Source organism: Anopheles cruzii, chromosome 3, assembly GCF_943734635.1.
Source record: "Anopheles cruzii chromosome 3, idAnoCruzAS_RS32_06, whole genome shotgun sequence".
Lineage (NCBI taxonomy): Eukaryota > Metazoa > Arthropoda > Insecta > Diptera > Culicidae > Anopheles > Anopheles cruzii.
The window spans coordinates 72,311,036-72,444,976 of NC_069145.1; the positions used below are offsets into that span (position 1 = coordinate 72,311,036).

The window sequence follows — 133,941 nt, forward strand, 5'->3', positions numbered from 1 at the left end:
GGTGGTGGGCAATTATGGTGTGGTTGTTTTCGTAATGACTCCAAATTTCTCTCCCCGCCGTACGCGAACCCCGGGGTCGGTTCAAGTCCCCCCCCCACCCGGAGCACGGCACTTACTCCGCTTTTGCTATTTTGCTGGCCCGCGGAGCTAAATGTTACGGGCCGCGCGCAACTCTTCGGATAGGCCACCTTCGCCTGAAGACTTCGCCCCCCGAACGCCTTCGTGTGCTCCGGAGCACCTACTTTTGGGGGGGGTGCTCCGTGAACCAATTGAACCGACGGCGTAATTGGCGATGAGTAGTGTGTACGCACGTTGCCGGCGCCGGCGACCGCAGGCAAGTACCATTAGAGAGTGAGACAGTGAGAGCGAGTGAGGGTAGCCGCCTTATTTCGTCACGCCATCATGCCATGTCGGCGTCACAGGTTTAGGTTCGGGTTTTATGAAGTTGCGAGGGCCCTTTGGAGGCGCCGGTGGTGGCACCGTTAGCGAAAGGAAGCGGTGCCGCCGTCCCCATCCGTCACACAATCGCTGTCGAACGGGGCCTTTAACCTAACACGTGAAAAGGCTGAAAAGTCCCGTGTCCTACCGGGGGGGAACCGGGGCTTTTTTGGTCAAAGTTGGGTTCATTCATTCATCGTAATCTCCTTCAAGAGCTACGCAATCATTCTAGCGCCAATCTATCATTTCTATACAACTTTTGTAGAAAGATTTATCTTTTGCCTCAACATAGGCCTCAGTTTCAGCGATAACTTCTTCATTCGAGCGAAATTTCTTCCCGGTGAGTATTTTTTAGACCAATTTCGGCCTTTAAACGATCCCTAACCGCTATATAATATTCACTGTTGATGGTATTTCCCTTCTCAAGATCGATCGATTGAGTTGATGAATATTGCACCTCGCACATCCCAAAATATCAAAGGCATATCCTTTCCAGCCGATTGTTTTGTGCTTTCGGGCGCTTTGGATGGTATTCACCAGCTACTCAGATGACGATCGTTTGAATTCCGGAGTGAAGCGATAAATCCATCCACTGTCACATATCGACGAAAAAAATTTTGGTTTATTACGTTTAAACATCTCTTCACGTTCTTTTGATATCTTTACAATGTCAGCTAACTGACGCAACTTCACTTTTCAACCATTGAAATCAATTTGTTGGATTTTTGAAATGTTGTCTGGTGTTACCACCTTATTTGGACGTCTGCTGCATTCAGCATCTGTCTCTATAATCATGTTTGAAGTTGTTTGTCATGTTTGAAACCAACGTTTTATTGCTGGTTCTGATGGATCGGATTCCTTATAACACTTTTCAAGCCATTGCTTCGCTTAAACGGTTTAAACTGAACTAAGAACTAACTGAGAAAGCGATTAATGGAATAAAACTAGTGCCCGGGTTAGGCCCGGAACTTTTCAGCCCACATGTTATGCTTCTATGCTGCCCCGTTAATCACGTAAACAGGCGGTTCTCACCAAGTCAACGATGAACTCTGGCTGATAGCGACTTTGCAAAATTGCATCCGCGTCCCACTGGCGGAAACGGACCAAGGCAAAAACCTACAAACAGATTGAGGGGCCACGAAGCGGTAGAATTAAAGATTCGAGCGACGCGATAATACGCGATCCGCTTCCGTGGCTTATGGGTGACACAAGGGGCTCCCCGAGGCGGGGCGGAGCAGGGTGGTTCAAACATGGCAGCCGCCACACCACAAACAGGCTCGACTGTTTTGCGTTCCCAGCAGCGCCTTTGAAGCGCCCGGCCGACCGACCGACCCGGCCAGCATATCGGCAATCAAAATTCTCACTTCATTTAAGTTAATTTAAGTCCCATTTTGCCTCGAGAGAGGACCGCGGCGGGGAACAGAAGTACTTATTTATGCGTGTCTTCCCCAGAGGGAATGCCGCCTTGAGGGACTTGGGACGCACTGCGACACTCGGGATCGGGACGCGAAGGTTCAAGAGAGGAAAGACAAAACAAAGACGTAGAGGTCTTCCCGGGGACCGGAAGACCCAGTCGGAAACCGACTCGGGACCGCTACTCCGGACGAGAGACAGACAGAGAGAGAGAAACAGAGAAAAAATATCAAATTTCCTGTGCCCGGGCGAGATCGGACGGACAAATTATGTTTTATTTATTCTAATTTAGAACCTCATCAACGGGGCGGCGGACCACAGGCGGACCGCCGGGGCCCTGGGCCCTGCAACACAGACAACGTGTTTGCTGTAGGAATCGTAAGAAAACATGGCCCTGCAGCTTGAAGGATGTCGGAGTCGGTGCAGGCCGTCGCAGGCGCACATGTTCACAACTAAAACAGACGCGCGTCTCGTCTCGGCTTTGGAGCAGCTTCGGCTGCCTGGATGGCTGACACTTGGTGATTCTCTATTTGCAGAACTCTTGAATAGTTGGTGTCAATTTACGTGGAACATTCCGATACCGACACTTCCAGCTTCCGTCGGGACACCTGAAAACTAGAATCCCAGAAGAGGATCACTTCACGATCCAACGATCGAGATGTTCCAACGATCACAGATGTTGATTATCCTCAAGTCCGAATCCCAATAACTGATGGCCGCCGGCGATCCGTTGACAGCCCGAGTGAGCGCGGCGTGGAACAGAGCTTAGCGGGTGGCGTGCCCGCCCGTGGATCGGATTCCGGTCGGACACTGTTTTATGCGTTTTATGGGACTTTGATTTCGGGTGCCGGGGGACCGAAACCTGACACCGGCCACGTCCGAAGCGATCAACGGCCGGCCGGCGCAGGATTGTAGCGGAATAACTAATGATCGTAAAACGGGTGACATACAATTTTCCTCACGTCGTGATTTACGATAGAGGGCCACCACTGCCGCCGCGGCAGGAAATGTCGGAACGCCAAGCGGTCGCGGAGAATCGCTGGTCGGAAAACTAGGGAGACAATAAAATTGAATAAAATTCTCGGCCGCGGCCGTGTGTGTGGTTGTTTTCCTGGAACTGTCAACCCCCAAGAAAGGCACATCCCCGGCCCTGACGTTTCCGGGTGCCACGGGGAGCGGAATCTACACGCTACATGTTGGACCGACCGACACGGAGACAGCTCATCTCCATCAGCGCGGCACGGCCCCGCACCACGACGACGACGACGGGGACGTAAATTAACATAATTTATCGACATCGTCCGGCTCTTTAGGCGTGTTTGGCCTTTTTTCTTAATTTTTCGCTTCACGTTAGTTAATTGCGGGCGTTTGTTGGGCGTTAAGTGAAAATAAAACTCCACTCGCGAGATAAAATATGCGCGCGTAGGGGTCGACGGAACGGTGCGTTGGCCCGGCTCCAGCTAACAAGCTTAGCGTGGCACGAAAATCGGTTTATAGATTGGAAGAATTCGGTTTTTAACAGCCCACCCAAACCCGGGCCCGTTGCGTAATAATTAAAAAGGCCCCGTTTAGCGCTCTCGACGCCAGTCTCGAGATCCAGTTGAGAAAGGCAACTTGTTTATTCGGTTCGGTGAACTTGTCCATCAAGCCTTGGAACTAGGAATACTAGGTCCAAATTTATGGTATCGCTCTTGCCCTCTAGTCCCTGATCTTAACTCCGGGATCGGGATGCTCCCAAAGGTTGGCTGCTTGGTACGCAGCTCGTGAGCTCCCACAGCTTTGCTGACGTTCAACTGTGAATGCCTAATTCGTGCGATCGCCTGAGAGCTCCCAGCCCGGCGTACATCGATCTTGTGCATCGATCATCGCGCCCATCGATCACTGCGTCTCCGGGGCGGCATATGAAAAAGACCTCACAGCGCTATTTAGCTAACCACATCACAAATCACGTACCGGTTTCTGGTGCCCGTGTTCCGACGATGCTCAATCGCCGTGGCGCTGGTGGCGTGCCTTCGATTGAGTAATCCCCTCACGGAGCCACGGAGGACGATCGGGCGGAAAGAGGAAACACAACATAACAAGCTAGAACGAGCACACGAACGAGGGGGACGGCCCTGTGGCTCCCAGGGGCCGCGCAGACGCCGACCCAACTCCGCGCGCGCGAGAGGGTCTTTGATGATGAGAAGATGATTATCGTGCTTCCCATGCGTACGTGCGTGCGTGTGTGTGCGTGTGCGCACCTCATCAACAAGCCAAATCCTCATCAAACGTCCCAAAAACCCGTCCGGTGGCTCGGTGGCCACCCCGCGTTGCCCGTCCAGTCCAGAAGGAAGATCCCGTGGGCCGCAGCGAGAGCTTGTTAGAAAGCCCGATTAATGGAACGCGGCCCGCCGATCGGCAGACCGATCGTTGCCTAATGAGACCGCCGGTTCTGGCCCCCCCTTGAGAGCTCCTCGAGCCGCGGTCTTTCGTCCGTCTGAGCCCACAACGCTTGAGGGGGCGCGCGCGCACGCTCGAGACCCAAGAGTACCCACAGAGACGGTGCCATAATTTTAGAATTCAACATCGATCATCTTGTTTACCAGGAAGTGTACAATTATCCCCTCGGCCTGCCCCGGGAGCCTTAGCTCGGGCTGCGGCGGGGCTGCTCCCCCCGTGTCCGGTTGTTTGTTTATCCAACAAATTGTTCCCTCCGATCCTCGGATCGGATCGGAATATTTGACTGACATTGAAGCAACATCGGGCACCGGGTTCGGGGAGCAACGAGAGGGTAATCAAACACCTCGCAGTTGCCTCTAATGAGGCTCGCGATCTGCGCGTAACTAGAGACCCCGAGCCCAAGTAGGTAGTCGCCTCCCGTGCGGTCCCACGGACGCCAAGCCGTGGCGGGTTGACCGAGATGTGGAAGAGAAAACAAAGATCGCCCAAGTCCAGAGGCAGCCCAATCGGATGTATTTATCGCGGATGATGTGATGATCGCTCGCAAACCAAGCCGGGTCCCTGGTGGCCAGATGGTGCGGCCGTGTGCGGCCCCCTAATTGAGCCGTTAATCACTACCGATGCTACCGAGCCGGCGAGTAATCACGAGATTATTTCCGTAGTCTCGAGAAACTCGAGAAATTTCGATACATAATAAGAGGTACGCGCATATGATTGGGCTACCCAATCGTGGATCAATCGCTCGAATTCATCATCATCATTACAGGAAGGACAACCCTGTGATCCAACCAGGACGGGAGAATGCATGAGAACACCTTAAAGACAACAGGGCAGTAAAGTTCCAATGGGACCATAAACCCAGGTCTAATAGATCAGGTAAATACGCCGACGGCGGGGTCAGCAGGGACCCAAGCAGCGGTGGTCAAAACCAGGAGTCAGAGTCGCTTAGCGTAGACACGATAAAAGGTGGCCGCTACTGCAAACTCAACGGCCGGTTCGTGTCGTGGAATCCTTGCCACCTGAGGTGCTGCGGCACAGCTGGACCAGCGAAGAGGTCACAAACAGGTCACACCAGGGTCCAGCTGTTGCGCACCACGTTGCGTGCAGAGAATTGGTCTAAGGTTTTTCCGTTCCCACCACCAGCAAAAGTGGCCCGTAATTGGGCCCGCCGCTTAGCCGCCATGAGGACGATCACTGGTTAGCGTTTGGCGGATGGCGAAAATGGGTTGCGTTTGCGCGCGGTCACTTACCAGACAGCTGCCGACAGGCCGAAGTAGTAGCGAAGCAGGAACGTGGCCGCACACGGTGCCGTCGAGAGGCCGTCGGTCAGCAGCAGGGCAACGCCCGGCAGCTGAGGGTCGTAGCCGCAGGCCGTGGCGTTGCGGCCCGCCAGCCACCGGACGGCCCAGCCGACCGTCACCAGGCAGTGGCTGATGACGAGCGGCATCAGGCTCTTGTCCCAGCGCTTGGTCGACAGGATCAGGCAGAGCGTGGCTACGATGGCCGTCCCGAGGGCGGCCACACTCCACGACGTCAGCCACACCTCGGCAAAGTGTTTCTCGTCCTGCTCGAACAGGATGTCGGCGTCGCAGAGCGGAGCGCAGCGCCCGGAACGGTTCAGCTGCACGTACAGGTTCGACTTCTGCAGCCCCTGGCAGGCCGGCCGGTCCGACACGAGCACGTCCAGCTCGGACGGTTCCCCGGGCCCCTGCATACACATGTGCTCGTGGTTGTTCTCCTCCGGGAACCGGTTGCAGTCCAGCGCCGATGGCCACGGGAACCCGAAACCCTGCAGGATCGGATGGCAGCGGTTCTTAACCGTGTTGCACAGGCTGCGGCAGGGCCCGATCGGCATCGACACCTTGGGCGTACACATCGGCACGTAGGTTGCGCACAGGAAAAACTTCAACTGCTTGCTGCACCCGAACTGGATCAGCGGGAAGAACGTCTGGAGCGTAAAGTTCGCATCCGACTGCAGCTCGTGGCCGACGATGTTCGGCAGCGACGTCTCGTTGTACCCGATCCCGCGGCACAGCTCGATCCGGATCGGTTCGCAGGTTCGCTGGCCGGTGAAATCGGAACCGCCGCTGCTGCTGCTGCTGCTGCCGCTGCTACCCGGCACTACGAGCAGCGCCAGGATCACGGCGAGCAGTGCACCGGGTTTGGGGAGGTTAGATTCGCGGAGCATCGCGCTCACAGTTAAAAGAACGGTTAATTAGGACCTCAGTCACTTACACTCTAATCACTCAAGGACACACCACGCACGCACGCTAGCGGATCACCGCGAAGCACTCGCGCACACACACTCTAGCTGCGATTGCATTTCCGAAAAGTCATCTCACGGCCACCGCCGCGGTAATCATTCGAGGAATTGGACCGCGTTCCCGGGAGGCCCGTTTCGTCCGCCGTTATGCTGTTCCATCGACCGCGAACGAACACACAGACAGAGAGAGAGCAAGCGAGAAATCCAAACCGAAAGATGGGTCAGATTTTTCCCGCTGCTGCCAGCCTCCAGCAGCCAGCCAGCCAGCCGGGTTTCGCTTTTCTCGTTAGCCGGTTTTAACGATGGGTTCTCCGCCGGTCGGTCGGTCCGTGCCGCGCGCGCAGATCCCGTACCACACCCCGCTCCGCTGCTGCTGCTGCTGCTTTATTATTCCTTCGTCCGCTTTGTTACCGCCCGAACCCGTCGGCGGCGGTGGCGGTGTTCTGCTTTGCTGCTCCGGTTCCGGCAGCAGCCTCTCCGGGACGGGTCTATTCGCGCGCCCTACGCCCCGCGACGTGCTCTTTGAGGGTCTCGGTTCGGTTCAGACAGGTCGCGTCAGGGGGGTTCCGTCGTTCGTTTCCCTTTTCTTTTCCGTTTTTTTTTTCTTCTTTCCACCACCCCACCGGAGGGCCGCGCGGTTCTTTTTTGTGTTGTGTTTTGTTCAATCGCTCACGCTACACACACCTTCGATCACTGCGGCTCACGCGCGCGTGAGTTTACACACTGCGCCGCGATCGCTCACTGCTCACTCGCGTTTCTCGCCATCATCTCGCGTGGTACCGTTGCCTTGATTTGAGCCACCTGTTTTTTCACCATTAATCCGATCGATCTCCGTGCTGTTGCTGCAGACACAGCATCGCCCATCGCCTGGGACTGAAAAATAGAGTGAGAGAGAGAGAGACAGTGAGTGAGGGAAAAGCACATTCGAAACACAGCATTTCACGCGTTCGTGCGTAATTAAAAATAAATCATCACTCAACGCCTGAGTTTGTGTTACGCTGGCTGGCCAGGAGCCCCCGGGGGAGGACTTTCGGGTGGAAAAACACAAAACATGTGTAACATTGCCGCCGCCGCCCGGGGGCCGCGCTCAACATCGAGAGTTGTGTTTATTTTTGCACCGGACGCTCCCACCACAACTGGACAGTTCTGATCGGTGGTGGTGGTGGTGGTCGCAGGGACCCCGCGCGGATCCGTTTCGCCTTTAGTTTCTCAACGTCCCAGCAGCAGTGGGTGAGATGTTCCAAACATCTGGACGACGGTGGCGCGCTCACGCTCACGCGCGCGAGAATATGACCCGCGTGAGGATGGTCGTGAGAAAACACAAACAGCGCCGGGTTGCGAAGTAAGTAAATACCGAACCGGAGCTGCGCGGGAGCTGCGCCACTATTTACGCAGCCGCGTTTGGTAGCCGGGGAGCGTGTGGGAAGGAAACAGGACACACACACGCACACAGTTCCACGGTGGGGCAGCAAATAAAACAATCACCAAACAACGTGCGCCGCGCATCGTTCGCGTTCCGGAGGAATGTTTAAAATGTAGCACTTCACTCGCGGCCGGGTCACTTCACTCTTGGCACACGCACACAAAACCGGCCGGAGGCTTCTGTCAATAGAAATCGACAAGCTGTTGCCCGGGTTTTTTTATCGGTTCTGCCGGTTCCATAAATCATCCCTCCGTTGGCCACAGCCGGGCCAGTGTGTCTGGGGGCGCCCTATCTGGGGCCATGCGGCCCCGATAAGCGATAACGCCGGCGAAGGTGACGATATATTGTCCATTCCCCCCGGGGCCGTGACGTCGTGTTGTTTTCAATGATACGGCACAAAAGTCACACCCCTGGCAGCGTGGCGGCGTAAATTAATTTGTGCTTCGATTCGGTGCCACATTTTTCCGCCAACAGTGATCGATGACCGCGCGCCGCCGGTTTGCGCTGCTGGAAACACTGCAAGAAACAATGGCTGACCGGTTACTTACGGTTATAGTACAAGGACACCGCTCTGAGCCCACTGTGTTTGACGAGTAGAGGGTAACGAGGTAAAAAGCACGTACGATCTCCGTTTTTACTATTGGTTTGTTGGTTAACTTTACGAACGATCAAACGCGAGTCCAACCACGAGGACGGTTCGAACCAAAATACGCAACACACAACACGCAAACCGCGGCGAAACCGGTACAGAGCGAGTTAGTGAGAAAAATTCCTCACTCATACTGCGGTGCCACACGGTGCATAACTGTAACTGGGAGGCCACACGATAAAATATAACATAACATAACAAAATTTGACACTTAATTGGTAAGCATGTGTCAAAAGCTTTGTGGCTCAGCGGACTCTGTAAAACATAACACATAACACGTAACAACGAGCGTTTGTTTACAAACGTAAGGATAATGTAAGTTCTTATTTGTGAAGTTTTTTTAATTTTAACTTTACATTTTTATTATATTAAAATTGTTATATGAGGCTGTTATATCTGCTGTTATGCACCGTGTGGCACCGCAGATACACTCGAGAATTCTCTCTCTCTCAAGGAGCTCGCTCTTTGCTCTCCAACTCACTGGAGGTGAGAATATGTTCTCTCTCCGGCCGGTGGTTTGCTCTCCGTCGCTTTCTCTCGATCTCTCTGTCTTGGCGATCTTTTCCATCGCTGTTCCGTGGAATGTTACAATATTGAGCGCAAAACGGTTCGGATAGCTTATTACGTTTTTTTAACCAAACCGATACATCCTTGCTAATGGGTGTGTGAAGCGATGACGATCAACACCTAAATCGGGGGATGAAAAATAACCCCGAACCACGAAAGGAGAGAAACATTGGCTCCAACACAGAACCGATCCCGTGTTCCCGCCGATCGCGCGCGATCAATCTTCCAAATTGAAGAAAGACATTTTAATACGCTGCCAACAAACGGCCGCGGCCGCGGCCAACGGGTTCCCGCCAGCATCCCGCCTGTTCTCCTTCTCCGCTTCACTCGGGAGCCACCCAGCCCATGGCCCCCCAACCACCGGACCGCCATCAATCTAATCGATCGTGGCCGGCGAAGGCTGCTGCTGAGAAATGAGCTGCTTAAGATTCTGAGCAGAGAACCGTAGCACCCGAGCCGGGCCGAGAAATTCAACTCAGACAGTGGACAGCGGATCTCGATACACAACAAACTTGTTGGGGGCCGTCGATGCCGTTCCGGACGGGCAACGAAACCGTGTTTTGGGTCGATCATTATCGGGAACCGTGCGGGCGCGCGCGCGCGCGCCATTACATCTTCTTGGAGAAGCGCAAAGTGATACGAGAAACAAAACAGAGAGAAAGCAGACAAACCAATTTATACACGTTGCGGCCGCCGTTGAAAGCAGTTAATTGTTAAAGATCCTCTCAACGCCCGGCATTATGCAAACTCGGATCGCCGTTTAAACCGGAATCATTTTTTCCACGAACTGCGCAGCTGCCTGGGTGTCTTTTGCTAAGCAGAAGATCATCTCGTAAAGGGCAACAAAACCGCGCGGACCAAACTCACCACCTCCGGGTATTATGCCGCCGGTAATAATGCCCAACAGAACCGGGTGTCATAGAACCGGGTGGCGGAAAGACCGATCGACCGACCGGTCCGGTCCGGAGGCCGGTGAATGGAAATTCGGTGTTCGCCCGAGCCCGCGGCCCCATTTCCCGGCACCGTTTCGGATTTGCAAACGACTCCCCGCGGTCCATCCAAAAACGGTGGAGTCACGGATCGAGTCACGAGCGAGAGGAGTTTTCTCGCTCGTTTAGACTGTTATTATTTCCGTGTTTCATTTTTCTTTTTTGTGAACCTCATCTTCCTATGCTTTATGCTCCCGTGTTCCCACAGGCCAGAAAAAGAAACATGTTGCCGGCCCGCCCGCCCCGTACGCAGCATTGAGCTGCCGATGACTCGATCGTTTTCCGCTGTGCGTGTACTTCGCTTTATTAACGAGCTCCTCTCGGAGTCTGGCCGGCCCCGGGGGGTGGAGGCAGGGAAGCAATCCACCTCATAAAACATCCACACACACCGGGACCGCGAACGGGGATCTGTGTGAGTGAACGCGCATCGGTGGTGGTGGGTTAATGAGGATCGGAACCGGCGAGAAAGAAATACAGAGGACGGACGGACGAATAATGAAGGCCCCCAAAAAGTTATGCTCCGCGGCTGCTGCTAAGCTACGCGACGAGCGCATGATGTGCCTCGTTATCAGTTTTCTCACTTTCTACAAGCCACAAGCCAGTCCGCGGCCGCGGTGAGGTGAAGCTTTCTGGCTTTCCCGGGCCGTTCTGCCGTCGCCCCAAACGGACCGAGCGGTGGACCCTTCGGAGAGGAGCATGCGTTGTATTTCTTATCTTGTTGAAGCTGTTGAAGTCCTGCTCTCGAGACGTGTTAAATGGCGCTGGCGCGAGGGAACGCGCACCCCGACGGGGTCCCGCGTAATGGTAGGTTGTGGTGCGGTGCGATGTTTGGAGTTTGGGCTTGTGGGTCTCGCATGGCGAGGTAATTAAAAGTTTTACTGTTTCTGGTCCGTTTTTTTATTGATCTTTTATCTACCGCAACAGTGTGGAGGGAAAACGATCATTAAGATATGGGCCCTCCCTCGGTCGGCCAGCATGCGACAACTCAGTTACTCAGTATTCAAATATTATGAGAGCACAGACCCCGGTTTTTAGGACCCCCACAATCGCGCGAGCTGGCCATTTGGAATGTAGTTAGAGGTTTGATTTAAACCTTTAAGCCGTTCACATCACCCCGGGACGATCGTATAACAAGTTTCGGACATTGCACTGCATCCTAGCATTCTCGGGACGTAGAGCACGGGTTGGTAGAGTGGTTATCCCGTACAGCCACGGGCATACATCGGGGCACAAGCATAAGTGCAAAAAGTTCACCCTTCGTCGGTCGACAGGTACCATTTAGTCAAGATATATTGGAGCATGCGGACAATCGAGATTATAGGGCCCCGTGTGCACGGTACACGAGGGTGCGAACGATGCCCGGCTTCGGCACGATGCGTCCAAAATGCGTTACAGTGCTGTGCCGTGGCTGTATGTCCAAACAGGACTCGTGGTACAAACTTCTAACACAAAGCTGCCTATTTATTTACATTACTTTTGCACTGTAGCAGGGTTTGCGTTCCGCTCTCGGGTTGTTTGCATCTGTTTTCTTTTTCTCGAAAGTCCCTACGGCACATGGCCCTGTACCGACATCGGAGCTGGATCGGAGTCTGCCCGGCACCTTGCCCTATCCCCTCCGTATCGGGGAGTCAGGCGCCAAGGCGCATCCCGCCGCATCCATGCTTACCGCGTGTGCGCAAATGGGCGTTAAGTTTGCGCCAAGTTATGCTCCGAAAGGGCACACTCTGACGGGATCGCAACTGCGCTGCACATATCTGGTGGTACTCGTTAATCAAAGCATCGCGGGCATGTTGTTCCCGCGGGACCGATGTTCCGATGGGGTTCTTCTTCTTCAGCACCTTTTCAGCGCCGAGCTCGTTATTGCGTTGTGCGCTTTTGCGTTACGCCCCTGAGCCCCATCGTTGGTACATCGTTTTGTGTAAAACCATGAAATGGCCAGCTTTTTTTGCTTCCTTTATATCCCCAATCGAATAAAACGAAGACGAAGAAGAGGTAGAAGAAGGAAAAACGAAGCAGTTGTGAATCCACCAGGCCTTGCTGCCGGGCTCTTCAACGTTTCCATAATAATCCCACGTCATTCCGCTCACGAACGCACGGTTACAGATGTTTCCCGGTGTGTTTCCGATCGTACGGGGATCCTCATTAGCAGCACCAACGCCCCCCATTCGCAGCAGCAGGGAGGAAGCATAAGTTTTAGTTGCAAAATTTGAATCCCATTACGCCCCGCGCACTCCTGCGTCCCGGGCCGGGACGCGGGCCTAGAACAACATTCCGCTGGGTACGTGCTGTGTGTGTCTGCGTGTTTTACGGCTCCGCTTCGTGTACAATTAAGCAAAAACACTATAATGCTGATGTTTATTTATGGTGCACGGTGCCTTGTCGGTTTGTCTATTTGTTTTACAGCTACCGGCGAGGCGTAGTACCGCGATCGGGTTTATTTATTCTGTTTTTGTTTGATAATACATCAAGGGCGTTCTTATTTTTTTTTTTTCGAGAGAAGCATTCTCTCTGCACGTAGTTGCAGAGAAAAAATGGCACTCGTCAGTGTACACGCGCTAATGATTCACTGGCATTGCAAGAACACATGTCCATAATACTCTTCATAAGGTAGTGAGGAGTCTTAACTCCCTTCGAGTGGATCAATAAAAGCCATCGGCCCTCAGTCAAGGCAGAGGTTCAAAAAACGTTTTTCTGTTTCATTACATTGCTCGAGTGCTAAAGACATTGTCCCGTACGGTACGCGCCGGGGGAATCGAGTAAGACCACTCTGCCAAGTTCGTCTGCCTCGCGGACGAAGTCGTGCTTTTTGCCTCTTATTCCACGCACTCGATCCTCTCTTTAAATCAGCGCCCCGCTTTAAAAGGGGCCATGTTCTCCGCCTGTCCGTTTCTAAGGTGTTCGCGCGCCGTGTTGCCTTCTCTTGACCCAACGGTGATGCTGTACGCAAAACTTTACGCCAACACGAGGGGGGGCGCTTATTCTTCCGCCGCCGGGCGGATTGGGGAAGTTTAAATTTTTCTCTTACGCGCGGCTCTCCCCGAATCGAGTTCCTCGCTTGATGCTGCACCAAAGTCTCCGACGCCCCGGGTTCCGCACAGACTTCGCGCTCGTTTGCATGTCTACCGTGGTTCCTTTTTTTCTTTTTTCCTCTCCATCCGTGCCGTCTTGTTGCGCGCCCTGCGTGTGTTTGTGTGTGGCTTGTTCTTCTGCGAGCAACATAAAAATATCGTTAATCACCTTGACGTGGTAGATATTTCAACAATGTTGCTCCGCTCCGTTTCCGTGCCGGGGAATGCACCGCGAGATGCATCTCCCTGTCGCTCTTCCCTCCCCCGTGGTCTGGCGAAAAGTGGACACGGAACGTTGTTGCCCGGGCCCGGGAGTCATAAATAAGAATGAAGACGCCAACGTTGTTCTCGGTGTCGTAATTTTTGGCATTTTCGCCTAACCTGCGGTCGCCACCGGGCGGCCAGACTTCGGTATGCACCGGCCAGTGGTTACTCATTTTAGTTTCACATTTTTTGTGGCGCACATTCGTGCCAAACGAATACAAAAAACATAAGCTTAAATTATGATAGGACAGAAACTTATTGCTGACCTTCGGGTGGCTCCTCCATCGGACGATAAAATTGGTTTAATTGCACACAATTTCTCGTCACCTCGTCACCAAAGAACGGTCCCGAAGGTCATTGTGATGTGGAAGTGTGTTTATTACGTATTGAAAATCATCATTCAAAAGGTGGCCAGGATGAACCCAGCCCCCGATGTTCCTCCACTGGACCCTCTCCCGCGTTTCAACCTATAATTTACAGCCCATTTATGCGGGATCTGCTGCAGAACGGCCGCTGCTTACGCACACGATCGCCACATGGCCGTTGCCGTTTAATTAGCTTTTCCCTCTCGGCCGGTCACGCTTTCGGCAACGTAATCACTATTTTCCTATACAAACAGTCGCCTTTCTTTTACTGCCGACGTTTCGTGGCAGTGTGTAATTGAGACATAAAAATCGTTTAATATGAGGTGCAAAAGGGTTTCGGAACTGGCTGGCGGCCAGTGTGTTTGACACCTCGTCCGGACGCCGCAGAAAAGGGTCCCGAAAGGGGAGCAGGCACCGGCACCGGCATACTTGCCAATTAGTGCAGGGAGCAATGTTTACGATCTTCCGAGAAAGAGCGATGAAATCATGAAAGTGCGCCACCAACAATTACTTGACGCTCAGGTGGAAAGAAAGGCGGAACATGATTCTTGCCGTGGCTCGGTTTACAAGGTGCGCATGTGTGGCCTCAACCCCCGGCACGTAACGTTTCGTCCTAGCAACCGTTGGCTCCTGGTCTGTTTGCGTGCGCCTAGCAACCGCAAAAGTCAACACACGTTTGCAGCTGTTTACGATTACGGTAGGACCGTCATTTGAAGCATTCATTACATGCGTGTAGCAAGTAAAGTAATAATCCGTTGTCGAAAGTATAACGAACGCCGCAGAACGGGCCATGTTTCGCAACGAGTATAATTTGGCGATGGAGCGCGACCAGGGCAGCATTTCGTCCGTGTCGTCCTTCCAGGTGGACGATCTGATGGAAAAGCTGAAGCTGCTCAACTACGAGCGATTGCTGCTGCGCGAGATGAAGATGAAGCAGATCAATCGGTACTACTTTCTGCGCTCGTTCAACCCAGGCGAGCAGTTCTTCATGTTCACCTCGATCTGCGCCTGGTTGATACGCAAGATCGGCAAAACCTTCGACCAGCCGCAGGAGTTTGACGATCCCAACATTGTCATCTCGCGCATCATCCGGGTGCTCCAGGAGATGGTAAGCTGGCACTACCCCCGGGATTGATACTGAACTAACGGTGGGTTTCCTTCCGAACAGGATGTTCCGACCGACTTCCAGACGAACCGACTGATTCTAGGGGCCGGACCGATCTGTGTGTACATCATGGACTGCCTGGCTACGCAGGCCCTCAAGCTAACCAAGTTCCAAATCAAACGCCCCGAGTGCCGCAAGGAGGACGATCCAATGGTCGATCTGATCGAGAACGATTCCGAGATCATCCTGGAGAAGGTGGAAGAGGAGCAGATGGCGGGCGTTAGTGACGAGAGCGAGGACGAACGGAACGGGCTGTTCGATCTGAGCTTCACGGACCAGCGCTCCCAAAACCGCCGGGCTGCGGCGGCGGCTAAAAAGGGTGACGAGTACAAGGTGGACTCACTGTCGGACAGTGAGGCCTGGCGGTTGGAGCTGGAACGGGTCCTGCCCCAGCTGAAGGTCGTAGTGAAGACGGACCCACGCGACTGGCGAGCGCACCTCGAGCAGATGCGAACGCTGCGGAACAACATCGACACGGTAGCAGCAGCCCCATCAACCCAACGTCTGTTGTAATTGTTCTAAAATGACTCCATTTGCCAACAGGCCACCACAGAAACGGATAGCCAGCTGAAGAAGTTACAGACGGACATTAGCTACGTGATGGAGAAGATCGAGAGCCGCGAGCGGCACCTAAACAACGACCTGAAGGATCTGATCGTGCAGTACAAAGAGGTGCTGATCGAGCACAACCAGGTAAGCGCCCAGATGAAGCAGTGCGAACAGGGGAAGGCGAACAACGAGCAGGAACTGGCCAAGATTACCAACGAACTGGAGAATGTCAAGATACAGATGGAGCAGCGGGGCAACTCAATGACCGATGGCAGTAAGTGTCCCTGCCTGGTGGTGTCTGTCCAAGGTGTTCTATTGTTTCACTAAAATTCTCCATCCTCTAGGTCCGCTCATCAACATCAAGAAAGCGATCTTTCGCATCAAAGAGGAAATAAGCGAGATGGACATCAAGATTGGCGTGATGGAACACTCGCTCAACACGGAAATCATCAAACAGAGCGCACAGTACGCGGAGCTCGACTCTCTCGTGATGGCGGCCCACTAAAAACCAGCGGGACATTGCCACGGCAAACAAAGATTTTCAAAATATTCTCGCACACAACACACAAAAACACACACTCGTTCGGCTCTCCCTTGCGGGACGGCGAAATAAACCTAAAACATAATTTGCTTCCCTTGCCGAACGAAACGAGCCATAAATATGCATTCTGGAACAAGATTGTTTGTTTAAGCTGTCTTCTCTTCCCGCCAACCGGCATAAAGAAAAACATATTCCGCTCAACACACAACCCGGCCCGGTGGACTCTGCCGGCATCTTATGCTCCGCTTCGCGGAGGTTCGTTGCTTGTTGGCGTTGGCGAAAGAAATCGCTTACCCGATCACCTCGCTGCGATCCGACCATGCTTACTAACGAAGCTGGGCAGCCAGGTCTCAGCCAGAACCGAAGCAGATGCGATCAAGCAAAACCCCTAATCATCATGTTTACATAAAATGGGGACCCTCGAACGGTTCCGTCCTGCCGGTGGAGGTTGCCGGGTGCCGGGAAATTATAGGCATGGGGCCGGCAGCGGTGCACGGACAGCGCGTCGTTGCAGGACGACGATCGTGATCTTGTTAGAAGATACAATTATAGATGGTCCTCCGTTGGGTGCCCCTTTTTTTGTCTTCTCCGTTGCGCTCTCCACAAGCGCCGTCCTCACGAGCGCGATCACGCGATCCGAAACACCGGTGATCGGCTGCTCGTTTGTACATCACCGGCAAGCGACGTCCCCGTTTATCTTGCCGGTGCCCGGGACGGTGTTGCTTGAAAATGTAATTACTCGTGCGAATTCGCCAAAAAGGAGTTTATGTTCGTCGGAACACAGCGCAAAAATGCTGCTGCTGATAAGAAAGAAAACCAACGGAAATATGAAGTTTCATTGAATCGGCTTTATTTATCTACTAATCGGTTTTGTTCGTTTGTTCTCTTCACTTCACGCCCTTGTAGCTCGTATCACGTCCACTAGTTTGTAGTAGCAGCAGCTGTATGTGTGTGTGTGTTGTCTATGAACAGTAGTAATAAACAATAGGAGCGTAATAGTAGCGATGCATAAATTCTAGGGAACCTACTAACCTACGTGTGGCTGTACATTTTCATACAACCCCTTCAGCGCTTTTGCTTTTGAAACTCACTCACACCGCAAAGAAAGTTGACACAGTGTTGAGTGGCTGCCCGGAACTGCCGTGTAAGGAGTTTTGTTTTTCTTCCGCTATCATCAAGACCACTACTGTATTAAAGTTTCGATTTTACTGAAGTAGAAAATGTACACAACATTGTCGACCTTTTCCTAAACGGTCGCGCGCGCTTAACCCCTAGTGCGTTTGCTTCACAATCTTTCCATTCCGAATGATAGCTGTCCAGCTAACGTCAAACGGTGTTCCCACACAGCATCAAGAGTCGCTTCTTCCAGTTCCTTCCAGTTCCCCGCTTACATTAGAATTCCATTCCGGCCGACAGTAGCGTAATCTTACCTGTGCCTTATCACCAGTTTTCGTGTTCTACGAATGATTCTTGCGCTTGCGTTTGACTTTGCGTCTCATTTCAGTTCCCCTGCAGCCAGTGGTTATCATAAGCGTATCCTTTGTAGTCGGTTTTATTCCTAGGTTTGTTTCGCTTAATGCTAATTCGAAGTAAATTTTGTTTAATCAATGCGTTTCCTTTCTATTCTGCATTCTATCATATTGAATTTCTTTAATTGTTTCAAGCAGATAATAACTACAACTAAGCCTTCCGCCACGTGGCGCTGTTTCAAACGTTACTTACAATATTTATAAATGAGAGTCAACACTCCGCTATTAGCCGACCGTCGACGGTGCACCAGTGCTTGAATGTGTGTGTTTGAAGTAACTGAATGAATATATGACATCGTTTGCGCAAATAATGTGTGCGAAGTGGGACTACGTCGCTGAATAGTGAAAATGGAATCCCTTTGCCAGTTCAAATCAGTAAAGGACAGCATCCAAAAAAGGGGCCAAATGACTTTCTAACTTCCGATCGCGATCTGCGAATGGTTTGGCAATCGACTTTCTGTAACAGGATAGAAAGCTCCGATTCTGAGGAACATTGATTCCTTTTAGCTGCCAAGGTGCGTTGAATTGTGGAACTGCGATAGAGTAGTAATTTGGAAACCTATTCAAAGCTAACCGTCCACAAGGGTAATTGCATTAGATTATATGATTTAAACGAATTTAGTAGTGTAGCTGCTCTAGGTTGATAACTTTAACATATTCAGTGTTCCTGACAGGGGCAAAGATTTACTGAATCAGGAAGCACTATAAAATGGTCGCCGAAAAGGTGGCCATTCACAAGTAATTAACCCCGATCAGTTGACAGTAAATTTAAACTAGCGCGTTCTAAGAAATGCTTTAGATATCCAATGCAAGAACGGAATAAAATAATATTTTATAACAGGTTTATTGAAGATACGGCTATGTGCTTTGCTTTGCGAATTTGAATTAATTTGAATGGAAAGTAGGATACAGCAAACGGATGATCGAAGAGCAAGAAATGAACGAACGTATGGCTCGAGAGGCCGTTTTGCTAAGCTGCCCACAACTGCAAACTGCAATCGGTTAGAATTTTTAGCAAATTAGTACGTTAGAGCTCCACACAGAAACAGGCGCAGGGACACGCGCGCACACACAGACAAAAGCACACTCTTTTCCTTGCCGTCGATCAATCGATCGTCAGATGGTGGCAAAAACAGTTAAAATTATCTCAGTCTAGCGAAGGGCAGCGCACGTGAGCACGTGGGTTTGTGCCATGTCCTCCCGTGACCCCTTTCTGGCAGTCGGCGTTCGAGTCGGCGCGACAGATCACCACTCCCCGCACTACGCGGCCTAGAAGAGGCGTGCCTACGGTTCGCTGCTGCTGGCCATACTCGTCGTCGTCGTCGGCAGTGGAGCCGCCGCACTGTCACTATCGTCCTGATCGTTCGCTTCCAGCGACCGATACTCGGAGTCGGCCGAATCGCTGACATCGTCCGCGATCGTCGGCGGATTGTTAGTAGCGTAAAGCAGATGATGGTGCTCGGGCTGACGCTGGTGGCTGGCGGTGCTGCTGCTCAGTTCGCTGGTGCTACCGTCGCCAGTGGCCATCGCCACACAGTCACCACCGCTCAGTTCCGAAGCGCTCATCGAGTCGACACCGATCGACGCCGCCAATCCGGTGCGAATGGTGACGATGGAGGTGTCAGTAGCGCTTGTGTAGCATGACAGAATGACCTGGTGGTGGAGATGTTACCGAGGGAGAGATAGAGAGATAAAGAGCGAATGTTGTGTTGTGGCATTCGATGGCTGGCACTAGTGCTGATGTCCGGTCTATTGGTTTACAAAGTAGTCAACAGGGCTTTGTGGTGTTCGGCATGATTTTATGTTGTTCGTATGAAGATGTGCTGAATGATGTCGAGAATCTTATGCGAGTGATGATATTTACAACACAGCGATCGATCTCCGAACAACGCTACGGCGGAGATACACCTCACGACAAGACGAAATTCAAAGCGACTACGAGGAACGAAGAAGGTTTTCTAGCAAAAGCAGAGAGATTGATGGCCACAATACAAATCTCAGATATTGGCACATTCACGAATGCCAAAGAAACAGACTAATCTACAGCTAGTGGGTCAAAAACAATAAGGAAAGCCAAACATCGTTCCAGCTCGAGATCCGGGCGCAGAACATTGTGATTTTAGAAAGAAATGTAATATTTTTTTCAGAATAATTTCATTGTTTTTTTATTTAAACTACCTTGTTATCCGTTCAGTATCCTTTCGGATTTAAGCACTGCTCAACACGGTCCGTCCTACGCTCCTGTTCGCTTTTTCGTTCCTTCTTTTAATCAAAAACTTCACTCGTTTCCGCTCCCGCTGGTCGGGCCACGCGTATGGCCCCCCAAATAACCGTGAGTCACCTGCGGCAACTACGCGATATGCACCGTACTTTTTGATTCATTTTGCAGCCCTGCACCCTGCAGCCCTGTGTCCTGTGTGTCACCTGATCACCTGAGAGAAATCAAATGAAAGCTGCTTCTGTTTGTAAAACGGTTTGTTTGCTTTTCTTTTGTTTTCGGTCGAAACAATTCGGTACGCTACTATCACCTCTATCACACACTATCATCGAACACCATCTAAATATGCATCATCACGTGTTCCCACATCATTATCATCATCATCATCATGCTTATCCTTCTTCATTCCTCGTCACCGTTGAGAAGTAGAAAAGCTTTAAGCAGCATCAACTGGAGAGAACCGAAGGAGGATCATCGTCAGTGAGTATTAAACCATTTGGAGTCAAGCAAAAGGGGGGTGCGCGATAGTAAGCAGCAGCCCAGAGTGAAATGTTTTAGCACTGTTTCGTGTGTGAGAGAAAGCGGTCGAGCCTAAATTGCGTGCGCAGAACCACAGCCATTCTGGAGTTTGCAAAGTGCTCGGCTACGTCAGCGCCAAAGGCCAAGCAGGTGAACTACCTTACGAATGCAAAACAAAATACTAATAAAAAATGGAACAAATGAAAATTAATTGAAAGAGCGAACACATTTAGGCATTAGAACGGTTTCTAGCAACAATAAAAATACAATTAATGAGTTAGCATTTAGCACTTCGAGCATGTTGCAGTCCTTAGTATAGTGCAAAAAGCTAGGAATTATAAGAGGAGATGATTGCACAACATTTAAATGGAAAATGTAAAAATCGAAGTTTGTCGAAGATCGTACGAAACCTAGGAAAAGTGGCCATCAATGTCTTACATCAGTAGCACATTTACAATAACACATAATGTCACCATCAGCGTAGAGAAATGAAAATTAATGAAAGAAATTCGATTCCCTAACATAGTGTGATATGAAAAGAAGGTGCTTTAGATGATGATGATAATGATGCGCGATGATGAATGTCACCGTGAGATGAGAACGATGCTGGCGATGCCCGCGCGCATTCACCTGACACGAGGACCGAAAAGTTTCCGTGTCCCGTGACCCTTGTGATTCCCAATGCTAAAAATCGGTGCAAAATGTTACATGGATGAAATGAATCGGACCGAGACTGGCCACGGCGGCCGAGCGGGTGTGCGTGAACGAAACATGAGTGATGATTACGAGTGATTACACGCATCCGGCACCCTCCGTCCGCCTTCTAAATGGGTCACCCATCCCCCCAGAACCGAACCGACGGTGATGGGAGCGTGACAAGAAACGAAAAGGGACGAAACGAAACACTATCACAAATAGAAATTTACCGTCGCACTGCCGCCGCCACCGACACCGCTTTCTTCGGCCGGCAGCTCCTCGCCATCGTCGACAGGCCGGTCCGGGTCTTCCTCTTCGCAGACGCTCTGGTAGCGAATGCGATCGATACTTCCGTGAGACCCGATCACCGGCGGAATGTCGTCCTCGTCCGTGATGCTGACGTTGCGCTCCCGGTAGCTGCTGCGCTGCTGCTCCACCACACCGGAATCGATCATATCGCGGTTGGAACCGGTCGGTGATTTGCTTCCATCGCCAGCCGGCGACCCAGGTGATCCGATCGTCGTCGTCGTCGTCGTCGGTGGTACTTCCGTTTGTGCGAATGAATCAATCAGTCGAAGGACAAAGCTACTGGGCGCAGTGGTCGAGGCGGTGACAACGCGAGTGCCGCCGGTACCACTACTCTCCTTCTGCTGGGTCGTGACGGTGGCGCTGCCTGACGGAGTGCTGCCACTGGAGCTACTTTTACCCGACGATGAACTGCCACCTACAGGGTACAGAACAGTGGCGAGGTGACCGCGTTAAAAAGGGGTTTCAATTCACGATCACCACACGGAGCAAGAAGCGCAACGAACCTTTACTGTCCCTCTTCAAATTGATCGGTTTCAGCTTGACGCGGTAGAACTGGGTATCCCGCGCCACCCGATACCGGTTGTCGTCCCGCCGGGCATGGCAGAACTCCTTGTGCACCACGGTCCCAATGCCAAACGGGATCAACGGGATTTCACCCGGTACCAGTGGCTGAAGGCGTAGCTCCGCGTAGCTACTTTCGTGTACGAAGAAGAGAAATTCGGAAGCCTGCAAAAGATCACTCCATTAGCGGCTATGAAAACGGGGTACTCGTGTCTAGTGTCGCAACGAACCTGCAGCACCGTGTACTGTGTGTACGGCGGGTTGAAGACGAACGTCACGGTGTCCCCTACACTGCAACTCAGCAACTGTGCCGCGTCCCGTCGCTGCTTTTCTAGCTTACGGGCCAGCGATTGTCGCTCTTGCTGCAGGGTGCTAAGCTGGTGCCGCTGGCAAATCATCTCGCTCACCAACTTCTGCCGCTCTGCCTCGACCGTGTCGAGCTGATTTCGATAGTTGGTTTCGTACAGGCTCAACTCCGGATCCGTCAGCGATTGGATCGTTTCCTTCATGCGCCGATTCTCGCGCACCAACAGTGCCTCTTTATCGCGCAGCTCCTCCAGCTGCCGGTCCTTTTCCTCCAGGATGCGCTTGTACACATCCTGACTGCCGCCACCGGTCGGTGTAGTTCCGGGTGAACCGCCACCACTGCCCGTATACGAACGATGCAACCGATTTCCACCAGCACCGCTGCCGCCGGCAGCGATTGCATTGCTCTCCCACCGTTGACGTTCTTCCTCGACCGCTGCCTTGATTTTACTTTTCAAAGTTTGGTCAAAGTCTTCCTGCGCTTGACCCAGTATTTGTACGTGCAGCGCCAAATCGATCGTGTCCGGCTTCTCGATCTTTTCGAGGCTCGTATCGGACGGTGACTTGTCGACGCTCGCCATCAGCTTGTAGCGACTGCGCAGCGTTTCGATGTCCGTACGGTGCCGATGCTCCAGCTGTTGGACCGCTTCCTCGATCGCTCGCTTCCGGTCGACGGCAGCCTCGGTCAGCTGACCCTCCAGGCGATCGATCACCCCGCGCATCTCGCCAATCTGGTCACTCAACTGGCGCTTCTCTTGCTCGTAGCTGGCCACCGTCGCAATGTGGCTCGCCTTCATTGTGCTGTTGTCCGCCCGAAGCGACTGCACTTCGTCGTCCTTCTGGTGGATGCTTTTGCGCAGATCGTTCATCTCTAGCTCGTGATCGACCGTTAGCTGCTGGATCGTTTCACGCTCGCGGTTACGCGCCAACTCCTGAATATCGTTCCACGCCCGGTTGATGGCAGCCAGCTGCGCCTGGAACTGGGCGCGGTTCGCGTCGGATTCGGTTCGCACACTCGTCAGCTGCTCACGCAACACACTGATCGATTGCTGCGTCAGCTCGTGGACACTTCCCAGCAACCGCTTCAGCCGTTCCACCTCGAGCCGCGTGCTGCCAAGGTTGTCCTGCAAGCAGCAGCAGAAAGTAATAGCGTCGGTTAGAGAACCGTCGGAACGGTTGTGAGGATCGAACAGTGATGTAGATTGTTGGAAAAGTCGCCCAGAAGTCGAGGTCGTCGTGTGATCGTTAACGCGTGAATGGTCGTACCATTGTAATGTCTTTCGATTTAGCATCTGACCTTTTTGTCGTCGTGGTCGTCGTCCAGAAACAAATGAACAAATAATCACAAACATCATCTAAATCATACCCTCTAAGTGAACGAAAAGGCCTAACTTCATCATTTAAAGAGATGAACCGGTTAAAACTCTATGAAATCAGCGCAAATAAAAATGCTACCCTTCTTTGCCAAATAAATATCATTCAATTGGTTTACTTTAACATGTTCTTTGGCTTCACGGCATGAACTTTATACTACTTCAGAAACCGATCTACCGGCTGCGTTCTAATAGCGCCATGCCAATGCCTCGAACAGAGTCGTAAAGCAATGAATCCAACAAACGCCAACAAAACAAAAGTGCACCATAATTGTCAAACAAACACACGAACCAAAACACAAATCCTAAATCCTAAGAAAATAGAACAAAAATCGAACAGTACATTCGTTCGTGCGTGCCCTACGAGAGAGCTTTGACGCTTCTTCCTCATCTTCTGTACCTGCAGCAGCAAAATGATGGTTCCCTCATCATAACTGCCACGGCCACTGACCAGACAGTCGCGCACTGTTTGACGCACTTCCAGCTGCGGGTGCTGCTGCAGTTGAGGATGCTGCTGCTGCTGAAGCTGGCGCTGGTAAACCCGCTCGACGCTGGTCGCACTCGATGGTAGCGATTCGTCGATGTAGAACTCACTATTGATAAATTCCCCTTCGTCGCCCGGGGACTTCATTGGGTGGCGGCCACTGCTGCTGCTACCGACGGTGGTCAACAGTGACGCAAAAGTGGAGCCCACCGCTCCCGCCACGTTGTCCACCACCAGCAGCTCCTGGGAGCTGGAGCGATCCGAAAACGAAGAAGCGCGCGTCGAGCAGGAAGCGAGTGGCGGCGGACGTCCTGCTTTGGGCCCTTTCCGGTCAACCGTCCGGCGACCATCATTGGCATTGAGTTCCTCCACGGGACCGTTCTCGGCCCCGGTTCCGGGTTCGCTAGCAGCGCTTATTACACTTGTCATCGTCATCGTCGTCGTTGTCGTCGGTAAATTGTTAGTACTGCAGCTACTGGCAGCGTTACTAGCCGTAGTCGCTGTGAGAGTAGTGTTAGTGGTAGGAATTGTGTCGTTATAGCGCACCTCTGTCAGTGTTTCCGCGCACACCTTCTCGACCGTCTCCGTCGACGTCGATACACTGCAGGTGACCACCGCCCGGCAGCGCTCGGCATCCTCGTCGTCGTCGTTATCGTCGTCGTCGTCGTCATCGTCGTCGTCGCCGCCACCGACTTGTGTCGCTTCGTCGTGCCGTTCGGTGCTTTGGTTGTGCACCTTCTCGAACTCCTCCGTGTCGGTTTCCGATTCGGCACCAACCTGGACCCTGGGAACGGAGAGAGTAACAGGACACTGTAGGAATCTGCCCAGGGCCCACTGCTACGGCCACACAAACCACTTACTTTTCAATGCTTTGCCGCGCCGGCTCCTGGGAGTCGTTGCTTTTGCTCGCCCCAGAACCGGAAGTGTCGTCCTTGTTGGTGCTGTTGGTGGTGCTGTTCTGCTGTTGCTGCGGATTCTGCTGCTGCTCTACCGATCGTGTTTGAAAGAAATCTATCACAGAAGCTATGTTCGGTAGCGGGATTTGTTCCGTCAGCTTGGGCAGAAAGCGAGACAGCTCCTCGAGATCTGCGGAACCAAAAGAAAGGGTTGCTTGTTAGCGCGGGACAGTAAACCTCTCGCTCGACAGCAGCCCTGCTTACCCAGCTTATCCAAAGCTGGTAGACTAGAATCGAACACCGACGGGGCCTGGATGGCGTAGGACGGTGGCAAATCGCTCATTCCGGGAAACAGGCTGCTGAGGAAGTGGCCCTCGAACTGCGCGGTAAAGTCCTGCCGTCGCATCACCTCCTCGTTGTGTATCGCCATCAGGCGGCACGCCAAATCGGAAGCCCACTGGAGGGAAAAAGTTGAAAGCCTGTGTTACAGAGCCAGCCAGCAGCAGCAGCAGTAAATTCCCTCTTACCCTTAGAAAAGAGCTGGAAAACATTCGACGCCGAACGACTTCGGTGACGGCGCTCACGTACATGCACGGTGCCATGTGGATCTGCTCGATGATGCTGAGGTGCTTCTGGAGCCGCTTCAGCGACGTCCGGTAGAACAGCATATAGTTGTCATGCTCACTCACCTTCGTTTCCACACTTATAATGTACCTGGAACGTGGGAAAAAGAAAGGGGCCACGATCAAGCGTTGCCCTGCCTAGCGCCACCGCCGAAGCACCGAGCGCACTTACGCTAATCTCTTCGTTATGTTATCACTCAGCTGATCCTTGGCCACGGTGCAGCGGCGACGGTATTCGAACATCTTTTTGTGATTATCCAGCATCAGCCGGAGGTGGTTTTGGTGCAGCGTGCACAGATCTGGCAGTATCGACGCGTCGCCGAGGATGTTGGCGCGCGTCTGATTCATCTGGATGCTATGCGCCAGCTCGTTCTGGTCCTGTACGATCTTTTTCGCGTCCGCCAGCAGCTGATCGAGACCACACAGGCGTTCCTCCAAGCCCTTCACCACCTTAATATCATTCTTTAGGTAGGGACACCATCGATAAGATTTGAGAGAAAAATTGGCAGATTAGTGAAACCGCGAAACAAAGGGCCTCTCTTCCGAGCGTACATTTTGGGACATGTTCACCGCTTTGGCAATGCGATCGTTGAAGGTCGTGAGCAGCTTTCGGTCGAACTTGTCCAGCTCGACGCGACACTCCTCGGCCATCCGCTGAAGCGTTAGCTGGCCCTCGGAAGCCGAAATCCAATCGAGCAGCGAAATACCCTTGGCACGTTCCGTCTCCGTCAGTGTGGCGGCACCGGCCGACTCTTCCACTTCACCGGTCGTCGTCTTCTGCGTGTCGTCGGTCGTCGATTCGTTGACCTGTGATGTTTCGCCGCCGGAGGTCAGTGCCTTCGGGGCGGGTGTCTCGCCGACCTGGCTCGCCGACGGCGCTTTCGAACCCCCACTGCCGACCGAACTCGAACCGGCCGTCGCCGAGCTGTGGTGGAACACCTCGTCAAACACACCGTACGGGCGCGATTCCGCGTTCTCCATCAGGGTAGTCAGAATCGGTATGTCCGCTAGCTCTTGTAGATTCTTGTCAAAGCTACGGCGAGATCGTAAAAGATCGAATTAGGAAAGGAAACAGGCGAACTGGACAGCATCACAAGGACCCCAACTCACTGCTGCAAAATGTCGCTTTGCTCCTCGCGCGCCCGCAGGTGCTCGTCGTAGTAGCGGAAGAAGTTTTCGCACCGCTCGGTAAACTCCTTCACCGTGTCCTCCATGTTGGCGACCACCGCAGCCCAGCCCTGCTGCTGCAGGTGTTGCTCGTGGACCAGCGCTTCACAACGCTTAAACTCCTCGCGTGCCATCTCGCAGATCTTGGCCGCCAGCTGGGTGCGCGCCACCACGGTCTGGTAAGACACTGGAAGCTCCAGGCTTTTCTGCACCAGCGCAGCCAGATCGACTTCCGCTGTGTTGGGAACGGCAAAAAGAAGGAGGCTTCTGGTTAGAGGCCCGCGCTACCGGTGCAAGAGCGTGTCCACTTACTGTTACTCGGCCCAGTGGACGCCGGTGGCAGATCCTTGATGTTGGTGCTGAACATGTAGATCGGGTTCGTGTCGGTACCGGTGGCGTAGTTGCAGACGCGACTATCGTTCACCAGCAACTCGCCGCCGCTGACGAGCAGCACGATGCTGCGGGCCGGTATCGCATGATGGCGTTCGATCACCTCCTTCAGCTTCCGGATGCTGCAGAAAAGGCGTAAAGAGGTCATTAATAAATTCTGCTCTCACTAGGAACGGGCGGCTGGTCGGCCGGAAACTTACTCCTCGAACATCCAGTTCATATCGAAGGTCATCATGCGACCTTGGTCCACGTGAAACACATACATCATGTTCTTGTGTGTGGACCACTAGCAGCTGCCAGCACCCACCAAATTGGGGATCAATTGCCACAGGACTCCGAGCGCAGCTGGAGCCCGCCCTTCTGGACCACCACCACCAACCGTCTCACGCCTGCTTCGCGCCTCCTATCCCACCAAATGGCCGCATTCATCTATCCGAAATGCGCTCCACCGCTCCCCGGTTCCGACACCACTCCGAGCCGGTCGCTTCGGAGAGGTCTTTCGAAAGGGACGAGCCGCGCAGCGAGTCACTGATCTCGTACTGTACTTTCCTGTGTCGTCTTTCGCTCATACACAAACACGCGCTCTCCGTTCGGTGGCCCGCAATATTTGTTTGGCACGCGTTTCCTCAGATTGCACACTCCAAACACTCACACACCCGCCTCCGATCGTCGGTCGGGGTTCGTCGCGTCGCCCGTTGGCGCGACGCAATTATGGCAGTATCGATGACCTCGCGGCTAACATGGTCACCACACACGACTAATATTATTATTTGTATTGCAATATTACTGCACACGCGTGTCCGTTTTTGTGGTCGATCGGGGACCGCGTGACTGTTGCTTTCACTCCGGTATTATCATGACCACGCCGCCGGCACTGTCCGTCCGCCCGCCTTGCACACTATCAACTAGTTCCGTTCTTTTCTCCTGGGATCGTCGTCACGCGGCGGCAGCTGAAAGAAAGAGAAGGAAAAAAGCATTTTTAACCGTTTCATTTCACCCACTTTTCCCGTTGCACTAAGCAACATGATCGCGATCGCGATCATCACCGAGGCGGCGATGACGGTGCAAGGCGCGAGCGTCAAAATAATGCAACGCCAATCGCGATCATCGCTCCAACACACCCTCTGCGCCGAACCTGCGCCGCGGCCGAATCACACCGCCGTTGCAATAATGTTGCCGCCTGTCGGTCTGCCCTGCACTGCGCATTAGCATTCCACGCGACGGGGTGAGACGGCGGACGATAAAGTGGCGCATCAAACCGCAAGCACCTCAGACCCGCGCATTCACGTAAAAAGATATTTGTTTTTCCCGCATTGTGCGCGGAGCGCGCGCCATGAGATAGTAGAGTTTAAAAACAACCACTTTGTGACTCCTACTACCCGAGCCGAGCGATTGATAATGAAAATCAGCACAAACTACAATCTAGAAAAACAAGTTTTTCAGATATCCTTACGTGTTGTCTACCGTCTAGACGCGGATTTTCAACTGCCGACAAAAACAACTCGTTACCGTGTACGCGACGCGGGTTAACGTCACTTGGAGACATTCGTGGGCCGCTTGATACCAAAACAAGGCTCTCGAGCACTAATCCCTTTACCAACAACCGGGAGCGTTCCCGGTGGACAGTAAACTGACGGTACATTCGGAGCGAGAGCACTTCGGCTAAACCTCGTGGGAGCTGTGTGGTGGCTCGTCTTCCCTTTCACCACGGCCGCACACTACCTTTCGCACTCCATGCGTCACGTTTTAATACTCGCTTGCCGCGCGAACAGCAAGTTCCTCACCCATCATCACGCGTCATGTTACTGTTTTTCTCGTGATTTTCGCTTTTCAATCCCACCCCCGGGACGGGTGGACAAAGTTGCAAGTCGCGGCGACGACGACGACTAGTGTCCACCACAAGCAGGAGGGGGCCGAGTGGCCGAGACCCCGATGCACACTAAGGGCGACGGCGCCTGAGTAGAGTGCGGTTTATTTTCGTCTGTGCCCGTCACCCGAGACCGGGACCGGGACGACGGGACGGAGCAAGTCAATCGAGTCTTTGTTTCCTGTTTGCTCGTGTCACGTTTGCTGCACTTGAGATGGATTCTGTGGAATGAATGTCAGATTAGAAGCCGTTGGTAAATAGCTCTCCGACTGACCGACGCATTCTAATCTCGCCATTTTCTTACCAACACACGGGGTGTTGCCCAACTAAACACGACGCCGCGCGATTATTCCAATCACGGCGCGCCAAGATACGCCCAAAACGGGTCCGCTGCACGCACAGCTCACGTGGCGTGACAGCCTGCCAATTTGCATTCCGAGTTTGCCGATATTTTCTACAATCTGAAACGGTGGCAATGATAGCGCACGATACGATCTTTACGCAAACGTCATGCCATCCCCAACCCAAACGACAGACCGTTCGGGTTCACGAAAGTTCCACTCCCCAGAACCACACGATAATCGGCCACGCGGGCTCGCTTTGATAGTGGCTCATGTTACACGGAGGAGGAACACGGGCCGTGCCCTAAGAGGAAACATCGACGACGACGACAACGGGAGGATCAGCCTCAAACGTGCGCCCGTGCGCAGCAATGTGGCGGGTGAAATTACGCATTAGACGCCATACGATTCCCGTCCCCGTCCTGGGGTGGCCTCGGCGACTCTCGACGGGGAAAACATCTGACCCACGAGAGAGTGAGAGCGAGCGACGAGATACGGACGTGTGGACAAAAATAATAACAAAAATCCCACCCCGCCCAACCGAGCCCGGGGACGGGAACACGGATTGGTAGGTGGACCGGAGATCCTACCTCAACGCAAAACAATCTCCCCACTGACCTAATTACGGTGGCCGATGGACTGTGGCGGGGACCCGGCCACCGGGAGCACCATGGTGAGGATCGATGCACGGACGATTGTGGCCTACGCACACAAGGAACTGAGGCAGGCGCAGACGGCGTGAATTAAGAGGTAAACAACACACATGGTTCAGATAGACGAGTGGGACACAGTCCGGCAGCTGAGGCAACAAAAGTAGCCGCACACACACACACACGACATCAGCCTAAATGTCGTAAAGATTATTTACGTCGTCGTCACCGCCTTCGCGGGTTGGCCGTGCCGAGAGTGTGGCGCACACTAACGCTCGCGATAAGGAGGTAGGCCAGACGGGAAGTGCGTCGACTTCAAACTCACTCGCGCACACCCAGACATCATCCGTCTTTATCAGCTTAGAAATTTCGGCACTTCATGATAAATAGGTCGAATACCGATTGAATGGAGGGCTAGAATGTAGAAGAACAGAAGCGATCGTGAACAACGTCCAAGAACAACACAGGCAAACTCCAACGAGGAACAACGAGGAACAACGAGGATCCTCGAAGCGCCAGCTGAAGAATACCGGTAGCCGATCGTTGGAGGTCTTCCAAAAGCGGAACACGTTTTCCAACTCTTTAACCGAAGATTGATTTGACCGTCAGCCACACCAGCAGACACTGATTAGCCCCTCTCCCCTGGTAGGTCGGTTGGCCTCCAAAGCATAAGCATATGGTGCAAAATTCTTTGCATTGTTCCGGTGAAGGACGTCACTCGATGAGGATCATCTTCCGCATCGTTGATCGACGTTTCGGGCAGCGAATGGGTAATTTAGAAAATTTGCATGTTTCCGCCACAGTCCGACCTCATCGAGCTAAACGTCTTCAAGTCTCCCATTACATGGGGCTGGAAGGACAATTCCTACAACCCATCTATTACGCGCTCTCAAGATTCATCTTTCCGGGGGCTTGTTTTCGATTTAACCACCACGGGCCGGTCATTAAGCAGCCCTCCGCCGCCCACGGTTCGCGTTACAGTAAATTGCGCATGCGATGGTCGGTATTTCCCAGTGACACTGCAACAAACAGCCATAACAAGCCTAATAGTATCAAGCCGTTCCCACAATACCTCCGCCGTTACCAATGGCAGTATCGTCGCTCGCTCGTCAACCAAGGAAACAGATGATCGCGGTTTGTGGTGGTGTGCGCGTCTCGTTCGCCATCGATCGATCGACCACTCTATGCGTGTATGCGTGGAAACTTGCTACAACAATTTGGTGTGTGGCCAACCACACCAATACGCTGCCAGTGCGTAAGTAGTTAATTGACGCGCCACCTTTGCACTGCTCCGAACCGAACCGAACTTAATGGACAAAAACAGGTGAATCACCCGTTGGTCACACGCGATGGTTCTTGCCCCCCGCAACGGTGTGTCCTTCCACCAGAACAAATAAAAACGAGAGCGTGCGTCAAAATCACAATCCGCGCGGATTTCGGCCACCGCTCCGATTCTCCCATGAGCTGTGAACTCATTACGCATTCTCGTGCTCTGATCGTGCGCTCCTGCCGATGGTCCTTGAACCCACAGACCTTCTACACTGCTTGCGTCAAACGACGGCGCGATCACCACAGTAGCGGCCTGCTGGTGGTTCCTCTTTATCCAATAGAAGGGGCGCGCTTTACTCACTTCCGTGAGTCACGCACGCGGCACACATTTGGGGCATTTGGAACGGACAGTGTGGATGAAAGCACTTCACTTTTTTCGGTATTGTTTTGCGATAAGATAAAATGAACAAGACAAGCCGTTCCACACCGATCATCAGTGTTTCCGTCTCGTTTACTCCTATTATGTTCTCTTATACAGTGCCGCACACAACACGCTTATCACTGCTGTAAGCATGGCAGTAGGCGATTTTCGAAGCGACTGGTTGACATTGGACCATTCACTGTCGCTGTGTGTGTGTTGAATAATTACGAAAGCCGTTTTCCGGGTTCCGGGGGGTGCAAGAGTGGGTGAGATGGGACGGTCTACTATTTGTTTTAGCTATTTTATCGCACATTCACTTGGCCGTAAATTAAGGGTAAAACACGTTCACGGCAGATTGAAAAAAATCATTACACAACGTAACGAAACATGGTATGTACCGCCGCCAATGTGCACTCTGATGCATATTTCATGAACGATTAGATCACAGCACACCAGAACACACCGCTATTTGATCGAAGAAAGCAAACGGTGGCCTAGTTTGTGTTTGCCATCATGTAACTCAGCTTAGAGAGGACAACGCAGCAGTAAGTATTTCTCCTTGCAAGGAATTCTGTATCTAGCCGCTGGGAAGGAACCGGAAATAGTGTTCAAATATGTTGGCACCTTCACGCCACTTACACCGTACCAAATTCCCATCACCCGCATGTAATTAAAAACAATATGTTTCGATTTGATAAGTGTATGTTTACTCGAACGAAACGGAAAAAAGCGCGAACCGCACGCTGTTCGGGTGGCCAACCTCGACGGGGGATAAGGCATGCGTGTCCTCCCACTTGCTTGCCCGCCTGTCGCTTCCCTGCGTCGTTTGTGTAGCTCGGCCCCACATTGGCAAACGGCTACTTTGAATCGATTTCAGTATTATCGACCCATTACATCAGCTGCCCGCCAGCAAATCGCTGCAATAAACCCAGTCCTCACACGGGTGCACAGTTCTAAAACTCGGATTTGGGGGAGAGCGCACCCCAATATGCAATAGGCGAGTGGTGTGCGCCTAACGAAGTGCATCGCGAGGGAGGATGCAGCACGTGCACCAGAATGTGATGCAAAATCGTCTGCAGCTGACCGGCCACGATTGTTTGTGGCTCCAACCCCAAAGAGGTTGCCATTGGCAGGGCAAAGGAGAAGCTGGTGAATCACCAGTGCGCCAGGTCTTCAGCCCCTCTAACGGTTGGCCACATTGTCGGGCAAAGGGTTGTGTCTTCCGTCTGCTTTCTCCATCTCGCATCATCAGGCTTCGGTGGTCGATTTCGAATGATAGCAAGCCATGTGCATGACAGTTCGCAACAACTGACAACACGCGATTGTGCCATTATCCTTGCGAAAGTCGCACGCACGCACACGCACGTGAGTGTGGTTTTCGTTGTGTTGTTGTTGTTTGCACCATCCGCACACCGTCGCGAGTCATGATGACAATCGGAACTGGGAGCGAATCGGAAAGTAAACACAGTGAAAGCAACTCAACCCACTAGATAGTCATTAATTCCATTATCCTTTGTGTTTTTAGTACATTTTCCTGTTCAACGAGTGTCAAGTAGAACCCAAAAAGCAGCAGCAGGCCGAGAAAACATCGTTCGCGCGAACACACGCAACACCCGCCGCCGCGCACTGACGCAAAAGATTTCCGCGCGGCACACATACAGTGCGAAACCACCATACACACATAGAAGGCGGCGAATGAACTCGCGTCCCAATCTCTTTGTTCGGACTGGATGGTAGTGCAAAAAAAAGCAAGAATAAAGGGCCACACAGCAGCGGGTTCGCGTATACGTGATGGAACAATTTGCTCGTGGCGATCATACGCGCGATCACCACCCCAATCGTACGGCACGCGCGTATCGCCACACACACACACACTCACTGACACACGCGATCAGCAGCGAAAGGGAAACGAATCGCACGATCGCGCGGAACATATGATTGGCCGAATGGGACCGAAGAAAGAGGAATCGGTCTCGGTTTGACGGACCAGCCCGACGCCGTTTTCGAGATCGCATATTATCTACACCTTTCAGGGCAGGGTTTTTTCCCTGTGTGTTTTATTCCATTTACCTCCTTTAACCGGGCCCTTTAAGAGGCGAAAACGAGGGCTGGCCCGGAGGACGAAAGCGTTTGTGTATTTGTAAACATTGACTCTCTTTCACGACGGCGGCCATAGACAAGGTATGAAGAAAGGAGGGCGGGCGCATGTTCGAACGAGAATGACAGTTCGAAGGCAGCCCTTTTCGGTGCCCCCCGCTGCCAAAGCGAGACAGGGCTAGGCGTGTGCGGGGTGCATCGGTTCTATTTTCTGTGCCCGAGAAATCGCTCTAAACGCCGCTGCCCCCGTCGCGCCCGCCTCATCCACGAGAGCAAAAAGGTGAACAGGTATACACCACCGACACACAGCGGACAGTCGCACCAAACACGCACACATCTATCACTACACGCACGCGACGCACACTTGAGTGGGAAAAAAACGCACCATCTATTTTCCTCCAATAACTAACTAGCTGTTACTATGGCGGCGCGGGACAGGATCTTTGTTGGAAGCAGAGGCACAGCAAGACGACCCGCATCATCCCCGCCCCGTTGCTCCAAAATGAAACACAATCTGGATGGAGAAAATGAACCCGTTCCGAGGGCCGCACGGTGGCTGTTGCTCTCCCGCAAGCCACAACAACGGCGAAAAAGCCAACTCTTCACCACAGCCAATCTCTCGGATGTGCAACACTTACACACAGGGCGAGTTAACCTTCAACCGCAACACACGCAGCACCAAAACACAGGGTTAGAAGGTGGCGATCCATCATTGGCCACAAAAACAACAACAACACCTAATGTGTATCCCCTATCCAACTTACCCCCCCTCTGGTGAGTTTACGTCACTTCCTATTCCTGGGGCCCTTATCGTGTGCGTGTGTTGTGCACCTTTCGATGCGCGATTTTGTTATGATTCCCCTGGCCCCACAGGTTCCGGCGTGTGTCGTCATGCCAAATGAATGTCGCACACAACAAAGACGCGCAGCTATGGCGTTTCAGCAAAACTGCGATTCCCCTCCCAAAACTCACTGTTGGCGACGTTCGAACAACTGGACACACTGCCCTGTGCAGGGTTGGAAAAGTACGCTTCCAACGCACGGAATGGTCAAGCGAAGGACGGCCACCACCCGCACTAACTAAACCCCGTGAACGGACACACACGTTCTTCTCGGGCGGAAGACGATGACGACAAGAGGTACGAAACTTTGACGTGAGATTACCTCAGCCAGCCAAAACTTACTGTAGCGAACGGCGAAGGAGGATTTTTTGCCTTTGTCCGCTTTTCCGTTCGCTGCCTGCCCGTGGCTTGGTTGTCGCTGTGTTTTCCTTTCCGTCGTGTTCTTCTTCGCCCTTGCACATAGACTGTCTTTTGCTGCGGAGTGTTACGAATTGGTTGTATCCTTTGTATCCTGCCTAAACAACTACCGTAAGTAACTAGGTAAAATCACTACGCACTACGCTTAGGATTAGGGGCTATATGTTACAACTGTCGCGCAACTGACGATACGAGGCAATGTTCCAAACGCGTTCCTATTTGCTTTTCAAAATGGATAGAGCAGTATAGGAAAAGAATGATAAATTGTACACAACACGGGCACGGCTCTCGGGGGCCCGACGGATATCGCCTACCACGGAAACGAGGAATGGCCAGAAGCGTTCGTCGCAGCTGTGACAGCTGATTTTCTCAGCACAAAGGCAAAGGCGAATTTTCGCCATTACGAGCTGTCAAACGGTCTCAGGATTCGCCCGCCAGTTTACCTTTTCTAATTTTCCGATAATGCTGTTAAAAATAGGAAAAAAAACAGATAATTGTAATCGAACAAGTTTATGAAATAATTGCCCAACTGATTGTAATAGATGATGATAGTTCTTCAATTTGTTTTTTTTCCAATCTTGCTGTTTGGTTTAGTTCGTCTTCTACAAGCATGTGCGCATTTCTTATCAGATTCCTTCGTTTGTTTACACTGTTTGCCCTGAAATACACTTTATTTTCGATTTTAGGTAGCTCTTTCAGCCAAACTGTTCCATCCGTTGTTTGGCCGTTGCCCAGTCCCTCACAAACAGGTCGTACTGTCGCCGGCTTTTGCACACAATAATCAACGATTTCGGCCGACAGCCGAGCGCCTTCAGCTGTTCCATTCGTTTCTTTGTCGTCTGCAGACTGTGCATCAAGATGCGGGGATTGAGCGCAACGTCTTGGGGCGTATAGTCCAGCTCATCCAGCAAGTAATCGATCACTTTCTTCACCTTCGTAATGCGCACATTGCGTACCGAGGGCACCTTGATGATGATCGCGTTGGCCATCTCTCTGCTAACGCCTAACCGTTTGCAAAAGTACTCGACAATCGTTTCGTTCTCGCCCAACAGGTCCCCGTTCTCCTTCGTCAGCTGCAGCGACTTCTCGAGCACCACGTCCGGGCAGCGTACCATCCATGGCATTAACTTTTTGCCGCGCACCTGCTTCGCTCGCGCGATACGTTCGGCGACAATGGCGGGCGAGTACTTGAACGCCCACAGATCGGCCAGTATGTCTTCGGGGTTCATGTGCTGCATGAACAGTTGCATATTATCCACGAAACTTTCCCTCGGTATGCGGAACATGAACGTTCGGCGGGCGAACTGAGCCGCCACATCGTCCGCTGCTAGACCCGTGCAATCGGCAAAATAGTAGATCCTGTTCGTACTGTCCGACTCTAGCTGATCGTTGTTCAGGTTGTGGACGATCTTTTTCAATTGATATACGGCCAGCGCACAGAGCGGTATCACATCGTTTAGGTCACGCAGACACTTCAAACCCTCCAGATAGGTTACCTTCTGTTTTAAATCGACTCGCCTCGAGTTCAGAACGATTGCATGTTTGTGGATCGCCTCCGCCGTTATGCGCTTCTCGAGCAGCAGCTCCATGTTTTCGACCTGCGCAACTGCCCCCTTGCATCGGCTGTAGATTTCACGTGCCGTTTCCTCCGAACAGCCGAGCAGCGTTTCCGTTCGCTTGATGACAAACGTTTCGAACCAAACACCCGTCACGGCGTCTTTAAACTCCGGTTGCTTGCCCTTCTCGATCACGGCTTCAAACGACTTGCCGAGTGCAATGTCCGGGACGCGTACCATCCACGGTTTGATCTTCTGGAGTGGAGAATTTTGGAGCGCATTTAGGCGCTCCCGAATCGATTTGGGTGCATAAGCCAACACCGAAAGGTGCCGCACCACATCGGCCGGTTCTAGGTGGTCCAGGCAGATGTTTAGGTTGGTGATGAATTTATTCACCGCGATACGGTACACGCGAATATTTGAAGCGAAAAACTTGGCCACTTGACCGACTTCGGTGTTGGTTTTTTTGCTCACATAGTTCAACCGATTGCCATCGTCAATAGTTTCTTCTCGGGCAATTGTTACCATCTTCTCGATAGCCGTGGTGGGTAATCTGAGAAACGGTGCCAGTGCGGTGAACTGTGTAACGCCGGGCATCTCTTTGAGCAGTTTTATCTTCTCCCTTAGCTCACCTACAAACGGAAAGGTGTTAGTAGTGCTCGAAGAAATCCACCTACGGAAGCGCATTACTTGTCTGTATGGAGAGGACTTTAGGATCATCGTAGATATACTTTTCCTCCACGCCATTTTCTCGCAGCAGCTCAATGTTGTCCGTAAGGAGCTTCGGGGCGAACACTCGCAGTGCTTTCTTGTTCGCTTTGTACAGCATTTCCGTTTGCACGTTGCTACAGTTGAGGAGCGCCTTCATTCGTGACTTTAGTTCCTCTTTTGGCCAAATAGAATCATCGAGCGGTTCCAGCGGTAAGTCGTCATCAACGCGGAACGCCAGACGCAACGGGGCTACTCCGTGGCCATCTGGAGAGACACCTACGAATATTGACCTCGTGTGCAATAATCCACACTTTCTCGGCACCGTTTGTATCCACTTTAACATGATTAAAAACTAACATACAACCATTGAGAAAAGTATAAATTACGATCTTCCGGGGCTGTTTGATAATCGCCGACCGGCGAAGTGTGCTGTTGTGATGAAAGTCGCGGGGGAAACGTCAAGTTAAACCAAACAAACAATACCCTTCAGCAGCGTTCGTCATTTCGTGAGGCGCTTAATTTTATTTTAAACACCGACAATTGCGTAGACATTGCAGATTTGTATAATGATTGCATGAAAAACATGTTGGATGGTTAAATCTTCCCCTTTCGTTGCTTTTATCAGCCCTGTTTCAGTGGAAGTCCAACCGATTAGGCGAAAACAGCTGACGAGTTTGACGTTTCTTTTCGCCACCCGAAATTTGACAACTTGCCAACAAATCACTTTACCGAATTGTTCTTTGATTTCTTGCTCCATGTAAACAATTTTCGTAATAGTAAAATTTGCCTTAACCAGTGAAAGAGTTTGTTGTAAAATGATAAAACTAGATGAATTCGTGTCCGTTAGTGACATCACCACACCGGAGGGTATCGACGATGTATGCCAAAGGATATCGGACAAGGAGGTTGCTTGACCAATGCGTGGTTATTGAGTTTCCAATTCACACCACTCGTTCTGTTATAGAAACAAATCGATACGCGACTGGAGGAGATTCTATCGCAGCAGTGTCAGCTGGAGGCCAAGATGCGTGGCATCGGCGTTGCCCTCAGCAGCCTTACCCTGGTGTCGGAGAAGAGTCAGCATCTTTCGGAAATGATCAATCACACGGCTTCGCTCGCTGAAAATGTGAGCGCCAAAGTGAGACGACTGGACGAGGCACGAGTGAGTAGAAACGATCGTGGCGCATCGGATGGTGGGTGTCCAATTTATCTAAATTCCATCTTCAGAGTCGCGTATCGGAGTGCCAGCAGCGGGTGCACGATTTAATCGACTTGCAGCTCTGTAGCCAGGGCGTTATGAGTGCGATCCGTGAGGAAGACTTCGAACAGGGCGCTGCCCACGTGAACCGCTTTCTTTCGATGGATAAAACGCTCCTCCAGAAGACCGCCGACGATGTGAGCGGCTCGATCACGTCGGTCAGCAAAGCGGTCTTGACGCTCGAGAAAGCGACGATACAGATCCGGCAGATGGTGAACCAGAAGTTTGACGAGGCGGTCAAAAAGGATGACCTGGCGTCGGTGGAGCGATTTTTCAAAATCTTTCCCCTACTCGGCATGCACGACGAGGGTCTGGAGAAGTTCATCACCTACATCTGCGGCAAACTGCAGGCGAAGGCGGCAAAAGAGCTCCGCTCATCGATGGACATTGCGAAAGCGGAGAAGCGTACGGCCGTGGCGTACGCTGATACGTTAACGATCTTGTTGGAAAATATTGCCCGCGTGATCGAAGTAAATCAGGCCATCATCGAGAACTGCTACGGGCCGGGTCGTTTGGTGCAGATTTGCCGCGTCTTGCAGCGGGAGTGTGACGACGAAGTGTCGAAGTGCGTGCAGGAGTTTAACCGAAATCGACAAACGGGGCGAAGAATCGCGCAGATTAACGACTACATCAAGGGTGCGGGCACCAGCTCGGCAATGGGCCACTACAGGAAAGCCTCCGGTGGCGGTGGATCAATGGACAAGCTGAACGCCAAGGATATCGACAGTCTCATCGGCGAGATCACGATCATGCACTCGCGGGCCGAACTGTACGTAAAGTTCATCAAACGTCGGTGTACTGTAAGTAGCGCTAGAAACCGTGCAGTCTGATAAAACGTAATGTTTATAAAACTTCCCATCTCCCAGAACGACTTAAAGAAAAGCTCCCTTGATGCCTCGGTTAAGGAAGGGCGACTGGCGGAACTGAACGCGTTGCTGCAAAAGTCGCGTCTCAACACACAAATGCAAGAGCTGCTTGGCACGTACCTGCTATTTGAACGCTACTTTATGGAGGAGAGCGTCTTGAAGGCGATCGCACTCGACAGTCTCGAGGACGGTCAACAGTGCTCGAGCATGTTGGACGATGTATTCTTCATCGTGCGCAAGTGCATTCGTCGCTCGAACGGCACCCAATCGCTGGACGGGGTGTGTGCGGTGCTCAACAATGCGGCCAGCTGCCTCGAGGAGGATTTCATGCGTGCCCTCAAGTCACCACTGAAAGCGGGCTATCCCACGGGTTATCTCGATCTTGCGCAAGCGTACAACGCATTCCAAAGCTCACTGCAGCATGGACGGCTGCAGACGAGCGATGCGGATCAGGCGAGGGGCCGATTCGTGGCAGCCCTCAACAACGCGGACATGTCGACCGAGTTCATCGAAACGCTGTGCAAAATGATGGGCGAAGAAATAGAGGGAACATTCCCTGGCATAAGTGGGCGCGAGAAGGAAAAGCTGGACAGTTGCCTTGGCGGATTACGAGCCGTAGGTGATTCGCTGAAAGCGTTGATCGATTTTGGCTTTCAGCAGCTACGTTCGTCAGCCATCAAGCCACGGATACACCCGTGGGTCGATCAGTTCGTTACGCACAATCACAATCTGACCGAGGAAGAGCTGACCACGTACGAAGCGGGAGAAACGTTCGCCCAGTTCCTGATCGTGCAGATCGATGGGTTGCTAAATTCGTTTAAGGTAGCACTCACGGTGCGCAATTACGATGCGCTTGTTAGTATCATCACGAGCGAAATTACCGCACGGATGGAGCGCGCAATCAAGAAGACGACGTTCAATCGGCTCGGAGGGTTGGTGTTGGATCAGGAGGTACGAGCGTTGGCCACATTTCTTACCGGGGCCACGTCGTGGTCGGTAAGGGACAAGCTGGCAAAGCTTCTGCAGATGGGCACCATCCTAAATCTGGAGACTGTTTCCGAGTTGCCTGAGTACTGGGAGTCATCGTCGGCCAGCTGGCGGTTGACGGCCAACGAAGTACGCTCGATACTAGCGCTAAGGTAAGAAGCCGAGAGACTCCAATTGCATCATGCCAACGTACTTATCCTTTCCGTGTTCCGTTTATGTTTTGCAGAATCGATTTCAAAATGGAGGACATAAAAAAGCTGAAACTTTAACTGCTAATAAACAAATAGGCAACGAAAAGTGTATTATGTTTTACTGAGCCTTGTTCAAAGGGTGGAATTATCGCCGAATAGAACCTTCAACATTGGGCGTTCAGAGTGAAACCTTCTGCTTGACGAATGCGTTACTAGAGTTGAAGTAAATGTACAGCAGAGCCGCGGACAGCCTCGATTGCGAGTCGAGCCGCTGAACATCGTGGGCCCACTCCACCTTACCCCAATGGCCTTGCTGAAACTCTTCCTCGAGGCGGGCCAGCTGCACTGCTCGCTCCGTCGTCAAATGACGATCGGCACAGGCCATCGTTAGAATGATCGATTTGATCGTGTCGACCGCAAACACGAATCCGTGCAGGGCAGCCGTGTTGTAGGAGGCAAAGTATCGTCCCACATTCATGGCCATACCCGGCGCAAACGTCGGCACGGTCAAAGAGTCCGTTGAGGCGAGGTTGATTTCGTACCGTTTGTTGCACCACTCGATGATGGGATCCCACTCTTGGACTTGTAGCTTTTTTAGCTCCGGTTCTTGCTGCGGAAAGTTGATGAAAAGTATAGGCTATGGCTAAGGATACCATTGAATGCGAAATTCCGATCTTACACTCGAGTGAAACAGTATCGTGTCGGTGGTTATGTAGTTTACCAGGTAGTTGACCATATCGTGCTTCTGAATGCTGTTGGGGTTGTCGATGAACGTGCTGCTTAAAGCGGTCTATCGAAGAAACGGGATACAATCGGAATAAGAAGCTTATAGACAGACACACCGCCTGTTTGCCTACCAAATGCATCGTCGATCGATCGATTACTTCCTTCTGTGCGTCCCACTCGGTGGCGATGGCAATGGCCAGCGGTTCGCTTTCGACGTAGAACGGTTGTCCTTTGGGAGTTTTTAGCTTCCGGCTGTCGAGTGTAATTTCATACCGCCCATTGCTCGAGACGACGCCAGTATTTCGGTAGAACCGCTTTGGTGGTGCGGCTAAAAGGAAAGATGTTGGTTGTCACTGTGTGTTCCGATGCCAACGATTTTCACCTACCATAATTTCGTATACTGTTTTGCAGTGTCGGCCGTGGCAGAATCCGTAAAACTTTCGAAATACAGGAACGCAACATTTTGACTCCGTCTATTCGTTTTTGCTTATGTAAATTCGGGTGACAACCGGTCGCGTTTGTTACGAATGAGAAAAGGCAAGAAAGGAACAAGAAAAGGCCGATCAAGAATATTTTATGTAATTTCGGCGTCGCATGCAACAACATAAATGTAAAATGTTCGATTCTTAACAACTTTCTGTACACAATAGACAAACAATATACAATATTTTAATCGACCCCACTTAGTGGTTGTGTGGCGAAACCTGAACCGTTCGTTGAAAACTTTAATCAGACGGGAACGAAATCCGTGTCGTGTTGACTTGAACTACTAACTAATTTATCAATTCAACTGATTTAACAAACGAAAGAAAAATCCCATTTGATACGATAAAAATGTATGACCATCTCGGTCGAAAGTCTAGCCAAGTTCAGTAGGATCAGCTGTAAAACCAATTTCTTGCACGGGATGCAAATGGTTGAAACAATGCCGAGCGTGAAACTGTTTCAAAATATGGCAAATACAATCTACGTCGGTTAACATTTTTTATAATTTGGATGTTGTGCCATGCAATACAATAATGCTAGTTCAATAAGAAATTTCACATTAAAATCTAATTGAACGTTGCCTTCGATAAATGCGAAAAATCATCCCAAAGCTTGACACCATATCGGTTTGACAGTTCCATTGTTTTCGTTTTCGTTTCGGCGCCAGAACGGCCACAATCTGGTAAGTGAAACACGCCCACAACAGAAATCAATGTTCTTATATTTGCAAAATATTCCAGTGCCATGGCGGAAGCCCACGAAAAAATAGCCTACGACATGTACAACCCCAACCGGTGCAACGTGTGCTTCGCGCTAGACGGCTACCACCCAAGACCACCCGAAACAAGCATTGTGTGCCCTTGCCAACTGGCCGTTTATTGTAGTCCGGAACACAAAGCGCTAGACGAGCCCACACATTCCGAATTTTGCCAGGCAGTGCAGCGCTTGGTGCGCGGTACCATGGTTGACCACATTCTTGCCGTTGTACCGGCTCGTTTTCACGAAAAGCTGAGCGTCAACGAGAAGCACAAAATCGTCACTTGCCTGATGTATATTTTAGAAAACCATTTAAATCGAACGTTGTTCCACTACGAGGCTGAAATGCTGAAGTTTTCTGTGGCGTGTAAAGTTTGCTTCGAGTATCACCGGGAACGGTTGATGTTTTGTGAGGGCTGTAAGCAGGTTGCTTATTGCAGCAAGCGTCACCGGGAACAGGACAGTGAGAACCATTCGCAATGGTGTAACGCGTACCGCATTTCTTCCATGGTGGATAACAGTAAGTAGGAAACCTCATTGTTGTTGCTTGGGTTCGATTCCTGTGACCGTCGTGATATTGTAACAGAGAGCAACAGAAGATTAGCATTGTCTCTGTTGCAGATCAAGACCGCTCGGTGGTTGTAATTGCCGGACAGGAAGAAGAATCACTTATCACGGGAAATTCAAAGTGTCTGTCGAATAAATCATCTACTCTCTCGAACGTTCTAGAATGTGCTGCAATCGACCACGCAGGATCAAGTATTACGGCCCTTGACGAAGGCGATCTGAAGGCGTTGCCATCCAACGCGTTCGAGTTGGCGAGTACAGCCCTGCAGCGAACCATTATAAACCCCAGTGCAGTAAATGACATTCCTTTGGAGCCAATCCAAGAAGTGGAGAATATTAAAATCGCCGAGGAGTTCAATTTTGTCGGTAGCATCTTATACACGCTACGGGCTACAAATGTGACCGAGGAGATACACGACACGCTGAACGTCTTCATTGTCGGTGCAAGAAAAGAAATCTTGTGGTTCACTAAAGTCCACTGTGGCACGCTCTTCTCGTATGTCCCAAAACTGCGTAAGATCACGTTACACTTCATCGGTCCGCAGCTGCTAAAATTTGGTCAAATCACACTGAAATACGATGATGGTCGACGGGTGGAGCTCAACTGTCACCCCAATTTGTATCACCAGCTAGCGCCAAACGTAGCGCTCGGTGATCCGCATCTGATCGCAATTTTCAACTGCGGTTTTCACGAAAACCGGGGAATGCCGAGCGATACGTGGCCCGAAACGATCCAGCTTTTGCTCGACATTCCCAACGTGCCAATCATGTTCACGTCGTACACTCACACCGAAGCACTCGAAGATGTGACGGTGGTGATGAGTGAAGCACGTGCGATGGGATGCCGAGAGCAGGTGACGGTCATTAAGCGTGGGCTAGTGAATCCTTTCCGTGGTGGCGTACCGTTAAAAAATTTCGAAACTATCGATAGCCCGGAAGAGTTGTACTACAACAACGGATATTTGACCATCATCAAACGGAAGCCGTCCTAAGGAAGCAACATTTTGAAGTACAATTTTTTGTCTATGGCCATCACAACCGTCTTTATACGAGCGTGTTTTGCTCCTCAATCTCTTGGTATTGGTTTACCATTTAAATCCATTTTAGAATAATGAACAACGCAACGGTGCCATTTGAAGACCGATCCTTACGATTATGAGATGCCATTTTAGTGGCTGCACATTTACTCTTTTTATGTATTTTTTTTAGTTTTTGAAAAACTTTACTGAAAAGAAGCATTTGAATTAGTGGCTAATGTCAAGTATAGCACATAAGGATTATTTACACGCGGTTAAGTTGAGGGGCACAGCGAAGAATTACATCTCTAGACCAGAATCTACCTAAACAAGGCGGAAACTAAGAATCTTACATCACGAATTTATTTCTATGCAAATGTTTTCACTATAATGAGTGCTAATGTACCTCGGAACTATACAATTTTCAATAAAACGTACAATGTTCATACAATGTTTCTTTCGGTTATAGGATTTGCGAGATAGGGGTTAGCTGACCCCCGGAAGTTACAGTGTCGATGGCGATTTATTGTCATTTGGATAAAACGTATGAATTGAACATTCGTCCAGCTATTGTCGCTAAATACTATTGTCAAAGTTTTCGGTCAAAGTTCGTTGATCCTGGATCACCAGTGTCCGGACCAAAGAGGCGATTGTTTTAGTTCACCTTGAGGAAGTCGGACGAGTGTTTCACCCAGAAAACACCACCGTTCAAGGCGATCGTGCAGTAGACGCGAGCCTGCTCGCTCAAACCACGCGGAGCAATCCAGTTAAAGCTGATGGCATTCGGTGGGTTCGTAATCTTCTTATGCGTAATGGCGGACTGCAAAAAGAACCGGAAAGAAGAGAAACATCAGATCACGCTCTGTTCACTGCTATTCTGGGGGGCAATGTAGAAAATTCTGGTGTGCAAATTTGAAAACCTAGAGGTGTCAATGTACGATCGTATCGCGTCCACTACGAAGTGAAAGGTTCGATTTGCGCCGCAAAGCCGATTAGAACACGGGGATTTTATGGTAATTCAAGCCGTCGCTGGCGGTCCGTCTGCTGGTTGCTAATTTAAAAACCTTGTAGACACCTCTCCGTGTTTGCGATCACGACGATACCGTTGCTAGTTGATCACGACGATGTTAATGCGCCAACTCAATCGTGCATAAAGCAACCCAGATTGTACAAACTGATGGATGGAGACAGAGAAACCGCTATACAGCACTACTTACCGCCTTCGAATTACCGCAGTCCAGTTTCTGAACGAAATTGTTGTTCGGTGGCACGTCGAATGCTCCGACTGGTGTGTCACCAACTCGCGTTTGGCACAGTAGACCCTTTATTGTATCTTTAGCACTGTTACCTGTAAGAGAACAACACTTACGTTAGTCCGGATGTAGCCAAGGAAAGGGATACACATTGCCTTACCCTTCACGGTGATCGTGACACCTTCATTCGCTCGGATTTCCTTCTTCGACAAAACGATCGAGTACGGGGCAGCCGATTTTTGCGGTTCGGTATGATGCTGCGGAACCATGTCACCGCAGGCTCCATCCGGTGCACCGGTTGAGTAGCTCAACGCTGGCGAGGCGCACAAGGCCACGGTCAGCATGATGCATGCAAAACGGTACGCCATTTTCAACTCTGTAACGATTGAAGTACACCCTTTGCTGTTAGTGTTCGAGATAATTATTTCGACTACAATCGCTGTCATGTAATTAATGGAGTAATCGAGAAAGTTTGAAAATCGACTCGTTATGAGCGCGAAAGTAATTGGTTTTATTGTCGTCATCCGTCATAAATCAAGTCGCTATGTATTGGATAACATCGCACTATTTTTTATCGATCACCTTGAGTTTTTATGAGCATATAAAAAGACTCAATTTGTGCGAAAATTTACCACTTCTGGAGTGCCCAGAAGTGGAATGCATTCATTGCAGTTTACGAGTTGCTATAGACGAGACGACGAACGAAAGTGAAACAAAAGACAGATGGTTACCATAAAAAGCGACAACGGGGACGATGATGTCCGTTATCGATGGCCGCAGCCGGAGCCGGTCAACCGGTTCTCGCAATGTCATTATGTAGGCGAGCATCGGATGCTGTACAACTACAAATTAACATAAAAGGCGGACAGCAGCAGGTATCAGAGACCAGATTGGCACCGCCGTGACAGCTGGCCACAACTGGTTCCACCGACTTTTGGGTCAATGCTGACCTGCGAATACATAATCACATAACCTACGGCGTGATTGCCGCCGCTATGCAGACTGTTTGATCGGGGACTACCTATCTCATCGTAGGCCAGCTTTGCCTGTCGTGTACATTTCCGTTCTCATGCTCGGGGCCCGCGCAAAAAGTCGAAGAGCTAGAGGCAAACAGAATCTGCTTCATCTAGAACCTAGAGTCAAGAAATCAATCACTTCGCCTCCGACCGGGTCGGATGAAGTGGCGGGGCAAGCAATTTCGGGAGACCTTGAGATCGTGGATCATAGTTCATTAGTAGCGTTGCGTACCTGCGGTCATTCACCACTTGTAATGAGTACGGCATGTTACAGAGGACCAACGAAGATAGATTTGGTTACACGCGTAAAAAAAGGCAGAGGCACAGCCCAACGCTAAAACAGATTGAAGTCGAACAGGTTTTTGGTGCTCGTTTAAAGGGATGCCGAGATTAAATTTAAAAAGACCTTTACCCTACGGAAGGGATAAAAACCGCCATTCTATGTTTCTTCTACCGTAACGGACCGATTGTATCGAGCGCAAACTAGGGGCCTGAAACATGTTAGAATTAATTGCTCTGTACGATCAACAGTTTAGTATTGTTTCGTTTCAAAAAGAGCATTTTTTTAAAATAAATAAATATAATCGGAGACTCAAGAAGGTCACAAGGATAAGTAAGTAACAAAAAGTTTTCGGCTCACGAACGCAATCCTTCATCGGGGTTTTACACACATTTTTTTGCCAATTCCTCCATCTGCAATATAATCCATCATCTACGTCAAGCGAACAGCATGAGTTCCAGTGAGACAGAAGGGCAAGGCAACTAACCTTTATTTTATGTGCTTGGTTTTCTTTCGGCCATTCAGTGAGCGGGTGACACTGAAGATGGATTGCGTATGTCGAACCGGAAAGCCTTCAAATTATATAGTTGGAGACAGACCGTGGCGGTGACCGAAAATCGTTTATAAATTTCGCAACCCGCGAAAAAGCGTCGCCGGTGTACAACGCTTCGTGGAGGCTGGCGATCGCATCATACTAATCGTACCCAAATTTATGAAACGAGCGTGCCCGTAACGACGGTTTGCACGTCATGATAGCAACTTCTTCGCTGAATGCAAGGGATTGCATGAATTAAAGTCCCCGCGAAGGTTAACAGCTTTGTTTCGGACCAGTCAGGAAGCTGCCAGTCATTGGCGGCGCCTGGCCAAGATGGAGGTGACCGGTTGCCACCATTTGTCGGACGATAGCTTCGTTACAGTCGTGAAGGAAGCGGTTTGATTGCAAATGCATTCCCCGACAAGTGGAAGTGATTTTCTGAAACAATTGATCGCGCAGCCTAGCTTGTTATAATAATTGCTTCATTCAGTATAATTAACACACTCTCTGTTAATGGTGCTACAAATGAGGAACATTAAATTTAACAAATTGTGGCTCGTTTCTAATGACTTTGTAATGAAAAAAAAAAAATTATGTTTAAGCACATTTTCTACCGATCGATAATAGCTTTTTCCTCACATTCAAGCGGAATTGCAAATTAGCATACGTTCGAATGCGGAATTTAGCTTTCCGGTTCTGTTGAATGGCTCCATCCACTACCACAAGGTTTTATTAAATTACTTTTCTCTCCTGGCATTATGTACGTTATGGAAACGAGGAAACAATGGCCGCATGGTTCGCTCGTTGTTGTGAACCGTGACGCTCGACACTACTTGCTAACTACTAGAAGTTATCTGGACCATGTGTTACACCCTACTGACTACATAACTAAAACTCAAAAACCCCAGGAAAAGGAAACTGTAATATACTTTGCTGAACTCTGTGCTGTGCTAACTCTTCTTTTGTTTAGAAACCCGCGAAAGGTCATTGAAGCACTTTACACGCACATAAAATGGCTTATGGCTTCCGATCCGATTTACTTGTGTCACTTCAGCGGTTTCCGTAGCACCGGGTCATTCTTTGCCCTTTCTGACGGTTACCAAAACTTTACTTTGAAGGCCTTTTGCCAAATTTCCGGTCCAATCACAAGCAATGATCGTAACTTACTTACCAGTGTTAGGTAGAAACGGTACAAAAAAATTCACAGACACAAAGATCAGCAACCAAAGTTACTAAAGGACAATCCGTAGACGAACTCGCACCCTTTTGAATTGATCCTCTCGAATCGAACTCAAAACGCGTATTGAAACCCGCGATCGCTCGTGTTGGAGCTTTTGTTGCGGGCGCCAGCGATCGTACGCGCGATCGACGATCGTTTGCGTTCGTGTTGGAGCAAAAAAAGGCGCTCTCTCGCTTGCTGCGGTGTGTTGGTTGCGTGGGGAGATCGCTTGGGGCTGCCGAATCTTACATTTGCCAGGCTCCAGTAAAAGGCAAAAAGCGAGAGTTCTCGCGGTGGGCTCGACCCGACTTGCAGGTGTATGCGTTGGTTGGAAGGTCTCGATGCGTGTGACGTAATACGAGTTTTGGCCCGGGCCGGCGTTCGCTGGTGTGAATGATGGATTTACTGATAAGGTAATTAGTGGCTGCTAGTGGGTTTCCCGATGGGAATGTGTTGCCTGTAAATGGTGAATACAGTATTCGGGGATAAGTGTTACTCATCGTCCTGATTCGTCGTCACCTTGATGGCGCTATCGGTAATTGTTTTACCCTGCAACATCCGAACGAATAAAAGGAATATTTTTTACACTTACAATACACAATATTGCACGTTAAGTTATAATGCCTTTATAGTACCATAAGTTGCTAGTTTAGCTTGAGGAAGCGATTAGAAGGGCAAGTGACTTTGAACCATAACAGACACTTCCGTCAAAACTAGCGAGGCTGACCTTTTTATAGTCAGTACTGAACCTTTTACTTTTACTTTGAAAGACATGTCTTCCGGTTTACGATACACTAACGGAACGTCACGAAGAAACAGAAACTGGGGACCACTTTCCAGCGGCCATCCCGGGGATAGACTTTAATAATATCGCACAGTTTTGTTAACGGCGTTTGAGTAGGCCAAGAGAAAATCATATAAGAAGCGTGTGGCACTTTTCGCTTCATCTGCAACCTACGCCGTGCCGATAGTATAACTTTAGGCGCTATGTTTAAAAAGCGCGCGCATTTTATGGTCGTTCGGCACGATTAATTATTTGCATGTAATTATTCAATACAACACGCCGTTATGCTCAATCAAGCATCAAACTAGATGAGTGCACTAATAAAAAGAAGTGTAATTATTTGAAAATGCAAATAGTCCTGGTGTCATAAATATTCTGGTTCGTGATTGCGGTACGAAACAGCGAATTAAATCCTTATCACTAATCAATTCTTGCCGTACGCACGCAGTCGCCGTTGCGTTAGTGCGGTGCACAGTAAGAGTAACCATGGAGACGCCCGCAACCTACAGTAGCAGTTTAGTGTTGGTATTCACACATCGGGTACCGGCACCGGGCCGATCGATCTCGCCATGTTGTGTGGCCACCTGGGGCACCGGGGTCTTCAGTTGTCATTTGGAATCGGGCCGATGCACACCTCGCTGCGCTGGGACACTGTGTGTGGCACCGGTGCGCCTGTAACTTGCTCCACGAAAGCGCCCGTCGTTTGATTTTTATCAGCAGCACGTGCCGGGCTGCACAAGCTGCAGCGGTGAGTCGACTTAGCGCACGGTCTAATGCACAACCTCGAGAGCTAATAGTGTGCTGCAGTAAAGCCGATTGGAAAGTAGTTGGAGCGTCGAAGTGATTTCATTTTGCTGCGCTTCGGTGTGTGCTGCCGCGAGCGCCTTGGCCTTGTGTCATCGTCTATATTTACACCCGGGAGCATCGGTGAAAAGTAGTGGCCTCGAAAGAGAATGAATTTAGCTCCACTGCAGGAAACGGAAGCGCAGCATTGATCCAAGAATAAACGTGAAAAAAACAAATTCTTCTGCAGCTCACTCCGGCCCGTCGGTGTGAGTGTTCAGGAGCTAAATCGGTGTCAGTGACCGAACCGATCGAACATCGCTCCCCAAAGATTCGTGTGTGTTGGTGGTTGATTTGTGTAAAAAGGTGCAATTTGTTAGGAGATACTACAGCATCAGCCCTGCAGCAGGTAGTCTAGAAAATGGCCGGTATACTGTTCGTAGTTCACATTCCGTCGGCCCGGTATGAGCGGGAACTGAGGCGCAAGGAGAAGGAACGGCTCGCCAAAACGGCCACCGCCACGACCGAGGACGAGAAGGACACGGACAACCCGTCCGACGAGACGCAACCATTTGTGACTCCTCAACCGAAAAAAATACAACCCAAGGTAAGAAGATCGCTCGATCTCTGCCATGTGCTCAATGGAAGCCATTTGCTAGCTGCCGGCCCTAGGACTAGACTTGATTGAGTGCCCTTTAATGGAGTTGATAATGATAGACGCAACAATAATTATCCTCTCGCGCAGCAATTTGCTTACCGGAATTACGTTGTGACGGGCCGAGGAAGAAAGTGCACGTCTTATCAGTGCTGGGCAGGGTTCGTAATTAATTATTTACTCCTACACTCAGCGGCCTGATTGCTGATTCTGGAGACCGTTGGAACAGGGTGCTACACGAATCGATAGATCGCAGCGCATACCATCGCATGGTAGGAACAAAACGGAGAAAATGGCGTGAAATCATGGCGTGAAAAGCCGTAGCTTACCAGAAGCGAAACATATGGAGACCTTCCTCGACCGTAACGCTAATGCATTACCACGGATTGTTGCAATGAGGAGAATGACGAATTTTCTATGACCAACTGCGTTGGAAACGAAGGAATTGACGCGCTTGCGAATGCTTGATGGTGTCATTTCCATCGATCGTGGTGATGATAAGATTAAACAGCAAGCTGCACCTACAAAATGGACTGCTCAATCGACCTGCCGCAACTCTTCCATGATGAGTCACGGTTCAGAGAGAGGTATCATAAGTGCCTTCGAGGGTGCAATGAATTGGAAAATGGAGCATAGATGCTTCCAAGTTTTCCTTTCGCCTTCTGTTCACCTCGATGTCGATGTTTGTCTGACCTCGATTTTTTCATAAACAAGCTGTTTGTACAGACGATTCGAAGCAAACAGCAGACACGGGCGGCAAAGCATCAAATAAAAGATCACAAACCAGCAACTGTTTTGAGATGAGCGCGTTTGATGAGAAAGCGTTCATCTTGTTACGTTTCGTCCCAACAGTAGAATGGGTGGATTATAAATATTTTCTACATCTCGAGGAAGTTGACCTGTGGCACAAGCTATGTGCTCTACGGTTCTTCGGTCTTATCACGCTGACAACAAACAAACGCATTTCACTAGCATCTTGCTATCTTGTGGCGCTAGTTTGAAGAACGATACGATGGATTACTTTCAGTTACAGGCGGACAGCGTTACAAAGTACAGCGTCTCGGTTCCTCAAACACACTAATGCCACTTTTGGTTCAAGGCCCCGTTTTGAAGCGATTGTTTTGAGAAGTCACTTTTAATGGTTTTAGTTTAACTTGGGAAAACAATAAATTTGTTCCACAAAATTTTACATGCTTGTGTTCCACGAAACGAAAATTATTTTAAAATAAGACTTTCGTTTCAAACCACATCGATCTTCGGTAACGCAGTACCAATTTTACACACACCGATAAAATCAGGTCGTCACGTGTGACAACTTTCTTTTACTATCTAAAACTAGAAGAAGCGTCCCCGTGGGGGAAATGGATGGACGCAGTGCAATGGATGCACATGTTGTGAATTCCTGTTAAAAATAGCCCAACGGAATGATTCCATATGGAACCGGAGTGTTGAAGATTGTCGTTAATGTGTCAGACTCTGCTATGAGCAAGAAAGCAACTGTTCATTCTCACGTTCCATTCACAACGACGCCAAACGTAACGAGGTGAAAATCAATAATTCTCTTCCCAAATGACAGGTTCCGCGGTCCAACTTTATCAAAGCGCCCGATGACGGTGGTGATAAAAAGGCAACAGGAGGAGCGCCCATTGCTCCGGTGATCAAGTTTATCGATCAAGACGGAGAAGAAATACCAAAGATTGAGTGTTTGGAGAAGGAAGACGACGATACGAATGGTGATAAGGATGGAGGCGGCAAGGAGAAGGACAAAAAGTCAAACTTTCTGGCGGAACCATTCGATCGCGCTTCGGCGTTGCGCAAATCCTGGGATGGATTCAAGGATCTGGTCAGTTCGGCGCGCAAAGAAAAGACGGCCCGTGAAGAGGCTGCCGAAAAGCTGACCCTCACCGGTGAATCGTCTATGGAGGAGATTCTGAAAACGATCATCTCCGAGAAGCGCCTGCATACGGCGGCCTGGATCGAGACCGATCAGGGCAATGGATGCCATGTAAGTTGTAGATTTAGCGAGGTTATTGTTCTGCTTCTGTAACACACGATCCCTATCCATTAGATCATGTTCTCCATCCCATCGGGACCCGTTTGCGACGATGTCATCTATATGCTCAGCTCGTGGGGAGTTGGCCAACGGTTTAATTCAACCATCTCGATCACTTCCTGCACCCTATACAGCCAACCACCGGAGATCGATGAACAAGCGGATGAGTAAGCAAACACCGACACCGTTTGGCCCCAAATGAAGATGCTAATTAATGTGTCGATCCGATGCCATTACAGGGCTGCCTCGGAAGCGAACAAAAACAACGAGGACACCCCGTGGAACGCCTTTCTTTCGACGGTTCGCGCACGGCTCAACGTGGCACAGATTGTCGAGGAGGTGAAACACGATGCACACATTTCGTTCGACTTCGTCTCCATGCTGGTGGTTGCCAGGTAAGTGATGTTGTGCAATAGTGTGACACGTGTGAGCTAACGAAATGGGCGCTTTGCTGCAATTTTACAGTATTTTGGCTGCTTTCGGTTTGGTCGAGGACAGCTCACTGTTTCTCATCGCCAGTATGCTGATTTCACCACTCATGGTAAGTCGCCTGAATGTAGGCAATTCGGATGCTCGATCGGGTTCGAAAAGTTCGTTGAAAGTGCACAAATGGATGGCTACGGATTTTTCCAATTCTCTCACATCCAACAGGGACCCATCATTTCTGTCATCTTTGGAACCGTCATCAAGGAACGTAGTCTCCAACTGTTGGGCTTGAAGAACGAGCTTATCGGAATTATGCTCACCGTCACCGTTGGCTTCATCTTTGGGCTGATCGTGTGCAGCATCGACGATCGATACGGTGTCGGTGAAGGCATCACGCACGAAATGTTGGCCCGTTGCGAAACACACTCTCTACTGGTCGGTATTGCCATTGCCTTGCCATCCGGAGCGGCCGTCGCTATTGCCATCCTGGGCGAAAACATAGGTTCATTGGTCGGTGTTGCCATTTCCGCTTCGCTCCTTCCGCCCGCTGTGAATTCGGTAAGATAACGCTGGCCATTTTCGACGTTACCAGTAGCAACAATAGCTTGGTTCTCTTTTCTACCGTTCCGTAGGGTCTTCTGTGGGCACTGTCGTGTTTGTACTTTTTGTTCGGATCGGAAGAATCGCGCTACGGTACGCTGATTAAAACGCAAATCTACTCCGAAAACCAAGGCATAGAGCTGCTAACACTCGGCTGCATGAGCATGTCGCTGACGTTGCTCAACATTCTCTGCATTTACTTGGCGGGCGTAGTGTTCCTGATGGTACGTAACCATTGCCCCCACTAGTTCTCTGAACGAGCAGCAAAGTAATGGTTTCGTTTCGTTACTCCCATTCTACAGATCAAAGAGGTAGCTCCGGTTGTACCGAAGGATCAGAAACAGTTCTGGAAGCACGACATCAAGATTGCGCGCGACTATAACCGCACGCTTCACACAACCGACGGCATGTCCATGTCGAAACACCTGATGCAGGAGCTAACCACCCTGCATCAAAACGACACCACGGGTAGTGGGCTCCGGGGCGATTTTCTGCTAAACTCAGCCTCCAAGGGCGGCCACCAGAACACTTGGTCACCGCGCCATAACTACCACCAGCGCGATCGTCGGCCGACGGTGCAGGAGCTCGAAGCTCTCTACCTAAGCCTATCGGCCAACACGTCCGAAAATCAGTTCCACTACTCGGCACATCCAACCGGTCCACACTACCTCGGCTTCGATCGACAGGTAAGTGGATGATGCAAGCCAACCCTATTCCTTTGGTCTGCATTCTCTAATCTGCTACTCCCTTCCGTACCGCAGCAATCGACCTCACCGACGCACATGCGGCGCATGAACCCAGGGAACGCAGGGATTGCACGGCACGGTCGCTTCACGGAATCGCTTCGCGGAGCATCGGTACCTCTATCGAAAATATTGGAGGACGTAGCGGCCGGTACATCGAAGGGTGAAGGCGGACATGTCCCTCACGGGGAACGCGGTGGCCGCACCTCGAGTCGTTACGGAATTCCCGGGTTCAAGCGGAGCTCAAAAAAGTTCACCGTAACGCCGGCCTACGATCCGATACAGAAGGAGTGAGCCGCGATCGGGTTCGCATGTGCGAGTTCACTGTCGTGTGGCTAGAGTTCTAGGAGCTTCCGGTTAGGTTTTTTTTGTTGGTAGAGTGTAGGTTTTAGTTTTCGTTATCAGTTCGTCCACTCTTCGTTTGTTCGTAGTCATTTCGTTTCGATAATTTTTTTGTTTCCCTGTTTGCCGTCCGTTTGCTGGAGTTCTCATTAAGATTGTAAATAGTTGTTTCGTGTAAGGAGCTAGCCACTAAGAGTGAGGCATAAGAAAGGCGAAAGATATGCCGGGGGCAGGTGCAACTGTGATGCCAGCGCCTGTGCCGTGTCCTTGCACCTTTTTGGTGATCGTCATTTAATTACTGTGTACTTAATCGGCGCTCGGGCGCGCCGAAGCTAGGAAGAAAACAAAGTTGTTAAACGTACAAAACCCGTCAAAGCTAAACACGCTTCGTATCTGGTAGGTAATAAAAATTTAAGAATGTTGTAAATGAGAAAGAGTGAAGTCGTTTCGTTTCTCGTAAAATGCAGCAGCACAATACACTGCCCTTTTCCGTGGACAGCTGCTTTTCTGAAGAACTTTTTATTTTATGCGGCAGGACAACGCCAGCCGAGCTAATTCGAAGCCCTATACCAACTTTGTATGTATCAGTAACTCTTAATTCGTTGATCTGCATATTTTTGAATTTATTGTTAAAATATTGGGGCTGCAAAGCTCGCTCTCCCTTACGGCTGGACTGATCTGCGCCGGAAGGTTAGGTTTCTATAATAGTTTCGAGTGCACCGAGAAAAGTTTCTCGCACCTTTCCGTAGAGGCCCAAGCAAACCAAACCATGCATACCGAAACTAAGGCAAACACTCACAGACGTGACTCTGGCACCATCCTTCCTCCGCGCTGGCATTTGTGGCATTTTTGGGGTTGACTTTCTCCCGCGGCCTCCCATCGGCCTTCCGTTAGGAGGCACGCGCCCTCCTCGCTAACGCTTACCTGCTACGGCACGGCGCCACTTTCGGACGGCACCCTCCAGATGACCTTTTCACGAAGCGTTTTCGGGGGGCCCTGTGCCCCGATCCCCATTACTACCGTGTCCAGGCGGATCGGTTTCGTTTGCACAAATCGATTCTCGGATTCCGTTGCCTGCTGGGACGCGTTGGCCGCCGTGCGGGTCTCCGTGAGGTTCCGCTCGAGCACCGGTGAATCCGGAGGAACACTGGCCACATTCGTGCGCTTCGTGCTGATGGTAATGGTTTCGTTTTTCACGTTGTTCGAGTTTTCCAGCCGCTCGATCTTGATCTCTTCCACGGCGTACAGAGGATGATGCTGTTCGTTAGACTGGCGCAGTCCTTGCAGCTGCTCCTGTTGCCTGTTGTGGTTATCGTCCACGCGCTTATCATCGACCGCATCGTTATCCTTCGTGTTCATGAGGAAATCACTGATCTCGAGAAAAAACTTGGCCGGCACATTGTTCCCGTTCACCTGCAGCATCGAAGCTTTCTCGGCTAACGAGGCTTCCGGTTCTTGTTCCTGCTCCGGTTGTATCGGTGCGATCCGGGTTGAAATACCCAGCAGACGTAGAACGGAGTCACGTATCAGGTGTGCCATATCGGATTGGTGGAAGTGTCCTAGCTGAGATTCGGGTAGCTGAACCTGGAAGTTCTTAATGTTTAACCGTATATTGGTGCCACCCGACACCTGACGTTGATCGTAGATCACTTCATCCAGGGTGTCGTCTGCCGCGCTGCGCCGATCGTCGGTACCACTGTCACTTTCTCGTTTCACTTTCCATTCTCCGGTGGCCGTGCACCGATATCCGTCCAGCACCACCAGCAACAGCAGGCAAATCTTGGCCATCCCAGAACGCCGCCCAAACCGTGGTGTCCCAATCGGCGCCATCTCAGTTGCACTCTGTTGTGGAGAGTTTTATTGCGACTTTATTAGAATTGTTCGCGCTTCGCGCAACGCGCTAGTGTCACCTGCAGAGAGCTCAGCAAACACAGCGTCCACACTTCACACACGTCGTTCGTTCGATCGGATGTTGATCGTACCAGACTGTTCGGGCGAATAACGCGTGTCTTCAGCGAGACACCATCGCGATGGGGCAGGTCTCACGAATTGGGCAACTTGGGAGACGACAGACGAAAAAAACCGACGCTTTTTGGGATGGAAACAAGGGAGAAGCGAGAAAAAAAACTACAGAGCCAGGCTCGCCAATCATACTCCATTCGGCACGGTGCGGACAGGATGTGCCCTTCCACATTTAATACCGCTTGGCTGTGGTCCTGCCCCTAAATGGTATTTTGCATTGGACATGTCAATTAAATAAAAAAATAAAAGATAAAACAGTGAGAAGATCATCAAAATTCACGATCAGAAAGCAAGGGTTCGTTTGATTTTTTGGACAGCACTGTCGTTCGACCGATCGATCAGTCGAAGTCGCCTTTCGCCATTAGAAGACGTGTTAGCGCTCGCGCGTCACCGAAAGCCGGTGGATCGGCAGATCGTGGACGTTAGGAATCTGCCACGAAGAAATCGAAGCATCGAAACGAACAAACATTTAACCGCCATATCGCTGTCTTGGGGCCATCGGCGAAGAAATGCCAACACGAAGCACACTCACGTCATGTGAAAGAAAAGAGAAACCGAGAAAAACAACAAACGATTCGAACGATGCGTGACACGCGAACCTCAAAAATGGGTCCGACAATTCGTCAGGGATAATCTTTGAACGGATCGTTTACGTTGGTGATTCATAAAGATTTGCGAGACGGCACAAGAAAAAAAGTGTCGTCCACAAAAAGCGACATCGATTGCCGCTGCTAATTTGTGCCAATTATACGCCAGATTGGGTGATCTTCGCACTCCTTGTTTGGCCGTAATGAAGCGTGCCAAAATTTAGCCAGTGAGTGTAAATGGGATCAACTTAGTTAGTGTTAGCGCAACCGCAATTTTTTCGTGGCCATGGCCAACCATGAATCAAACCTGCTTTGAAATTACTTCTATTAATCCATCAAGGAACTTACTCCGTTATTAACCCTCATGTTGGTAAAGCCACATGAGCAACAAGGTAGTGATTTTGTTTGGCAAAGATTTGACATTTAAAATATAATAAATAAAAAATAAAAAATAAGAGTGATAAAAAACCTTCACTTTATACTCATTAAAACCGTTTGCCAACAACAAACTTATTCTTTTAATTAATAATCCTGTTCCGATTAATCAATGATGCCACTTGAAAGGATCTTTTTTAGTTGCAAATGACAGTATTTTTTAAAGATTTATTATTATAAAACCGGTAGCAAACAACCGTAAAAGCGTGATAACATTCAATTCGATGACGGTTCGACGGTACGGTGTTAAAATTAAAACGTGACCCAATTCTTGTTCTCTTCACACATGCCGCACACGTTTCTGAGCAGTCGTAGTGTCTTAATATTACGTCTCTTCCTTCTGCTCTGTTTTGCCTTTCCTATTTGGGGTTCAAACAGGAAAGTACCGCTTGACTGAGAGTTATAAAACAGGTTTTCTTACTGCAATACTGCAACCCGTTCAACTGCTCCAGAGTTATGTTTGGGCTATTAAAATAACCACCCAACTACTTTACAAACGTATTTTAAAAGCTCTACGACGTGTAAGCCATTTAAATTCCGAAGAAAGATTTATTCGATAACCATTCAGTTGCGGTGTCATCAGTAGCCGAGTACAATAATTGTGAGTATTAGCAAAGGGGTGTCCTTCGATCGCTGTAAAAAGTATGTCTGGTCACTTAACAAAGTAATCCCATTTTTCAGTCCACCATTTTCCATCCTATTGTTTTCTATCACATCAGCTGCTTTCAGCCGCAGCAACATCAGTGCACGAGCACGGTACGCTTCAGCAGCGGTCTCAAGAAGCTTGCCACTTTGTATCTAAAACGGGAAAAGTGGAGAAAAGAACCACATTACTATCACCTAGACCGTCTTGTGCTGAAGTGACCGCACGTTGGTTGGGCGTCTGATTTACTTTCGCTTATGCTTGCGCTTCCGCTTTCCGGAGTATGATGGACTGCGAAGCGGCTTAGCGTCGGCAGCCGCCTCGGGCTCGTCCTCGTGCGACTCGCTCGAATCATCCTGTTCCACTGCGTCCACCACGGGCAGAAGTACCGGGATGGTTTGCTTGGTCGGCTCGGCACCACCCGGATTAACCCGGAACGGTATCTCGGAGTGTCGGTTGTTGAACAGGAAAGACAAACCCTGCCCGAGTAGGCTAGCCGGAAGCGACGCTTGATAGGCGAAATCGTTGGCAACGAGTGGGGCCGATGGCATCTCCGTCGTACTGCTGGTGGTGCTAGTGGCCGCCGTTGTCACCTTGGTGTGCGTGGAGGATCCATTTGCCGGGCCACCCGTTTCGTGCGATTCTTCGGAGATGTCGTACTCGGAACCCCCAGCACCAGTCGCCAGCTGCGAAGCGAACAGATCGAGCAACGTCGCTCCGACCACGGCCGAGGACGGCGCTTCCGGTGCGGGCAGCGCCAGCAGGACACCGTCCACCGAGACGTGCACGTTGGCCTTTCCGGTCTGCCGTTGGTCGAACACTACATCGTACTCGTTCTCGAAACTATCGTAATCACCGTTGTCGTCGGACAGCAAGCTGGACACGGGCAGTGATTCGAGCTGGGCGACGGACAGGGCGATCAGCAGGAGCGTTACCAAACGATGGCGACACATGATGTTGGCCACCAGCAGCATCAGTTCACGACTTGCTCCCTACAAGGTTCGATTGGAAGTGAAGATTCTAGCACCGGACCCAAGGCCTGATACCCGCTGGACTGCTGGACTGTTCGCACCGGTTTCTCGTCGTTCTCGCGGAGAACGGGAACCGTCCGCCGATCGGGCTCCGGATCGACTCTCGCGCCATAGGTTTGCATTATGTGTTTTGTCTCACGTGAAAGCACAGCATAACTTTCGTCCAGTCATTTACGAGCCCATCATAAAATCTCGGCCCAGCGTCGAATAATTGGAACCGATTGGAAGCTGTTGGTCGGCCGAGAGGATATTCTTAACTTGCTTTCTATATACAGTGCCACTCACATTTTGTACTATGAAGCCCCCTCATTGTCCTCAGAACCAATCGGTGTTTTTGCTTGGGCCAACTCTAAACGTACGGAGATTCCTTAACGTTTCACGTACGGGCGCAAAGTTAAGGCTTGAAACAACCGGAATCGTAATTAAATAAACATTAAAATTCCTTGATCCTTGTTCAGATTACGCCAAAAGAATAGCTACGGACTATCAAACGGAGAGACAGTTACGGACCAAGCGAATTTTCCTATTTTCTAATGATTTTATATTTGTATTTGAATTACTTTCAATCATTGGAAGTAATTGTTTTCAAGGCAACGCCTCAATAGCGTCGGTCATTGTAAGTCCCGCTGCTTTGGCATGTCTTGGCTTCTCGATTATGTATTTCATACGCGCGGGCCATCGCGGGCCGCAGATTCCAACAGGTCCGAAGTCGAAACCGTGGCCGTGGAGTCAGCGGTCAAACAAACGTGTGATTTGTCGCGGTCACCGCGTTGTGGTGGAGTAAAAAACTGGTCCCGCAGGGAGCACCCTCCTCACCCACCGAGGCTCGGGGCTCCCGCCGACCATCGGGCTAGAGAGAAAGCACTACAAACTTGGTTGGCCAAACCGGACTGTGCTGGCCAGCAATGGCTGGCGGAGAACGGAGTCATCTCAGCAGAAGGTACAGGGGATAGAAGGCTCTGTCGCCACCCTGCATCCTCTCATGCCGCCGGGTGAGGGCGCGATCGTCAAACTCTCCCCGCCAAAGGTACATAAGGCCGCCGCCTCTGTCAGGGGTCAACGTAACTAACCGTTTCTTTGCCGTTTTTTCCCACTTCTCTCCCTTTGTTTTGGTATCTTTCAGCTCCTTCGCCTTTTCTCTCTCTCTCTCTCATTTGGTGGTGTGCAGATGATGCGATCGGAAGTTTTGTTTTTGTTTTGGATCTTTGGCTTTCCCGGGAACGATCATTAGCGCGATCGAGAACCGTCCAATTGGCCAACCTAATTGTCACTCCGCGAAGACCTGATCCACTGAAGCCGTGGCCGGACCACAAGAGGGCCACAGTGGCAGGAAGAAAGTTACAATACGCTTCTGCGGCTCTGGACAACATCTTTGACAGGATGCGGCCCGTCTTTCGGACAAGCATGGTCGCGTGCGGCCAGCAGATGACCCTCGCGCTGGATCTATGCCTCGCCCGGAAGCTATCACGATCCGGCCCGAGCGTTGGCCCCCCGCGGAGGGCGCGAACGGTACTTTGGTTTTTTTTCCCCCCATTCGTTTCGTTCCAACATAAAAGATGATTTCTTTTCGTGTTCCAATCGCTACTGGTTTTGCTTCTTTCGCAGAGATGACGCAGTAAATTGATTTGAACTATTGTCGACTGTGACACCTGCACGTGGCTGCAGAATTGGGGTTATTCCAATGGATGGTGGTATGTTGAGAACATTGTAAAGCCTTCTTTTGTAGATCGAGCAAATTGATCCTGGTTTTATGAGTTCTATTACATGTCTTCAAATTAGTGATTTAATTTTTTTTGTACAAAGCTTTTAGCATAGGCCGCGGATAATTCAATTCTCACTGTTCGGCTCCACACTGCGTTGACCTTGTTTGATTTGCTTGCTGCTCTATTTACTTAACCATTTCGTTTCATCGGGGCCCCCAAAACCATGTGAGCATGTGACCGTGTTCTGGGTTTGGTCACGCCGCGTCTACATCTGCGAGCACACATCGCGAGAGGATGATCTTGGCGGCCCAGAGGCGATCGGCGAGGCGGCGAATCAAATTGTGACATGTGCTCGATAACAAACATTCACTGGAAAGTAGGTCGCGGAATATAACGGGGCATTGGGCCCCGGGCTGGCAGGATGTTTAACCTTTCTTTTCTCTTGGTTTTTAGTTTTCAGTCTTTCACTTCCATCGGTTCTACTTTTTCTTGCCCGCAGTTCTTCGCCATTCGGCCTGAGCCAAGCGGGGTTTCACGTTCTAAATTAAGGCTCCGGTGACTATTTTCTACCACGGCGCTGACGCATTCAGCAAAGCTTCCACCTCAGAAGCACGATCGCGCCCAAGTGAAAGTACCCTCAGGGTTCGGTGCCATTATCAGCTTTCACGGCTCGTCGTAGCTACTATCACTAGCGCGCGAGATTAGATTAGCCTTAAAATAGGCTCCGCGTCTCGTTTCGGAATCGGATCGGATTCCGCGGTCGCCACGCGACTCGCATCGGCCACTGCAACGCAATCTCAGCGTGGTACGAATTCAGGGGTAGAGTATGGCTTTTATTTGGCACGATGGCTTCAATAAATAGAACGTTTACAAAAAAAACTACACTAACTTCGCCCTTCGCTCTCACTAATCTTAGCAGTACTTAGCAGTGGAAAAAGAAGAAAACCTTACTAACAGCGGCAGTCCGCCACGAGCGGAGAGCTTCAAGAGGTAGGTACACACGGGAGTAGGCCGCGTTCGGTTCACGGCCGCACAAACTGGCACACCCCGTAGCTGTCCCGTTTCCGATCCGGACCGCACTGCTCCTGTGCCCCGAGCAGCCGCAGCTCGTCCCCGTGGTCCTGGTGCGTCAGCTCCAGGTCCAGAATGCCCTCCGACGCGTCGTCCGGTTGAAGCTGTAGCTGGGTCATGTCAACGTCGGATCGCAACGGTGCGTACCTTAGGCTGTCGGGGGAGATCGAAGCATCGTGAGAAGGGTACGTTCCGGGGTTAGCGAGCACGGCCGGCACTAGCAGCAGGCCGCCATCGTCGCCGGTCTCGCCGTTGCGTCCGTACGGCACCGAATCGCTCCGATCACTCGGCAATGGCGCAGGAAGTAGCAGCAGGGATCGTTCGCCGTCGTCAACATCACCACCGGCATCAGGATCACCATCACCAGGGGTCAGATTGTTGTGGTTAGTGGCGCTACTACTGGCGGCTACTACTGTGTTAGTATCATACCCGATCGGAAGTGCCCGTCCGCTGGGCGGCCCCCATCGTCGATCGGTGTCGATCAGCTGGGCGGGAAAAGCACCCGAAGCAAGTGGATAGTAGTTACCTGAGGCGGCCGGAAAACGGACCACACTCGCCACCGGGCCCACGGCCGATTGCTCTACACTGAACGGTCGGAACGCATGGCCTGGCTTCGGCATGGCCACCCGCTCATTGCCACCGTCCGCGCTCCGGGCGCTGCTCGATAGGTCCACTTTGTAAGGCGTGCGACCCTCGATGAACTCCTCCGTCTCCAGCTGAGCCACCCGCTGCCCGTGATCCTCGTCCAGCACAATCACCTCCGGCGTCGGTTGGGCCACCTTCTTCTGGGCACCGTGCGCCTTGTTGTTCTTGCGCTTATGCGATGACTTCCGGTGGTGGTGTGGATGCTGGTGGTCGGCGGCGTACTTCTTATGTGCCGAGCGGTTCAGCAGATCGAGCAACGTCGCCCCGGACGACGACCCGGACGGTACGACCACGATGACAAAGTTCTCCAGATCGGCCCGGATGTTGTACTCGCCCTCCTGGCGCTGGTCGAACGTGATCGTCTTGCGTGGTCGCTTCGTGGTCACGCTGGGTACCGCGCTGCTGTCGCTATGTTTTTCGGTGGTCGTCGATGTTGCGACCGTTGTTGGCGGACTTTCCGGTTGTTCGATCGGTGCTGCGCTGGTCACCTCCGGTTGCACCTCATCGTTGCTTACGGCGGGCTTCACCGGAACTGCTTCTTCGATCGTTGGCTTAGAATCTGGCGAATCTGCAGCAGGCTTCTCCTCAACGGTGGGTTCAGCTTGGGGTTTCGACGCGGACACTGTCACCGGATCCGCTGACTCCGCTACTACGGCGTTGGTTTGCTCGTCTCGTCGGATGGTCGGTCCAGCGGCCACCGGTGTTCCCAAGGCTGCACACAGCAGCAAGAGTACCGCAAATCGTAACATTTCGACGGAGCTTGACTCTACGATTCCCGACTTGTACGGTCTATGCTGGCTCAAGATCAACGAGCGACTGCGCAGCGCAATCGATCGCCACTTATCTCCGGGGCGCGGAGTCTTGTGGTGGTGCGATCGTGGTCGAATCGCGATTCCCGGAGAGCGCGAGAGAGTTTTATTTGAAGAAAACGCCAACCAAAAGCTCGTCCCCGCCAGGGGTCGATCGCGAAGTAGAGAGAAGGACTGGTTTTTTCCTTGAATAGAGGGAGAAGAAACACTCTAATTGGAGCACTTTTCGCATTGGAAGGGCCACTGATGGAATAGTGGTTTGTATGTTGATCGGAGCTCAACCTAAACCGATCGAATAGTAAACATGTTACTCAGTAAAGTATTAAATTTGTTTTTCAACCCTTTGTAACTGAGCTTTTATAAATATTTGAACATCATAGTAAAAATGTTCATACATATTTAAGAGGACGCACGTGGTGTGGACGCTCGTTATTGGAACGACGGAAATCGATCCGCATTTTTTATTCGACTTTCTGATGACCCCAAGAAGGAAGTATTAGCTACTTCCTCGCGAATCTCGATGAATATTGGGGTCACTAATATAGTCAGTCAAGTCGGAAGCACATCCGCCCGAGCAAATTTCCATGCTGAATATGAGCATAATTTAGATTAGCATATCACTTTCCCAGTAGCAGCTCTGAGCAGTGAAAACGAGTGACTTTCTCGTGCCGTTCATAAGAAAGATAGAGAAGGCATCATTACACTGTGTCGTGATCTTCTTATGCACCGATTCTAACGAACGCTGCAGTGAGAACGGCCCAGGGTCTGTGAGCTAGAACATAACGGCACTGTTACTAGCTACCGGACGGACGGACAGGTTAATCTACGGACGCTTCTGGAAAGGAAAGTAGTCGGTGTCGATGAGCTTGGACAGAAAACCACAAATCGAGGCCACTCTTTAATGTTGATATTGGATCGTCTATTTCAGAGGACTGGACGTAATTAAGTGCAATGACAGAAGCAACATTTCAGGCCACGATGAGCGTTAACGATGGCCTCACGATGTTGTCACATCTCAAGGCGAGTTTATGGTTTTTCAGCTATTTTGCTAAGTTTTACCCAACCAATCCAGTTTGAGAGTGCGCCAATTTCAAGCGGGAATGTCCTTCGTTCGGTTTCGAAACCTTCGAGCATCGTTGTGATATTTTGGCTCATGCCTTGATCTGAAAGCTAGCAAGGATTTGCAAACTACGAGCGACATTGAGAATAAAACGAAAAATCTAACAAAAACTCTTCGGTACATTATTTACTTTATTCGCCTTTTGGAACGGTACAATCGAAAGATAAATAAAACGTTCGCTAAGGCGCACGTTCTTCACTGGATGTGCTAATAATTAAATTTTCCTCTCGCGAGAAAGAACACAGAACTGTACATAAAACAAGACATTTGTGATGATCGACCATCGACTGATCTGAACATCGCTACGAACGGAAGTCATGGAAGTTAGATAGGTTGGAAACGACCGTGCTATAAGTTAGTGGTTTGTGATGGCTGTTATTTGCAAGATATCGACATTTGCTGGCGTAAAGAGAAAGTGAGTAATATGCCGGGGCTTATATATTTATGCGTGTGCTTGTATAAGTAACGGTAGTACAGTAATAGCGTCTGTTATGCTGCCTCGTTTCGAGCACTAAATGTGAGTTGAGTTTGGGCCGTATCCTTACAGCAACCAACGGCACCCAGCAATTCCTTCGTTCCGATCGCGCCCTTTGATGGCTCAACTTTCTAGCGTCAATTCACTTCAAACGGGAGTAACAATTTACTCGTTTCGTTGATGCATGCTTCGAATGTTAACTGTCCACACCGCTCAAGCTCCTTACGAACGTTTTGATATCATTTTTGTAGATTACGTGGCACGTGCACACTAGTTTATCGAGTTCAATAGAAATGTTAGTTTCCCATACGGTATGGCACAGAATTAGCGAGTGAGGTGAGTTGATAAATGCACATTGGACAAAAAAGACTATATAAAAAAAATTAGAATCTCGGGGCCATACACAAAACGCACTCGTCACTGCGCCATTCTGGTCTGCCAACCTTAGGTTTCCGACCGCTATCAATGTGCACATCCCTTAATATGTATCTTTGCCCTGTCTATACAAGATTTAGAATTTGATGTCAAACTGTTCCGTTACACTACGTTTTAAAAGTTGCTAAAAGAAACACAAAAACACACAGTCCTGGGACTTGGAACACGAAACTTTCAGGCAATTGATCAGAAGCTAGATACCGTATGTTGTTCTTCTACACATTATTGTCATGATATTTCCATATGGAAAATGTTAACATGTGTACAAAGCAGGGAGAATTAGCGTGTTTCGAGTGGGAGTTCATGGCGTTCCTTATTCTGTCTGTCCCATGTAATGTAAAGTAACCGTTTTTAATTTTTCAAAAACCTAGTTTAGAATTTGTGACGTTTTCGAAATGTATCCTGTTCTCTTAATTACAGCAAAACAACCCTAATAAAATAGTTAATGACTTTCACATCAAATTGAACTCATTATTTTCTAATTTCGTCATTCCCCAACGAAAGGGCGCACAATATTGATACGAATACGTCCTATATACACTAATGTAACTTAACGATCGATCACGACGTACCTAACCGGACACACTGGTCACTGTGGCTGTAAATGTATTCTTTGGAAAACTCATTTGTCCTGTCCCGCACTTTCTCGTCTCAAATACAGCAATCATTAACATAAATTGCGCCACTGTAACCGACTAATCCTCGTTCGTGTGATGTACTGAACAAAAAACGCGATCGAATGAATCATAAATATAAATATATGACGATTTAGCACCGATTACAATCATCTGCTTGAACCCGTGCACCACAATAATACCGACCAATAACACAGCGCCTTATCATCTGCTATTTGTTTCGTTTTCGTTTTGGTTTGTTCACACTGGTGATCGATCGCGGACACAGTTGTTGACGTTACAAGCATAAAAACGTAATCAATATCCATTTGTCGGTCAACACCGCACATAAGAGAACGGTCTACGCAGAATTAAAGCAATAACTTTCGAGAGGTGTAGCATTAATCAAAACAAATCTCGGGGTGCCTGTGGTCTTGCAGGTCTCATAGCGAGATTGTGCTCCTATCTAATTACAACACCTAATGCAATATTATTAATTAATAGTATAACTGTGTCACATTTATCAAACCAAAGGAAGCAAGCGGCCAAAACAAAAATAACGATTGAAGAACACGCGCTGTCTTACGAAGGAAAATGTTGCCCAGGAAGCGATGTAATTGATCAACTGATCTTAACTGAACTTACTGCTGGCAAGTGTGTCAAAAGTAAGGCGAATGCACGAAAAACATGAATCGCCCCGCTTAAGTAAGGCTGCTTCCAAGTGGGGAGGGCATTCAAACAGTCATCAATTGACAAGCGACCTGATTTCCTCACGATATTGACGGTTGCTCCTAGACAGCGCGTAGTAGTGCCTCCTATTCTTTGGATTCATTAGGTTTTGTCACCAGGAAACACTTTCGGTTGAAGTGTTTGCACATTTGTTGCACCTGGAATGAACAAGAAATCAGTTTTGAATTCCCGCTCCCGAAGCTAACGAAGCCACTAAGAAAATTTGGCATGAAAAAACGACTCACCACACCACTACCGTAGTGCCAGTGGGCCACCGATGAACCGATTACGAGTAAATACAACAGTGGCCTTTCGAGGAGCGGCATCGTGAGACTCATCAGTACCGCCAGCCCTAGCACGCCCGTCATCCAGTTGAACGTCTCCGCAACCGTGTTCGACATTTGCGAAACAATCAACCGGCACTGTGGAACCATAGTGAAGATCAGTTTGCGAACGATCAGTTTGCACGATTCGTACTTACGCTGATGTTACTGAATATCGTTCCGGTCATAATGTAAACGGCCCGGGGATCACGGTTCATAATGTCACCCGGGGAAACGAAAACCCACAGCAAGCAGACGAACATGAAGGTGCCGTACGTGAACAGAGGCCGCATGGCCTCCTTGTAGGAACGCATTTTTCCCGTGCGATCCTTGTACGATCGGTACATATTGTAGACTACCATGGGCAGGTTGGACATGGCGCTCACGTGGAGGCATAGCTCCATCAGCTGGCCGGCCGAAACACCCCACGGCATCGGCTCTTTCCACAGCTGATAGCCAAATTTGTACGTGGCGAGATACATCAGCACCGAGCCCTGGAAGGAAGCTAGCTATTAAATGGTCTATTTCGACATCACCCGGAGTTGGGGCCAACTTACCCACATTCCTAGATCGTAACCCCAGGGCAGATACAGCACACCCGTGTTGTATTTTTCCCAGTGCGAGAGGTAAAAGTTGAAGAAAATAGTCCACATAATGTAGTACATCCTGATCGGCGGAACGGACGTTGGCCCGCGGCCAAAAATGCTGTACAGGCAGGCAGGAATGAAGAACGCAGAGTACGAGTCCAGCCCGTGGTCGAACAGTTCACCCAGCGGACCGGACAGCTGAATGCGGCGCGCCTGTTTGCCATCGATACCGTCTAACGTGTAGGCCAGAAAGATGTTAATGGCTGCCGCCGCCCAAAACCAGTTCGGGACCGGCGTTGTGTCCTCCAGGTCGGTACTCGCCCAGAATCCCCAGTCGTACCAGGACAGTATGACAAAGTTGGCCACCGTGAACAGGAAGCCGGCAAACGTCATTAGATTCGGGGCGACCCATTTTGGAAAGTACTGCGGAGGAAGAAATTAAAAATAGAAACATCGATCATACTTTGTGTTGCCCCAATCGTGATGGATGTAGCTTTTTCGGCACACAACTGTACACCATCATTCTGACCAGTGCAAACCGGAACGTCTTATCGGCGGCATGTGATGCAATTGGCGCATTAGTGTGTTCGTTTCGTCAATTGCAAACAACACTTTCGGGTGTCTTTCCCAACGTCGACGATAAGGGAAAACATTCCCGCCAGACAGGTCTAATCAATGATAACGACATTTATGGATCTTCACGTGTTTCGTTCCACTCTCGATGCGTGGATCGGAAACAATTGTGCACCGATGAGTTGAATAATTCCGAAAATCGCCATAAAATGTATTGACCGCTTACCTCTACGAGCCAATTCCAAAACGGGTGCATGACGTATATACTGAGCGGTGACGTATCTCTGGCATTGTACTGGAATAGAAGAAAATAAACCATCCGGTTACGTTCCTACACACATTGCCCTTTGAAGTTACTGACGCCATTTTCCAACGGATCCTAATAATGGAGTTTCTTAATTATTATTAAACACATTTTACGCATTTCCTGTGTCACGTCACGGCAAGGGACCGCAACACTCAAAGTGATTAGCGCTAAAAATAGATCCCAGAAAACATAGAAATTGCATTCGGCCGCAGGACTATTTGGTCGATGCGGAACGACGTCCAGCAGCTGATGGCACGCTAACGAAGGCGGCACCATTGCGTGATGCGTGGATTATTAAGGACCAAAACAGGACCTACCGCCCAAAGGCCTGCAGCGATAAACCACAAAGCCTACCGTTCTTACATAATATTGATTGTAAACCTTACCTTATAATTATCGAATCCGTTCAGATGTTGCTGGGTAAGGTAAAGGTCGCCCATCGTTCGAACGACGGTCGTCCAGCAGCTGATTACTGCGCGAAAGGGCTAATTAAAAGTTCGTGATTGATCTATTGATCAACGCAGCCGGTGACTGGACTTGAGCACTTTTGGGGATGAGTATTTGGTTTGATGCAAACGTCCGAAAAGTGGTGCATGAATTGAACTTGCTTGGCGCAGTCAGTTAGGATGGCCAATTACAGGCGGCAAGGATACAATGCACCACGAAAGGAAGCGACTAATTTGCCGGCTCACCACGGGCCCACGGGCACTCCTTTACCGCCACTACACCGCACACGTCTACGATAATATCGGCACTTTCGGACCGGCCGTGACATTAGTCGAATGAGCCCCAGACGTTAGTTAGTTTTGGACCGCCTTCGGCTTTTACCGTAATTGCAAAGGATATGGTTTTTCACGGCGTTCGACTCACTGCTTTTTTCACCGCTGCCGAGCGGTTTTGCAAACGGGGCTGTCAAAACTGCTGTCAAACGGATCCTGTGGTTTGTTTACCTCGAAACGTCAAATTTGCAAACACGCGAGAAGGAACGTGAAACGTGCGCCGCATCGGAAAAAGTGCCTTTTTTGTAAATTGCGTACGTTATTGTTCTTTCCTGTTTGCTACACAATGGTTAAGGCGACGGCCGTTTCTCCTGGCACTCCGAAGAAGGCGCAGGGATTGAAATCTTACCTCAAGCTGTTCCGAGAGTACACCAAACGGCCGGAAAACTTTCTCACGTAAGCCGATCTGCGTAGTAAGCGAACCACACGTTCTACAATGAGATTCTCGTTTTATTCAATTAAGAACTCAAAATCATGTGGCAGAGGACGTAAAATCCTTGGTTAAGGCACTGTATGATCATGGGACGAAAAATCAGTTCAGCAGCCGCGAGGATTCCTCGAAGGCCGTGTATCTCGAGGAGCTGGTGACCGATCAGATGGACGGAGAGCAGATTTTTCAGCAGCTTGAGCTTAAAAACGAGTATCTGGTCAAACAGGATCTAAAAACCACTTCCACAATACTGTCCAAGAGTGAAAAGGGGATGCTTCTAAGCTTTAGTATCCGTTCACAAAGTGACGAAGATTCAACGGGGGAGATGGACGTGTCTGAAGAGAATGGAACTACAAACGGCCATGGTTCGGATTCGGACAACGAGGACGATAATTTGGCCAGAAAGAAAAAAGTGAAAGGAAAGAAGAAAAGTTCAGAGAAAACTCCCAAAACTAAACGTTCGATGGTCGACGATCGGTTTTTCAAGCTGGATGATATGGCCAAGTTCCTGGACGAGGAAGATGAACGGGAACGGAGACGTCAGAATGGGATGACCGAGAAAAATCCTCTCATCGAAGTCGACTATTTCGATGAGCACACCGGTGAAGTATGTATTTCTTGGTGCTGCGGCCGGTCCATTTTTTACATTTATTGATTCGATAATTATTCTCTGTTCTTCATAGCGCGATGACAGCGAAGAGGAGGATTTAAAATATGGCGATTTTTTTGAAGATGAAGATGATGACGACGATGAAAGTGGCAATGAAGACAACGACGATGATCTACAAAAATCCGACGACTGCGAAGAAGAAAGTGAAATGGATGAGGAAGCAGAAACTAAAGTCGAAAACAATAGTGAAGCGGATGAGCTTGACGATGAGGCGGAAATGGAACGCAATCGAAAGCTTCGCTATGAAATTTACAAAGGACAAGGTGGTCTCCCGGTTGACGACTACGCGAAGCGCGAAGAGGGCCGCCCCGCGAAGAAGCCTTCAATTGAACAGCCAGAATCAAGCGATAGTGAACCCGACGACGGCGGCGATGAACCAAAATCCTCATTCGAATTACGACAGGAGAAGCTGCGTCAAAAGATTACCAGAATGGAGGAGAAAATGCTTAAGACTAAACCGTGGCAACTGAAGGGCGAGATTACGGCCGATACTCGGCCCCAGAATTCGCTACTGGAGGAGGTGCTTCAGTTTGAGAGTACCACCCGCCCGGTACCGGTCATTTCAGAGGAGACAACCATGAAGCTGGAAGACATCATCCGGCAACGCATCAAAAACAAGGCGTTCGACGACGTGGAGCGAAAGGTGCGCCCGCCGGATAATCCGCGCGAGTATCGTAAGCAACTGGTTCTGGATGGGGAGAAGAGCAAGGCGTCGCTCGCTCAGGTGTACGAGCAAGAGTATCTGCAGCAGCTCGAAAAGTCAAATCCAGATGCGGCCGGTAAGTTGCAGTGCTGCAAAGTGGAGATCGGTTGCCTTTAAAAATCGCTTACATTGTTCTTTTAGACCAACAAGAAGAGGAACCGAAGGAGCACGTCGAAATTCGACGCATGATGAAAACGGTGCTGGCCCAACTGGACGCACTGTCCAACTTCCACTATACACCGCGTCCAGCTGTGCCGGAGGTTAAGATTCTTACCAACACGGCCGCCATCAGTATGGAAGAGGTGGCACCGGTGGCTGCAAGCGACGCAAACCTGCTAGCTCCCGAAGAGGTCCACAATCGGCCGAAGGGCGACGTAATGTCGAAGGCCGAACGCACCAAGACCGATCAGAACCGCGAACGGCGGCTGAAGAAACGCTTCCAACAGCAAAAGTTCCAGCGCGAAGCGGAACGCGAACAGAAACAGCTGGCCAAGGCAAACGCAGGCATCAGCAGCGGCGCCAAACAGGATCGCCAACTGCAAACATCGCTACTGAAGAAGGTTACGAAGGCCAAAAACGTACAACAAATGGCCGAAACGTCGTCGGGCCCTTCGAAGTCTTCCACCGCGTTCTTTGCCCAGCTGCAGGATGAGGTGCGGTCGCAGGTTAAAGCGAAAGCTAACGGAGCGCTAAAAAAGAAGAAGCCGATGGTAGAAAATTTGCAAGCATCCAGCATGAAACTGTGAATGTGAACAATAAAGCTACAACGCGGTTGATCGCTTTTCAGTACTTTGTGTTTTATGTACGATAAGTTCCCCAAATTTCATTTTTGCATACTTTTATAAACTGTTTTAATCTTATCATCTGCGAATGTTGTATCTGCCGTTGATTCCGACCATAAAGAAACCGTTTTATATGTCCGCCTGCATTTGCATGTCACTGAGCACAATTTTCTCGCCCGGCTTAAAAGCGGGCATACCAAGGTACGGGCAGGTCGCACACCGGAACGCATCGCCTAAGTAGCACTGTGAAGTACGAGAGAAAATGATGCAAAAAATCATGAAAAAACAAAAGTATGCCACCTAATACTTACACTACCGCAGGAGGATTTCGGTGCCGGATCGGTGATGGCCTTTCCTAGAGCTTCCGCATCCAGTTCTTCTGCCAACCCGCAGGAACAGTCTTTGCACGCCTTCCTTTTGCCCGTTGTCCCACAAACTGTGTCAATAGTGGCAACGTTTACTGACTGTTAGACATCCCAAAAACCCGTTCCTTACCTCTCAACGATTCTGGCGTAGGTTTCGTTTTGTCTTCTTCGTCCAGCAGTTCTTCGTCATCGATACGCTCTTCAGTCTCGTCATCACCGGCATCCAGCTTCCAGACGGCCGCCACTTTCGACTTGTTGGCGAAGGAAAGTTTCGATGCCGATCCGACTTCGTAGCTAGGTTTCTCGGCCACAAACACTGCAACGGTTCAAGTTACAGCAACGGGTTGGCCTTTGTGGTTTGTGGCTGATAACACGCCTGAGATTGTATCATTTACCATTATTCTCCGATGCCACAACATTGATAAACCCGGCGAGCAGTAGATTGGCACGTGCCGATTCGGCACTGGTCACCGTGTCGTCTTTGAATACAGCTTTGCCCTTCGGTTTTAGCAGCTTCACCAGGTGCGTCACAATGGCTGCATTTCCCGTCGGTACGTTTGCCAGGACCACATCAAACTGTGAGTTTCCATACTCGGCTGCCAAATGGAACAAGAGCATACGATGATAAATCTGATAACAAGTTAGTCCGGTTGGGAAGGATCGAACATACCAAGATGCAATCGATCCACGTTTTCCACATTGACTTTCACGTTCGGGATCGATTTGAGTTCGTTCACTTCCTTCTCAATTTCGGAGCTTACCGAACCGCCCCACAAGTACAGAACATGATTCTTTTCTTGCACGAAATTCATCTTTGTTTCAACAATTCTGTTGACTCACGAAATCCCAATCCAATCGCTCCGAGATTGTGTCTTCAACTGACGTACGGAACTTTGTTGTTTTTGGTGAACCAATCGTCGAGAATTTTGTGTGTTCTAAGACGAGTCCTTTATTCTAAGTCTCTATTTAAAGGAGTTTTAAAATAATACAAAAGTAATTGCAAGAAAGCTTATCTTTTAATTCTACTTCTTCAACGCTTTCGGGCTCTAGTACAACCCTGGCAAAACATTGAAGCAACCCTGGCGAAATCGACCAATCGATCAACCCGGTCCTTTGACAGTCTCACGTGCGGCAATTTTTTCGCTCACTCAACACCAAAACAGTGCGCAACCGGGCCAAAATGGATTGCTAAGCAGCAATCCGACGCGCGATTTACTAGCTTCCACTGTGAAATGCTCCCCGAGCTGGCGGTGGCACCGTAATGCATAAGTTCCTCGCAAGCAGCCGGATATGGTGCGAAGTGGTACGCCAAACCGGAGGCCAAACCAACGGCCTGCGACCTCCGTTTTGCTCACGATGGGTAAGTAGCCGCGCAGGTGTTGTTTTGGTTGTGTAATCAATCGATCGAACGCTGTGCTGACGTGCTGTTGGTGGTGACGACATGCACAATGCACAATTACCTTGACCACCGTGACTTCTATTCCTGTAGCACGATACGTTCAGATCGTCCGCTGCACTGCACATTAGCATCAGGAAGCTGCACAGTGCGAACGATGGGACAAAATCCCAGATCATAGATGGCGATGGTTCCGCGGCAAAGATTGCATCCTTGCCGGGTCCGGTCTCGTTTCCACTGGCCACACCAACGATATCCAATGGGAAAGCATTACTTAGTGAAATTAGTAAATCTGTTGGCCTACCGTCTGGGGCGGCGGTGGCAGCCTCCGTGACTACCGCATCCAAGAAAAGTGCCAGCCTATCAGCGACAGCAGATGAAGCGAAAGAACCTGTGGTTGCTTCGATCGCTTCGTTGCCCGGGTTTAGCCGGTTGATTTATCATTACATGATGCTGTCGAAGATACGGTTAACATGTGAGTAAAAGATTAATGGAAACGGTTTATAATTTTATAACGGCTGAAAATGTTCTTCTACAGCACTGGTGGTTATGACAACGATGGCAGGCTATGCGATGGCTCCCGGATCGTTCGAGTTGGGCACTTTCTTGCTCTGTTCTGTCGGCACAACGCTCGTTTCGGGTGCCGCTAACTCCATCAATCAGGTCGTAGAAACCTCGTTCGATGCACAAATGGCACGCACCCGGAACCGGGTGCTTGTCAAAGGCTACCTTTCGTGAGTTGAATCCAATCGTTAATGTTGGTGAGAAATATGATCACGTTCTTTGCTTGCAGACAATTGCATGCCGTTGGCTTTGCGCTTGGGGCCAGCACTATCGGTTGCAGTATGCTGTACTTCGGTGTCAACGAGATTACTGCGGCCCTGGGAGCGGCCAATCTGATTCTTTATACCAGCATCTATACGCCCATGAAGCGGTACAGTATTCTCAATACTTGGGTTGGTTCCTTCGTCGGTGCCATACCACCGCTGATGGGCTGGGCCGCTTGTACCGGTGGCGATCTCGGAGCCGGTGCTTGGATCCTTGCCGGGCTGCTGTATTGCTGGCAGTTCCCCCACTTTAATGCCCTATCGTGGAACATTCGGCCAGAGTACTTGAAGGCGGGCTACAAAATGATGGCCAACTCACACCCAGCCCTCTGCACACGCGTTTCACTAAGGCACACCGGTTTCATAGCGGGACTCTCGCTACTGGCACCGGTGCTGGATGTGACGAACGCATGGTTTGCACTGGAAACGCTGCCATTGAACGCTTACTTTGCGTACCTCGCGTGGGACTTTCACCAGAAGGCAGACAGCAAGAGTTCGCGTAAACTATTCCGCTTCTCGCTACTACACTTGCCACTTCTGATGGCACTGTTTCTGTTGAACAAGAAGTATTGGCTGTTTGGTGAGGAAAAGCCCGAGAAGATGGAGCTCGAAAGTGGCGAAGCGATGCTGAGCAGGGAGACGAAGGGAGTTGTTAGCGGCGAGTATCTGGTACCAAATATAGTGACAGAAATCGGAAGCTCCGCTCCTAACGGGAGCATCAAAGCGATCGAAGATAGTTTGCTATCTAACGTGGCAACCGTTTTGCCTACCCCGGGTAAACAGAAGCTTTGAGACCATTCTGCGTAAGAGCTGATGTACAAAAAGAGCTAGAGCGTTAGCAAAGTGATATAGTAACGGAGTATCAATAAACTGGTGCACAGATGCTTCACAAACGATATTATTACGTGTCCGTTCGTTCAATTAGAGAACAATTGTTGGGAGCGTGACGAATTTTAATAAAATTAAAAATGAAAAATGAAATCTAACGGTTGTCCTCCAAGTGACCGTGCGTGCATCGAATAATCGGTTAATCGATTTGGCGGGATTGTTCCTCTCTCGAGTGTGTGAAGAGCACAACCATAGAGTCCACTCCAAACGTCAAACCAAATGCCAACCACCGAAGGAAAATAGAAGCGCAGTCGGATTATTATTTTCCCAGTCGGTGTATTTAGTTCTTCTCTGCGTAAGCGTTTCCTCGTTTACGGCGTATTTTAGTGTTTCTGCTTAGCGGCGGAGCGACGATAGGGTTTTCTTGGCCCGTCTCTGTGCCATCGCGTTGGAATTGGGCTTCGATTTGGGTGGTGGTGCAGTTTTATTTTCATCCCGACCTACGCTTGAACGAAACACACTCGCACCATGGCGGATCCACTGAGCCTACTGCGACAGTACAACATCAACAAGAAAGAAATCATCGAGCGCGATGGTCAGATCATATTTGGCGAGTTTAGTTGGCCGAAAAATGTGAAGACCAATTATCTGAAATATGGGTAAGTAACAACTTGGCCGGTGCTACGATCCGGCAAGGCTGACAAAGTGGTTTCCGCCGTTGCTTACAGTTCCGGCAAGAAGGGTGCTCCGAAAGAGTACTACACGCTCGAGTGTTTGCTGTACATTCTGAAGAATGTGGGCCTACAGCACTCGGTGTATGTGCGGCAGGCTGCCGCCGAGGACATACCGGCCGTCAATCGACCGGATCGTAAGGAGCTACTGCAATATCTGAACGGCGAAACAAACACATGTGCCAGCATCGACAAGAGTGCACCGTTGGAGATTCCGACGCAGATTAAGCGGCCGGCCGAATCGGACGGGCTGGACAGCCTGGCGAAGAAGGCCCGCTATGAAGATACACAGGTGCAGAAGGTGAAGGAACAGTTGGCTGCCCGGTTGGATGTAAATAAGAAGGAAGCATCGGTGAACATAGATAATATCAAGTAAGTAGCAACAGCCCAAACCGTACGGTGCGGGGAAACTAATTTGCCGTGTTCGGTAGATCGCTTTCGGAAACAATGTCGGTGGAGAAGATTGCGGCCATCAAAGCTAAGCGTTTGGCAAACAAGAAGGTCACCATCAAGCGGACCGACAACGATGACGCGATGGGCGTGGGGCCTGATCTGCGTGTGATCCTCGATTTCGATGTCGATTCAACGAAGGACATCATCAGTCGCGAGCGGCAGTGGCGTACACGGACGACGATACTGCAGAGCAATGGTAAAATATTTGCCAAAAACATCTTTATCCTACTGCAGAGCATCAAGAATCGCGAAGAAGGTCGCGGGCGTCCCGCAGCACAACCGATCAAGCTTCCGGAACCGCCGCGCGTCACACGTCCGCAGCCGCAACCGACCCAGTACAATCGGTACGATCAGGAACGTTTCAACCGCCAGAAGGAGGAAACCGAGGGCTTCAAAATCGATACCATGGGTACCTATCACGGTATGTCGCTGAAGCTGGTAACACAGGGTTCCGCCGGTCAGAAACCGGGCGCCACGATCAACAACAACAACAGCAGCAACAATAACAACGTGTGGAAAAGTGTGCCATCGGGACAACCGAAAGAGCTGATTCCTACGGCGCAGGCACGCATGTTGGCGCAGAATACGCCTTCGAAGCGGCAATCGCGTACACCGATCATCATCATACCGGCCGCCACAACCAGTCTGATTACGATGTACAATGCCCTTGATGTGTTGCAAGATCTGAAGTAAGTGTTCCCATTATGTCCCGATTCCTTTTGCCAATCGATCATTGTGTAACATGCTCTCCCATCTTCCGTAGGTTCGTTACAACGGCCGAAAAGAAGGGAAAAGGCAGTGCGCGCGAAAGTGAAATACTGGTGCAGCGACAGAAGCCTGGTAACTTGACCGTTCCGTATCGTGTCATCGATAACCCGTCGAAATTGACGGCGAACGACTGGAACCGGGTGGTGGGAGTGTTTGTGATGGGACCAGCTTGGCAGTTCAAGGGGTGGCCGTGGGATGGAAATCCGGTCGAAATTTTCTCCAAAAGTAAGTCCGTGCCCGTGGGTGCGTGAAATGAGCAACCGTCCATGGTTTGAATTGCGTTTTTTACAGTTGCTGCTTTCCACTTGCGCTACGATGATCTTAAGCTGGACGCAAACGTGGCCAAATGGGCGGTCACGGTGCTGAACATTTCGCGAACGAAGCGCCATCTCGACAAGGCCTGTCTGTTGGCGTTTTGGGAGAAGCTTGACCTATATATGGCCAAGTACAAGCCGGATCTACGATACTAGTAGGTGACACTACAACGGTGCAAAGTAGTACGGCCTTTTCTGGGACACTAATTCCTGTCATCGCTCCTTCCGGGCGGCCGTTCGAGGTCGTTACCATAAAGCAACAGAATAAAGATGTTAGGGAAATATTTGTAATGCAATTATCCACTGGTTGGCTTATGGTGTTTCAGGGAACGATCTTGAAAGAACGCTGCAGTAGCTATTTTTTACTGATATGATTCATGCGATTTGTGCTTTCATTGGTTGACCGACCGACGGACCAACGACCAATTCTGTTTGAGGTCACGATACAATGGATACGATGAATCGCGAACCATGCCGTGAGACACGACACCGTAAAACTCTGAAGAGTGACTGAATAATCTATTCCGAGGCTCCCTGAGGTCTATATCTAGATACGTTTGCAACGGGCTTAAGCCAGTGATTAAGATAGTGACTAAACGGCAGTGCGGAGATAGACAGTGCGATAAAACTTCTTTTCTTGGCACGGATATCGCCAGTCGCCGATAACTTATCCTTCCGTCAATTGCTATTTGTCCGTGCTTCGGTTTGCAAAACATTCATCAACGCAAGAAACGCCTGTTTTCAAGGCTGCAAAAGTGCTGACGGAAGTTTCATAAAGTAGCGTAGCGTAGTAGGTCAACACCACCACACGGGCTCCAAAATGCAGGCTCCTAGAAGGGCAATCAACTTGATCAAGTACCTAGTGTTGATGCTATCGTTCATGTGCGTTGTAAGTTTCGCTCAAAAATGGAGGACGAAAAAAAGGCATCGAAGATTACACTTATCGAATATGGTCTCCCTTTTACAAGGTTATTGAAATCATCCAAATTGTTGTCGGTGCCGTTCTCCATCGTCTATTCTCTGTGTACACGGTGTTTCTGGACAATGATTTCGAGCGTCTTACGCACTTCCTGATAGCGGTCGGTATCGTGCTGGTGTTTTTGTCCATCTTCGGTCTTGTGGGAACAATATTCGAAAATAAGGCCATGATCTTTCTGGTAGGTACCTTTGGTCACCGCAATTTTGATCCGATAACATGACGTTACTTGGTACGTTGTTTTCGCATGGTTACAGTACGCGGGGATTTACAGTGTGATCGTTATTTTGGAAATATTGATCGCTGTGACTGCGTCTTCGATGACTAATCGCGTGGACCGCATGTTGAGCCGTCGGATGGACAACGTTCTGCAGAGCTTCCACGCGGACTCGTTTATGCGCGCCAGTTTCAATCACATGCAAAATGAGGTGAGCCCAAAACGTAGCAAAGTCGAAAAGGGAACTACGTTTTAGTTTGGGATCGTTACATCGTTAGTAACTATAAACCCGTTGTCGCTTTCAGATGAACTGCTGCGGAATCCAGACGTATAGTGATTGGTTTGAGTTTCACCCGGGCCAGAATCTGCCCAACTCATGCTGCAGTGCATCCGGCCCATGGACGGAAGGTTACGGCAATTGCATTCCTCACGAGCGCGGATGTTTCGGGCCGATGTCGGATTTCGTTACATCGCGTATACAAATGGTGGCGACCGGCACAATCGTCATTATTGTATTTCAGGTCGTTTGCATCATCAGCGCTATCGTAATGGGATTCCGTTTGATGCGGTACCAGCAGACAGGTTTATCAGGACACAGCCCTGCCTCAGTTATGCCGGAACCAATATTAACCGAGAAACCAAAATTTTGATTTTTATGGAATAAACGCTGAAATTTGTTAGTGTTTAGTTTGATAAACTTGAGGATTGGAAAGTATGAAACAAAAAATATATAATCATAAAGTTGCATAATTTAATGTCCTTCAGCCAGGATACAAAGCAAACAAAAGGTGCTACAAACAGCCATTTCAAATCTGGAAACCCAAGCTCTGCTTTGCCGACAGGCGTCTCGTAAGATTGACAAAGTTTACGCATACTTTGAAACACAATTTTGTTTCTCGCATAAACAAAACTGACAGCTACTCCTGAAGTGACAGCGAAAAATTTCCATGCTGTAATCGGTGAGGCTGAGGAGCGTAAAAAGTTAACTAAATCGCTTAAATTCGTTTCTTTTATCGTTGCGTGACGCACGCGTTTCCAGCCATTAGATGGTTCGGCAATTTTGGAGTCGATATAAGGTCGTCATCATCTTCCCAACACTTTCGCTCGGATCAATTTTGGCCGACTACACCTATACCCAGCGGTGGAAGAAGGAGCAGAACAAACTCCAACAATCGTAAACCGGTGAACAACACTAGAGAGCAGAATGGTTTTGGGACTCTCTCGCCAGTACCTGTGGACGGTCGTTCCCCTGCTTGGCTTCTGGTTTGGATCGTTTCTCGACGACAAGGAAACGGAACGGATGACCATGTTCCGCGACAAAAGTGCCCTGTACGGGCGCACATTGAAGGAGGGTGAGAAACCTTCCTGGCCCTAGATTTGTTGGCATCAAAGAACCTTTACGAGGCCGTCAATTTGTTAGTAATGGGAATAAACTAAGTTTTTGCTTTATTCAAACCTATCAGAGTATATTTCTCGACAGTAATCGCAGCAGACCAGCAGGAGACATTCAGTTAATTCTATGTTTGTGCTAGTGGTTGGACGATTTTCTAGCTAATGTACTAAAACATGCGCCCTAAAATAATAATTTTTGCCTTTGCAAAGCCCGTAATAATTTTATTCTCTTCGCGTATTAGCCAAATCGTGCTTACGTAAAATATTTTTTGTCAATGTTTGTAAACAAAGGCTACTGCGAGGCTTGAATGCAAAGCAAGGGCTGTCAATTTTCTTTCCTTCTTTGCACGGAAAGAACACAACCAGGAAGAGAGCGAGCGAAGAAAGCGGGCAAATTCTGTTTCTCCACAGATGACGTAGATCGTCGAAAATTAACAAAAGAAAGTAAATCATCAGTGTTTTGATTAATCACTCGCGTTTACGGAACCTTTCGGAAGCTTCGCGAAACCAGGAATTAACAGTTTGCAGCTGTGCCTAGGCGACAAAATGTTTCGTACTTCAATTTTCGACAAAAGTTTAGGTAAGCCGTAACAAACCGTAGCAACCGTGAAAACGACAGTGGAGCAGTGTTTTTGGGAACAACATTTGTGATCCTTTTGTGTCCATCCCGAAACAGAAAATGCGACCAGCAACTTGAATCTGGAGCCCGACTGGCAGGCGATACTGGTCATTTGCGACACCATTCGTCAGGGAGACGTAAAGTAAGTTCGCTTGAGGGCATTTTCGGGGTCGGGACGGGCGCCCTTGGCTGGATCGTCAATGGCTGACATCTTTCCGCTTTGTCCCCACTCTTCCCGGATCCGTAGTGCAAAGTATGCGGTGCAGGCGCTTAAGAAGAAAATGTCGTCCCCGAACCCCATCACGGCCCTGTACGCGCTGCTGGTGCTGGAAAGTATGGTGAAAAACTGTGGCACTCCGGTGCACGACGAGATAGCGAACAAGGCCAACTGCGAGATGTTCCAGCAGCTGGTCAACAACACCAAGCACGACGAGGTGCGAGGGAAGATGCTCGAGCTTATCCAAGCATGGGCGTTTGCTTTTCGTTCCACGATCAAATATCGATCGATAAAGGTGAGCAGGACGGAACGGGATGGTGGCCCCGTCTACTCGGGGCGGGTGTGAAGCGGGGTCTGTCAGTGCCACTCTATTCAGTCGTTTATCACTCTCTGCTGCAGTAGTACGCAGTTGTTGACTTTTTCCCTGTCAGTGGACGTGTAATTGAATTACTACCTTCATTGTGCGGCCGGTGAATCATCGACCAAGAAAATGACGGTGCGTCGTGCCAAAAAGGGTCTCGTGTTAGCCATAGTGCCAAATGTTGGTTTTTATTGAATTGTAAAATCACGACCGTCATTAAATGTTCACAGACAAAGAACTCACTCAGGCCCTACGCCATACAAAGGCAGAGAAAACTGTAAAGTGCAGTAGGTCTATCGATTGGGAGAATATTTTCATCAAGTGCAGAATCAAGTGTTACCCATTTAGCATAGGTTGTTGTCACAACCTTCAATAAATGTTGGCTCAACTCAACTACTGACAATGAATGAGTTGGTGGACATTGAGTATTAACATCTCATCTTATTACCATCTCTTTCACCGTAGGATACGATGAACATATTGAAAACGGAGGGCCACAAGTTTCCGGAGCTGAAGGAGGCCGATGCTATGTTTTCGTCCGACATCGCCCCGGACTGGGTGGACGGTGAGGTGTGCCATCGGTGTCGGGCGCAGTTTACGTTCACCGCGCGCAAGCATCACTGCCGCAACTGTGGCCAGGTATTTTGCGCCCAGTGCTCCTCGAAGTCGAGCACCTTGCCCAAATTCGGTATCGAGAAAGAGGTTCGCGTGTGCGATGGGTGTTACGCGCAGCTTCAGCGCCCAACGCCAACGTTGACGAAGAAGGCGACCGAAGAGGAAGATCTGCCGGCCGAGTATCTGACCAGTTCGTTGGCTCAGCAGGCACAAGGTCCGGCCCGCAAGACGGACGAGGAGTTGCGCGAGGAAGAAGAGCTACAGCTTGCTCTCGCGCTCAGTCAATCGGAAGCGGAAACGAAGCAAGCGCAGGGGCAAACTCGGCGTCCAACGTTCCACAAATCACCATCGCCCGAACCGCAAGCGGCGGCTCCGGCCAAGAGGAGCCCCTCGCCAGTCGAAGAGCCACCGGCCGATCCGGAACTGGCACGCTATCTGAACCGCAACTATTGGGAGCAGCGCCAGGTGATGGAATCGCCGGCCTCACCGTCCGCACCGAGCCCGATGCCAAGCCCGATGCCATCGCTGCAGCCCAGCCTGCTGCTGAAGGGTGCCCCTGAAGACGTGGAAATTGACGACTTTTCAAACTCGATGAAAACGCAGGTGGAAATTTTTGTCAATCGCATGAAATCGAACTCGAGCCGTGGCCGCAGCATCTCGTGCGACAGTGCGGTACAGACGTTGTTTATGAACCTGACGTCGCTGCACGCCCGGCTGCTTACGTTCATCAAGGACATGGACGATAAGCGCATGTGGTACGAGCAGCTGCAGGATAAGCTGACGCAGATCAAGGACTCCCGGGCGGCGTTGGACGTGCTGCGGCAGGAGCACCAGGAGAAGCTGCAGCGTATCGCCGAGGAGCAGGAACGCCAGCGGCAGCTGCAGATGGCGCAGAAGCTGGAGATTATGCGCAAGAAAAAGCAGGAATATCTGCAGTACCAGCGCCAGGTGGCCCTGCAGCGTATCCAGGAGCAGGAGCGAGAAATGCAGATGCGCCAGGAGCAACAGAAGGCACAGTACCGCATGGGGACGGCCTTCCCGTTCATGCCGGCTCCCGGTCCGGGCCAGGTGGGAGCACAGGGCTCACCGGTGCACGTGGGTGTTCCCGGTGGGTATGCCTCTCCGGGATATGCATACGGCCCGATGCCACCGGCGAACGGTGGAACTCTTCCTCACTACCACGCTCCACAGCAGCAGCAGCAGCAGCCACCACAGCAACAGCAGCAAATGTTTTCCCCACAACACGCAGGACAATTTACGATGCCGGGAGCCACTGCTCCTGAGGGGCAGGTACCAATGCAGGGTCCACCGGGACCCGGTATGATTCCGCCGCCCGGCATGAATGTGATGCCCGGTCAGGTACCACCTCCGGGAGCGATGAACATGCCCGGTGCACCGATGCCGGGTACAGCAGGAGCTCCGATGATGGGTCCAGCATCGCTTCCTCCCCAGCAGCAGCAGCAACAGCAACCGCCACAAGGACAACCACAACCGATGATGGGCCCCAATCCGATGTCTGTTCCCGATCAGCACCAGCAACCTGCTCAGGGCCCACCCGTCACGTTGCCACAGGCAGCGCCTCCTCCGAACACACTGGCAGCTCCGGTTCCCGAGCCTGTTGCACCGGTCGCACCACCCGCCCAACCACCAGCCGCCGCACCGGAACCACCAACGGCTGAGCTGATAAGCTTTGATTAAAATCCTGGCCCGCAGATGGGAGGTGTTATGAAATTTCTAATCGTTTTTGCTGCTGCTCTTGATAAAAGGCTGCCCGTTGCCCCCGTCACGTGGAATCTGCCATTTAGCTTCTGCATTGGTGACCGTAAAGGTCCTTTTCACGGTTCCATTTTGTAACGATTCGGCATCGCCGAGGTGTAGCCAAACAAATAAACGTATTCTTCGAAAACGCGTTCGGTTGAGAATAAAAACTCCAAACTGTGGTGGAGTTGGGTTTGTCATTGATTTTACATTGTTTGTCTGCACACACGACTCATCATCATCTACCGACGGAAGCCCGATGACATCGTCCCTGACTCAGTGTAAAGGTCTTTTCCATATCTCCAAACAATGGGTACAAACAAGGGATCTTAGCATTTGGTACGATGTTTGGCGAAACGTGGCGCAAAAAAAAAACGCATCACCACGTCCACGTGTGATTCATGTCCATTTAGTTTGTTGGCCGTTACACCGTTTCAGTCTCACCGTTTTCTTATCGCAACTCTCGTCTTGGATCACGTTGCGGCAGTCGACGGAGGTGGAGCTATCAACAATTCACGTCACAGCGATCGTAACTTTCTCGCCTGACCGTTGCACACGGTGTGGCTTGTGGTGAACGATTCTTCGTTGCGTCTCCCGAACGAACGGCCTTTGTCCAACGAGCGGTACGGGAAGCATATCCTTGATCGGCCATTGACAGCAGGTCGTGAGGAGCGGATGGCTGCGGTTGTGAAAAAAGTAGATCAAGTGATGCTCTTGTGAATCGTGTATTTTGTATATGACCATGACCATGATTTTATGAATACACAAACTTTTGTATATTAATATAGGTCAGTTAGTATTGGCAAAAATGTTTGAAAACAGATTTCTCTATTCGAATGGTTAGGAATCAGCTATTAAGATGGGATGCATTCACAAATGGGATGCATCATTCGACCTTCGGGCAGCTCGGCAGGAACAGATTAATACGTAAAAGAGCAAATAAAAATGTGAAATATGTTTCATTCAAGTTACAGTACTTGATGTCACCGTAAGCCGCTGGTCAATCGGTTTCCGGATGCTGCGGGCACCCATTGACCCCGTCTGTGACCATTTGAAGACTGACAGGACAATAGACAATCGTGCGAAAGGATGATGAAGGAACACTAGGAACGTTGCGGTTGCAAGCGAACGAGTGCTGAATGCTAATGTGTCTTCTGTACCAACCTTAAAGGGTACAGTAATAAAAATAAAAATCTCCTTTCACTGCAACGGAATTGCGTCGGCTGACTCTTCCACCGACAACCGCGCAAAGTAAAGATCACTCCTGCGTCGGCTTCCTCTAACATCGTTGCATTCTTTATTCTTTTAATTAAGTGCACCGGTCGCGCTTGAGCAGTAAATCATACGCAATCGCTTCAGCCGATGCTTATCGCTGCCATGTTCGTGTAAACCAGCGAACGTAAACGGTATCCTAGACACGCGGAACAGAAATTGGGCAATAAGCGGGCAACCGTCGGTGATGTGTACCGACGGTTTCGCCGTCAGGGCTGAAGACGGAACCGTAAGGGCGACCTCATCGTGTGAGATTTAGCACCAGCAGTGCCGCGGTGCTTGGCATTTTCTACCTTCCTCCGCCTGGCCATGCCAGGAAGGTATGCCAGAACTCGCCAGTTAGCTGGTCGGCACGTGATGGTGGTGGTCCATCTGGCGGTTAGCTAAAGTGACTTCCAATCGAATGCGGTTTTTCCTGTTCGCTATCTGAGCTTGTGGCGCACCTGTGCCTAAACCGAATGGTACTTTGGCCTCACAAGATGTTTCTCTCTCTCTCTCTCTCTCTCTGTCTGGTAGTCTAACCGTGGTGGATCTAATGCGCTACCGGTTGTCACGGGCTTCCTTGGGAGGTGCGCCGTTCTGGGTTTCATGTGCAATGGTACGCATCGCTTTGGCCGGCCACGCCAGGCGTTGTGCAAGAATCTCTTCGCGTGAAGAAGGATGAAAATGGAAAGTAGTTTTGCGCGCCTCGTGGGTCCACTGAGGACGCTGGATTCTTGACAGGCCCGCCAGGTGGTCTGGAGGTGGTTTGGTCCGCGTTGTGCAATGGCCGTTTTCGGTTGGCCGTGGTCCCGCGCACCGTCTACGCTTCCTAATTGAAATGAATGGTAGCGCGCCTCCATCGTGTGCCAGCTGATTTCGTCGATCGATCCGCGATCGGAGGTGGTGCTGGCGTTGGATTGATTTTTCCACAGCAACCTGTTTGTAGTCCGACGGGCGGGCCGGCAGCGACGCGGTGTCTATGAAAAGGAAGGCTTCAGGGCTTTTTTCCACTGTTCAATATATTGGCCTCATTTGCGGCGGAATGACGGTTTGCCCGAGATCATTAATTAAGATGATAGAACGTATGAAATCGGTCCGGTTAGGGTACCTAAAACGTGTGTCGCACACGTGATGTTTTTACGATTTGAGAAGTCACAAAACTCAGTCAGTTAAAATTATTGATATAATATTCAAACTTTTGCTTCTTAAAATTGCTTTAAAAACTAATTGCCGTTTTGTATTAAGTCTTTTTTGCAATAGGCAACAACATCATTATAGAAAAAAGCATAAAGTGAATCAACAATTTATCTGGGAATAGGAAAATTCGTAGCATTTCGAAAAGTCACTCAACCAACCTTACTCAATGAAGACAGTATACTTTCTACGTAATTAAAAAAAAAACATCAAAGATTCTACATTGCGGTTCAAATAATGGAGATCGTTAGCATATTTACGTGTTTATAATGTGCATTGAAATCTATGCTTAAACAACGTCACCATAAAGCGGTTGTGTGAAAATTAACAGTTCCGACCGACAGGATATTGCAATTTTATTGTACTACTACCGGCCATTCTACCCAGGGGCCGCATGCAGCTGATGTCTGTGGTTTTCATGATGCAGCATGTACACGCGCTGCGCCATGTAATGATAAACATTACGCCGCTTGATCTCGGTGACCGGCGATGTCGGTGATTTTCTAGCCGCCCGTCATTGGAAGGTCATTGTTATTTTACCCGCACGCCCGCTACGACGCGTTGGCCCTCTCCGACCGTCGTTGCCCACAACCTCTCGTCTAAACGTTTGACGATCAAGAGGGCAATGTCAGTCAAGATACCTGCCGCAACTAGCACTAGCGATCGCGATGCCCACATGATCGAAGGCCGCTCAGAGTAAGAGCGTGGGTCGGGTCTGGGTTGATTTGTTTCGGGTGTGTGCCCTCGATGGACTGCTCTATTAGAGAGAACCGTACGCCGATTAGAACGCAATCCGGACTAGCCCTGTCACGTGTCCACGCCGGATGGTATCTTGAGCGGCCATGGTGGCGCCCAGTACGCCGTGTGGGAATATGGCTTGATTGACAAATTAAAGTGACATTATAAGAACGCGCGACGTAAGAAGACGAATGAGTTGTCCACTAATTACGTAGTCATTAATTAAACACCTCGAACGTGTTGCACCCGCCGTGGCGCTATTGGGCGTGGACCTTTGGTGCATAAATTATCATAACTTAAGACCATATCTCCAACGGTACCTTTCTCTACGCGTTCTTTTCTGTGACCCAAGGGTTAGGAGGTTATGTGGCCACAGTTTGGCCAAGCACTGTTTGTTGGTTTGTCGAGTCAGCTTACGCCAAAGTTCCAAAGTTCCACAGCTGGCAGGGTGTATGAGACTCTGGCGGATACAGCACATCGTCGGTGGCTCATTAGCGATCGGCAGTTGTTTGATTAGTGTTGCGTGTCAGCTCACAATGAGCTCGTTGGGAAGCCGGAAGCTTAGATGCAACGATGCAACGGTGGCGTGTCCAGTGAGAATGCATTGTCTCGTACGATCGCACATTAACCTGTACCCTGGCCGAGAAGCTTTTCTGAAGAATCGAAGTGAAAGTCTAGTCGCAAGCTAAAGGGTGTTCCGGTCACGTCCACGGTCACCGTGGGTTGATATACCGGTTTACTTGTATGCTTTTGAAGAGAAAGGTTGTGGTAGGTTCCTCTAGGAAGCACTCCCGGGTCTTAGCCAGGGCAATGTACTCGCTGTCGTCCTTGAATCTTTTTTATGTCGATTTTCCTGGAAATGCCGTTTTGCCGTAGTGCGGTGTGGCCATGCTGGAGATCGTTGAATGTCTGTGGATCGACAAGTTTAAATTACTTTATGGTGTCGCTGGTTGCCAGTTAAAAGATTGGTCTTTGCTGTAAACAAAGATCACACTGATTAGCGCGCCAAGAGTAGCTTATTGCGCATTCCGCGTTCCTGTCTTGTGAGATACATGAAAAAGATTTTGCGTCACGATGCAAACGAACAAACATCGGTCAGAACATTCCGACACCACTCCAGGCCGCAAGAAGCCCAAGCCGTCCGCACGTCAATAATAAAGTCGCGCCCGGAAAGACAGTCTCAGAAAAATCTGAATATTTTTCGCACATTAATCGCTTTCGGCGCCAACGGTCGCGCGGCGGATGGAAATACCGGTTTTCGGAGTGGCCGCGCTCCGGAGCGACGACGAAAATAAACAATCAGGTTTTTCGCGGTTTCGCAAACCCGGCCATGGCGTCTGGAACCGCGCAGCCCAAAAGGCAAGGTTGGAAGGAGGGTTGTGGCCACATATTTCGGCTTGAGACGGGACCGTTTAGCAGGAGATTTTGGAAATGGCAACAACAACGTGTTGATCGCGTTGTTGTTGTTGCGTCTGACGTACTTTGAGACATTCTTTTACAGTGATCGCCGTCGGCTTTGCTTGGCTACCCGGCGCCGTTGGGTATTTTTCTTTACGGTTTTATTCTGCCAAAGTCTGGAGCCGTTTCAGCAGCCGTTTTCGGACGATGCTGAAGAGTTTAGATGGTCAACACTCAACACTCATCCGTTTGTCATAAACAATTTACACTTCCTGTCCCTTTTTATATTATTTCATAGCCTAAGACGTCTGGCTGATGAGCTACATGTTAGAAAGAAAAAGAGTTTAGTAAAGCGTTGTGCCGCGATCAAGAGTTCTTGAAGAGATCAAGAGATCAAACAGATGAGGATCCGGGTGCAATGGACTTTACTGCAGTTGAATTATTTTGTAATCCGAACTGTTATGGTTGAAATTACAAATGAATCAGCGAAGTGAGATCACACCTACAGAACGCTTTTTGATTGCGGAAAAACAGCTATCATATCTGATCTCACATCTGATCGTACAAGAGAATTTGAGTTTCAATTCTATCGAATTGGAATTTGGATTCAACCTATCGAACACCATAATTCAAATTAGTAATAGTTAGTCTTGAAAAAAGTTTCTTTAACAAATAATGTTAGATTAAGTAAACCAAACAACAGTCTCAGTCCCAAAGCAATCCACCATAAGCCACAAGTTGATGGCGAAATCGGACAATAATCAGGGATTAAAGTTTCAACGGTTGTTCTTCCGGCCTGTATCTGATTCCTGGTCAAACGATATAGGAATTTTGGGACCTCAATCGGAATTTATCAAAAATGAGGTTTTGGGTCAATAATAAACTCCACCATAAAATCGACAATTCAATCGATCAGCTAAAGAACTTCAGCCCAACAGTGTACCAGAACTGCGTTTCAGGATGTTACACGGAACCGCGATATAAAGCTGGCAAACTTTCCATCCGCAGCTGGTTAGTATTTAAATTATGAACGAGCACGCCGTCCGTCTACGCGTAGGCCGCAAACGACGGGGCCTATCGTCGGCAGGTGGCTGCATTCCCACAAGACTTCTGATTGTTCCCCCGTATGCGCGTGGTTCGTAAACCGCACGATGCAACATCCCACGTTGGGTTCCGAAAAACCACAAATCCTGTGAAAACCGACGGCGGTCCCCAGGTGAACCGGCCGGGTGCAGTTCTACACGGCAGGTAGTAGTAGCAGGTAGAGGCGTGTGTATCCCCACGCGCGAGCTCACCCCGCTCGACAACCGCGATCTACGCGATCTAGCGCGAATCACGTTGCGCTCGGCGCGAGTTCTCACCGGCACAGGCGGTGGAGAAGGCAAAGGTTGTGTTGTGTTGCAAACGTCGTCTGCGATACCCGAGACGGGCAGCCCGAGGCAGCGCCACTGCCACCGCCGGGCGAAGGCGGTCAGCTGTCGATCGGAACTGGCGCGTTTGCTCAGTTCTCGCGGAAACCTAAACCGGACGAGACGTGTACTGCGCGCTCCAACCCGTCTTGTCTTAACGTACTCGCGCGTTGTCTGGCGTGTTGCGCCCCGTTTGAAGGTTTGCTGAGCTGAGTGAGTTGCCGTTGTTCTCCGGCGGACCAGTGGTGTGTGTTGCTTTTCGGGCGAAAATGACCCAGAAAGTCCCCATGCGGGCGGGGGCCGGGTTCGTCGTCGTCGCAAAGTGCACTCTTCTCATCGCACCCCGATGCCGATTTTGCGTTGCAAATCGGCGATCGGATCGGATCGGAAGGCGTGAAACGGTGGTCGTGATATTTTTAGGCATGATCGTGGGCCCGTTACACCGTCGGCGGGTTACTCGGGTTACCTTTGGCCTGACGCGCGCGTACTCACCACGTGTTAGGAGCGCGCGACGCGGCCGCTGCGGTGCGATCTTCGGCGCGCCTTCGAATTGATCGTGTGAAAGAACAATTTTGCTTAATTGAATTAAGAGTAAACGCCCAAAGGTTGTGACACGGCCGGCGGACAGCGCGTGTCTCGTGGGGAGGTCGGAATTGGACCTATCAGAGAGGGATCGGCCAGTGAGTTGTTGAATCGGATGGCCAGGCCCATAACGCGACGAATGGAGCAAAAAAAAAACATGGATGCTTCATATTTTGGGGACCAACTGTTCCAACTTCGCCATCGACGTCCTACATTGGTACTGTAGGACGTCGTGGCGTATCAGTCGCTTCAGCTGTTCTGGTTGTTAGAACTACAGACAGTACGGTATTGCAAGAGGTCCCTGGTGAATCGATATGGATATGATGGCCTACCGTTGCATCCACTTGGCCAAAGTTCACCGCAAGCGTGCTTGGTGGCCCGGTGGCCCATTGGACTGCTTTCCGAGTGGAACCTACCAGAATGGCAGTGAATAATTAATTTCTGACGCGGCTCCGTCGATAGGTTCTTCGCGGCTCCGGTTCCGTGCGGCGTGAAGACAATTGCGGCCATCGCGTTGGCCTCCTTTCCTGCAGGAGTTGGTCCGCGTTGTTTCTAGCCCATCTGAACCCGGCAGTGGGACAGTGATAACACGTTGCGTTACGTCTATGACCTACCGCAATAGCGTGCGCGAAATCATGGTGGAGCCTTATCAGACGCGCCAAGAACTGCCGGCTGTGCTCTGGATTCTTCGCCGGTTCTTCGCTGAAGGTTCTCGAAACCGTTGGCATAAGTGTGCCTCACTATCTGGCTCGAAGACCGGCCCGGTCAAGAAGTACAGCTTCCCCAGAAGGGGGCCGACAAGCCGACAGTGACCTTGCCCTGGCTCGCTGACTGCTGGACCTAAAGGGAAGGCCGTCCAAGAAGGGCGGTGAACGGCTGGACGAGTTCGGTTCGATCGTGGCGGCCGAAACCATTTTCGGTTCGGCCCAGTAGCTTTTCGCGGCAAGGAATTGAAGCGTAGAAGAATTGACCTAGAATGTGGCTGCTGCTAATAAGATCGGACGATGGGCGCCGGCCGTCGGCCGGAGGTGAGGTGTCGAAAATGGATCGCTCGCTTCACGCTGCTTCGCAAGATCCGGCGCTTGTTTTGGAGGCCGGACGCTCGTGGTGTTTTCTAATGTGCCGGAAAGCGCCGTGTATCCGCCGAAGCTGCCGCTGCCCGATGGTTTCGACAGAGTGTATATTATTAAAGTTTTGACACTTTTCTCGCTCGCTCGTGGGCCTATGGTTTTAACGGAGCTCGTCGTAGCGCCGGTGGTGTAATGAAGTGATCGTCTCAGCAGGCGTCATAGGCGTCTACACCTTGTGCCATGTTTGTTGTTCCAGCAAGCCCGTGCTAGTCTGCCTAACGGGTAGCAGCTGATATCATCGCAATCCATCAATCGGTATCGCCACCAGAGACGGAAGATCGTAAAACATGCAAAACCAAAACATCCTGTGAACTCAGGTCTAGGAAATGATCATAATCCCCACCACGGGCTGCTGGTGGCTGCGGTCAACTACCGGGCGCCTAAACATTCTGGGGCCGAGAGACATTCCGGTCTCGTGGGGCCGATAGCCGCCACTAACAGCTACGATTACCTTGGATTACACGGCGGTTGTTAGCCGTTAGGGCTGTGAGACGCACGGCGATCAAACTAGATTCCGTTGTGTTCGATTATAGCTCTCTAGCATTGTAGCACTTCCTGGTTAAACCGGAGCCCTGGGTACCTGGGTACCTCGGCCGAGGCGTTCTTGGCCGAGGTCTGACTGCGCTACGCGCTTCGTTATCGCCCCGTGCCTGCGCCGTGTTAGGTTTGTTGTTTCAGGTTCATACGAAACGGCCTGTAGTAGGGGGGCTGCTGGTCGCGTAGGGGAGTTTAGAATTGAAAATACCTCAATCAATAAAAACATCGAACGAACTGGCTCGGGCCAGTTACGGTACGGAAAGGGTATTGCGTTCACCGAATAGAGTTGGAGATGGAATGATTTTTAAGTTTCCAACCCACCAACAACCCCGATCGGTATTAATGATCCGTTGGTCCGATCTGTGACAACGATCACGGACGGGGCGAGCGCGGGGATCCATTTACGTAGGTAGCGTATTTTCAATCGATCATCGCAGCGTAGAACCCGTTCCCGGCCAGGTTCTATCTCCGCCAAGATATTGTTGTCGCCAGTTGCGCAAAATCATTCGCTTAAATTCTGCTGCCTGTTAATCATTATGGCGAGAATCGCAATCTTTAACGGGATTATAGAGCTGCTTCCCGGACAGGTTCGCATTTTGCGTATTTTGATTGTCTCACTGGATTTAATTTCGATTCCCGCGAAGATGGCTCGGCCACAACTAACAACCTCCCTAATGAGACCCCGGATAAGTGTTATGGAAGCCGCTGTACTAACCTCGTTATCTCGCTTTTGTTGACAGTGCCGTTTCTCCGCTTCGGTCGAGGTGATCTTGTAGGCCTGCTTTGGTTGAGCGCCGTAATGAACTGGAGAAAAGAGTGCGAAAATCCTGCTTACTACGATCGGTAGTGTCGAACAGAACAGTATTCGTCCACTTGGGACCCCACATTCCGTCCAGTGTTTTGTTCCAATGGTTCGTGCTGCGAACATTGAGTGATAACAGTGATAGCGCGCCAAAGTATTGACACTTAAGTGGCCTTCCAATAGGACCATTCGTTTAGAGATCCCGATCGCGCCGAGCGAAACAACCCGCAATGGATGTCACGTTTGACAACATCAGCTACACGGTATCCACCGGAAAGCGGGGTAAGTTAATGCGTTGCCATAAATTGATCCCGTACCTCTTGTTTTGGGGCTTTCGGTGTACAGTTGTACTGCCAACCCACCGACCCGCCGCTGAGTGATTAATTAACGTAAGTGGTTCTAACGGTTGAACCTCAGGGTCAACATGATCGTTTTGGGAAGCAGACAACACACCTTCACAAGGAAAAACCCTAATCCCCAACAACCCAACAAAAACACTGGTATCCGAAGTGGCCGAAAACTTCGCCTTACGCGGGCCTTTGCTCGTTATATTATGGTCGCTGTGTACGGCCAAAGAAAGGCTAGCTAATGGCAGGTTTTTGTTCTCAGTCGCAGAGGTCGTTCCAAAGTGTGCAGCGCCGGTATCGTCATGTGATGCAAAACAGCTTGGGGCCGGGCGGAACTGGAAGTGTTTTAAAAAAAGAAGAACAAAATGTTGGGCAATAAATTGTGTGTGGAGAGCCTCTTATAAGTCTTGGACCGCCAACTAACGATTGCACTAGCGCTTCAACTAGGAACCGGTTTCGCAATGCGCATCCGGGCGGCTCACGGCTGGTTAGGACTCGCCAGCGCTCGTGTGGGTCTAGCACCGGGCATTAATTTCCGAAACCCTTTTCTGACCTTGCCCACCGCCTTAGGATCGCACTGCTCTGGCATAATCTTTATTATGTGTATTTAAGAATGTTTGATTAACACGTCAAACTTGCCAAGGTGGAGGTCTTCGGCAGGTCTTCGAAGACAGTGACCGATAACGTCCGTCCTTAAGCAAGGCTGATGGTGAATTGGAATTGAATCCACGGCAGCCAACCTTTTCCGGTGTCGTATGAAAAGAGTATCAAATGAGTTAATCTCGCCCGGATCCATCAAAAGTCCGTTCACCATCTGCCCATGGCGGCTTAGTGTGGCGACTAATGGCGATCGTCGGATTTCGATTTCCGCCGGCGCAGGTTGCAAGGTTCCGGACAGGTTTTTGTTCGGAAAACGAATCCATCCGACGAATCTCCGGCTGGCATAAACTGGGTGTTGTAACGCAATTTAGAAATGGCAGATCCACGCGGTCGAAACGATCAAAGAAATCGTGCAGAATCAATTAAGCCAGCGATGCTGACTAGCCGAGGTTTCTCTGTGCCGCCTCAAAAGTCCTTGAGGCCCCCGTTGCTGAGGAAAGAGTTGGCGCACACAGAGTCTATGAATTTCGTTCCAAGCCAGTGGTTCATCGCACCCAGCACCAACAACAACAACAACGACGACACCGGCGGGCGCACAATGGAGGCAGTCGCGCGAAAACACCGATGCTCTCAGCCGCAAACCTTGGCGTTTCCCAGAGGGTCTGCCACTGGAAATGTATACGACACGTCACGGTGTGCGCCGGTTTCGTGGTCAGCAGCTGAAAACTTGAACTTGAAACCACGCAGCACGTGCTCAAGGAAAATGCAAACCAGCACCACCCATCCGAAGAGTCCCAACACCAGCCCACCACCATCGCCAAGTCTGAACGGAGCGGCGAAACGACCGGCCCGGTGCACCTTCTGCTGTTGCTTCGTGGGGGACACAATTTCAAAGTCAAGGTTAAGCCGGCCAACAGCGTCGTGCTACGAAAGGCGGTTGGCAGCGGAAGGCGAACGAAGCACGCCAACCGTAAACTAGTATTATCTCGCAGAGGGTCAGATTAGAGAGGCCCGCCGGTCGAGGCGCGGTGGTGGGTTTAACAGACCGAACTCAAGATTGACATTTGAAGTCTACGTTTGATGGTTTATTGTGGCAGCAGCAGTTACGTCCGTTGATTGGAATGCATCAGGTAACCCGTTTGGTCTTAAGTCCTGTTGTTTCCTCCCATCGTTCGCATCTGCGTAAAGTAGGGTCGAAACGAGTGCCCTACTTGTTCTGATCAGATACCGATCGACGTCGTTTTCATCTTCATCTGATGGCGGGTGACATCAACTCATAGTACTTAACTCAAATAGTGCAAATCCAAGATCTTGGGGAAAATGCATACAAACCAGTGCGAGTAAGCCAGATATGAGTCAGCTGAACGGACCTTCCCTCAATGAATCAGTCTCGTGTCTCGGGGCGTATCGATTACCTACCGCCGGACTGCCCAGATACGTTGCACACTGTGTGTAATGGCCGAATGGTAGTTGCGGCAATTGGCGGGCCGGACTAGCTGCGTAAACTTGACCGAGTAAGCGGCTTTTAATTGGCTACCGGTTTCTACCGCAGGTCAAGGTGCTGTACCGTGCGAACGAGGCGGAGAGCAGACCCCCGAGTACGCATCTTGGGTAGATGCAGTTATGAGACCCAGGGTCCTTCAAGATTGTTAGAATTTTAGATCACCTCCGGCGCGCTGTCTGATAATTCTTACCTAATTGGTTGACCGAATCAATGTTGGTGTCGAATGGCGAATGGAATCTATGCCTACGGAGTTATCTGCGGAGTTGTCCGTACCATAACTACTTACCTATCCAAACCGCGATCAGCGTTCTGTTGGAGAGCACATTCAGTGTTTAAACAGAAGCACCGCCAAACATTCGGTGGCGGTAAACAGCATCAGTGCCACGAACCAAAAAAAAAGTAATACCCCCCTTGCCAAACAACATATTTAGCTTCCGAATTCACGACGCTCCACCGATGGCCGGGTGACGCAGAAAGGCCGGAATGTGACGTGTTTGTTGTGTACTTCTTTTTTCTGTCTGTAAATCCGTTCTCCGGTTAGCAAAATCCAATCGCAGTCCGCATAAACATAAACGCATAAACAGCTTGGCAGCGTGTTTTTTGGCGCAATTCTACCGAAATAAACTTCTTCACCCCTTCACAGCGAAAAGATTCGCGATCTGACCAGTGCAAATTGGAGAACCGATTGGCTGGAGTTTACCATTTAACGATTTCCCCAATATCGACCTCCTTTTTATGGACTCTCGCTCTCTCTCTGCGGTGATTGTTGCCGCTGTGCAAAAGATGACATATTGAGCTTGACCACCTCAGCCTCTGCGTCAGACAATTAACATCGTGTGGGCGAAATTGAATATGGCCGAAAAGTGTTTACACCCTCCCTAAAGGTGGAAGACACACGGAAGCCGGACCGGCGGCTGCTCATCTCGGTCCATCTCCAGAGTCCCGGGCTCTCGTGCGCGGCAATCTTGGCGCGTCTTCGGCGTGTCGCAGGGTTGCGGTCAATATTTGCCAATCATTCGCCGGTATTTTTCGAAATCGAAGTGTTGACATAAGAACACCGGAGAACCAACCGCCACACTACTCCTTGGCTTGGAATTTCGCTTTCTAGGCAGCCAAAGCTCGTCACCGCATGCTTTGATCGGACAAACAGTGGCGGCGGGGGTCATAGGTCAGGAATGAAACTCAATTAAGACCCGAGTGCTCTTGGAGCGCGAAACATAACGCATCCAACGTCGGCGGGCCAACAGTTCCTTCTGAATGGAAGCTTCTGGACCGATGAACAACTCCACTCCGAGGGCCCACCAAGTGTGCTGTTTTAGTACGAAGTAATCGATGATCCGGTATCGCTGCGGATTCTTAGGTGAAGAAATTTGGGAGAAATATTTCATTAATTTTACTAACGTAGTAGACAAATCTTTTGAAGAAGTGACAGCCTTGGGAACGTACAAACAAGAGAGGGGACAGTGCAGTAACCGATTGCGATTCGGCAGCACTACATCTTCTTAGGAACTGCAAAGAATGGTGGCCACTTGTTTGTGGGCGGGATTCCCGGGAAACAGCATAAATTCCGGTCCTGACGTACACGGTATTTGCCGGTCGTAAATACCAGGAGCGCAAATGGACGTGCTTGCGAGGAATAATTAGATTTGGCTCTGTGCTTTGAATATGAGCACACACTTGGAAGGGGTAACAAATACCTCGTTACTCTGGTGTCGCACTGGTGACTTCAACATTTTTTTCAGGTTTAATTCGGGTGCGAAATCCCATATTCAAAGACTGGTCTTTTGAAGCCAATTTTCGTTGTTCTCGTTCTTCTAATTTGAGCAAAGTATAAAATAATACTTTAACGATTCAAGGTGTACATAAATTCGCATCCACGCAGTTTGTTCTATTGACCGTGTAACGTAGCAGCCTTTGCCAAATTAATGTCAATCCCGCGCATGTTCATGCACACAGCATGCTGTACCGCAATCTCAACTTCTATCTCGAGTTGTTTCAACGCTGAAACAAAAATACATTCCTATAAATTCTCTTAGCCTCAGAGTACTTTGTCCATAGTTTTGGTAATCAATCGCTTGCTGTTTTGGTTAGCAAGGCCACGCGGCAAGTACAGTTTTCAATCACGACCAGGTGTCGTAGCGAAGAAATTGATTTTAATTACATCAAACACCTCACCCGGTGCTCGCTACCCCCGTGGCACGTGTGTGGATTACACGACACAATTTACGATCACGTTTTACGTTTCTCATTTACCGATTGATAGCTTGATCCGTTAATGAATCTCTCCACCTGGGGCCCCCGTTGGCCATTGCAATCAAACCGCCGGAGCGCTGCACGTTTTAGTACCTTCAATGGTGGCCCGACACTATCAAAACAGCCCAACGATCGAAATAATAATTTTACCCTACCATCAGCGGCCACGGGTTGACGCGATGATGATGATGATGCGACACTATCAACCCGGCCGGTAGGCCGCGGTTCCATCACCGGTCGAACCGGATCGATTTGGTGTGACCCTTCCGCACCGAACGCGCGAACGTGTGGCCGTGGAATGGAACCGGACCGGTGCCTACGCGAGACTGAAGGGCTGGTCGCGTGTTCGGGCCGCCGGCTGATCGCAGATATCACGCCGAACCGGAACACCCCGAAAGTGATAACGGAATCCCATTCTCCTGGTGATGGGCGATTTGATAAGTTCTCGCCACTGCCGATGCGTTTACCGGCGGAAGTTGACGATCCGGCGGCATTGAAACGAGTGCAGGACCAGCTTCTGTTAGTATAAAAAGCAGTATTTTCACACCACCCGGCATGGCATTCATTCCGCGGACGGTTCGCGGACAGGTGTCGCAGTGTTGCGTTGGTGTTGTGCATTCTGGGTAAAATGATGAAGCTCTGCTGGGCTCTGTTGCTCGCCAGCGTCCTGTTGGATCAAGTATGTAAACACAGCCCGAGCAGGGCCGTGACAGGATCCCGCTCACTCTAACGACACATTCCACAGCCCTCGGAAGGACTATCGGCTCGAACCCGCCGGGATCTGGTGGAGAAGGCGACGGGTGTACTGCTGCAGGGAGCGGCCAAAATTAAGGAAGCACTCGACCACGGTGTCAGCGCCAAGTCGGAAGGGAAACGCTCGATCGGTTGGTAACCCGCTCAGTTCAGGTCTTCGTTGCGCCCACCACCAACAATTGATCTGGGTTTCTTGTAGATATTTTTGGCTTCAAGTTCGGCTCGGACCGCAGTGTCGGTGGTGGCTTTGGAGATGCAGCCAATCCGGGTGCTTCCGAGAATACGGACGACCTGGTACGGCGCCGACGCTCGCTGGACGTGCTGAATGCTGCGGCACAGCCCGCGAGCCTGCTGCCTCAGTCACCGTTCGGGACGAACGTCAACATTGTTAAGATAAGCTCCGTCAAGAATGTGAACAACTTCGGGGAACTGCCGGAACCGGCCGAACCGGCGACCACGGCGGCACCGGCCGCCGCAAGACGCAAACGTTCGCCGGATCTGCTGCAGGTGGCCAATTACGAGAAAAAATCTCTCAAGCTTGACAGCGAGCTGTCTGGCGGGAACATGCTGAAGACGCACGAGGCGCTCGAGTCGGTCCGCGGTTCGAGCCGGGCGTTGGTTCGGGAGATGAAGCGCAACAAACGGGAACCACAGTCCACGGGCACGACCGGGGAGGCGGGTGATGAGAATTCCACTGGAGGACCGCCACCGAAGGGTGGTTGTCCACCGAGGGGACCACCGCGGGGACCACCCGGAAGAGGTCCACCGCCCGGTGGATGTCGCGGAGGTCCACCACCGGAAGATGGCGACGACGACATGACCACGGTGGCAACGACGGCGGCCGGCGCACGGCGTAGGCGTGAAATCCCCGGAATCGTGCCAAGTGTCGAGGAACGTGCCAAACGGTCACCGTGCCGCGGAGGAGGCGGCCGACGGCGGACGACTACGACCGAGGCGGGCGAACTGACGCGAAGGAAGCGAGACGATCACGACAGCCCGTTGCACTATGACGATTACGGCGCCAGTAGTGACTATAGTGACGACACTGAAGAAAAGGAGACGGCCGGGCGAAGCAAACGTTCCGCCGTGACACCCGGAGATGGCTCGGGAAGCGGCGGATTACACCGGAACCGAAGACAGGCCCTCGGTGGCGACGCGGGCGCGAAGGTTGGCAGCTGGTTTGAGCAGCTGGCCGGGGTGTTTATGGAAACGGTCTCGAAAGTAGTGGCCGTTACGAAGGGTGCCTTTGGAAAGGGCGGCCAGCAGTAGTAGCGGTGGTGGTGATGTCGATTTTTAGGGACACATCTGCGAGCGAACGTTCTACTCTCTGCAAACCGTGAACACGACAATAAAGTGCAATCACAATACGCGAATGGTCCAATCGCTCAATCTGGAACTAGTTTGGACAACCCGCAAACCGGGGCCCGTAATGTTATTGGAGCCGTATCAACATGTTTGTTTCGCTTTGCCAGCCAGGAAGTCGTAATTAGTCCGTTAACACCCGAGGTACCTGCGGGCAGATGTGCGGGACCTGGTGATTCGTTAACTGAGATCTGGTCTAGAACTTGGGGCGCATTCTAGACGAAGCTTGAAGAAGGACGATCTCCGGAACTACGGTCGCCAGTTTATTGTTACACCGATTTTTACACCACGCACGCCCTCATTTTAGATGATAATTGTTGGGCTGCGTGAATTCTCCCTGAAGTAATTGGTCTATGAATATGGATCAGCTTTGATAGCTGGGTGCCGTGCGCGAACGACACAATGTACTTTTGCACCTTTCGATGGGTTTTTTTTGCGATGGGCTTTGCGCTTCGTGCTTTTCTCGTGGCCGTGATTCATGGGAACCGTGGTGTCCAACAGGACATGACTCATCGGATGCCCGGCTTCGGCCCGGCTTGATGGATTGTTGTGTTTGGCCAAACGCTTCAAGTTCCTCGCGAAACACTTTTGGCCTTTGGCCCGGATTTACTGCCTTACTGTTCTGCAACTCATCCCTAAGTTTGATCGAGTGATTGTGAGTTTGATTGTCTTCGCTCCGAGACGCTCATTTCACAGGGTTCTGGGACTTCTGGAATGGAATTGAGGAATTTGTTATTCTTCCACGATACCGGCGGCCCAATCTACGTGGTTTACAGTGGGTCCTAGAAAACCGGTTGCCCCCGGGGACGATTGAAGCACGGGCGCGATTTTATTAACTTACGCGCAAATCTCGCACGTCATTAGCGCGTGCGTTGACGTGCACGCAATTGGATTGGCGGCGCGCTACACAACACCCGACCTGAAGTGGCCGCCGCCGTTCCCATTTTGCTCTCAACCTTTCCCGATAGTTTCTGTTTCTCTCGCAGCAAAAAGCCACAGCGGAACTAGCGTGCCCCGCGGTTGGTTTTTGCATAATCAGATATTAAACCCACGCGTTGATGGACACGTGCTACACGTGTACGAAACGTGGCATGAGAAATTGAAAATTGGCGTGGAAAACACTGCGGTGCGTGGAAAAAACTGAAGTGCGTATGCACTTAGACCGATGTGTACTTAGTGAATGAGTAGAATCGGCTATTTTACGCGCGCGTCGACAGACTCATTAGAGCGCTTCCTCGTTACACCTCGTGTTGAGCTTCGTGTACTTCGACAAATCCGTTGTGCATTGTAGCGATATTATCATTCAGTAGCTTTGGGCTGGGTGAGAGCAATTTGCGCGTGCCTCACATTATACGCTTCACCGACTGTTTATTGATTGAACATGGAGGATTAATAATGAACTCAACTAGGCACCAAGAGGTTATTTTATGACCTGGTTCGAGGGCACCTATAAACGTACGGTTCTGAGTTATCTGGGATTACCTACCTATTCTTCGAATAGACGATGATGCCCAATAAAACATGCAGCACGAGGTCGGGCCCTTTGGGAGACAGCATTTTCTCAAGAATTCCAAACAAGTCCAGCCTCCTTTGATGCCGCGTTGATCGCGAATGTCAAGGCTTCGCGTGGTGGATAATCACAGTCGTCATGGATGCGACATTAGTTCAGATGACGTCCAGGCTGACTTCACGAGCCCGAGTACACGTGGCACGTGCGACCAAGCATTTGAATAATCCGCCGCACTTGCGGTTGATCCCTTGACCCGTACCTGGCGGAACTGACTGATGCTGGTGACGTCGCCTCTAACGAGTATCGGTGCACAATAAAATATGGATGGCCGCACTGTGACACGCGGAGCTGGTGACACTGGCCACAGAGTGCAGTTGGACCCGGGGAGGGCGAGAGAGGGAGAGCCGTCTGGCCACACTTTGGTCGCACGCCGCAAACGAGACAAATGAGTGTCAGTGTCGAGCCGAGCTAGCATTGAACCTACTTGGGGTCTGCCCTGAACTCGGTAGCCCCGCCGTTCATCATCGGAGCACTTCACCGGTACGCAATCTCACCAGTCATCAATATGTGATGTTAGAATAGTTTTTCCTCCCTAGCTTGCGGAAGGTTACCGAGGGCCCTGGATGGTGTAAATCAGCTTACTCAGGGATCTTTGAGAGAGAGAATAATTGGCTTCATAATTCAATTACATCCCACGTCTTGTACAAAGGAAGCCGCTCTTGGAGCCGCTCAAGGGTTCGATGATTCACTCACCCGGTGGGGCTGCGCTGAAGCGTGGCTTCTGGCTACATCAGCAGATATCCGCCTCATCCTGGACACCTCCTGGCAAGGTGCAAGGTAAGGCGGACGATGATGATACTGCTTCTCCGGCGCAAGGGATCCGTCGAGATCGAACCGAGGAAGGACGTGTGAACTCTCGACACTTGCAACGAGCGCTCGAGGGGCTCAGGAAGCTGAGCTGTTGCTCCCGCCAAGTGGTTAAATCATGAGCCCCAACAGCTCTCGGTTCCTGCATTGGCAAACATTAGTGTAGTGGGCACTTGTGCGGGACGTCCGATAGAACGAGGCCACAACCATTATCACCGAGCGAAGGAGCTCCGGATCCTCCCGGTTACGATGGGAGCATTTTCGCTTCGATAAAACATGCCAACAAAAAAAGAACGGCTATTGGCTTGGTGTCCCAATCCCGAGAGCCAAACGATGAGAAAACGGGGTGAGTGCTTTTTAGTGGGCTAACTAGTCAGTGTTCTGCAAACTTCGTACGATGGCTTCGGAGCTGGTGGCCGGTATGGCCATAAACGATTCATATGCCACTAATGGAACCCGGAACCTGGGAGCTCGATTTCTTTCATTACATTATGGTTATTAAGTGGGGATTGGTCGAATGGGTTGCGTAGTATGTTCCTTTTAGACGGGTACTGCTTTTCAGAATAATCATCCGATACGATGTTAAAGATGATGATTCTTGACACCCTCCGGATCCCACGGACATTTGACGCCTTCTAGGGCAAGTGTCTGAAAGTGTGGTCCAACAAGCTGGCCGTCAACTCACCCACCCGAGTGTGGCGTTGAAGGGGCCTGGTAATGCAACGGGGAGGCGTCTTCGTAAGGCCACGGAACGCCGCAGAGCAATCTCGTTGCGATTCATCCGGTTGCAGCCGTGCAGCGTCGAATGCTAATGAACTGCACGGCACACGGGAATGCAGCTCATCCTTCAAAACTGGCGCCAGATGAAGTGGCACGCCTCGGCCGGAGCGATCGAGTTCCTAGTGTGAAGTGTTAATTGCGCGCTACGGAAATCCTCGTCGTCGTCGTCGGTGTCGGGGTGTTTGTCAGACTTGAAGGACCGTGTCCGAGAGCCGCGGCTCTCGCACGCTTAATTAGCATTTAGTGTGTGCTGATGTGGCGCGGTGGGTGCAAAAGTGCACCGAAGGACACTGGCACGGGTTAAGGATGCACTGGAAGTAGCTTTCAATGGGATTATTTAAAGCTCGTGTTTCGTATTGAAATGTTTCCACTAAATGTATAATTAACGTTCTTTCGATGGCATTCGAATATAGGAAGAAATGTTAAAACATAGCATATTAACCACTTCAATTTCTCGGTTTTCCTTTTTGGCAGAGAAAAAGCATGTTCTCAACGGAGTGTCGGGGAAGTTTCAGTCCGGCGAGCTGACCGCCATCATGGGCCCTTCCGGTGCCGGTAAATCGTCACTGCTCAACATCCTGACCGGCTACACGTAAGTTTGCGGCCTGCTGCCTTCACCACATAAATAGCATCAATCGGCTTACGCTAATCTGATGCCGTAACGTGCGGTTAATAACTGCTCTCCTTCTCCCGCCCCGTCCAGAACGCAAGGCGTCAAGGGAACGCTGTCCTTCGGTAACGCGGGCGGCACCAACCGAAAGCTGTGCAGCTACATCCTACAGGAAGACTTCCTGCAGCCGCTCTTCACCGTCCACGAGATCATGCTGATGGCTTGCGATCTGAAGGTTGCGTCGGAAAGTCTTAACCGCACCGAAAAGCACCGGCTGGTAAGAGTGGAGACAGCGGCCACAAAAACGGTCAAACGGACACCCGTTCGTACCGGGTGTGTGGGTTCTGATGCAATCGCTCTGCTTCCGCTTCCGCAGGTTGACAAAATTCTCGACACACTGCAGCTGAGCTACTGCAAGCAGACGCGCTGCGGCAGCCTGTCCGGTGGCCAGCGGAAGCGACTGTCCATCGCCCTGGAGCTTATCGATAATCCACCGATCCTTTTTCTGGATGAACCCACGACGTAAGTTACACTCTGGCACGGTGGCCGGTTGCACAAGCAAACAAATGGGCCGACCCAGGGACCATTTCTTTCGTCGATTCCTTTTCGCTCGATACTTCCCCGAGGGATTTCTTTTTCGGTGGCATTGATTTGAGGAAGATACTGGGTCGAAAGCAAACCGATTTAGGAACGCGGCGTACGAAGGTATCGATCACGTGGCAGAGCCGCGTTCTGAAGCGCGCTGAGTTAATCGGTTCAATCGGGTTTGGCGCCTGAATGTATGCAATCCGTCGAAACTGTAACCCTTGTGCTGGTCGGGGTTTCAATAGCTTTTCGCTGCTCTTGTACATAATGTTACGTAATGTTAAGATACTAAAACGATTATTAGTGCCAGGGAAAGTACGGCCCCAACTAAACGTTTAATTTTAATGAGCACTGCAGCATGACCGAATCTCAGCAACGCACCGTCGAGCCGGGGTCTCAATGTGTCCATGCTTTTTTGGTTTCGTTCCATCTGCCACGGTAAACTCTATATCCCTTCGAACCATCACCGGTAATGGCGATGGTGACAATTAAATCAACGCCACTCGCGTATGGTCCGGCACACAGTGGACTCGACAGTTCGTCCTCGCTGTACACGATAAAGCTGCTGCAAGGACTGGCCCGCGAGGGCCGCACCATCGTCTGCACGATCCACCAGCCGTCCGCCACGGTGTACGAGATGTTTGACCACGTGTTCGTGCTGGCCGAGGGCAACTGCGTGTACCAGGGTTCGGCGCTCAACACCGTCCCCTACCTGGGCTCGGTCGGACTTCACTGCCCACCTTACCACAATGCGGCCGATTACTGTGAGTACCGTACCTTTCGTCCCACTAGCGGGGGTTCTGGGCGCACGCATCTCCTAACCGGGTCTTCCGCTTCCGTAGTGCTGGAGGTGACGAACAAGGAGTACGGGAACTTCACCAAAGCCCTCGCCCACGCGTCGTCCGATCCAAGCTGGCGCCTGGTCCGGGTGGCCCCGGCCCGGATACCGGCGCACCCGCCCACCTACGACAGCAACCACAACAACGATCCGGCGTTACCCAGTCCGCCGCCTACCACGACGCCGGCGCTTCCGGTGAAACCGGAGCCGCCCCATCGCAAGCCGTCCGAGTTCGTCAAACTGTTGATCCTGATGAAGCGCGCCAACATCCAGCTGTACCGGGATTGGGTAAGGGCGGTGACCCCGTATAGGAGGCGCCCTGAAAGTGACCCTTCCGTTGCCTGTTTTTCTTCTTGCCAGACGGTGACACACCTGAAGCTGTTCGTGCACATCGTGTGCGCGGTCGTGATCGGTTTGCTGTTCGGCGACTCGGGCATGAACGCCACGAAATCGATCTCCAACGTGGCCTCGTTCATGGTGCACATCCTGTACCTGTGGTACACGACGCTGATGCCGGGCGTGCTGAAATGTGCGTATCTTGCCCCGGGTTTTTAATTTTCCCTTCCCTTGACCGTGGGCCTTGGGCGTTGTCTTCTCACAGACCCGTACGAGATGAACATCCTGCGTAAGGAGTCCTTCAATCGGTGGTACGAAATACGGACGTACTTCTTGGCGTCGATGCTGACTTCGCTGCCGGTGCAGGTAGGAGGAAGGGCCCGAGTTTAAAGGTGGACACCACCGGATTAATCACCCGTATATCCCGCCAGATATTCTTCGCCGTCGTGTACGCGGCAATCGTTTACGGGATGACGTATCAACCGTGTGAGCTGGAGCGCTTTCTGATGTTCACGGCCGTGCTCGTCCTCAACACGATCGTCGCCGATGGGTTCGGGCTGTTTCTCGGGACATTCCTCAACGAAATCGTAAGTCTGACAGCTCGGTATCTGCGGCGAGCAGCGGCAACAATCGTCTTAACGGGTTTCCTGCTGGTTTTGCTTCTCGACTCAGAACGGAACGTTCATCGGTGCCATCATGACGTGCTTCATGTTTGTGTTCTGCGGTTTCCTCATCATGTTCAGCCACATGTCGGACGCGATGCGGGGCGTCAGCTACCTTTCCGCGCACCGGTACGGCTTCGAGGCGCTGGTGCTGACCGCGTACGACGACAATCGGGTCGACCTCCGGTGTCCGGACGACGAGATGTACTGTCACTACGTGTAAGTCCAGGGCCCGTCGTAAATCTTGCCCCGCATTCGGTCAACCGGTTCCGGTTTCCTTCTCGTACCTTCCTAACAACAACAGGAAAGCCAACACCATCCTGCGGGAGCTCGGCGTGGCGTCCGGTAACTACCTGTTCAACGTGGTGACTCTCGTGGTGCACTTCGTCGCCATCAAGTTGGTCAGCTTTTGGACGCTCAAACACAAGCTAAAGATGGGCTAATGAAGGTGGACCCCCCGCGGCGGGACCGGCCAGCAGCAACAGGGTGGATGTGGCACCAAACATCGCCACACACACAGACACTTTGACACACGACTTAAGGACGAAGGCGCGAAGGCGGAAGCTGGAGATAGGCACTAAGAACGTAACCGTGGAATGGATTGTGATTAATATTTTAATATGTATTTTACGTACTTTAAACATTTTACCACACAACAACACACACCCACACACACACACACTCGGTTCGGTAGCATTCAACGTGCAACGTGACAGCATTTTACAGCAACACTAGAAGTGGTACAAATGAAGTGACGGAGTTAAGCAGCGGAGACGGTGGTCAGCCAAACGACAGTTACATAATATAAAATGGAAGAAACAGAAACGGAAAATAGATCCAACTGCATGTCTGGTTGCTTGCAGGCGCACTTATACACTCTTTTTGGGAATAAATCAAATGTTTGGCCCACCGTTGGCATCGATCAAATCACGGTGAATCTGTTACTTTACTCAGCTCCCTGAACCTTTAATCATTACCTCGGGGGAAAACGCAGTTCGTGGGACTCCCACAGGTTCGTCAACCGACGGCCCTGTGTAGTGCGCCATCGCGCACTCCGGTGCATCCTGTCGTCATCGGTTTGCGATTTTTATCACACCCTCGAGGCGAGAGGTACCCCAGGTGCCCCAGGAAATGGGTAAAATTAGAGAACCGTTTGGCACGCCCAACGCCCCAACACCGACGCAGAACCGTAAACGTGGACGGCCGCCGGCCGCTCGGTCGGTCCGGGTCGTAAAATCAACCGAACGCATCTAAGCATGTTCCATTAAAATATTGTAAATGCTTTTACCGATATTGCGCGATATGCATATTTGGCGTACGGTGCTTCGGCGACGATGCCTGATGCTGATGGTCCCGGTCCCTCGGAAGCCTGCGATGGAATGTATGCTAACTTCGGTGCACGTCATGTGGCGGAACGCACATCGCACCAATGCTGGCCGGGCCCGGGAATGCTGTCGGGATGCACCGTCGGCATTCAGACCACCGGCCAGGACGGGGGCCTCATCAAAATATGCATAAAGAGCTCAGGTTCAATGTTGATTCCGCCGGTTGCGATAGCCGGACCGCCCTGGTGGCGCGTTCCATTCCGTTGGGTAAGCTAGAATTGAAGTTGTATACATTATAAAATCAAATTTTAAAGAGCGCAACATACACTGATTGGAGTGAACAGCGTTTCGGGTGAAATGCATGCCCCGTTAATGGCCGCCAGGGTACTTTCAATTGTGTCGTATCATTTATGGGTCGCTGCCGATAGCAAACAATCAAGATTGGAAGCGTTTAGGTTCTCCGAATAAAGCGTTATTTGGTTAGCAATTTCCTACCCATTTTACGTGGTGCATCGAAGGCTTCGAGATCTGCTTTAGGTACCCTCTACACGTATGTGTATGTTTAGCTCCAGGAATTTTCATCTGATTAAACAGACCAACGATATCAAAATGGAATGTTTCTTTAAGAATTTAAATGTGTGAAGGTTAATTAAAGAGCTTTCTTTGAATCAAATTACCTTAACTCGGAAATCCCTCAAGTAACGACTTGAGTCTAGGCAATAGAAGACAGAAGAAGTCCCACATGAGATCGTAGCCACCGTATAAAGGTACTCATTCGACAATTCTAGTTTACTGCCAAAACCCTTGTCCAAAGGGAAGATTCTAGGAATCTTAGCACTTGTCCTTTATCCCATAAGCTATACAATGATTTTAGGGCTCAAATTCCTAAATTCCGCTTCATAATAGTAGACATACCCTTGGCGCTGTAGATAATAAGCATTATACCGAAAGAATTTGCTTCAGAAATTTCATTTCAAACACAAAATTTCTGGCATGCTCGAAGTGCACCAGATTTGACCCGCATATTTGTAGCCCTCCAAAGAATTATACGGAGTTCCACTGGAGTAGCTGTAGTGCAATTTCATGAACTAGTGCACTGCTGAGCTAAGCTTTCGATCACGTGCGTGGTATGCAAGGGACAATTCTGCATTTGAATTTTCAAATAAACTTTAAGAACTCACTTAGCTACGGGATAATGACTTTTAGGTATACTGCTACCGACTGTGATCGGTGTGATTTGCTTTCCAGAACCCCCAAGGAGCGTCGGTTGAGTTGACTCTCGTTCCGACAGACGTCCCCAAAGCACAGTTTCTTCACAATAACTCCAATTCCATCGGCACTCCCCTAAATGAGTGTTTTCGAATGCAAAGCTCCCGCAACCGGAACGGTGGAAATCTTAATGAATCCCCCAACGGGAACCGGTCGGATTGCCGGAAGGATGACGATATTAGCAAAAGTTGGTCCCTTTACATCGCGTGGTGGAGTGGCTTACGTATGTATGTGCATGCATAATCCGAAACCGTTCCGTTCTTCGGGTGCGGCAAGATTGAAAAACTTAACCGCAATATTCCGCCCAAGATGGCCCGTGTATCGAGGGCCCGGCTTGACTTGCTTGGTTCGGTTGGCTGGCTGGCTGGGTGACATAAATCAGGCACCAACACACGGGATGGAGCCCTTTTGACCTGTGCCCCCCCACCGAAGCCAGCCCGGGCTGCTCGTCTGTCGAGCTGTCGACGGCAGAAATTATTCCCGAAACATGCGAAACAAGCGCCCCCGACTCCCGGCCTTGCGCCAGAAGTCAGGCGTTCCGCCTGGTGCGCCTGCCGGTGTCGAAAGCTTTCCAACACTTTCCAACTTTTCGGCGTCCGATGCACCCGGAGGCCCTGTCCACACCTTCAACGGGTCCAGGTCTCGGGCGCGAGCTGCCTGTACGGGCCAGCCGAAGGACCGGGGGCCGTCGTGTCCAACGTCACGATCGCGTGCACCCGCCCGGCAGCCACCCGGCGGCGGAGTGACGGAGCGCAGATTCGTGCGGTGCCAATATGTCAGAAATAACTTAAAATTACTGTCACACTCACGGCGACGGCCATAAATTTTAAGCACTACGAGCAGGTTTTCGTGTGCCCCGGGATGCCCCGGATTCGGCCCGCTTTTCTTGTCGCCTGCAGGATACAGACCGGCACCCAGCGCGCGTACTCCTGTGCCGTTGGGGCCCCTCGTTTTGGGTGAATTAATTCCTAGCTGCTTCCATCCGGGACTGAATCCTCCCCAGGAGGGGGATTCTCTAGTAGCATGGATTGCAGGGAAATTGCATGTCGCTTCGAACACATGTCTTCCAGAGGGTGATTCGAAAAGGGCTTCGGGTTGGGTTTGGGAGTTTTTTGCGGACTGCATAAAGTTTCTTAAAATAGTGCCCGTATCCTTCGTGGAACAGTTAGACAAGATTGTTTTCATCAGAAGCAGAACAGTTGGCGATGGCGATTGGGTAGCTGGCAGCAACCCGAGTAAACACCCGACCTGCCCGTGAGACCGGGAAATTATTCATCGGCATTGTCCTGGGCACCACCGTCCATTGGGTTGCTGGGCGATCGGAGAGGCTCTAAGCCTTTGAGAAGCTAGCGCAGCCTTTACGTTACGCTACATGGTACTCGGTGCGCCGCATCCTGCTTGCATCTAAAAGCCGCCCGAGAATGGCGGACCGGACGCTGGACCGAGTGTGGGTGATGAATTTTTTAACCACTCCAGGCCAGGAAGCACCTTCAACACTTCTTTTCGGATTCAGGGGCAGGTCTCAAAAAGGATCACTTTAAGGAACGGAGGTACGCTGTGGAGTCGTTTAAACAATTCATAACGCAGTCTGTTTGAAGTCTGACGGCCGAAAGTCCTATGTTTGGCGAGTTTAATTGAAGTATCGTGTTTTTCGAACCTATTTGCCAGGAGCACACTTTGGCCTTTCACCTGTCACGGAAGTTTTCGCTTTATGGCCAAAGTTGTGCGATTTAACCGGTGGCACTGTTCGATGTTTGACATTTGGCGAGATAGCGACTCCATCTGGAACGATAGCGGCGCAGATTGTGGCTCCAAACGTTGGTTACTTTAACGGAATGGGTTCTGAATTTGACAGCTTCAATAAATCCCTTTTAAAAATGAACCACAAAATAGCAAAGGCGTGAAGAAAATGATGTTTACAAAATGTAATCGATTCCATAGCACGATGTTCCGATACCGGGCTAAAGTTTACAGGAACCGGTCCGTTATCTGCTCCATAGCGGAATGCATCTGCATAATGCACTGAAACAATGTGGATGGGGGTTCCGTCGTGTTTTTCCTTCTCAAAACCACCGGCACTTTATTATTCTACAACACGCGCTCCATTTCGCCCCGAAATTCGATTCACTTCCATTAACAGTTCCTGTCCCCACCCGGGTTCTAATAACTCCCCACGCAGTTCTGCGGCTGTTGTTTGGCGCGCAATACTCATCGATGCGGACGATAGGATCGGAATCGTCCCAAATCTCCAGAATCCTTCCAAGCACTCCCAGCGCTGAGCCGGAGCACAGCATCGGTGGCATTCGTCATGCGGACGACATCGTAAGGCGGCAAAGGTCGAAGGGCGCGATTAGAGCCTCCAAGAGAACCAACCAACAGTTGGAGCAGTTGAGAGGAAAATTTATCGTCCATCCTGGGACGGGGCCGAGTCACGTCGAAAAAAAAATGCGCCACAAGAACCTGGGAACGCGAGTGTCAGAGTGTCGAAAAGAAATCGAAACGAATTGAAGCGTTCGAAAATCGAAATCTCGCCCGGAAGATCTGCCGCAGCCCTCCCCAACGACGGCTTTCGAACCGGGGGTCGCTCCATAAAAGCATTAAATTCGTGCTCCCAAATTCTGCTCACGATTCCTGTAAACTGTGCAAACTATCTCCCTTCGCTGGCGGGGTTCCGTTCCAGGTCCGCCGGCCCGGTGCTGGAAAACTATCCAAGCGGACTGTCGAGGGCGATCCGACGACGCCGATCCGGCCAATCGCCCGGTCCATGGTTTCGGTGGCAGGCACAAAGGAGAAGCCCCAGTTTGCCGTATCATCGTCGCCGTCGTCGTCGTCGGTGTCCAAATCCCGTGCCCTGGCCGGAAACCATGATTGGCTCCTACCTTACGACGGTTGGAGCCGACGCCGGCAGACTAGTGCCTGTCTTTTATGTTGGGTGCGCTCCTTTTCAATGCTTATCTCGATTCAATTTATGTGAATGGGGTAAAGATGGAAATGGTCGCCAGGCTGTCCTGTTCCCCGCCCCCAAACACGTTCCCCCCAAACGGATGGTCCATGGCGTAGAAACCGGCCACCACCGTGCGCCACGAACGGGGACACTGATTGAATGATGGATGTGTCTTGCAATCGCTAATCTTCTGCATTTCCGGGGCCGGCTCTCCGGAAGACCGGATAGATGTCACCCGGCTTTTCATCATCCTCGCGCACGGGCTTCTTTGATTTTTCTCCACTTTTCTCTCTCTATCTCTCTCTCTATCTGCCCTCTTTCTCTCAATCTATTGGTTGAGAGAAGTTGAAATTAATATTTTCCAACTTTGGTGCCACGAGTTTAATTCGAACGCCGGTCCGTCGATGCCGGTCTGGGGATTACACTCCGCGACTGTGTGTGGGTGTGCCTAAGTTCATGTGTGGGGGTTTCCGAAGCGGCCTGGCGTCCTGCTACTGTGGCACACACTCGGCGGCGGTATCTTGACGGTACATCTTGGCCAGGCAATTTGATTCCGGGTCGAGATAGAAGGGCAAAGTTGTTACGATTCGCGCTGCGCCCAGGGATTATAATCGTTGATTGAATCAACGAACAACGACGACGACGACGATCCCGAATCGAAAAGCGGATTACTAGCGAATGATCCTTGGCGTTGCTTGGGCTGTACCCCTTTTATGTGACCCGATACTGATTCGGTGACGCAATCAGTGGCAGTGGCCGTCGGCTTATTGGTGGTGGAACAGTGCCACAGACACACCACGTGCAGACGGTGATAAAGTTGGTGATAAAGTTGTCGTTTTCAAATGAGCTCGAACCCCTTTTTGTCAAACCGCCAAACGGGCTCGAGCGCGAGAGAGATTAGTTTAAATTGCCGAAGGAAGCGAGGATCTAATTGCAAAGGAATGAGCCACTTGAGCCGTTGACTCTAGGCACCGTCCTAAACGGATTAGGCTCGCGTGTACGTATGCTCGGTTGCTGGTGATGATTACGGAGTGGAGCTCTAATTGTAATCTCGGTGGCCAATCAAAGCCAAAGAATTTTGAATGTTTTGTGGGCTCGTTTATTTAATGAACCGTTTTTATCTTGCTTGGCTGTAGCACTTTAAGCCGATTTATTTGATTTCATGCTGGTGTTTCATTGTAACAAAGTGCCATGGAAATTGTGGTTTTATAAAGTGAACCTTAAAGCATCTGCTGAAAGAACTGGTCCACCTGATGTCCTTTGCCAGATCAAAAGATGGAACTTGCATTCTACCGAATTCTCCCAGCGAAGGTTCCATCCGTGCCATCGCACTGTACAATTTCTCCGGAACCAAGAGCCAAAACGCAACGGGCACATTCTTCGTTATAAAGCGCGTTTTGGGGCCTCCAGCGTTGACCGAGGTCGGGACCTACCGGAGCCGGGATTTATAGAAGAATTTATTGAGTAACTTTTCAAATCTCATCGTCACCGGGGCCGGGCGCTTGACTTCTCTGGCATGCCAGCTCATATGTCTCGGTGCCTTCGGGTGTCCCTCAGGCTCGGGGAAACTGGGGCTGCCGGCTGCGGATCAGCTACACGAAAGCGGTGGCACTATTTCATACGAGGCTGGCGTGGAAATGGGAGCACTCTAGCACTTCGTCGGAATCGCCGTTTTCATCCGTCCGCTCCGTTATTTGAATAGATAAATCAACCATTTTTTTTCTCCGGGTCCGGGTGCGAAGAAAAAACCTCCACAAAGCCAGTACGCCAAAATTGGGTGAAGAATGTTAGTGCGCGAAATATATTTCGCGCACTTTGGGGATCGTTTAATGAAGAAGGATGAAGATTAATACGGGCGCCATAGGAATTTGCGCTGCACGCGCAGGACTCAGCGTTGCAATGGATTCTTTTGGTGCATCGGGAAGGCTGAACGGACAGGAAGTGGCCACCGAGATCCCACAAACGCGTACTGGTTAGTAGAAGTTGCTTTCGGTAAGTTTTGAAACATTTCGCAATCAGTTTGAAATGTGTCCAACACACTCACTCGGGATCCTCACGATCCTCGACCGAATTTTAATTTACCAACTGCAAATATTTTATTCGCTGCAAAACGACTGTTTGCGAAAGAATGTTGATAACCTTGTGCTGCAACGAACGGCACTGCAAGGCATCCGTGCCGATCGTCAATACATACGGCCGATTCTGAGCCACCAAACTCCGCTATAAAGTTGAAAAGTTTCTTATGAGCTCCTCTCTCTCTCTCTCTCTTTCTGTCTGTCTATCCCTCCTTGGCTCTGAGTGTACCAGAACCAACCGTTCGCTGCTGGCTGCCCGAACAGCATGTAAAATCAGACTCATAACTTGCATTGCTTAATGAAGTTGAAATGTGTTAATTTGGAAAGTTTGTCCACCGCCCCACCAGCAGGAGCGCAATCGGAACCCCACGCCAATATTCCACTACTCGATTGATACTCGGAACGATGGAACCAGTGCGTGCCCGAGAGGGGAGCACTTTTTGCGTACCGGCAACGTGGCGGAACCATCGGAATGTTGAGCAAAAATTGCGCGACCCGCGAAAGTTGTGTCGTGTGTCTGTGATTAGAATTTTCAATTTCGGGCCGCACCACTTTTGCGCACCGAACGGTTCCTCGCTTCGACTTCGCGGTTTTGTTGCCAAAGAATCCCGTGCTCATCGCCGGGCCCGGGTGATCCCCCCGGCACGGAGCGCGAGCACCAACCATCACCGGCCACCAGGCGTCTCCATCGAAGCGCAACGAAATCGCGAATCGGGCGGCGGAGCGAAGAAAGTTTTCCAATGAAATGTTATTCCACTCCGCGCCCGCGGTCCGTCCCGGTTCGGATGCAGTAAGTTTTGTGGTTTTATTGAGTTGAAATGATACATCGATTCGGTGCCACCGCCAGGAGCGCACCATTGGAACTATGCGCTGCTGCAGGATTGAAGTTTTTCATTTTCCAAATGCTGCAGATCCGGTTTAAGGCGTTATTTCGTTCACGGTGCCACGTGTTCAATTTGTTTCGCAAAAAAGTGTACAATTTAGCCAGGCTTCCGGAAAGTGCGTTAAATTAGTTTCGTATTAAATTTTGCAGGGAAAAGAAAAAGATTGCCATTAAAGAGGTTGCGCTTTTGCACTTTAATTCGAACCGGACAATCAGTTACACCATTCGGGCACACATTATTTCAGCCGAATGAGTCTCTATGCACTCCATTATACGGTCTGAACCGATTAGAATATAAAAGGGAATTGGCAATGCACTGGCCCGCGGCGTGGGGGTTGCGCAAATGTTTCACGCACGACAATAACAGGGCACAATCGGTCACTAACAAAATAAGTGAACCATTATGGGTGTTAATTTCTAGTCTGCCAGGATTCCTCCTCCTCCACATTGACCGGTGCCGTGTGCTTACGAAACCATAAATGATTAAATATGCGCGCATAGTGATTGGCAACCCCGACAACGCAACGGCCCGAACAGATGCTCGTAAAACATAATTGGATTGTAAAACAAATTTGTACAAGAACCCCTGGGCGCTAGTGTTGCCGTGGCCACTTTTAATTAAAAATCAATAAGTTAATTAACGTACCGTGCACCGTACGTGGCCGTTGTGTCAATCAGAAGCTGGACAAGATTTTTTCCGCGCTCCAAATTTGTTGCGTAAAGTTTCTGGGAGATGGACCGGTCCTCGAACAGGCGGATCGCTAGCGAAAGCTTAGGCGCTCTCCAGTGATTCACGTCTACTGTTTGACCGTGCGCACCCAGCACCGGGCTCTTCCCGGTATCCGGTTGTCGAAACGACGGAACTTTCTTTATCCCCCTTGGCCGAAAAGGAGCCTTGTGCTCCGGAAGCCGAAAGCGTGACCAAGTGTGGGGTGTCAGGCGTCTAGAATGATATTAAATTTAATGACCCCAATGACGGTGGCGGCGGCGGCCGGTGAATCTTCGTGCCGGCCAGGTACTCGAGCCGTGATCGGACCGGAAATGAAGCGCTTTTATTTTAATGACGGTGTGCTGTTTGATGGGATTAAAAAGTCGTAAAATTTAATATTCCAATTGAAAGCTGGAAACTATTCTCTGTTCGCTCGGCCTGATCCGATTCCGGGCTCGTCTTTGGTGTAATTTCTCCGGGGGCCAGCACACGGTCAGCAGCGGGGATTATAATTAATCCCTAGGTGGATTCGATGGAGCGGTATATTGAGGGCCAAGTTTCCGGGGCCAGCATTTCATTCATTTTTGATTGCCACAAATGATAAGTGTTCTCTGCCGATTGATCAATAATAAAGGAAATACGCTTGATTGGTCTTTAACCTTTATTTTAATTCCGGTTTTTGTCTTGGAAGACAAACTCGGCACAGCAATTCTTGTCCTGCTGGCCGCGTGCCTCAATTAGATTACGCTAATGAGCATAATCGTGTTTCTTAAGAACTAGTATTGATTCAATTCTTGGAAGCCATGTTATGAGATTATTGCTTTAGGGTATTCGAGAATTTTGTCCTCATTACCTTATTCGTATCCCGTCAACTTTTTCTTGTAAAAGATGAACAGTTTTTCTTAAATTAATATCAATCCTTTGGGTGTGTTAATGCCTACCGTTTTCAATAATTCAGCACACTTCATCGCATTGCAAATCCTGACGTAATAAGTGAAACGTTAAAAAGGTCCATTGGGGGCGCATAAGTGACAAAGATTTTTAAGCTAAGTCCTTTTGGTGTGACGGTTTTGTCTTACGCTTTTTTAAACGTTCGCAACAATGGCGCACACCCCACCAGTCCAGCTGCTGATGGTGAAAGAAGATGGCGGGTTGTTGAGATTTATTTCCAAACTTCCGCTCTTTGTGGAATGCATTCAAGTTGAAAATTAAACTCAACACGCCAGAAAACTTAATTCACCGTGCATTCACCGTGGCTCCGTGCTCGTCGAGCGTGTGCAGGAACTGATCGTGTGACGCGGCGTTCTCGGTCGTCGGAAGTGAGTGCCGGAGATGAGGTGGCAGCGGCAACGAACTTCTCGGGACACGAGAAGCAAAAGTTCCTGGGCTAATCCACCGTTCAGGTGGCCACGGTAGTGTTTGGGAACAATCATCCGATCAATTTTAGAATCAACAGCCAAGTTTGGTACAACTTCACCTTGATTCCTGGTATCCGTACCAATTTGTTTACCCCAAGAATGTCGAAAATGAAGTTAAATGAAAGGCGTCAAATCCGTTCAACTGTCGCTAGCCTACATTAAGGCACAGGTTTTGTACCTTCCCCCAAAACATACTTCGTTTTAGAAACGGTTGTATTGTCTTTCAACCACGGCGGATTGTACGACTTTCAGTGCACCCACGGATGTTTCCTATAAGAAACGTTAATCAATTGTTGCACAAAGTACGCCGCCGAAACGCGATGAGGTCCTCGGGAAAGGGCTTACACCGTAGTCCGCTGCGTCACGGGTGTACGGTTGTGTTCCCATGTGTGCATCCTTGTCACGGTGGCGCTCCCGGTGGCAGGTCCCGGGCGGAGCATTATGCAGCCAGCCACCAGGGAACCTATGCACCACGGAAGAACTGAACTGGCCCAAAGAATAGTAAACAGCGACAAACAAAAGTTGTGTGGACCAATGAAGGGCAAAAGGAAAAAGTTTGCCTCACGCTGCTGCTGCTGCTGCTGTTACGGATGCACCGCTCCACTTCCGGACGACACGGGAGCACAAAAAGTGAAACCACCCCAGTTAATCTTGCTCCGTACGGCGAGGAGGCGATCTTCATGAATACCCGCCGCACCGTTACGCCATTGCTTGATGGGTCGCCGCCCGAAGTTCAGGATGGCAACCTGTCTCGGGGGTTGCCGGGGTACGAAAGGATTAACTTACGACGTCATACGTTGGATCTGTTGTGTTCTGGATGTTTTTGCTCAATCTGATGGCCCTGCTGGCCTGGTTGTGGCTGCTTCGTTCGTCCTTTTTTGTTTAGGACTTCACCCGAACCCGAGCCCCCGGTGGTCGATGGTGGTCCAATGAGATGATAATCTCCGACCCGGCGGTTCCGTGGGCTTCCATTCGGGGCTAGTTGTTTGGATCAAAAGTTTGCCCCGTTTTCCGCCGTATCTTACGGCTTTCTTACACACAAACACTCCTCGACCCGGACGTAAGAATGTAAAGTTTTTTCCGGCGCTGGAAACTTGTACTTCCGGTTGCCGGATCGGCCCAGAAAGTTCGTCGCGGTACCGGAAACGCCGGAGCCGCCCGGGGTCGCATGTTCATTTTTAACAACAGCGCCGATGCACGCTGCACGTGACGGGCCCGAGCTCTGCAATATGAGATGGGTTTTTGTGTCGCAAATGTCGCAACCATTGTCATCTCCATTGATGTCAAGTTTTCGCCGGGAAAATACAATAAACTTCACGGTGCGCCACGCAAAAGGCGAAGAATCTGGTGGATCCGTTTCGTTACTGTGAGTTCGCAAACGAAGCGGGTGAACTTTGCGCAAAATACTGTGAAGCGGAAAAGGAATTCAAATTAGAACTATTACGCGTCTTATGAAATGGGGCTCCTGGGGATTGTTATTGTTATTATTTTTATCTTACAGGGACGCACTGGGACGTATTGCCACTAGAAAATATTTCTAACAGGTGTACGCTACGCTTTTACCGTAAAAGAGACTCAGTTCTTAGAAACAGTCATCCGCAAAACACTCGGAATTGAGGATTTATTTGGCTGCACAACGTTCCGAGTCGAGTACCCTCACACCCGAGTTTGCATATCATGTTTCCACGATTGCGATTGCAATCGCCATCGATTTTTATTATCGGTCTCCCGGGGTCGGGCCGGGTCCCTGTCCCGGGCAACCATGTGCTGTGACGCATCGAAGCAATAAATTCTAATAAACGAACGAATGGCAAACGAATTCCCGCGAGTGGACAATTGAAAACGGCAGCTATCCTGGCCGGCGTGCCCAGCGGCACGGCACGGCACGGCACAGATATCACCGGAAACGCGTCGGCAATGGGTCGCCTAGGGGATGTGTTCCGGTGCCGCCGGTGCGGACTGACGCCCGCGAAGGATAGCCCCGGCAGCACAACAGCATCCAAGTAGGCACATTCGAACAATAAAGAGCGCGAACGAGAAAGTAGAAAGAAAGAGAAAGGCTCTGCACATAAAAAGAGAGTGAGAAAAAAATACTAGTCAACCGAAAACATCACACTCAGCAATAAATCAATTTTTTCGCCCAACTTGACACCTTCTCTCGGTACCCGTAGACGATAGCGCGCCAGAGAGAGAGAAAAATATTGTGACTCCCCCGAGGTAATCCATCCCCATCGGGGCCAATCCGGTGTTTCACAGGCCGTTGTCTCGTGGCCGCGCGACGCGTCCAGCATTGATGAAGAAGATAATAAATGGACAGTGTCAGTGGTGATAGTCCCGCGCCCACGCCGCCCTGCTCAAGATCCTTGCGGGCGAGACTGGGCGATCCGTTTCGGTTGACTTCTTCGGGCGTGGGGACCAGCCTGTGCAGGGCATCTCACCGGGACAGTAAATTACGGGCGCCCTGTCATCTTCCGGACAGTGATTCCTGTGGTAACCGTGGCCGATGGCGACCGTACCTGGACCCCCGGACCTCGTTCGGAGGTGATAAAAACTCCGTTTCACTGACGTTTCTTCGGCACTCTCGTTACGTATGATTTATCGAACACGTCAGGGTGTCGCGCACTGGAACGCAGTGAGACTTTCGGAAATCTAGTCGACCATGGCTACGGACTTTAACAAGAAGCCCGAGCCTACCAAGGCAGCGGTGCTAGGTTACAGATATCCGGTTGTTAAATGGCTTGCTATGATACAAATTGTACTCGCAACCCAATTTTTGAGGTAGCGATTTGTCTAAAATATCGTTTTGGTGATGATGTGTTGAATAGTGTGAAGCAATCGAGCAGATGTTTACCGGAACTAAAACTCAATTTTTGACGAAACTAAAAAAAAACATCGAACTACCGAAGCACTGATTTGGTAGGAAATAAATAATCGAAACTTGAAATAATCAACAAACCTGTAATCGTGGCGCGCTTCGCGGGCTTTGGGCGATTGGACTTCCGCTCCGAAGAATCGATTCGTTTGCGAACGTTCATCAATTTCATCGCCCGTCCCACCGAAGAGTACACCGAATTCAGTTTTTTCCGGATTTTTTGCGTGGGAAAATATTCCTTTCAGCGTTGGTGGTGCCAGCGTGCCTCCGGGCTTCGATCATGGCTGCAGTTTGTCAGCAAAGCGGTGGAAATTAACTCTGCATTTTTCATGCAGCGGTTCCCGGGTAGTAGTGTCCAGGTAGTCCCGTGTCGTAACGGTGCCCTAGGATGCCCGCGGTACGAGCGAGTTCCTGTGCGGAGGGGAATTTTCCTGATTGGAAATTAGTTATGCTCCAATAAACGGGGTGGCCTCGGCCGGTCGGCCGACCAGTTGTTGATTGCTGACTTGCTGGCCGCACCCGGTTACCGTCCGGGGGATTTCAGAGTATTTTTGATTTTTTTCGATACCCAACACACCGACGGTGAGACGGTGTGTAACAAAGCGACCACCAGCGGATTTGAGGATATCAAAAATACTTCCGCACTCGCTGGGGACCGAGCTCGCGTCAGCGCTACAACTAAACGACGACGTTATTATGCACGGCCTCCGTTTCGGAACTTCCGTTCGCAAGAGCCACGCGAACCGGAAGCTGAAAGTACAATCCAGCCAACTCATGGCCTAGTCACATTCGGTCATCCAGGGCACAGGAATTTAATTCGTGCCCAGTATTGCTCCCCTAAGCCCTGGTCAGGCCGGCCAGAACCGATCTGGCGTCCGCAGTTCGGTTCGACTTCAATTGAACATTCGAAACTCGAAACCATAATTATTATTACTGCGGTGGCGACGCTTTACGGAGCGCGTTGGCGGTAGCGTAGCGCCTCTGTTTGGCCATGTTCCAATGTTTGGCCACGGCTTAAGTGGACCCGGGAAATCAATATGAATCGGACAAAAAAAAAAGCCGCGGCGAATAACGCGAAATTATGAAACAATTCTTGAAACCGCAACAAGAGAAACACGGTTCGACACCGGGTCGTGTCACGGATTCGAATGTGTCGGCTCGCAGGCGCCCACGTGCGTGCATCTGTTTAGTCTGTGGTCAAACGCTTGTGCAATGTACGAAGTTTTAGCATAACTTTTCCGGTGGCCACCGAGAGAGAGCGAGAGAGAGATCGAACCAATATTCGTAATCCCGCCGTGAAATGAAAATTTGTCGAGCCGATTTAGTCGAGCTACCGACTGCCACCGGAACATCGACGCCTGTCCTGGGGACCACTACGCACAGGTACTGCTGCAGCGATTGTGGAGATTACCGTGAAGGACTTTACCACCCCGCCCCAGTTCGGCTTCGGCGTGTGTGTGTGTGCCGTAATTATAGGTTTGGCTGCGCTCGGTTGGCTCGGTGTGGAGCCAAATAAGCCACGACCGAACCAGACACTACCACCGGAAGCGCCCAGCCCGGGGAAGGAGATTAAATGTAGGTTACCGGAGATACGGCCGATTTCAGGCTTCGGCTGTCCATAGGTTTTTATTGATATTTGAGACCTGGGACGGGTGCATCCGAAAGTGTTTGGAGTAGACGGCGCAGCATGGCTGGCGATGTGTTGAGTGCGGTGTGCGGTGGAGAGTTTCAAGGGTCCGTGTCTCAAGCCGATGGCGATACTTGTGAATGTCCACCAGTTTCCACCACCCCAGTGAATCGGGTTCAGAGAAAACTTACTCTCCGGTTTGCCGGGTTGGGTGGTGAACGACGCGACGCCGTACCACATAACTGAAGTGTGTGTGTACCGGATGCCGGCCGGGGCACCGAAAAACGAATATTGCAAGCCCGATAACGATTAACGTATATTGATATTGCAGTTGCAGGAAATTGGAACATTGCTGGGAGTTTTAGCGTTAAATTAAGTTATAGTTTATTGCACGAATTATGCTAATTTCAATAACAATAACGATTGATACTTATAGCCGCTTGGACTGCACCCAGGACGTGCGTTCGGGGCGTTTATGAATAAGGGTTTTAATGAGTGGGACACTCGGACCCCCGATTGAGCACGGAGAAGGTAGACGCAGAAGGTGGTTACATGGGGGCCATTCGATGGAATCGGATCCTGAGCCCCTGAGTTGAGTGCATCATATTTGGGGAATATTTCTTAGCCGTGTTCGGGGAACATCAGCACTGAAAAGCAATGTTCGCCATTTGCCGGAACGGATTACTCCGGATCCGGACTCAAACGGACACTCGATTAGAAGATATTTATCACTTCAAATCGATCGTCAGGAGTATTCTGAACAGTTATGTCCGGTTATATCTCTTCCGTGGCCGCATAATCAGCTCATCAGTTGCCCGGCACACAACAACCTGCGGGCCTAGTGCTGCGGGTTACATTTTCTTTGTTAAAAATATGTACATTATTTTACATAAAATGCTGGCCACCTCGGAAGCCCGGACTCGGGCTGCCGGGCGGCCAATGGCAACAATTAAACTGAGAGTTTCTGTCTCTGTTGCTCCGGTTCTGGTCCGGTCTCCGGTCTCCCGTCGGCGCCATCTGCCAATGGCGTAATGCTTTAATTATGCTCACAGGAAATTAGGTTTCGAAACCGAGAGCCCAAGACCGAGCCACTTCCGTTTGAAGTTTGATCGGCCTATTTATCGGGAACCCCCGGGCGCGACTTCGATGGCCACCGATAAGGCCGCCATTTTCCAGCTCTCGGCCTCCGGCCGGTTGCCCCGAAGTTACGAAAACTTTTCCTCTCGAAGAAAAGCCCTGCCAACGACGAGCGATGCGTGCGTGCGTTAATTAGCACTTTGCGTAATGAATTTGTACCGCGCGGCCTGCTACCGTTTTGCCGGCCGGGTGTTGAGGCGGTCGGCCAGCTGATTTAGGTGGCCGGCAATCTTTGCGCTCCGACGGCAGGGTACATGAACTTGAAACTAATTTTCCAACGCATGGCGCGCGCGCGCTGGGCTGGGCCGTGGGCTTCGACACGGATGGTATTTTGCATTCGGAGCTGGGCCGACTGGCTGAAACGTCGATTAAGGCAGCGAGATAAGGGGTGAAACGCCAGCATAACATGCGCACCGAGCGGAAACGGCACCCGCAAACGGAAGCAACACTAAATTCGATTGTCATTGTTTCTGTTTTTATTTAAAACAAACAAACCAGTGAGCCAAGAAACTCTCCCGTCCAACATGGACGAAATGCAGAGAGAGCTCGAACCGCGGTTCGGTGATCCCACGGTTCACAGAGGCGGAAAGGGTCCCCCACGACCCCTCCAGTCCCTTATGCTTGCGTCACTTTGGTTATCGACACCCTGGTCGGAGTACTCTTCCGGACCCGGCTCCGATGAGCTCCGGTTTTCGGGTTGCTGCCAACGGACGATCCTGTTTGCTTCACAAAAATCGGCTTCTTAATGTAAACCGGGTACGGTTGGGGCACGTGCACTGGGTATGGTTTCGGCACTTCGACGGCCACTCGATGAAAAACGGGAACCTCGATTGGCAACGCGTACGGCACCGGGCGATCCACTTGCACCGGGATCGGTTTGTCCACGTACACCGGCACCTTCCGCTCGACAACGATTGGAACCCTGCTCTTGACGGCGACCGGCATCGGGATCCGCACCGGGACCGCCACATGGCGCTCGATCTTCACCGGAAACGGCACCGGCACGTTCTGCGTGATGGTGACCTCCTTATACTGCTTGCTGGCCCACGGATCCGGGTTCTTCGTGTCAAACGAGTGCGACGTCACCACGTGTTCGGCCGTTCCAAACGCGATTGGCCGCCTACGATTGATGTGGTAGCCCTTCGCAGCCCCTCCGGTCACTTCCGCCGACGATCGTGTGGCCAGTGCCGTCGCCAGGAGCAGTAGGATGGCTAAAAAGTTCTTCTTTCAAAGTGGAGTGTAAAGCAAAAAATATGGGTTGGTTTTTAGTCGGAACGGTGATCGGCCACGCGGTGGCCACTAACCTTCATGCTGCCTCACGAGGTGCGAACACTGGAATGGTGCGTCGTTAGTGCATGGCCGTTGCATTTATACGTGCTGCAATGGCAGCTTTCGCACTGTCTGGGGCCAGCCGCCCGAGACCAGTTCGGTTTGGGTTCGCAAACAACCCGCCACAGCAACGACGGCGACTACTTGGAATCGAACCATTCCGGGGTTGTGCTCATTAGTCGGCTTCTCGGACAGGAGAAGTGCACTCCTCGCCAGCCATAGGAACAGTCCGGCACGCGTGCCGTGCGGTTCCGATCTTACTGGTTCCGCCGGTGCAGTTCGGTGCCGTAATTGGCCAGGAGAAACATATTTTTACATCACCAATCGACTGTCGGTCAATGTTGGGCCGACAACGGGGCAGGGCAACGGTTTGAGCCGCGGGCACCGGAAACGGTGTCATTTTTTTCTCCGAACCGGCGCCATTTTGAGGCTCTCGTTTCCAGTGTGTGCCGCTCCACCATTTCTGGGAGTTATTTATCCTATGATTCTTTTATGCAAAGATTTCCCAAGAATGATTGTGTTGTGTCGCGAACTGCAAGATGACAAATGGAGATGCTGTTTCAATTGACAGCGAAAACATCTTACAAATATTTCTTTAGAATTTCACCTGTAGATATCGTACTCAGGCAGGTTGTCTTGTCGAGTGCGAATCGTAGCAACCTTTGCTAATTTAATACCAATCCACAGCGCTTACATCACACAGAACGGTTGACGAAATAACGCATAAATCACACAGAATAACGAAAAGTGAAGTGCCGTTGTCAAAAGTTCTAATCCTCAAAGCAAAACGAAATTTTGTTGAGCAAGGTATGCCAATTTTGGTTTAATAAACAAATAAAAATAATCATCACAGAGCATAAACAATAAATTTTTGGCCCTCAGAAACCTTAACAAGGAATAAATTAATATTTTAGAACTAAACGAGGCACTGTGTAGCGCATATCAACCTTAGAGACGATGTGCACTGGACTGCTTGGAACTTTTAGCCAAAAAACGTCATCGATTGTTTTGCAAAGCTCGGCTCGGTTCGCTTTTGCTCATTGATTTGCTCGCCCAGCCCAGCCACCGTTGTCCACCGTGGCTGCGGCTGGCTGTGGGTTATGATGAATAATTTACGACTCTAGCGAAATATAATTCGGTTCCCAAGTCAGGACCGGGCACGCCGACGCTCAGGATACCGTCACACGATCGAGCCCTTATCAGACGCTGCATCACGGAATGCAGCGATTAATTCGCCGTGGAGCGAGAATTTATTATCCCCACCGGAGCCGGAGCGGGCGGTTGGCCAGACATGATTGCACCTCGTGGCGCACGACCCGGTGTCATCGATACCGGAGCACCGGGCCCGTTCGCCGTCGGTAAACAAACCGTAAAGATGTATATCATCGATAAATGGTCCTGCCGCTATCCGGGATCTTGGATCCGGGGTTCGGAGAGCCGGTGTGGCTCCACCGGACCGGACCGAGTAGGACGTGGCCCTAATTCATTACGCCTTAATTGGAACGTCTTCCAAGTCTCCGGACCGCCCGCTGATTGAGGGCGGCCGCCCTAGGGCAGGCCGGGGTGGGTCGCATTCCAAAGACGACCTTCGGGCACGAAACTCTGCTCCGGTCCACCGGCTGAACCGAAGTTGCTGCTGCACAATCAATGAAGTCATTGTTTTAGGGCCCACCACTCCGGCAAACTTCTTGGCTCGGGCTCGCCGAACGTCATCTACGGGCACGCAAACTTTCTCGTTCCATCCAGGACCTGTGTAGTGTTCGTGGGGAAGGATTCGAAAATTTGCATCAGACGCAAGTCGTACCCATTAACACTCCCGCAGCGCGAACGCCCATTTCTTAAGTTACGACGATCGCGATGGGTTCGTGGACAGGACACTCCCGTTCCGTTCCCGGTATCGGTGGGTCGGTGCCGACCGACCAACCGACCGACCAACCGACCGACTCGACCGGAATCCTAATCAAATCCACTCTAGACGCAACCATCGTCCACCGGCGGCTCCATAACTCGCAGGAGCTTTTGTTTTATGCGGTGGGCAAATTGGACTCCGGGGGCCTCCCGCCGGCACGGGGAAGACGTTATTGTGCAGCGCACACAATGGAAATTAATAATCCACAGCCGACGAAGACGCCGGCGGACGCTCGGTCGCTCTTATCGAGCGGGCCGACCCGTGCGGGCCCGTCCGGTGCCTGGTGCCTTCGGTCCTTCGCATCGGGGCCCACAACTAATGGCATGTACTTACATCGATGGAGCGTCTAATCGTTGGCTTCGGAGGTCTCGGCGGGCCAGGTTTAGTGTTGGGTTGGGTTGGGCCGCTGCATTGTCTTCGGCGGGAAGCCTGCAGCTCCTTCTCGGTCCTCGGTCGCCCGAACGGTGGTGTGGAAAATGAGCTTATTTCTAATTTCGAACATGAATTAAAATAACGAGCTGCAGAAAGGAATCGAAAGCACTATTTCAAAGTTTTATCTGATGGCGATATGCTAATGCTTCATTCCGCGCCCGGCACTCGACGGTGCCCGCCAGCCAGCCAGCCGGGCGGGAGCGCTAATACTTCATTTCAGGACGTGTTTAAGCCCCAGTTTGGCGAATCGCATCTCAAGGCACCAACTTCCTTCGAAGCGCGAGAATAGACTCGGCTTTCCGCCACGTTGTTGGTCGCTTGTTTCGTCCCACTTCGAGCCGGAGTCGGGGCAAGTTCCCGTACCGTGCCGCGAAATACGTGATTTCCAGAGGGAATGCAAATCTTTACCGATGCTTTGAAGATGTGGTGCCGGGGCACGGTGAAGCGTACGGTAGGGGGCGCGATCACCGATCGCACTCTAATGCGTCATTATCGTTTGAAGTACATTTTGTGCGCCAAGTTAAATTAAGCAAACGAAAGTTAGGAGGAGTTTTGCCGAGGCGAAACAATTTTCAATCATTCTAGAACTCCTTGACAATCCGGGCGTTTGCTGGATTGCACCGTGGCGTGCGTCAATTTCGAGTTTGTCAAGGGTTCCCGATACGATCCAGGGACCGAAAGCATTTATTTGACACATTTTCTCAAAACTGTATTTCACTCTACCTGTACATTGAATAAGAATCATATGTAGAAAAGAAAAGTGTTCCACAGTACCTCAAGATCTAATTTGCGCCTAAATGTAGACAATCTACCTATCTCAACATGAATGAGATGTGCAAACTGGTATGCAATAAGCTATGTTCGCCTGGTTCATTTATAAGTTCGACTATTATTTCTTAGTGTTGGTTTTAATACTTTCTACCGTTTCATTCGAAAACATAAGCATTCGGTGTTCATAGTTCGGCTAGTTTTTGTCACATTTCTTCGACATTCTGTAGTAATAACCTGAACAGTAAACATAAACATCATATCGAAGGAAATATGCTTCACAGCCGGGTAAACAATTACACCCAACATCTTCCAGGACCGTGGCTGCAGTTATTTGCCTAGCACCCACGACCAACTTCAAGAAGCGTCCCGTGTCAAGCGATCATCCATAATACCGTTTACCACAAAAAAAGAAACCTTTAGCGCGGTATTTGAAATTGAACAACGGCGACCATTGGGATACTAACTAACGGCAATTTATCCATAAACATTATCTACCTTCTTCATAAGCGAAACCATTACCAACACATGCTGGCCACACCCAGGCAGGGCGAAGGCGACAGCGGGCACAGAAAGAAATGAAGTGAAGCGCAAAAACGGGCGACAACCGAACCGAGTGCACGGGGACGAGTGCGAGTTCGTTTAGCAGAGCATGAAAACTGTGCACTTCGGAGGCGAATCGGACGGACTAGACCACTCCTCCGCTGTTCGAACTGCAGCTGAAATATGCACACGAAACCGTCGTGGAATTTGCTTCCATAAATAATAATACTCTGCCAGCCCGGGGTTTGGCAGGTGCCACAGCACCACCCAGCCACGGTAGCGTACTTCCTGCGTGGTGGCCAAAGCAAAAAACAAAAAAACCGTTGTTCAAACCGCGGCGAAAAGGAGGTGAAATTCAATAAGGACACGTCGGTGCCATCGATTGCCACCCTCCGGGCCGCCGCTGGTGGTGTGAGGTTTTTGTGAAGGTGCCAATTCACGATCGGCGAAAAATGACTCCGTTATTGCCGGGAACGGCCACGGTGCGGACCGGTGATCTTCCAAGGATGAGTCCAGAATTTATGGTACTCGCGTACGGATTTTACCGTTCCGGTCGTGCCGTTAGACCACTCGTTTGTCTGTCACTGAAATCCGGACCGAATGGTGGATCAACCGATTGGTGTTCATGGTTCCGTAACGAGGAAAAGGGGACATGGTGTGCAGACCCGGCCCCTAAGATCGGCAATAATAAAAACTAAGGCCACATTCCACCGTACACCAATAGATTCCGAAGCACACCCCGGGCTAACCGGTAGCTGCTGCTTAGTTTTCCGAATCCGGGAAAAAATATGTATAAACAGACCTCGTTCGAGGCAACGGAGTGGCCACAAAAACCTCTATCTCATTATCCAGTCACGAAGGGAATGTGGCAAAGTCCTGTAAAATCCGGTGCCATAAAACAAGTGCACCGTTCCGGTTGATTGAAATAATACCACCCGAAGAATTAGTTACTCGTTTTTGCTTACTCTTTCTCTTTTCTCTGGGCTCTTTCTATAAGGATTCTGGGCACTGGTGGAGGTTGCATACTCGGAACCCGCTTAGCCATGTCACGTTGGATGAAGCGAATGACAGCAAAACCGGAGGCGGGACAGCCGGGCGCAGTGCACGGAACGTAGGATAGGATTTGAGGCTGCACGTGAGCACTAGCCGGACACGGAGGAAAACCCGAACCGAAGAACCGATACCTCTGACCCAAGTGTGTCGTTTATCGGAAAGGACCAAAAAAAGAAAAAGCGGTCCGTTACGTGCGCTCTCGCTGGTGTCCTTCACGAGTGCGCAGTGGTGTTGGGTTTATTTCAAACATTTCCATTGACGCTCGTGTCTCGGGGTTCGCTTTCAACCACCGATCGATTGGGACGATCGAGAAGGTGGAGTGATTTGGTTGGTGTCATTTCGAAAGTGCACCTTCTTCGTCGGGGTGTAAGAGAACACCTGACGATAATTTATTTATTGCCCCAAATGGTGTCGCGGGCCCATCTTTTCGTCGCTTCCCCGTTCGCTCGGCGGACGTCTGGAGCTTGTCGTGTTCCGGGTGTCCCACACCCATCTCACCCGCAGCACCCATCTCAATGTGTCGGTGATGGTTTTAAAAGTTCCCGACGGGCAAAGAGGACCGGACCGGGAGCAAAAACACCCGGACCATTCTGGGAACCAATGATTCCGACACAAAGGTGGCAGTCGATCAACGGTGGCTGAGGGGCGTGACGGCAGTGCATCGTGAGGGAAGCACCCAGCAACAAATGCCATTCAAATGCCCGAGCGAAGTTTGCGACAAAACGGTTCCCAATCCCTGCGCCGTCCCGTCTCGGGTTTTTTGGTTGGTCGCCTCGCCCTTCGCCGTGAGTGTGACACCCTTCAGGTTTCTCAGGTTCTTTGCTAGTACTCTTGTGTCTGTGCAGCGCCGCGACAATGCAATGTCTGGTGAACCAGACATGCCCTTCGAAGCGAGTGCCGTAAACTCGAACTTCAAATGCTTCGTTTTCAATTTCTCTAAAAGCAAAACCGGGGGTTGTAATAAGTGCCGGGGAAGGAAATGCGGGTTTCGGTGGCACAATCGAAAGGGTTCTTCCTCGAACCACGAGCACCGTCGGTAGAAAAGAGACCCATTGACGGGTCTGACTTATGGCCAATACTTTGTTGGGAACATCTCTAAATCTCTAAACTGGTGTCGGCTTAACATTCAACGTGCCGAATTTTGTTCTGGACAATTGGAGATTTTATTTTGATTATTTCGGAAAAATAGGAGTGACGGAGTAACAAGGTACCGTACGGCGGCCCAGGGTCAACTATTCACGTTGCATATTTTCAGGCGTATTAAGAAAATTTGCTCTCAAGCCTAACGGCATTGGAAAATTAGCTTACCTTCATGGCTATGGGACAATTCTTCAAGCTAATGTATTCAATTAAAGCTGCAAAACGGTACCTGTTGCGAACGGAGGTTCGACGCGTGACTAGTGGCTTGAGGTGCGAGAGTCCGCGGTGCGGACGCGTCGACGTCGAGTGCTCGAATGGAGCAAAAACGGTGAGAACTCGCTATTTATGGCGCGGCGAGTGATCGACCGGCGCATCGAAGTGGCGACTCAAGATCGGGGTGTCGTCACTCAGGGGGAACGCCGAGAACGGGATTGGGGATAAAAAGAGCTCCCCAGTGGTACTCAGGGCATTCGCGTTTAACAGCTCACTAAAGTCGGAATCGGTAGTACGAATAATTGTGAGAGAACAAGTGTGGATCAAGTAACGGAATAAAGGCGAGCTCTCCAGGTGGAGACACGGAAATTAATAGTGCGAGTGTATTATTTTCTTTGGTTCTGCCCCGGCAGAAACCAAGCCCCAACCGTTACAGTACCTATTACATCGAGGGCGTTCGAACAGTTTGCGAGCGTTTTGAATTTTTTTTTAAATGCTTATCTCTTTATCAAAAACCCAATTCACCAAACGGTTCCGAATGCTTCTCTCTAACAGATTATCGAAGCAAAAAGGCTGGTGCTCAGTTTCAGCAAACAGCAGCAAAAGCAATCAACAGTGGGCCACTTTAATTAAACCTACGTACCTTGTCAGCCACGAACCCTAAGCCTAATAAAACTCCGGGATCCGGGAAAAAACCCAAACAGTGCCGCGATGCGATGCAGTCAGTAGCATTTGATTAAAATGTCCTCGGTGCCGTTCGGCTGGTGGTGACTAATTGATACCAACCGATCTCGCAGTTTCGGTCCACCAACCGACGGGCGTTAGAAGTGCATTGAACCACCGCCATCCCCCGTTACGCCGGATGCCTTACGGGGACACTTCAATCAGCTTGTGGTCCGTGCCCTTTCGTAGCGTTATTTGACGGCTTCTTTGTCGCGGTCTCGCCGAACTCAAATCCCGTCACCAGCTGGCAGCATGGACGCTCATCCGAAGGGCAGGCAGCAGGTATAGGACTACACGCACCGTTTCCCGCCCTATCTGGCGCCCCCATGTTGATTCTAACCATATTCACAAAATCACTAATTTCCACCATTGGCCTGCCTGCGGAGCGATGGGTAGGGTTTTTGCTCTATTTCAGTTTTGATTTGTCATGTGGAAGGGAATAGAAAACAGTATTTGAGTTGCGGAACCCATCGCGAGGAGCCGTGGACGAGAGTTCATAACCTCTCCCCGCGCCAAGGGTATGAAAATATATGATCGGATTATGCATTCGGCAGCGCACGGGGCGCATGATACGGGGTGCCCACTGTTCTGTGTGATTAAATTTCGGCAACGGTCTGCGATTGGGCCGACGATACTTTGATGGCCGGTGCGCGCGCGGTGGACCATGTTTTGAATTATAATTATTCACATTTGACCGGCAATATTGAAATTGAAGGGAGCCCAATCACGGGGGCCGCCAAATTAGCAAGCCGTCCAAATTTCGACCCTCCCAAGCCGGCAGAGCACCATTTTGGGGTAAAGAAACCGGATCCAATTCAATTACCGGGGCCTGGTGCATAATGTATGCACCGGGCTGCGACCCCACCACAGTCCTTTTTGATGAATTACTAATAAAGGTGTGAGCTACAGGCAGGCCTGTATAAAATAAATGCTGTAAAATTACTATAATAAAACAGTAAAAACCATTTCGCATCAACCATACGCATTCAGCCTCCACAGCACAGACCTCAAACTCCCTCCGGTGCTTCAGCCCAAACCGAGACCCTTTTTGCTGTTCGCGGAAATGGTCGATTCCCAATAATTGGCGTGACGTTTAAGGCCGGCTCCTTAACCTCGGAGCAGACCTTGGTGTGGCAGGCCATTGTCCAAACATAGAGGGGCCTCGGAATGCTCGAACGTTATGGCGGCGCATAAAATGTCTCTCTATGCCGAGTGGCTCGACGAGTGGCGGCTCGTGACGTAATCGTGATGGATCGGTTGTCTCGGATGGGAAAGTTTAACATGCGGCGCGAGGTGCGAGATGCTGATGCGAGCCCGACCCGAGCAGCAGCTGTCTTTGCCGGCGATCCGATCATCCGGAGTCGTTGCGTCGTCCGGCCGAAGATCACACAGTGTGTATGTGTGAAACTGACCGTCGCCGCCGCCGTCCAGATAAGCGCGTGGGAAGTTATAAAACCATCCACACCGGAGATTCGCCCGGTCAGTGGCTTATGGCCGGTTCCGGTGTTTGGACGTTCCGGTGACGCCGCACCGCGGTCTTGGGGCAAATCCAAAAGCGAAGGCGAAAGCGACCAGTTCGCAACACAGCATGGCAGTAAGTGGTGCGCCAATCAAGTGTTATTTCGAGTGCCTTCAATCTCCCATTCCGCTTCGCTCTACGCACCGTAATTTGGCTTTTCCGTTTCGAAACCCGTCCGCAGCCATGTTCAACGGCACGGGGACCACGCTTTTGGCGCACTAGCCTACTACTACTGTTGGTGACTGTGGGCAGCTGGCAGCTGTCAGCCGCAGCACGGGGTGCTCCACACCGCGGCAGGTATCCAAGTAGGCGTTTCCTGCAGTCAGATGACAGCATCTCCGGCTACTACGGAGCGCACGAGAACTACAACACGGCAGAATACGGCCAAGAAGTTGGCGAAACAGATTTCCACGGCGATCACGACGACTCGGTCGAAATCGAGTTCGAAGATGATGACCACAACGAACAGGAGGAGCTGACTGGAGCGAGCCTCTCCGAAGAATCACCGGATGACGGCGAGGATGGGGATGACCACCAGGCCAACGTGATCGCGCAGCTTACCGCCCTGACGCACGGTGACAAGCTGCCAAGGACCAAGCACAAGGGCCGCAGCGTGGTGCCACCGGTGACGATCGCCGTGCCGTATCCGGTGGCGGTCGAGCGAAAGGTGCCAGTGTTCATCGAGACGAAGGTGCCAGTGTACGTGGAGAAAAAGGTCGAAGTTCCGGTCCAGTACCAGGTGCCGGTGTACCACCGCGAAGTGATACACGTTCCGAAGCCCGTCGTCTTTAACGTCGATCGGCCGTACCCGGTTTACGTGCCGCGCACCGTCTTCAAATATGGTCCGGTTAAGGTTCGGATCCGTTCACGGACCCGCTACTAGCCCTCGCTCGGAGCTCTGGGCTTGGTCCGACGTGAACTCAAAACTAGAAGTGGGCAATTTGGACGGAGAAAGGAGTGCCGCAAAAAGCAAACCAACCTTAGGTAACGCTGGACAAGCGTGCGTCAATTTCGGTGGAGCCTCACGTAACGCCAGGGCCGTCGCCACCATCACCACCACTAGCGCCGCACCTTTGTCACTCACGCAAGGTTCACGGTCCATAGAGTCCGGCCCGAAGAGGTTATTGTACTTGGGCCACAACAATCCATGCAAATCTGCCACGACCACTTGAGGCATTTCGTGAGTGAGAGCGAGTTCTAGCCTGGGGCCAGCGTTATTAGTGTCGGATGTGTTAGCCTTAACAAAGAGACACTTAATGTGGTCCACTACGTAATGCCGACCAGTTCCGCACGTTAGGGTTAGGCTTTGGCAGTAGTTCAATGTGAGTACCGTGGAAAGGATTAGGATCATCCCGAAACCGAAGCTAACGGTCCGTGAAGGAACAGGTAGTCTGGTAAATCGCTGTATCGCTCTAGAGTGCACCGGTGAGAGTAAAGTTGCAACGCGTAAACGACTTGTTCCGCTTCAAATCTTGTCTTTCTCTTGCGTTTCCACGGTGTGACCATGGCGGTAAGTATAGTAGAGTGGACTCGATACGCCCATAACGAAGCCACCTTCCTTCGGTTCATCACAAGAACAGAACAGTAAGCCGTCTCCATCGACGTAGACCTGTCTTGTTTTTTTCCAGAAATAGATTGCGGTTCATATTTCTTGTTCCGGTCACCGTGATCCACCGTGAAACGGGGAACGGACGGAGGGCAACCGGGCTACGCACGCCACAGTGTCCTGCCATTGTCCTGGGCGGGGGTCCACAAAGTAATCGGGACCGTAGCGAC

The 133,941-nt window shown here is 50.6% G+C and overlaps 23 protein-coding genes across 31 annotated transcripts in view; 12 read left to right on the forward strand and 11 right to left on the reverse strand.

Annotated features, from left to right (window-relative positions):
* LOC128270921 (frizzled-4) overlaps positions 1-6,478 on the reverse strand; it is a 55,688-nt gene extending 49,210 nt beyond the window's left edge. The window contains exon 1 of the mRNA XM_053008346.1: positions 5,541-6,478. Coding sequence (XP_052864306.1) covers positions 5,541-6,478 — 938 coding nt within the window. The remainder of the gene's footprint in view (positions 1-5,540) is intronic.
* Positions 6,479-14,668: 8,190 nt separating this feature from the next.
* On the forward strand, positions 14,669-16,097 carry LOC128274129 (intraflagellar transport protein 57 homolog). The gene is made up of 4 exons (XM_053012228.1): positions 14,669-14,986; positions 15,047-15,520; positions 15,587-15,866; positions 15,937-16,097. The coding sequence occupies exons 1-4, from the start codon at positions 14,669-14,671 to the stop codon at positions 16,095-16,097; spliced, it is 1,233 nt and encodes a 410-aa protein (XP_052868188.1).
* An 864-nt stretch (positions 16,098-16,961) lies between these two features.
* On the reverse strand, positions 16,962-35,165 carry LOC128274625 (RB1-inducible coiled-coil protein 1). Of its 5 annotated transcripts, none has more exons than XM_053012873.1 (14): positions 35,033-35,165; positions 27,405-28,154; positions 27,127-27,326; positions 26,758-27,049; positions 26,200-26,680; positions 25,820-26,109; positions 25,552-25,738; positions 25,289-25,481; positions 24,989-25,214; positions 24,675-24,912; positions 22,196-23,395; positions 21,908-22,130; positions 21,326-21,819; positions 16,962-19,315 (listed from the first exon to the last, which is right to left on the reverse strand). In XM_053012873.1, exons 2-14 carry the CDS (start codon positions 27,470-27,472, stop codon positions 18,947-18,949), a joined length of 4,461 nt encoding a protein of 1,486 aa, XP_052868833.1. In that variant the 5' UTR covers positions 27,473-28,154; positions 35,033-35,165; the 3' UTR covers positions 16,962-18,946. The 5 variants fall into 5 exon arrangements, with proteins under 5 accessions (XP_052868833.1, XP_052868832.1, XP_052868834.1 ...); XM_053012872.1 differs by lacking the exon at positions 35,033-35,165 and adding an exon at positions 28,989-29,098; XM_053012874.1 differs by lacking the exon at positions 35,033-35,165 and adding an exon at positions 28,927-28,993.
* A 586-nt stretch (positions 35,166-35,751) lies between these two features.
* Positions 35,752-37,717, reverse strand: LOC128272994 (uncharacterized). Its single transcript, XM_053010897.1, has 2 exons — positions 37,354-37,717; positions 35,752-37,295 (listed from the first exon to the last, which is right to left on the reverse strand). Exons 1-2 carry the CDS (start codon positions 37,715-37,717, stop codon positions 35,803-35,805), a joined length of 1,857 nt encoding a protein of 618 aa, XP_052866857.1. The 3' UTR covers positions 35,752-35,802.
* Positions 37,718-38,178: 461 nt separating this feature from the next.
* LOC128271391 (conserved oligomeric Golgi complex subunit 4) lies at positions 38,179-40,775 on the forward strand. 2 transcript variants are annotated; one of them, XM_053008887.1, is made up of 5 exons: positions 38,179-38,279; positions 38,339-38,536; positions 38,602-39,441; positions 39,511-40,637; positions 40,712-40,775. In XM_053008887.1, exons 1-5 carry the CDS (start codon positions 38,190-38,192, stop codon positions 40,752-40,754), a joined length of 2,298 nt encoding a protein of 765 aa, XP_052864847.1. In that variant the 5' UTR covers positions 38,179-38,189; the 3' UTR covers positions 40,755-40,775. The 2 variants fall into 2 exon arrangements, with proteins under 2 accessions (XP_052864847.1, XP_052864846.1); XM_053008886.1 differs by having other exon boundaries at positions 38,602-39,432; positions 39,499-40,637.
* A 2-nt stretch (positions 40,776-40,777) lies between these two features.
* LOC128271392 (ATP synthase mitochondrial F1 complex assembly factor 2) lies at positions 40,778-41,917 on the reverse strand. The gene is made up of 4 exons (XM_053008888.1): positions 41,789-41,917; positions 41,534-41,730; positions 41,356-41,466; positions 40,778-41,286 (listed from the first exon to the last, which is right to left on the reverse strand). The coding sequence occupies exons 1-4, from the start codon at positions 41,862-41,864 to the stop codon at positions 40,855-40,857; spliced, it is 816 nt and encodes a 271-aa protein (XP_052864848.1). The 5' UTR covers positions 41,865-41,917; the 3' UTR covers positions 40,778-40,854.
* Positions 41,918-42,560: 643 nt separating this feature from the next.
* On the forward strand, positions 42,561-44,594 carry LOC128273385 (uncharacterized). The gene is made up of 3 exons (XM_053011332.1): positions 42,561-42,570; positions 42,629-43,164; positions 43,374-44,594. Exons 2-3 carry the CDS (start codon positions 42,633-42,635, stop codon positions 44,201-44,203), a joined length of 1,362 nt encoding a protein of 453 aa, XP_052867292.1. The 5' UTR covers positions 42,561-42,570; positions 42,629-42,632; the 3' UTR covers positions 44,204-44,594.
* A 143-nt stretch (positions 44,595-44,737) lies between these two features.
* LOC128272598 (putative defense protein Hdd11-like) lies at positions 44,738-48,602 on the reverse strand. Its single transcript, XM_053010434.1, has 4 exons — positions 48,483-48,602; positions 45,641-45,856; positions 45,445-45,575; positions 44,738-45,047 (listed from the first exon to the last, which is right to left on the reverse strand). Exons 2-4 carry the CDS (start codon positions 45,846-45,848, stop codon positions 44,883-44,885), a joined length of 504 nt encoding a protein of 167 aa, XP_052866394.1. The 5' UTR covers positions 45,849-45,856; positions 48,483-48,602; the 3' UTR covers positions 44,738-44,882.
* Positions 48,603-50,151: 1,549 nt separating this feature from the next.
* LOC128271830 (uncharacterized) lies at positions 50,152-55,311 on the forward strand. The gene is made up of 9 exons (XM_053009483.1): positions 50,152-50,704; positions 52,329-52,757; positions 52,821-52,972; positions 53,045-53,200; positions 53,271-53,346; positions 53,457-53,789; positions 53,864-54,055; positions 54,134-54,517; positions 54,593-55,311. The coding sequence occupies exons 1-9, from the start codon at positions 50,519-50,521 to the stop codon at positions 54,866-54,868; spliced, it is 2,184 nt and encodes a 727-aa protein (XP_052865443.1). The 5' UTR covers positions 50,152-50,518; the 3' UTR covers positions 54,869-55,311.
* A 466-nt stretch (positions 55,312-55,777) lies between these two features.
* LOC128270922 (uncharacterized) lies at positions 55,778-56,704 on the reverse strand. The gene has a single exon (XM_053008347.1). It carries the CDS (start codon positions 56,702-56,704, stop codon positions 55,844-55,846), a length of 861 nt encoding a protein of 286 aa, XP_052864307.1. The 3' UTR covers positions 55,778-55,843.
* A 1,996-nt stretch (positions 56,705-58,700) lies between these two features.
* On the reverse strand, positions 58,701-59,556 carry LOC128270923 (uncharacterized). Its single transcript, XM_053008348.1, has 2 exons — positions 58,853-59,556; positions 58,701-58,758 (listed from the first exon to the last, which is right to left on the reverse strand). The coding sequence occupies exons 1-2, from the start codon at positions 59,554-59,556 to the stop codon at positions 58,701-58,703; spliced, it is 762 nt and encodes a 253-aa protein (XP_052864308.1).
* Positions 59,557-62,160: 2,604 nt separating this feature from the next.
* LOC128272502 (uncharacterized) lies at positions 62,161-63,802 on the reverse strand. The gene has a single exon (XM_053010325.1). It carries the CDS (start codon positions 63,800-63,802, stop codon positions 62,360-62,362), a length of 1,443 nt encoding a protein of 480 aa, XP_052866285.1. The 3' UTR covers positions 62,161-62,359.
* Positions 63,803-67,209: 3,407 nt separating this feature from the next.
* On the reverse strand, positions 67,210-69,465 carry LOC128273763 (ethanolaminephosphotransferase 1). Its single transcript, XM_053011800.1, has 6 exons — positions 69,412-69,465; positions 68,945-69,013; positions 68,116-68,568; positions 67,717-68,052; positions 67,481-67,657; positions 67,210-67,393 (listed from the first exon to the last, which is right to left on the reverse strand). The coding sequence occupies exons 1-6, from the start codon at positions 69,463-69,465 to the stop codon at positions 67,322-67,324; spliced, it is 1,161 nt and encodes a 386-aa protein (XP_052867760.1). The 3' UTR covers positions 67,210-67,321.
* A 625-nt stretch (positions 69,466-70,090) lies between these two features.
* On the forward strand, positions 70,091-72,353 carry LOC128272660 (U3 small nucleolar ribonucleoprotein protein MPP10). Its single transcript, XM_053010519.1, has 4 exons — positions 70,091-70,200; positions 70,268-70,841; positions 70,918-71,683; positions 71,749-72,353. The coding sequence occupies exons 1-4, from the start codon at positions 70,091-70,093 to the stop codon at positions 72,351-72,353; spliced, it is 2,055 nt and encodes a 684-aa protein (XP_052866479.1).
* Positions 72,354-72,398: 45 nt separating this feature from the next.
* LOC128273251 (anamorsin homolog) lies at positions 72,399-73,617 on the reverse strand. The gene is made up of 5 exons (XM_053011186.1): positions 73,425-73,617; positions 73,150-73,350; positions 72,885-73,070; positions 72,701-72,825; positions 72,399-72,632 (listed from the first exon to the last, which is right to left on the reverse strand). The coding sequence occupies exons 1-5, from the start codon at positions 73,564-73,566 to the stop codon at positions 72,519-72,521; spliced, it is 768 nt and encodes a 255-aa protein (XP_052867146.1). The 5' UTR covers positions 73,567-73,617; the 3' UTR covers positions 72,399-72,518.
* Positions 73,618-73,892: 275 nt separating this feature from the next.
* Positions 73,893-75,867, forward strand: LOC128274509 (protoheme IX farnesyltransferase, mitochondrial). Its single transcript, XM_053012735.1, has 4 exons — positions 73,893-74,114; positions 74,244-74,625; positions 74,689-74,884; positions 74,944-75,867. Exons 1-4 carry the CDS (start codon positions 74,016-74,018, stop codon positions 75,767-75,769), a joined length of 1,503 nt encoding a protein of 500 aa, XP_052868695.1. The 5' UTR covers positions 73,893-74,015; the 3' UTR covers positions 75,770-75,867.
* Positions 75,868-76,150: 283 nt separating this feature from the next.
* LOC128274508 (parafibromin) lies at positions 76,151-78,326 on the forward strand. The gene is made up of 5 exons (XM_053012734.1): positions 76,151-76,464; positions 76,534-76,908; positions 76,968-77,678; positions 77,753-77,982; positions 78,049-78,326. Exons 1-5 carry the CDS (start codon positions 76,334-76,336, stop codon positions 78,225-78,227), a joined length of 1,626 nt encoding a protein of 541 aa, XP_052868694.1. The 5' UTR covers positions 76,151-76,333; the 3' UTR covers positions 78,228-78,326.
* A 561-nt stretch (positions 78,327-78,887) lies between these two features.
* On the forward strand, positions 78,888-79,914 carry LOC128274510 (leukocyte surface antigen CD53-like). Its single transcript, XM_053012736.1, has 4 exons — positions 78,888-78,960; positions 79,040-79,228; positions 79,305-79,475; positions 79,570-79,914. Exons 1-4 carry the CDS (start codon positions 78,892-78,894, stop codon positions 79,912-79,914), a joined length of 774 nt encoding a protein of 257 aa, XP_052868696.1. The 5' UTR covers positions 78,888-78,891.
* Positions 79,915-80,305: 391 nt separating this feature from the next.
* On the forward strand, positions 80,306-80,719 carry LOC128274512 (NADH dehydrogenase [ubiquinone] 1 beta subcomplex subunit 1). The gene has a single exon (XM_053012737.1). It carries the CDS (start codon positions 80,469-80,471, stop codon positions 80,637-80,639), a length of 171 nt encoding a protein of 56 aa, XP_052868697.1. The 5' UTR covers positions 80,306-80,468; the 3' UTR covers positions 80,640-80,719.
* Positions 80,720-81,011: 292 nt separating this feature from the next.
* Positions 81,012-84,378, forward strand: LOC128274507 (hepatocyte growth factor-regulated tyrosine kinase substrate). Of its 3 annotated transcripts, XM_053012731.1 has the most exons (4): positions 81,012-81,236; positions 81,333-81,417; positions 81,523-81,787; positions 82,319-84,378. In XM_053012731.1, the coding sequence occupies exons 1-4, from the start codon at positions 81,203-81,205 to the stop codon at positions 84,164-84,166; spliced, it is 2,232 nt and encodes a 743-aa protein (XP_052868691.1). In that variant the 5' UTR covers positions 81,012-81,202; the 3' UTR covers positions 84,167-84,378. The 3 variants fall into 3 exon arrangements, with proteins under 3 accessions (XP_052868691.1, XP_052868692.1, XP_052868693.1); XM_053012732.1 differs by lacking the exons at positions 81,012-81,236; positions 81,333-81,417; positions 81,523-81,787 and adding an exon at positions 81,881-81,988; XM_053012733.1 differs by lacking the exons at positions 81,012-81,236; positions 81,333-81,417; positions 81,523-81,787 and adding an exon at positions 82,093-82,206.
* A 5,955-nt stretch (positions 84,379-90,333) lies between these two features.
* Positions 90,334-107,179, forward strand: LOC128275289 (ATP-binding cassette sub-family G member 1). Of its 2 annotated transcripts, none has more exons than XM_053013746.1 (12): positions 90,334-90,432; positions 93,209-93,552; positions 103,721-103,838; positions 103,950-104,133; positions 104,233-104,378; positions 104,967-105,205; positions 105,284-105,567; positions 105,640-105,808; positions 105,881-105,981; positions 106,047-106,202; positions 106,288-106,496; positions 106,582-107,179. In XM_053013746.1, the coding sequence occupies exons 2-12, from the start codon at positions 93,501-93,503 to the stop codon at positions 106,718-106,720; spliced, it is 1,797 nt and encodes a 598-aa protein (XP_052869706.1). In that variant the 5' UTR covers positions 90,334-90,432; positions 93,209-93,500; the 3' UTR covers positions 106,721-107,179. The 2 variants fall into 2 exon arrangements, with proteins under 2 accessions (XP_052869706.1, XP_052869705.1); XM_053013745.1 differs by having other exon boundaries at positions 90,353-90,464.
* On the forward strand, positions 98,552-100,094 carry LOC128275291 (uncharacterized). Its single transcript, XM_053013747.1, has 3 exons — positions 98,552-98,653; positions 98,720-98,858; positions 98,927-100,094. Exons 1-3 carry the CDS (start codon positions 98,603-98,605, stop codon positions 99,994-99,996), a joined length of 1,260 nt encoding a protein of 419 aa, XP_052869707.1. The 5' UTR covers positions 98,552-98,602; the 3' UTR covers positions 99,997-100,094.
* Positions 107,180-123,151: 15,972 nt separating the features above from the next.
* Positions 123,152-123,846, reverse strand: LOC128270924 (zinc finger protein 512B-like). The gene is made up of 2 exons (XM_053008349.1): positions 123,841-123,846; positions 123,152-123,760 (listed from the first exon to the last, which is right to left on the reverse strand). The coding sequence occupies exons 1-2, from the start codon at positions 123,844-123,846 to the stop codon at positions 123,152-123,154; spliced, it is 615 nt and encodes a 204-aa protein (XP_052864309.1).
* Positions 123,847-133,941: the final 10,095 nt, after the last annotated feature.

Bases quoted from the DNA above. Each gene is read 5' to 3' on its own strand.
- LOC128274129 (XM_053012228.1), top strand. From the start codon at position 14,669: ATGTTTCGCAACGAGTATAATTTGGCGATGGAGCGCGACCAGGGCAGC. The intron at 14,987-15,046 runs GTAAGCTGGCAC...CCTTCCGAACAG, and splicing joins TCCGGGTGCTCCAGGAGATG to GATGTTCCGACCGACTTCCA. The intron at 15,521-15,586 runs GTAGCAGCAGCC...ATTTGCCAACAG, and splicing joins TGCGGAACAACATCGACACG to GCCACCACAGAAACGGATAG.
- LOC128274625 (XM_053012873.1), bottom strand. From the start codon at position 27,472: ATGATGTATGTGTTTCACGTGGACCAAGGTCGCATGATGACCTTCGAT. The intron at 26,681-26,757 runs GTGAGTTGGGGT...ATCTCGCCGTAG, and splicing joins CAAAGCGACATTTTGCAGCA to CTTTGACAAGAATCTACAAG. The intron at 21,820-21,907 runs GTTCGTTGCGCT...TGTACCCTGTAG, and splicing joins TTTGAAGAGGGACAGTAAAG to GTGGCAGTTCATCGTCGGGT.
- LOC128272994 (XM_053010897.1), bottom strand. From the start codon at position 37,717: ATGTTAAAGTGGATACAAACGGTGCCGAGAAAGTGTGGATTATTGCAC. The intron at 37,296-37,353 runs GTAATGCGCTTC...TTCCGTTTGTAG, and splicing joins AGTCCTCTCCATACAGACAA to GTGAGCTAAGGGAGAAGATA.
- LOC128271391 (XM_053008886.1), top strand. From the start codon at position 38,190: ATGATAAAACTAGATGAATTCGTGTCCGTTAGTGACATCACCACACCG. The intron at 38,280-38,338 runs GTTGCTTGACCA...GTTCTGTTATAG, and splicing joins AAAGGATATCGGACAAGGAG to AAACAAATCGATACGCGACT. The intron at 38,537-38,601 runs GTGAGTAGAAAC...TTCCATCTTCAG, and splicing joins GACGACTGGACGAGGCACGA to AGTCGCGTATCGGAGTGCCA.
- LOC128271392 (XM_053008888.1), bottom strand. From the start codon at position 41,864: ATGTTGCGTTCCTGTATTTCGAAAGTTTTACGGATTCTGCCACGGCCG. The intron at 41,467-41,533 runs GTAGGCAAACAG...TTTCTTCGATAG, and splicing joins ATCGATCGACGATGCATTTG to ACCGCTTTAAGCAGCACGTT. The intron at 41,287-41,355 runs GTAAGATCGGAA...AACTTTCCGCAG, and splicing joins CGATACTGTTTCACTCGAGT to CAAGAACCGGAGCTAAAAAA.
- LOC128273385 (XM_053011332.1), top strand. From the start codon at position 42,633: ATGGCGGAAGCCCACGAAAAAATAGCCTACGACATGTACAACCCCAAC. The intron at 43,165-43,373 runs GTAAGTAGGAAA...CGAACGTTCTAG, and splicing joins TTCTTCCATGGTGGATAACA to AATGTGCTGCAATCGACCAC.
- LOC128272598 (XM_053010434.1), bottom strand. From the start codon at position 45,848: ATGGCGTACCGTTTTGCATGCATCATGCTGACCGTGGCCTTGTGCGCC. The intron at 45,576-45,640 runs GTAAGGCAATGT...GTTCTCTTACAG, and splicing joins TGTCACGATCACCGTGAAGG to GTAACAGTGCTAAAGATACA. The intron at 45,048-45,444 runs GTAAGTAGTGCT...TTCTTTTTGCAG, and splicing joins ACTGCGGTAATTCGAAGGCG to TCCGCCATTACGCATAAGAA.
- LOC128271830 (XM_053009483.1), top strand. From the start codon at position 50,519: ATGGCCGGTATACTGTTCGTAGTTCACATTCCGTCGGCCCGGTATGAG. The intron at 50,705-52,328 runs GTAAGAAGATCG...CCCAAATGACAG, and splicing joins CGAAAAAAATACAACCCAAG to GTTCCGCGGTCCAACTTTAT. The intron at 54,056-54,133 runs GTACGTAACCAT...CCCATTCTACAG, and splicing joins CGGGCGTAGTGTTCCTGATG to ATCAAAGAGGTAGCTCCGGT.
- LOC128270922 (XM_053008347.1), bottom strand. From the start codon at position 56,704: ATGGCCAAGATTTGCCTGCTGTTGCTGGTGGTGCTGGACGGATATCGG.
- LOC128270923 (XM_053008348.1), bottom strand. From the start codon at position 59,556: ATGTGTCGCCATCGTTTGGTAACGCTCCTGCTGATCGCCCTGTCCGTC. The intron at 58,759-58,852 runs GTAAATCAGACG...TTCCCGTTTTAG, and splicing joins AAGCGCAAGCATAAGCGAAA to ATACAAAGTGGCAAGCTTCT.
- LOC128272502 (XM_053010325.1), bottom strand. From the start codon at position 63,802: ATGTTACGATTTGCGGTACTCTTGCTGCTGTGTGCAGCCTTGGGAACA.
- LOC128273763 (XM_053011800.1), bottom strand. From the start codon at position 69,465: ATGGGCGACCTTTACCTTACCCAGCAACATCTGAACGGATTCGATAAT. The intron at 68,569-68,944 runs GTAAGCGGTCAA...CTTCCTCCGCAG, and splicing joins TTTGGAATTGGCTCGTAGAG to TACTTTCCAAAATGGGTCGC. The intron at 67,658-67,716 runs GTAAGTACGAAT...ATGGTTCCACAG, and splicing joins CGATATTCAGTAACATCAGC to TGCCGGTTGATTGTTTCGCA.
- LOC128272660 (XM_053010519.1), top strand. From the start codon at position 70,091: ATGGTTAAGGCGACGGCCGTTTCTCCTGGCACTCCGAAGAAGGCGCAG. The intron at 70,201-70,267 runs GTAAGCCGATCT...TATTCAATTAAG, and splicing joins CGGCCGGAAAACTTTCTCAC to AACTCAAAATCATGTGGCAG. The intron at 71,684-71,748 runs GTAAGTTGCAGT...TTGTTCTTTTAG, and splicing joins GTCAAATCCAGATGCGGCCG to ACCAACAAGAAGAGGAACCG.
- LOC128273251 (XM_053011186.1), bottom strand. From the start codon at position 73,566: ATGAATTTCGTGCAAGAAAAGAATCATGTTCTGTACTTGTGGGGCGGT. The intron at 73,071-73,149 runs GTAAATGATACA...GAACCGTTGCAG, and splicing joins TGTGGCATCGGAGAATAATG to TGTTTGTGGCCGAGAAACCT. The intron at 72,633-72,700 runs GTAAGTATTAGG...CGTACTTCACAG, and splicing joins CGAAATCCTCCTGCGGTAGT to TGCTACTTAGGCGATGCGTT.
- LOC128274509 (XM_053012735.1), top strand. From the start codon at position 74,016: ATGCATAAGTTCCTCGCAAGCAGCCGGATATGGTGCGAAGTGGTACGC. The intron at 74,626-74,688 runs GTGAGTAAAAGA...GTTCTTCTACAG, and splicing joins GTCGAAGATACGGTTAACAT to CACTGGTGGTTATGACAACG. The intron at 74,885-74,943 runs GTGAGTTGAATC...CTTTGCTTGCAG, and splicing joins CTTGTCAAAGGCTACCTTTC to ACAATTGCATGCCGTTGGCT.
- LOC128274508 (XM_053012734.1), top strand. From the start codon at position 76,334: ATGGCGGATCCACTGAGCCTACTGCGACAGTACAACATCAACAAGAAA. The intron at 77,679-77,752 runs GTAAGTGTTCCC...CATCTTCCGTAG, and splicing joins GATGTGTTGCAAGATCTGAA to GTTCGTTACAACGGCCGAAA. The intron at 77,983-78,048 runs GTAAGTCCGTGC...CGTTTTTTACAG, and splicing joins GGTCGAAATTTTCTCCAAAA to TTGCTGCTTTCCACTTGCGC.
- LOC128274510 (XM_053012736.1), top strand. From the start codon at position 78,892: ATGCAGGCTCCTAGAAGGGCAATCAACTTGATCAAGTACCTAGTGTTG. The intron at 78,961-79,039 runs GTAAGTTTCGCT...CCCTTTTACAAG, and splicing joins TGCTATCGTTCATGTGCGTT to GTTATTGAAATCATCCAAAT. The intron at 79,476-79,569 runs GTGAGCCCAAAA...TGTCGCTTTCAG, and splicing joins TCAATCACATGCAAAATGAG to ATGAACTGCTGCGGAATCCA.
- LOC128274512 (XM_053012737.1), top strand. From the start codon at position 80,469: ATGGTTTTGGGACTCTCTCGCCAGTACCTGTGGACGGTCGTTCCCCTG.
- LOC128274507 (XM_053012731.1), top strand. From the start codon at position 81,203: ATGTTTCGTACTTCAATTTTCGACAAAAGTTTAG. The intron at 81,237-81,332 runs GTAAGCCGTAAC...ATCCCGAAACAG, and splicing joins AATTTTCGACAAAAGTTTAG to AAAATGCGACCAGCAACTTG. The intron at 81,418-81,522 runs GTAAGTTCGCTT...CCGGATCCGTAG, and splicing joins ATTCGTCAGGGAGACGTAAA to TGCAAAGTATGCGGTGCAGG.
- LOC128275289 (XM_053013746.1), top strand. From the start codon at position 93,501: ATGGATGTCACGTTTGACAACATCAGCTACACGGTATCCACCGGAAAG. The intron at 105,982-106,046 runs GTAGGAGGAAGG...ATATCCCGCCAG, and splicing joins TGACTTCGCTGCCGGTGCAG to ATATTCTTCGCCGTCGTGTA. The intron at 106,497-106,581 runs GTAAGTCCAGGG...TAACAACAACAG, and splicing joins GAGATGTACTGTCACTACGT to GAAAGCCAACACCATCCTGC.
- LOC128275291 (XM_053013747.1), top strand. From the start codon at position 98,603: ATGATGAAGCTCTGCTGGGCTCTGTTGCTCGCCAGCGTCCTGTTGGAT. The intron at 98,654-98,719 runs GTATGTAAACAC...CACATTCCACAG, and splicing joins CCAGCGTCCTGTTGGATCAA to CCCTCGGAAGGACTATCGGC. The intron at 98,859-98,926 runs GTTGGTAACCCG...GGTTTCTTGTAG, and splicing joins GGAAGGGAAACGCTCGATCG to ATATTTTTGGCTTCAAGTTC.